The 144,179-nt window shown below is 36.6% G+C and overlaps 1 non-coding gene across 1 annotated transcript; it reads right to left on the bottom strand.

Moving 5' to 3' along the window:
• Positions 1-81,440: 81,440 nt before the first annotated feature.
• Positions 81,441-81,546, bottom strand: LOC129400506 (U6 spliceosomal RNA). The gene has a single exon (XR_008627738.1). It is a non-coding gene; the product is annotated as a U6 spliceosomal RNA (small nuclear RNA).
• Positions 81,547-144,179: the final 62,633 nt, after the last annotated feature.

The raw sequence follows: 144,179 nt of genomic DNA, 5'->3' as shown, positions 1-144,179 counted from the left end.
TTAAGTAATACAGTAATTACCAACTCTAGTTAAACATTATATCTTCAAAATTATTCACTCTACTTGAAAATTTCTGATAATTTATAAAACATTCCCTATTATTCCTATGTCTCAGGCCCTGAAGACCACTTTTCAACTCTGTATTTCTGAATTTTCCTTTAAAAATGGTCAGCATATTAGGAAAACCATGCACTGCTTGTGCTTGTATTCCTTGTTCAGTTTATTTCAATTGACAAAATTGCCTCAATATTCATCTATGTAGTTGCAAAATGTATTCCTTCTGTGACTAATATACCAGATCTTATTCTTATTTACTTTGGATGTATGTATTCGTGTGTTTGATTGTATAGAAGCCCTACTGCCCTTTTGAGAAACTTCCAACTGTGAAGTATTACTATTTTTATTAGTAGTAATTATTTTGAAACCTCAGATCTAAAATAAATAACAATAATATAAAGAAATATGATATCCTGCTAGGCAGTAATTTTCAGGTACATGTGAATTCTTAACTTCAGGAGCTTCTAATCTAATTTAGTTTGTGTTATGCAAAAACTTCTGTGCAATTACTTTTCACCTCACCACCTTAGAAATTTACTTCCTTTAACTAGGACTGCTACCCTGTCATACATTGTTCTAGCATCCAGGGAGTATATCACCCACTTTGAAAAAGACATATTTATCAAGACCTTGCTTTATGTAAATTGCTATTTTAAATGACAAAAGTATGAAGAGGGTGTTCTGAGAGATGTCATAAGTGAAAACAGAGTGAATTCTCCTGAAAAATATTCAAATTGAGCACTCAGGTGTTCCTGTAAGCAAGAATATGTATAAAGTTGTAATAGAAAACAAATTTGTTGGAATAAGTAGAAAGATAAAAAATGGGACCTCATTTTTTGTTAATTTAAATTTATAATTATTCACTGAAGTGTGGATACTTTAATAAAATCCTTATTCATGAAATTTTCTAACCATATATATATAAAATTGCTACAAATATAAAAGCTCAACATAAAAATGAAGTGTCATAATTAATGTTATTGATATTAATGCAATTATGATTAACAGTGAGACCTAATTATCAGGTGAAAAATGGAATTTTTTATTTACTAGTTATATATTATTTTATAAAATTATGTACCAAAACTTTGGATCTTAAAGCAACAATATACTATTTCTTATGGCATTGTGAATTGACTGAGCTAAATCAAGATAGAGGGAGGTAAGATGTGACTAATTTGACTGAGCTGTTAAGTACGATTCTCAAATTCTTCTCATTCTTGTCTTCTATCACATCTTTTGTTTCAACATTGAGAAAATTTTATCTTGAAGATTTTACCCATGCTTTCCTCAAAATAATTTAAATACTAAGGTCCTTATTTCAGTTTGAACTGACTTTTGTTCATAATATGAGATAGGTACCTGAGTTCATTATTTCACATGTGATGGATAAGCTTATTCAAAACCATCTGTTGGAAAGGATTTTCTTGCTCCACACAACTGTTCCAGCTCCTTTCAAAGTTTAGCTGACCATATGTATGGGTGTCTGTCTCTGGCCTCTCTATTTTATTCTGTTGGTCTGAGAATCTATTCCAATACCACACAGTCTTGATTAATATAGGTGGGTGGTATAATTTAAAGTTGTGTAAAGAAAAAGCTCCCATTTTGTTCCCTCATATGGTTTTGGTTGTTTGAGGAATTTTAGTCTTTCATAGATATTTTATATTATTTTCTCTGTATCTCTAAGAAATGCCAATGGAACTTTATAGGGAGTTTATTGAATCTAAATGCCATTGGCTAAGCAAACAGAAGCAAAGATAAACAAATCATCAAATTAAGAAGCTCTACACCAAAAAACAATAGTAGAACTAAAAGAAAAAAAAAAACATGCACTGGAAGAAAGTATTGTCCCAAAGTCCTCATCTGGGAAAGGGTTAATATACAAGATAGAACTTTAGGGGCAACCACAAAACAAAACAAATAACTCTGTCAAAAATTGGGAGTAGTGCAGTGTGTATGTAAGGTTTTTGCTTTGCATGAGGCTGACCTGGGTTCAGTCCTCATCATCTAGCATCCCATATTATCCCTGCACCCTGACAAAAGTAATCACTGAGCACAGAGTCAGAAATTAAACTGAACACTGCCCAGTGTGGACCCCAAACAAAATAAAAAGAAATGGGAAGAAGAGATGAACTGACATTTCTCTTAAGAAGATATTAAAAATTACTCACCATCACTTATCATCAAGGAAATGCAGATCAAAACAATGAGATAATGACTTTTACCAGTGAGACCTGAACATATCAAAAAACACTAAAGCAACCAGTATTGTCGTGGATGTGGGCATAAGACACTAAAGTAACCAGTACTGTCATGGATGTGGGCTCCCTTTATGGTTGATGAGATTGCTGATTGGTGCAACCTTTTGAAAACATTACAGGTATTTCTCAAAACACTGAGAATTGAGCTTCCAAACATTCCAGCAATTCCATTTCTCAGCATCTGTTCCAAGGTCTACAAAACACTGTTTTCAAAATGTTCCCCTATGTTCAATGCAGCATTATAGACAATAACCCATAATCTGGAAATAGCTCATGTCTAAGATTAGCTGACTGGATTAAGAAATTATTAAACTTATTGCTTTAGAAAATACTTTAGTATATATTTCAATTGCCTAGAAGCTCATACAAGTTTAAAATATCTGGAAATTATTTTGTGATATAATTATTAGGTTTGAAAAGCAAATAGTGGGACCAGAGAAGTAAGTAAAGGGGTTGTCTTGTGTGCAGTAAATCTTGGTTTGATACCCCATACCACATTGTCCTCAAGAACTGCTGGGAGTGAACCCCGAGCACAAAGCTAGAAGTTATACCCAGCAGTGCTGGGTGTGGCCCACCCCTCAAATAAAGAGGAAGGACAATAATGGAATTTAAAGTATGTGATAGGTTCACTTGTCACTTGCATCACTTTTCATCCTGTTGCTCATTGATTTGCTCCAGCAGGCGCCAATAACATCTCCATTTGACCCTGTCATGTGCTAGGGTAGCCCAATGGCATCTGCTCTCTCCAGGAACATGAAGAGCCTCAAACTGTTCATTCAAGGTCTTGACAAAGAAGTCTGACCATCTCATACGTGGGTGGCCAGGTGTTCTTTTGACATCCTGTGGAATCCAGCAGATAAATGATCTAATCCAGCAGTTGTCTCCAAATCACATTACAAGTTCAGGCCATCTGATTTTCAAGGCAGTGTTCCTGATTGTCAATCTTCAATCTTCAACAGAGGTTGGAACTCTGGATTCCTTCTCTCACTTTTGATTCCTCTTTGGGATACCAGAATAGCATTCTCATTCTGTTTTCATAGTGCCCAGGTCTCTGAGGTGTATGTTAGTGAAGAACAATGATGGAGTGCCCAGAACTGGAGGTTCTTCAACCTCTTAACAACTTCTTCGATGCTCTTGAAGGCATTCCATGCCACTATCTTCCTCCTTTGCAGTCCTGGAGCCAAGTCATTCGTCAGGTTGAGTTCTCAACCCAGGTGCACATAACTGCTGCATTCAGAGATGTTCATTCCGTTGAAAGCAAATGGAACATCAGAAGCTAATTCATTTCTACTGAACATTGTCTTGATGAGATTCAGCTGCAACTCAACCTTTCCATACTCATAGTTGAAGTCGGCCAGCATTCCTGTTGCTTTTGTAATGTTTGGTATTATTAGAACGATGTCATCAGCAAAGCGGAGGTGGTGTAGTTGTCAACCATCTATCTTCACTCCCATTCCTCCCCATTCCAGTCGTTGCATGACATTATCAAGGGTGGTACTGATGAGTTTTGGTGAAATGGTATTACCCTGCAAAACCCCTCTCTTTACATAAGTGATCACTTCCTTGCACAATAATGAGATCCTGTTGATGAATCCATAAAATAGCTTGTGAAGGACCCTTATGTACTGAGTTTCAATGTCCTGTTTGGCTAGGGCTTCGAAGACTGCTTCAGTCTCAACAGAATCAAAGGCCTTCTTTAAATCAATGAATGTTAGTCAGAAGAGCATCTTGAACTCTTGTGAAACCTCAATGAGCTTGGTCATCATGTGGATATGGTCGACCATGCTGAATCTTTTTCGGAACCCGGCTTGCTCTCATGGTTGTTCTTCATCTAGTGTTCTGCCTATTCTATTCAGGATGATTCGAGTGAACAACTTGTAGACGATGGACAAAAGGCTGATCGGGCAATAGTTGCCCATGTCGCAGATGTCTCCCTTCTTGTACAACAGAATGGTTCTGCTGGTTGTCCTATCCTTCTCCAACTACAAAACCACGATGACTGCCCTCCGACATCTTGATGGATCTATAACATCTTCTGGAAGGACAATGGAGAAGGTTATCCATGATATCTACTCAGATCTCTTTGATAGCCACGTCCACTTGCCCACATACCAAATTCCGCAGGATGGATATGTCATTCCCAGCGTTCTCCCTTCCAAAATCTGACACACTATTTCATAAATAAAGAAGCATACAGCACCCAGTCCAGACAAGGTCAGACCTGTACACCTGAAAAATATGCCACTAGTACTTGTCAATATACTGAATTAGCCCTTAACATACTACTTGTCTGAATGTAAGGTTCCTTCTCAATGTAATAGGTTACAAAGATAAAAGACATTTTCTGAGTTTTGATGTTAAGTACATAACAGTTTGATGAGCTATGGTTGTATTTAATTCTTCTAGTAATTTGAGGGAGTGTGAATCATTGATAATAGATCTATTTTTCTTTTCAGCTTCTGTATATCTTATGTTCTATTATTAAGCAATCCTTGATGTTCCATTAAGAAAATCAAATAACATTTAGATTTACATCCTTTCTAGATGAATATTTCTTTTACTCCATTTTTTAAATTTTGGACTTTTTTTCTTTGTTTTGGGTGCCACACACCCCGCCATGCTTAAGATTTAGACCTGATTTTGCTCTCAGTGTTCAAGTTTTGGCAGGCTCTGGGAATCAAACACGGTGCTTAGGAATGAACTAGAGACAGACATATGCAAGGTAAACACTCTCTCTCTTGCCCTTCTAACTGGATGTTAAGAATGGTAAGACAGCCCCTAAGGGAAACCTGATTGGAAATTAGGAAGCACATAATCAGTACAGTAAAGATAATAAAGTAAATATAGAGATCCACTTAGATAATAGTAAAAAAAACGTTAATTATGCTTACTTTATCCATACTCTCTCCCTATTCCCTACACTCTCACTTTCTCTTCTCTCATATTAGATTCAGGAAGAAATGATCATTTCTGACACAAAAAGAATTTGACATTATTATCTTCATTTTTACTGTCTTTCTTCAAGTATGAGTTATATTAAAAAAAAAACTTGTTCAAAATGAGAAAACAAAATGAGAAAAAAAGTGAAAAGTGAGAAAAGAAAAGGATCTTAACTCAGAATACTTGGGATAAAGGACTTTATCTTTTTGGCATTATCACTTTGGAGCCTTGAATGGAAATGAACCTCCCACTCTCCACACTGTATCTGAGTAGAAAGTGATACATATTTTGACAGAAATGTAATAATATACATGAATAATATGGATTAAAAATCTCTTTGCCAAAAGAAAGAGAAGAACTTTCTTTAGAATTTCCCACTCAAATCGGAATTGAAAAGAAAAATAGTTTTAGTATCTCTAGGACATATTTGGCAAACCAAAACCATCTTGATTTGGCAAGTATAACTTGGCCAGTCCAATTCAAAGCTTATTCTTTCAAAACTCTTGTATTTCAGCTCAATAGGGGTAGTTAAGAATGCTAACTCTTGTGTGGAATAGTTCATGTCCAGATTGTTTGAGTGTAGGGTGAAGCATATAGCCAGGACATTTTCCTGAATCCTCATATCTATCAATATTTTTCTGTCCTTTCCCCCTACCCACTGGTAACTACCTGGTTCGATAGCCAGCTTTCTTTAGGACTTACTTTAAGTAAGTAACTTAAAGTTTGTTACTTTCAACAAACTTTATTGAAATCCAGCTTCTTAAAATGTCAGTCATGACAAAATATTGGCAAGAGTAGGTGTTTCCTGAACACTTAACCACTATAAATTAATTCAAAATTACCTATAAAACAAATCCACCAGTGTTTTTCTGAATTCAAGGTATTTACTATAATAGCACTGTTTCATATTGCATTCCTTGCCTATAAAGTTATCCTGAATAGAAAAGATTTAAGAAGACCTGATCTCAACAGACAAGTTACACTTTAAGATATGCTACTACTTAGTTTTTCCTTCCTAAAACTTAAAGCACCAATACTTATTTTGTATTGTATAGTGGATAGCATCATACTGAGAATGAAGCCTAGTCTCAGTATCGGAAAGACATCTCCTAATTTTTTGAAAACCTTCCACCACTGGTAACCATGGGGATAGAAAGGGCATGCGTGTTATTTCTTATTTTGTTGTTCTTGTTGTTGTTCAAACCTTCCTCAAATTTTACTTTCCCTTTCCTCCAAGCTCCTTGGCTATTTTCATATCTAGGCTCTCAAATGGACATTGGGAGGTATGAGAAATGGAAAAAAATAAGATTTAGAAAGCATATATGCTCAAATACCATTTTAACTTAAGTTGCTATATCTATAGTGAATCTTGCAATTTATTGTCTTGTGTTTTTATTTACATTGATTTGTATGTGTAATGCATGTCTGTATAGTATCACGGGTAGGAACCCAAGGTACTGGAAGCAGAAATTGTCTTTCACATTACATGTCTCAAGTTATGTCTCCAAAAATAAATACATTTTTTATCTCATCTCTTTACAAAAATATTCTACTGTAGAAATAAACATGCTTGTGTGCTATGCCTAAAAGCAAAACATGTCATAGATATTTCAATTCTAGAATACCTATAATTACTAGGTCAAGGTGCACTATGTTCCGTATTCTTTTAGATGACTATTTATTGTACAATTTTTTACATGAAGGTTTCCATAGTAACCTTGTCTGTAACTAGCTTCAGGATAGCCTTATACAGCTTTAGAATCATGAATATGTTTTATACACTTAGGAACAGAAAAGAAGTCAGGCGGGCTTTATAATTAATTTATATTTTATATTGGGAAGAATGGGTTTTGGGGTGCTAAGTTTCACATCTTGATGATGTCAATAATAATATTCTTTCTTGATTTGTGGGAGAGAGTGAGAGACATAGGCATAGAGATTCTTTTAACCTTTTTACCTCTCTCAAACAATGAAAAGATGTTAGCTACTCACTGGTAATATATTGACATCTCCCATATGTTTCTTTTTAAAGCACATTATATCTGACTGAAGTTTTTATTAGGTGTGATATATCAAGTAAGTACTCTCAAAACATGCTTATATATTGGATACAGAAGGAATTGCAGTGTATTTATTTGATTTTTGTTAATGATCATTTGTACTTTCTAAGGACAAAGACAGCATAGGCTCTGAGTAAAAAAGGTAAATGTTCTACCCTTAGTGTTTTCTAACAACAACAATAAAATATGAATGAAATAAACAGTTCATCAAAGGTAAAAGGAACTAGTGAATGCTATCAGGACAGCATTGGGATCACTGGGAACCGAGGGAATTTTTCATTCACTTGGAGTATTTAGGGAGGGTTTCTTGGAATTACCCAAAGTATAATGACTAAATATTTAGGGATAACTAAGAGTCTTTCAGCAGTTAGAAAGAGAATAGGAATGTTCCCAAAATGGCCCTGGAGAATTCTATAGTGCCAGTGACAATGAAGTACCTCATGCACCTCTGTGACCAACACACACTCACTTGAGAAGATGCAAAAGACATTCAGATATTGTTGGACATAAGTAGGAGAGAGAAACACCAATACACAACATCAGAACAGGGCAAGAGATTGCATGGTTGCCTACCAATCCAGGGACTTTGCAGAGGGAATAATAGAGACTCTGTGGAAGCACGCAATATTGTCCTTGGTGAACCCAGAGTAAAGAATTTGGGTTCTCCACGCAGGACAGACTCCAGTAAAGTGAACAATAGAGATAGTGCTCACATTAGTCTTTCCCTTTCCCTTTCCCCACATGATAGCTACCAAATAGTGAAAAGTGTGACCTTCACAATAATAAAATCTATTTCTCTTCATAGAAACATATTTAGTTGTAAATAATTTAATGATTAAGATAGAGGCTACTTATCAAAAGCTTTGGAAGCAGAATGAAGAACCAAATGAAGAACAAATCAGTGAATTTATGGGATGGCAAACTTCAGATTATTCAGGTAGTAAAAGAAAAATTCAGTTGCATAAGTAAATAAATGGAACAAAAACTATCTGACTTTATTAGGAAGGCAACACAAGGATACTAGTTGTTCAAAAAGTAAGATCTCAAAGCTCATAACTTTTTATGAGATTCATTTAAACTACAAATGCAAGCATAAGTAAAAGAATTAATGACAATCCACATTTCCTTGCAGAAGTCTCTCTCCATCTCCTCTCTATAAATTTTGACTGACTCCTTTGCTACTGGGCATAGGAATCCCTGAGCATAAAGCCAAGAGTAATCCCTGAGCACTGCTGAGTTTGCATCTCCAAAATACAGTTGGTGATATTGTTAGTGATTCACTTGCCCTGAATGTATGAATTATGTATTTAATACCTCAAACCACAAAGAAGAGGGAGAGGGAAAAGAAGAAGAGGAGGGGGAGGAGGAGAGAAGGAAGATGGAGGAGGAGGAGAAAAAGGAAGACAAAATACAAAATAATAAATAAATAAGAATTTGATATGCATCTGTAATTAGGACTACACCAGAAGGAAACTGACCTTCCTCATTAAGACATTCACATCATTAAGATATTCACTCTCCTGCTTCGTCAAAACTAAGCATGAAGAGGGCACATTCTGTAGTGACTCAAGCTCCACTAGTTTTCTTCATTTGAAATACAATGTAAAACTTTTTACATAATGAATATTTATTAGACTCTGATGGAACAGATTTGAGAATATTTCTTGCCACTTTTAAGGTTCACTAACTTCATTTGTGGATGAAAGAACTGAAATAGGTAATTTAAATTATGTGGAAGAAGTGGAAGATCTAATATTCTTATAATTCTCAATAATTCAAATGCCTTTCCAGTGAGTTCCTTTCTGTAGGCCATTCTCATTGTGTTATGATTCATCATATCTTAAAAAAAATAAAATCTGACCTTTCTGTTAACCCTATGACAACTGTTCCTAACTACCTTTACAGTCTGCAGGTATCTTAAGAAGTCCAGTAGTGGCTGGACCAAAAACAATATATAATTTTATTTTATGTAACTCCTGTAAATATATTTTAAACATTTAAACTGGAAAATAGAAAAATAAGATAGGGAAAAATACTTTAGGTCATTGGTTTCCAACATTTTTACATCTGTGACCAGGATTGAAAACCACAACTCCACAAATAGTTCAAAATTATATTTTTTGGGCCAAATAATGTACATGGAACTTCTGAAAATTAGGAGTTTGTATATACCTTACATATGCCAACAAATGTGTAAAGTATTTTGCACCTTGTAAATAATTTGTCCTCAAAACCTTCCGGTGATATGAATTCTAATTAAAAGTTCATTTTATTTATTTCAATTTTTTAATTAAAAAGGAATGTATTAAAGGTATAGTACTAAAGATAACTTGCACCTATTTTGTATATCTGATTGGGATTAAGTGAAGATTAAAAAAAGATAATTTGTACAATAAAGCTTAATCTGATTTTTCTCTTTGCTGTTTTTCACAACTTTATTAGCTCAGTTAGAAAATTTTGCACAAAAGTTTGAATGGCATGTCTTTCTATTTCAGATATTCTACTTTAATGAATTTTTTATTTTTACTAAAAGAATTCAGACAAACAGCATTTTTCATGGAAGATTTATGCCTTAGGCTCTGAAATTATCTGAGGCCATGCTACTCTCCTCCAGGGCTTGGTTCAAGAGACATTCCCATGATGCATACTTTGATGTACATTAAATTTATTCATTTTTAATGCTATTTTATAATTTATTTTAGCTTTGATTCTGTTCTATTTTTATTAATTGTCTTTTTAAATATTCTCAGGGACTTTCTAGAAAAGTATATTTCCTCAGTATTTAATCACATTATTTTCTAGGTCATCAATTTAAAAGGAATCAGAACACATTTAGATCCTTAGACTGTCACTAATTAGCTGTGATCCCTACATTGAAAATATAATCACTTAACCTATCTAAAAGTTCTTTTGTTATAGAGTGATTTGGCATAAAATTTTCTTCTAATTTCTTTTTCAACTCTAATAATATGCAAGTGTCTATGTCATCTTTCTTATGTTCGGTTCCCTATATATAAAATATCACAAAATCTTGATCTAAAACCCGATCTAGTTTTCTAAGGATTTTCATTTAGAGACATCACTATTCTTACATATAAAGGAAACATTTATGAGATTCTGACAAAGCTATCAAGTTATCATTTTTATCTCATTGTTCCTATGTAAAATGGTGAAACACTTACCAAAATTTATATGAACTCATTCTAATTCATCCAAATATTCTGTACTACTGTAACAGTGGAATCCAATAACTTTTGGGTCCTTATGGATATGTAAAATTATCATGTTGATCACCAAAAATCATCAGTGTTCAAACTCTTATTTAAGAGCTTGTAAAGGCTTATCTGTAAGCTCTTAGCTGACCTCGAAATAGGAACTTCCCATCTGGGATAGCAGCATAACTCTTGTTCCTCTTCTCCATCTCATTGCTCTGCCTTTCTGCTTTCAGGTCACTTGCTGGTTCCAACTGTCTGTTACATCTCCCTAGTCTCTAATTACCAGTCATAAATTGCTGATCAGTTGTGCATGTCTAGTTTAACATTTCCCTGTTTCATTCCTCTGTGTATTATCTCTTTGTCCACTGATATAAATCATTGTTTTTCCATATGTCAGGTTAAATGATTTTCTTTTCACCATCAGTCCACGATTCTGTGTGCAGGCATCATCCATCCATGACAGGTTGTGGTTGAACACTTACTACACCTCTCTTGACATGAGCTGCTCATCTGTATCATCTGCAGATCCTGCTTTCCTATGCAATGGCCTACATTTGTATATTATCTATCCATACCTTCAACTGATTCTGTTATCTGACGGACTGCATCCAAATAAATGAAACCTTAAAATAATAAACTGGATAATTGAATTGTCTATATTATCTACGGCACACATCCAACTCCACTTCCTGTTTTCCCCATTACACTACACTGGTCAGATAAACTAAAGCTGTAAGCCTTAGATTTTCTTGAGAAGAATTTGGAGTTGAAATTTAAATACACATATAACTATGGCTTAATATTTCAGATGTTCCTGATGGCATTAGCTCTTCTTTCATTTGCTCATGAAAATAAGGCACACTTGATTTTTGCTATTTTTTTAACAAGTTTTTAATTTCTGGCATCTCAGAGCTTTTGCACTTATGATACTTCTGGCAATAGGGCATTTGCTTCAAATATATATACATATTACATCTTATAATTCTTCTCAAAGAGGAATTTCTTTGCCATCTTATTTAAACTATCACTTCTCGCTCCATAAAATCTCTTCCATTTTCCATATGCTATTTTTCTTCATAGAACTCATAAGCGTACTCCTATACTATCTTACACTGTCTGTCTCCTCTGTAATTGAAGCTTCATGAAAGGGGTGAATACCATCCCTAGTGGCTTTCCTGCTTCTAACCTTCATTTTAGTAAATAATAACTCTATTAAAGTCTTCTCAATACCCATCTTCTCAGAATTCTCCTGACTGATGTGCCTGGAATTGAAATTTTTTTCAAGTTTAGAATACATTTAAATACTTTTACTCCACTAGTAGATAAAGTGAGAAGGATTATTTAAACACTAAATATGGTACTTGGACAAATGTGTCTATATGAGCAAATAAAATTCTTCTTTCCCAGATTAATCTTATTCAAAATCAATTATCATATATGTTTTTCATATTTTTGATAATCTAACTTATGGTCTTTATTATTCTTGGCTGGAGTGATAGCACAATTATTATTTATTATTCTTGGGCTGGAGCAATAGCACAGCAGGTAGGGCATTTGCCTTGCATTGCCTTGCGGCCGACCCAGGTTCAATTCCTCCATCCTTCTTGGAGAGCCTGGCAAGCTACCAATTTTTAAAAGATACTTAAAGTTTTGTGCTACCCAGGTGGATAAAGTACAAATGATATTCTGCTATTCTGTTGTTAAACAATTTCTTTCATTTATACTTTTTCTTATTTTTTCTTTTTTGAGCTAAGCATTCTTCTTACCACAATCAGACAGTACTCCACAATAATCAATTTATTCAATAATATTTAGTCTTTAAAAACAATAAATGGATAATTGTGAAGGATAGAAATCACACTTTCTGCCTTTATGGTGTATAAATATTGCAAAGGTGTGATCACAAAATAATGTGCGGGTGCTGTGACAAAGTGTGTATGTTTGGTGGCCTAGAGCTACCTCTCATCCTCCCCAGGACTCCTCAGTAGAGTCAGAGAGATGGGACCACAGCCACATGGTGAAAATGGCCCATTTAATTCTGAGCTGCTAGCATACTTATAGAACATGTGAAGGATTCAGAGGTGTAGGACTGTACGTCTGTGTGATTTACAGAGGTAAAACATTCCAGCAGAGGCAATTCTCTGGGATAGGTAAACTCAAGGAGATGCTTTGTATCCACAGGATATCTATATTGCTTCTCTTTCCTTCTAGTCATATATGTATCAAACAAGTCAAACAATTAGTCAAGCAATTAATTCTATGTCTTACCAATACTTGCAGTTTGTTTGGATAAACACAGTAAGAGATAAAGATCCCAAAGCTTAGTTCCCTGTGCTCGGAGAGCAAGCAAGACTTCTACCGTAAATCCCAGACTAAGTCTTCAGGTCCCTCCATCTTTTCCTTCCCCATTGGGGTCTTGTCTCTTAAGTCATAACAGTTTGCATGAAGACCATACATTTATGCTTTCTAAACTGTCCCATTTTTATGTCGGGGTAGCTTTGCCACTCACCCCAGGTCCATCCCAGTCCCATGGCAGGATCTCCCTTTTGGGGTGTTAGGAATTACAGAAACTGAAGCTTGAGTCGAGTAAATATTACAGTTACCCAGGAGTAGATATATCTCATTAAGATCTTTCTGTGTTTAAGCAAAGAACGTTTCTCTGTAGTAAAATATGGAAAGACTATAGAGGAAATAGAAAAGCAAGTACTTCACTACAAATACAAAATTCCAGAATTACCAGAAAATTTTGGCTTCTAAGTAATCAAAATTGACTTGGGGAACTGTGACAATGAGGTATAAAACACAAGAAAAGGTTAAAGAAAAACTCAGGGGATTCAGAATGCTTGCAGAAAGCACTGAAAGCTTTGCTGGGATGGAGAAAAGGGGCAATTCACTGATAAAGCCTAAAACACTTAGGGTTAATATCCAGCAGAAGGGAAAACTGATAAAATCGATGATAAGTCACATATTAACTGATACCTGGTCTATCATAGATTTATATCTACATGTATCTGAAAATGAATAAATATATAGATGAAGGGTGAAATGGAGAATAAAATAAATACATATGTATTATTAGATATGAATTCACGGTCCAGCAGACCTGGGTTCTATTCCTGGAACCCCATGGGGTCACCCTGAGATAAAATCCCTGAGCACAGACCCAAAAATAGGCCCTGAGGATCTTTGGTTCTCCCACTCACACCCAAATAAAAAAAAAAAACAGACAAGGTATAATTCCAGAGATCATTTCCTGTGACAAAAAATTAAATGGACTGTTCTATTATATTATAACATAAGGTTAAAAATGTTATTTTTAACATCCAAAATTAATGAAAAGTATATGCAATTTATTGACATGTTTTCTCTATGTTAAATTATATAAAATAAAATCATATTATATTTAAAATATTTTGAAATTAATAATCTTATAAAAGATACATAATCCAAAAGAGAGGTACATAATCAGAAAGGAATATTTCTGATTGAAAATAGATATAACAGGAAAAATAATTTGGAAACTGAAATAGAAGATGAGGTAGAGAAATATTTAGAAGGTGAAAATTGTTACTATTGCTTTACTTAAGCATTCCATTTCTTCCTACCTGAAATCTTTACCAATGTTTGCAGGCAGTTGCTCAGTAATTGGCCAAGCAGAGCAAAAGAAACAGCTATCTCAGACTATCTGAGATCACAGACTATCTCACCCAGGGATCCTTATCTGGGGGAGTCTTCATCAGTGCCAGCATTAAACTCTTTTCCTCTACAAATACTGTTTCAGCCAAAAACAGTAACAAGTCTCACAATGGAGACATTACTAGTGCCCGATCAACAAATCAATGAACAACAGGAAGACAGCTATAGTGCTACTGTTTCAGCTCTCTCGAGTAGTCACAGAAATAGATAATTAGAGTTCAGAACTCTCTTTCTACTTAAAGCTTATTCTATTTTTAAAATATTCAAAGCCTCACAAGTAAAGAATACATTTAAACCTTTCTAAAATAGTTTCATTTCAAATGTCTGTAGAGCAAAACAAACTCTTATCAGAACAAAAAGAACTCCTATCACGTGTGACAAAAATATCTGTACTTCGTGTATGCAAAAAAAGGTTAATATTCAAAATATATGAAGAACTCATAAAACTCAAAACAAAACCAAAAGCCTGGGTGGAGAATGAACAGATGATTTGAATAGAACACCTCCAATAAGACATATAGGTGACCAATAAGAACATGAAAAAATGTTCATCTTTTCTTATTATTAAGGAAGACAAATCAAAACAATGAATTACCACTTCACACCATGGAAATCCATTCATATATAAATATGAAATCCTGCCATTTGCAACATGTACGTACAGAATACTATGTGTGTGAAGAACAAAAGCTCAGATGATCACATACAAGCATCTTGTGATTTCAATCATTTGTAATATGTAGAAAAAATGTTAACTGACTAAGTTAAATCCCCCCAAATGATCTTTGTACCACTTATTGGTTACCAAAAGTGAAGAAAGAAGAGAAATGGATAAATTGAAAAAAAAGGAATGATTGTATGGTGAATGATTTTAAAGGGTGAACTTACAATAGTGTACACACATGAGTTTTATTTTATTTTGGTTTTGTGCCAAACCTGAAATTTCCTCAGAGATCACTCCTGACATGCTCAAGAGACCATACTGAATGCCAGAGCTTGAACCCAAATTGTTGCATGCAAGGCAAGCACCTTACCCACTGTACTATCTGGCTCCAACACACATAAGTCTTAATGATGCACAAAAATAAACTTAACAATTTAAGTTTTCATTTTCACTGCAGTAGATCAAATCCAGAACCTAACATATGAAAGGTGGGAGCTATACGACTGAGCCACATATCCCATCCATGTGATACTTATATAATGCTAAAATATAAAGCAAATTCAATAAAAATTTAAAAAGCACTGAGAGTTCTGAAATTATCTTTGTGATTTAAATTTTAAAAATCTAAATTACATATCAAATTTCCTAAGCATACTCTCATAAGTTTGAGATTTATAACTTTTTTTCCAACTATGCCTCATGCCTTTTCATTTATTTCTTTTTCATTTAGTTAACATTGGTTTACAACATTGTGTTAATTTAGCAGTATTATATCATACTTCTCAAACGTAGACGATCACACCATGCCTACCACCATATTCTAATAATCTTCCACCAACATCCAATCTGTTTTTCTCTACCTCCCACAATCTCAAGCCTCCCCCTTTATTAACCACCATTTTTCTGAGTCTAAGGATTTGTCTTGATTTTGACTTTTCTTTCTTTCTTTATATCATATATATGAGAGGAAATAATTTCATATCTGTCTTTCTCATTCTAACTTAGCTTATAATAATCTTTCCAAGTTTTTGTACATGTTGTTACAAGTGGCAAAAAATATCTCTAATCCTTAAATAGACTTCCATTGTGTATTGCTACCATGTTCTCTTTACTCAATTGTTAATCTTTGGGTATGTAGGTTGTTTGTAAGCCTTATCTGTCACATATAATGCTACAATAAACAGAGTTATGTATCTTTCAAATTACTGCTTCCATCTTCTTCAAAGAGCTACTTGAAGTTTAATTGCTGGATCGTTCAACAGCTCTATTTTTAATTTTGTGAGAAATCATGTTTTTCTTGAAGGCAGCACCAGTTTATATTTTCCATTCAGTAGTCTATGATGGCTCATTTTTCACTTCACCTTCCTCACTTATTTCTTGTGGATTTTTCAAACTATGGATAATTCTTACAGGTTTAGGTCTTTCTTATCTAATTTTTGCTTATATCTGCATTTCTCCAAAGTCACTGATGTTGGGCATTTTTATTCATGTGCCTGTTAGTCATCTGCATATATTCTTTGAAAGACTATTCATATCTCTTGCTCGATTTTTTAATAGACTGTTTCATTGTTGTTGATTTGCATGATTTATTTTTGTATTTGGATATTAAATCATTGCTTAATTTGTGAGTTGCAGATAACTTTCCCAAATCTGCAGGCTGTGTTTTCAAATGCATTTGTGGTATCTGATTTTTATCATAGAAGGTTTGTGTGTGATATGGTCATATTTGTCTGCTTTTTGTTTCCATTGTTATTCTAGTCAAATTCCAAAAACACAGTGTTAAGGATAAAGTGAAGGAGTATATTACCCATATTTCCCAAGTATTTTATACTCTCAGTAGTATGCAATTAACTTAAAATGGTTTATTAGACTTGAATTTAATACATAATTTATTTATTTATATTTTCATTTGAAATTAATCATGAAAGATTGTCACCAGTAAGTATTCATTAATACTTAACAAAATAAAAGTTTAAAATACAGTAGAACAAAGAAATAGATCAATGAGCTGCAGTGCATGCTTTCCATACAAAAGGCCAGGTTTGAAGTCAATTAAATGATTGGATGAAAGGAAAATTAAGTAAGTTTTAAAAAATATAAAATACAGGAATACATTTTTAAAGCAAACAAAATGTTGGAACAATTTTTGTATATTATATGTTTTCTGTCTAGAAAGAACTAAAATATATTATTAAACATATAAAAGAAGAATTGCCAAAACTACTTATTTTCAGTAGTTTTTACAAGGTGAGGACAATACGGCAGTTTGAGTAAAAAACTGAACATCGTTTCCCTCCTTGAAGACCTCTGAGTGAATAGTTGCTATGATTCATCGTCTAAATATTTTCAGATATTCAAAAAAAGCATGGCACTTGAGGCAAATTGGCAAAATTATGAAAGCCATTTATAGTAAAATTGAATACAATCAGTCCCTGAAGCTATTTTAGGTCCATTTGCTGGAAGAGCAGCAATAAATGATGAAGAGGGATCTAAGAAGCAAGGGAAGATAATGTTCCCTGTTACAATTTATCACCTAGATGTCTGTGCTTTTAATAAAATGAGTATTTTATATCATCTCCACCAATTCTGTTTTCACATGATTTGGAATAAAAAATATTTAGTTTATTTTGGGGATGACACCTGTCAGTACTCAAGGTTAACTCCTGAACCTCTTCTCAGTACTAAATATTTTTTATTATTATTAGATGTATATAATATGCCTCAGGTAGCTTGACAGTGGGTGTATTCAATATGCCAAAAACAGTTACAAGAAGTCTCACAATGATGACGTTACTGGTGCCCACTTGAGCAAATTGATGAACAACTGGATGACAGTGCTACATATTATTAGATGAGGAATAAGAGCAATAGTATAACAGGTAGGGTTGCCTTATGTGCAACCCACCAGTGTTCAATCTACAGCATCCAAACTGTCTCCAGAGCCCGCCACGAGTGATTCCTGAGCAGAGAGCCAGGAATAAGCCCTGAGCACTGCCATGTGTGGCCCAAAACACAAACAAAATGAATAAATAAAAGTGAGATGAAATAAATTGTGTTGTAACCACAGTACAAAAGTATCAGTAATTCAAATATATTTCAACTTTCATAATAGAGCAATAACTTTCTTATTTTTTTCTTATTTTAAAAATTTACATTATATCATACTGTTTGGATTGCAACCCTATTTTATTTTATCATTATATATTCAATCAAAATCCAAAATTATTAATGCCAATTCAGTAAAGCTATATACTTGATCTAGAAAGAATGAAAATTATCTGCATTCTTTGTATATATAGTATATATATTATAGTATGTGCATAATACTATACAACAAAGAAAACTTTGTTGTATAGTATTATGAACAAAATAAAGAAAAGTGCATTCATCAGCAAGTTTCACTTGAGCGTACTTTTCAATGTTTATAGACAAAAAAGAAAGCAATTTTAAAGAGTAAATAAAAGAATTTTGGTGCTAGAACATCTACTTTTTGTACTACGTATTAAGAAAATTTTAATATTTTTAACATGTAGAGTACCTGTTTGCTAAAACTCCACAAAAATGTTCAAACTATGATTTTGAAATAGAAAACATGTTTTTGTTAATAATTGATTTTTATGAAATGAAATTCAAAGAAGATTACATATTTTTCATGTATGATTTTAAGTAATCATCTCAAAATATTGTGATGTTATACATTATTAACCAAAGCAAAATAATTCTAAAGTTTATTGAAAAAAAATAATAGTAGAATTGAATTATTGATAGGTAAGTTAAGGAATTTCCTTAGAAAATCCTCTTAATAGCTCTTTCTTGAAAGGACGTTTTTAAGATTCAAAGTCATATCTACTAGTAGGAAAAAGCTACAATTTATCCAATATGAATTTGCATAATATATATGCCAATGACGATTGGACATTTTATTTATTTATTTTTGTGAAGCAACATATTTTCACTAAAACTTACTTAGATATATGTGAAAGGGGAGAAAGAGAGGAAGTATATGTTCAAGACAGATCAATGGCTTCTCCAGAATGGAAAAAGCAAAAAGACCTAGAGATAAGCAAGCAAGATAGACGGTAAAATATGGGCCTGAAGTGCAAGCCAAAGATAGTACATTTTAAATTACTCTTAATGTTTAAAATATTAGTATGCAATTTTTATAAAGTGATATGGTTAGAAACAGATAGTTCAACAGAAACGAGATTTTAGAAGATTTTCCAGCTTAAAAAAATAGCAATGGCCTGAGCCATAATACTGCAGGCAGAGTTATTCCCTTGCATATGACTGACCAGGGCTGTATACCAGCACTTCATATAGATCCTGAGCCTGCCAGGAGTGATCACTTAGTACAGAGTAGGAATAAGCATTAAGTACTACCAGATTTAGCCTGAAAATAAAACAAACTAAAATCAAAATGAAATTCAATAAAAATCATACTTGCACATTGAAGAACTGGAAAAATGACAATAGATTAGAAATGATGGAAAAGAAACGCACTTTCGAAAACCCAAATTTTGCAGGTGTTAATTTCATCTGCAAAACTGTATGAAGATATCTCAACTAAATAAGAAAAGAGCTTCCATAGATGGTTCAGTGATTTCACTTCTTGTTATCTACACACAAAAATTAATTTCAAAATATATATACTCAGTTCAGCACTTAATGTGATAAGTAAGATATAAAAACAACCCGAATGTCAAATAATGTATTAATGGGTAAAGAACCTTGGTTAATTACAAAATGACACACCAATGCAGCTATAAGAAAAGATAAAATAATGCAAATTTCTGCAACTTGAATAAAACTGGAGCGCATCATGTTAACTGAAAGAGAGAGGACAGACACCAAATATTCCTACTCATTTGCGGCATATAGAGAAAACAAAATAGGCACTATTGAATAAAACCACATTATGGCCCTGATGACAGAATAGATACTGCCAAGCAGTGAGGGTTGAGAGACAAGAAGGAAAGGCACACGAGAAGTAACCATAAGCACATTGGTGAGGCTCTTGAGCGCTATGGTGATGGTGAGGTGCAGAATCTCTTCATCAAAACTGCATTATTGTAAAATTATTCACTCTGAAACAGCAACAACAGTAATATATTTAAGGAAAGAAAAAAGATCACGCCTAGGACTCAGGGGAATAGATTAGTGACTTAGAAAACCTGCCAAGCAAGCATAACTTCCAAAGTTCAAATTTCCAGTATTGCACATGTTTCTTTTTGTTTGTTTTGTTTTTGTTTGTTTTTTGTTTTTCTTTTCTTTTTTTGGGTCACACCTGGCGATGCACAGGGGTTACTCCTGGCTCTGCACTCAGGAATTACCCCTGGCAGTACTCAGGGGACCATATGGGATGCTGGGAATCGAACCCAGGTCAGCAGCCCGCGTGCAAGGCAAACGCCCTACCTGCTGTACTATTGCTCCAGCCCCTGTTTTTTTTTTTTTCTTTTTGGGTCACACCCAGCGAAACACAGGGGTTACTCCTGCCTTTGCACTCACGAATTACTCCTGGCAGTGCTTGGAGGACCATATGGGATGCTGGAAATCAAACGCACGCAAGGCAAACGCCCGACTTTCTGTTCTATTGCTCCAGTCCCACCCCCCAACACATGTTTTGATGCCAATCCTGGCACCTCTGCTCTTCATGCCTGATCGCTTTACTATCTGTAATTCCTGGACTCACAGTTTCCAGCTACACTGAAGCCTGGTCTACTCATACAATGCCTCGTAAGTAGCACTGCACTGTAGCACTGTCATCCCGTTGTTCATTGATTTGCTCGAGCGGGCACCAGTAACGTCTCCATTATGGAATGGAGCGATAGCACAGCAGGTAGAGCATTTGCCTTACATGCAGACGACCTGGGTTCAATTCCTCCATCCCTCTCGGAGAGCCGGGCAAGCTACCTCTCATGTACTGCGGTTTAAAAAAAAAAATGAAAAAACCAAAAGAAGGGAAAATTCTACAAGGTATGGGGACATGGCTCAACACTAAAGCACAGGTGGTCTAGGGGTACTCCTTGTGATATTGAGAGGACAACATGGTACGGGGATCCACTGCAATTGGCCACATATAAAGAATACACCTCAATCCCTATACTGTCTCACCCCAGTTCTGATTTTCTTAGCAACATGTTATGAAAAGTATGCCAGTTCCAAAGAACCGTTATCTTGTAGCTAGCAGCATATTAAATAGAAAATTCTGTTGCTTGTACTGTAGTTTCAAGGCATAAGAGCTCTCCATTTTAATGCTATGACACTTCTCTACAATAATTCATGTGAAAATGCTGTTCTTTGACCCTTCATTTTCCCCCATTCTCACAAGGAAATAGTAGCAGTGAATACAAATACCATAGCATCTGCCTTCAAAGAGTTCTTGGTCTCAGGTACTTAAGCAGGGCAAGTTGCAGCAACTCAGTTTTCTAGAAGAAATCTGGCAAAGAAAAGATATGTGGAACTAAAACAAGGGAAATGTTTCAGAACATCAAATTAAATGGTGTTCAACAAAAAAATAAGAAAATGATGTAGTAAAAAATAAAGGATAAGATTAATAAAGCATGTGATATATGTGCATTAGAAATAAGACTTAGTAAGGAGGTAAAATGAAGTAGAATTCTGCAGTAAATAAAGAATAGGTGATAATTTTTAATTTTCATTGCATCATTTCGTTGACTGCTTATACCTATCTCATCTCCAATAGGTAAACATTAAAGGGAATATGTTCAGTGTAATACGTCATGATTTTATTATGATAAATTAAAAGGTTATTAACTAATTTATATCAGCACTCTGATAATTTATTATAGAATAGAAAATATTTATATACTTTATAGTACTTATCACAATAATTCTATGAAGAATATATCACTTTTATTAAGACTTTATAGCTACGGAAACTAAGATCTCCAAAGATTAATTTAATATGCCAAATTTCACACAATTTGTAAAAAACTACAACAGATGTTTTTCTTATCAGTCTGGCTTGAATATCAATGTTCTTAACATAATTGATGATTACCTTAAGCAACAAGTTATCATTCAATATTTATAGTTAGCATTCATTTGTAATTTTTTGTCATTAAATTATTCCAAAACAGCTAATCACTATTTTTGTCATTTAAAATCACCAAATATTTCCCCAAACACATGTTTTACATTTGTAAATATCACTTTCTAAACTCAGAAAAAGACATGTAGTATATTTTATTATAAATATGCACAGAGCCTAAAAAGAAGACAACGTTAAGTATACACATAATGAATAGAATGAAATGAATTGTAAATGTTTCTGTCATAGTTTTTCTTATGAAAATCCATTGCTGATAATTCCCACTGGCAACAGACTAGATTCTTTCATAAAAATTATGAAAATTTGAGCTTCAATGGTGACCAAATCTGCAAATATTAGATTTTATATTTTTACATTTTTTATTGCTAGGTTCAAAAAATGAAGTTATTTTTTCTTTAATTCTTATCTTATGGAAATATTAGCATATCAAAATCTGTCAAAATGGACTGGAGTATTATCTGTCAAAACTTTCCTTCTTATTTTATGATTAAGATATTTTGCTTTCTTTAGCAGAAGACATTCTGAGCTACTACTAAGCAAGAACTGTCATTTATACAAATCACTAGTTTTTTCTTTAAAACTTTTATTTTGATACGCTACAAATTGACAGAAAATTATTCAACAAAATGATAAGGAATTTTATATTCTATTCCTATTATTAAGTTATGGCTGATTTCAAATTTGCCTCTTTTCCTTTAGCATTTTACATACACATATGGGCATGCACAAATGTATGTTTGTGATATATGTACATGTAGACTACATATATATATACATATATACAGACATACATGTAAAAAAATTAAAGGGTGCGGGCTCTCAGGGCAGCACTCTCTCTCTCTCTCTCTCTCTCTCTCTCTCTCTCTCTCTCCACTCAAGTTCGATGCTCTCAAGCCACTGTGTATGGACTGGATCAGGATGGCTCCTCTTTGTACTCCACTTCTGTGTGTGCCGCTGTGCTCTCTTCTGTCTGCCACGTTATATCTGTTTCTGTCTCTGTAGTCTCTCCTCTGGTCTCTTCTGACCTCTCTCTGTCTCTGCTTCTGTGTCTTCTCTCTTGCTTCTGTGCCATCTCTCTCCACTTCTGTGTCTTCTCCTGTGTCTTCTGTCTTGCCTCCATGTCTTCTCTCCGCTTCTGTCTCTGGCTTCTGTTTTACCTTTGCTTCTTCTCCCTCGCTTCTGTGTCTTCTCCTTCCTTCTGTCTTACCTCTGCCCTTTCTCCCCTTACAGTTTTAGTTTATATAGCAATTACATAGAGTGGTGACACAAAGGTGGGTTGAACATTAACAAATCAACAAAGAGGGATAAAACCATTTCTCCAGGAGTTTAACAAAATCTCATCTAGGAGATTACTCCAGATTACTAGGAGATCTGCTCAAGGGTGGGATTCAAACAAGGGTGTGTCACTTCCTTCCTCAGCTAACATTCCACTTAAATAGTTATAGTAAATTTACTTCTAATATTTCTAGCAATGTCATTCTGTATGAGCACAGTAAGAGATATATCAGACTTAAAGGTTGATTCTTCCTGAGGTTGGTTCTTCACTATATATTTCAGACCACAATTCTCTGGCTAGGTTAGTCTTCCTAACCCCATCAGGGTCCTAGTCTCATCGTTACTTTTGGAACATGACAGCATTTGTCTATTACCATGTTCTCATCATACAGTTAAGTATTGTGGCACTTTGGCCTGGTCCATTTCGATGCCAGGGTTGCTCACAGCTTGCCCTGGGTCCATTCTGTCCTTTGCCTGGACCCTACTGTTGGGGTGCAAGGAACTAAGAGCAACTGAGTTGAGAAAACAGATGTCCAGGAGTAAATATTATTGAAGTAAATCAGCTCCCAAGTTACAAATAATAATATTAACTATCTTCCTGTGTCCAGACAGAAAGGACATTGCTTTAAAGAGTTATTTCTGAGCATGATAAGAAGTAACCACCACGTGTGGTCCCCAAGCAAAACAAACAACAGAAACAACAACAAAATAACAGGTTACATAGTTTTTTAATGGGAGGATAATATTTTCAATGCAAACACTCAAAAGTTTGTACTTAAAAAAAATTATGTGTGTTTATGTGTCTGTGTTTCTGTGTGTGTGTTTAGTTTTGTAACATTACAGGGTGCTGACAAATGAATCTGGGTCAACTGCATGCAAGGCAAACTCTCTACAAACTGTACTATTACTCCAGTCCCTGGACTTTTTAATAATAACTGAAAAATATACAACCAAGCGTTATCTCCTTTGTACTATGAAAACTTGTGTACATCTTTATTCTCTTAGTCTTTTAATAACTACATTTGAAAATGAAGATCTACCTAATAAACCTCCTATGTCCAGCTCAAAAAAAATAAATAAATAAATAAATAAATAAAGCAAGCTAAGTTCCCTGTGGCAGGGCTGAAAGGACAAACCCAATGTTATCCTACATATACACACACATATACTGTTAACATGCACATGCTATTTATATGAATAAAATATTTTTATATATATGAGGTTTGGGAATAATACTATATCCCTTTGTTTTCAATTTTTCATCTATAATTCCCAAGAGAAAGTACTTTTTTTTTACCTACAAGAGTAGTATAATTTAGCAAAGATATAAAATTATCTAACCCATATTCTAAATGCAAGTTTTATGAAGTTTCCCAGTTCAATATCTAAATTAATGTGTATTTTTCTGAAGTTGCAGGATTTTCTGCTTTCTTTCTATAATGGCAATTACACAATCTTTCCTTGTACATCCCACAAATGATTGCTTTGTGGAGAACAAGGAAGCTATTTCATATAATGGTTTTACATGATTATACCTTTTTATAATTCAAATTCTAACTGGTATTTTTAGCCAAATCAAAACCAAAGAGATACTGACTCTTTTTCAGAGAAACTTTTCAGACAGTTTATCTCAGTAGTGATGATGTAACATAGATTAAGGATTCTTAATGCTTTTTTGTTACTGATTCATTTTTGCCCAATAAATATACAATCTGATTGATGTGAGAAGCATTTTTAATTTATTACACATTTTTTAATTACTGGAAACTTTCACAAATTTTTCTCAACCCGCACATTCAGTTATCACTCCATGGAGCTTTGTTCCATAATTTAACAAAATAGACCTATATCTTTAAGATTATCTAATTATTTTCTTTATTTGTTTTAAATTTCCAAATTAACATTTTCAGATATATTTTGAGAGAAAGTACATATATATAATTTGAGAGAAAGTATATGTACTTTCTCTCAAAATATATTCTCAAAATATATTCTCTCAAAACTGTTCTCCTTATGAAACATTTGACCGTAACATTCACCAGTGTTTTATGAAACATCCAATTCTTTTGCATTTTTAAGGTGGTGCTATGTGCTAAGGAAGATATTTTTTATTTCCTCTGTCTTCACTTATCAGTTTTAAAATAAATTCCAATATCATTAAGCCTGTTGTAAGCCATTATAATTATTATTTGTTGTACTGCTCCTATTTCCTTGATTTGCTATGCTTGCCCTCTTTATCAGCTTGCTTCCATTTCATATATGCCATCGCCAAATCTTCTTTAAATATCTCTTAATGCTCTTAGTAAACAAAATATAAAAATCTCATCTTCTGCTTTCTTCATCCACAAAGTCTGATCTCAGCTTTATCATCCACAAGCCTTGGTTCCTTTGTACTGTAAATAGAACAAAAGATCTAATGCTGTGTGTGAAATATAGCTGATGTTTCCTTATTTCTAATTACTACCAATATAGAAGCAAAAGGAATGAATTTTCATTGTTTCTAGTTACATTCTACTCAATAGTCACAAACACTGACAGTGAAAATAGTCATTCCTCCTATATGAAATACAACAGGTTTCTACAAGACTATAGACTTTGTCAACCAATCAATACATAAAAGTGTTTACCAGTATTTGTTTAAGACACTTTGTTGTGTCTTAATTACTGTATCACTGTATTACTGTCAACACGTTGTTTATCAATTTGCTCGAGTGGGCAAGTGGGTGCCAGCAATGTCTCAATTCATTCCTGTCACATACTAGTATAGACCAATGGCAGATTGGGGGCTTTTTCAGGATCAGGGGAATGAGGACCATTATTGTTACTGTTTTTGGCATATCGTGTATGACACCAATAGCTTGCCAGGCTCTGCCATGTGGGCAGGATACTCTCAGTAGTTTGATGTGCTCTCCAAAAGGGACAAAAGCTTTTGGGGTGGCCTCTAATTACCTTTACAGGTGTTCCCAATGTACTGAATGTAAGATTTTGGTTGACTGGCATGTTGTAACAATTTGCACACTGACAAACACGCACCTGCCTGCATCTCTGGACAGAATCTGGGACATCTGCAGACTCAGACTGATCTCCTTGAGGTTGATGGAGTGCCCCCAGAGGTTGTTGAGCAGCTGGTAGAGCAGGACCCTATCGTGGTGGGTCTATGCCAGTTCCAACACTTCCTCTGAGTCCCAGATGACCCAGTGATTGGCTGACAGCACCCCACAGTGGATGAAACACTGCGTGCACTGCTGCATGGCTCTATGTCCAATAGCACTGTGACTCGGCCTGGCCAGGGCAGGTGGCAACACTGCAGCTGCTGCCGTGGTTTCTCCATGCCCCATGGATGCCATTCTGTCCAAATCTTGCAAAACCATTGGCAATTTCCATCAGGAATATGTTGTGGAGTTCCAGCAGGGATCAAGTGTAGAGTTCCATGCCTGGCGTGATGAGCCACACGTTGTCTAAGACGAGATGGTGAGCCAGATTTGGGAGAACACAGAGTTCTGGTGGCATCTGCACCTTCTTTCCTTCAATCTAATATGGTGTGGTAATTGTGGAAAATGAGTAGGAAGTGTCTTATGATGTGTCGCAAGGGCTCATTTGCAGCTGTGTGGTTTAGGAATATGTTCACTCAAACATGCAGCTTGGCCCGAGCATGTGGAAAGTGGCCTGGAGTGTGGCGGTGGCTGGATTGTGGAGGTCAACTGCTGGGGCTGGGCCCCATGGGGTGGGGAGGGCTCTTACCTGCCTTCATCTGGGGTGCCCCAAGTGAAAATAGCCTGGTGTAAAGTCTGGTGGCATGGTTATGGGGGCCTCATTTTATACGCTCCCTTACAGGAGAAGCAAGGAGAAGCAACCGTGAGTTCTGGAGGATGGCTGATGAGATTATCTGGCTCCTGCAGGAGGTGACTTATGGGAGTGACCCCTGGGCTGATGGAGACTAGGGAAAGCAGACTGAGGATCTCTGCTTCTGGGTCCCGTTTACCCCAGAGTCCAAGTTCACAAACTTCCACATTACCTGGGTTCTGTGAGATTAAACTCATGCTTAAGGATCAGCCTGAGTGTGTGAAAATTGACCTAGACTATGGCTGCAATTAGGCTGTGGAGGTCGGCTGCCAGGACTGGGTCCCTCGGGGCAGGAAGGGCTTTCACCCACCCCGCCTGGGGCGCCCCAAGTGAAAAAAGCCTGACTTGGAGACTGGCAGCATGGTTATGGGGGCCTCATTTTATACCTTCCCTCCTGGGAGAAGCAGCAGTGAGTTCTGGATGTTGACTGATGTGTCTAAATAAATAATTAATTCCTTGAATAATTTTTAATAAAGCACTGGCTAAAGAGGTATACATTTTTCCTGATTCTGAGTAACCTACAAGGCTTATTTTTAACTTTTGGTTTGACAGCTATGCCATTCACCATGTTGCTATCTTTATTAGTTGCCATTTCCTGAAGCCACAGATGGAGCTGTTTTATTATATTTTCCAAAGTTTCATCACACACTACAGATGTTATTTTAGTACTTTCCAGAATATACCCACAAACACATTGACAAATTATTTCTTTTGTTGGAATTACAGTCTTGTTTCATTAACACTGAATTCATGCTCATGACACCAAAATATGAATCTGAACAAAGCTTATGCATTTCTTTCAAGAAGCACATCATAGCCTTCTTGGGCCTGTGCACACTGTTCTGGACGCTACGTAAGCACTACAATTTGTTTTTTCATTTTTAATTTTCAGGTTTGTTTTTTCTTTCTACACTGTGATAGCCATGATCCAGGCTAATTCCTGGCTCTGACATCATGAATAACTCCTGAGAGCATCAGGAAACATATGCGGTGCCAGAGCTAGAACCAAGGTCAGCTGTGTGCAATGCAGGTGCATTAACCTCCCTACTGTCCCTCTGTTCCCTTCAGAGACATTTTAAACAAGACTACCAACAAAAAGCACACTTACATGTGATACAAACATGACACTAAATTTATCATGAAAAGTTTATTAGTACTCTATGATGAGAACTGAAACGAAGTAGTTTTCACAAACTTTTCTCAACCCACACATTCAGTTATCACTGCATTGGGCTGTGTTCCATAATTTAAGAAAATAGGTCTATATCTTTAAGATTATCTAAATATCCAAAAGGTAAGGCCATTCCTCCAGGAGATTAACTCAAAGACAAAATCTCATCTCAACTTTAGCTGAGGACATATGTTTTAGATATCTCGAATTATTTACCATTTTGCATAAGTGCACTAGTGTCTACAGTGTTGTTGCATTATGTTTATATATAAAATGTTATATATGGAGCTGGAGAGACAATACAGCAGTGAATGCACTTGCCTGGCACTTGTCACTTGAGTTTAATGCCTGTCACCCTATATGGTCCCCAAGTACTGATATGAACAAATGGGCAGCAGTGCTCTATCTCTCCTGACACTTGCATTTGGTGGTCTCAGGCCACTTCCCCCACCCCAACGAGGCTGATGTCAATAGGGAGCCGAAGGAAGGAACAAGGGCCAGGCTGGTATCAATTGCAGTTTATTCCAATCTCCTCTCCATTCTCCTCTGATCCCCCCTTCATTCTCCTTTTTGCTCACCCACCCACTCTTACAGCCTAGTTTATATATAAATCACATAGGCTGGGGATACAAAGGTGGGGTTGAACATTAACAAATCAACAAAAAGAGGTAAGGCCACTCCTCCGGGAGATAAACTCAAAGACAAAAATCTCATCTAAGGAGATTACTCCAGATTACTAGGAGATCCCCTCAAGTATGGGGTTCCATTAAGGGTGTGTTGCTTTCTTTTTCCTCAGCTAGTAATCCACTTAAATAGTTGTAGTAAATTTACTTCAATATTTCTAGCAATGTTATTTTGTATGAGCAGAGTAAGAGTTATATCAAGCTTAAAGTTTGGTTCTTCATGAGGACATCTCACTATATCTTCCAGACCACAGTCCTCAGGCCAGGTTACTCAGGCCAGCTTACTCTTCCTAACCCCATCAGGGTCTTTTTTCAGTTACCTCTTTGGGATCATGATGGAGTTTATCCATGAATGTGCTCTTGACTTATAGCTAAGAATTGTGGCACTTTGGCCTGGCCCATTTCGATGCCAGGGTAGCTTACCTGGGTCCATTAAGTCCCACGTTGGGACCCTGCTTTTGGGGTGCTAGGAACTAAGGGAAACTGAGGCTTAAGTCAAGGAAGTAGATGTCTAGGAGTGAAAATTATTCAAAGTCAATGAAGTTCCAAGTTACAAAAGCATAATATTAACTGTCTTCATACAAAAAGGACATTGCTTTAAAATAAACTATACAAAACACAGGGAAAAGCAAAATTTAACTTACAATACAAGTTCAGTGTTCTTAGGATGATCTGACCTTACAAGTTAACATAATCTGATTGGGGGAAAAAGTGCTTGACTGGTTGAGGACGAGAGCACAGAGAAGAGTTTACAGATAAACATAGAGGAATGGGAGTGACTCAGGAGTACTCTGATGGATCTGCCGCAATAAACTTCCGCTCACTGTGTCCAGGGAGAAAGGACAAAACAATTTTATCCTACAATGAGTGATTCCAGAATATAGAATCAGAAGAAAGTCCTGAGCACATCTGAATGTGCCCACCACAAGGAGAGGATGATGAAAGGAGTCCAGAAGCCTCAGTGGCAGTTCCTACAAATTTGAGCTCTCCAATAAAGAATTCAGAGTTGAAGTGCTGAAGATGTTCAATGAACTCAACATAAAGATTGTAAAGTTATCCATTAAATTAAAGGATAACCTGACAGAAACAATAAAACAGACAGCCGAGAAAATATGGGAAGAAATGAGAGCAGAAATAAAAAAGCTACAAAAATAAAAGTCACAAATGAAGGATTCAGTAGATGAAATAAAAAAACTAAGTGGGTGCCCTCAACAATAGCATGACTACTGCAGAAGACAGAATCAGTGAGCTTGAAGATGAGCTGCAGGCAGCCTACAGGCAACAACAAACAATGGGAAGAGACCTCAAAACAGCTCTAGGATGAGTAGAGTCCTTGGGATGATCTCAAGAGGAACAACATTAGAATCATTGGAGTACCAGAAGGACAGGAAACCAACCCCAATAAAAAAGACACAGTCAAAGAAATTATTGCTGAAAAGTTCCCACAGCTGGACAATGCAGACATCCAGATTCAAGGAGCCAGAAAGGTGCCAGCTAAAAGAGACCCTAACAAAAAGACTCCAAGACATATCATCGTTAGGATGATGGACATAACAGATAGAGACACATTACTGCAAGCCACAAGGTCGAAGAAGGAAATCACATACAAAGGAGCACCCCTTAGGTTCACAGCAGAGACACATTACTGCAAGCCACAAGGTCGAAGAAGGAAATCACATACAAAGGAGCACCCCTTAGGTTCACAGCAGACCTATCGGAGGAAACCCTTCAAGCTCGAAGGCAGTGGTGGGATATAGTGAAAAAAACTCAATGAAATGAATGCTTCACAAAGAATACTTTATCCAGCCAAACTCTCATTCAAACTCAAAGGAATGACACACTATTTTGCAGATAAACAACAACTGAGGAACTTCATATACTCTAAACCAAACCTAAAAGAAGGTCTAAAGGGGCTACTATAAGACAAGAAAAACCCCTACAAGCACAACAAACACTTAGAGAAAGATGGCACAAAACCCTATGACAATAATCTCTCTCAATATCAATGGTCTTAATTCACCAAATAAGAGACACAGACTGGAAAAATGGATTCAGAGACTGAATCCAACATACTGCTGCCTGCAAGAAACACATCTGAATAGCCAGAACAAACACAGACTCAAAGTCAAAGGATGGAAGACAAGAGAACCTAGAAGAAATGGATAAATTCCTGGATTCCTATAATCACCCAAGGCTGAATCATGAAGACCTGAACAGTCCTATTAATATCAAGGAAATTGAAACTTAATCAGCATTGTAAAATAAAGCTATCATCATGACAAAAATGTATAAGATTATTTAACTTTTTCCAAATAAGAAATGCATATGATGGTTTTATAAGACCTTGCTGTTACTCAGGGTGAATGAATATAAAGTCAGGCATGCAATCAAAAATGATCAACATGGAAAGTATCATGTTGAGTGAAATGAGTCAGAAAAAAAGAGACAGACATAGAAAGATTGCAGTCATATGTGGAATATAAAGTAGCAAGGAGGTACGAGCTAGCAATGAAGCAACTTCTCGTAGAAATTTTTTGGGACTTAGTTACTAAAATACTAAAATTCAGAAATCAAAAACCTTGCGGCCTCTATTGTGGCCACATGACCTCATATCTCTTCATTCTCAACAATGGAAAACAAATTATCAAATGCTTCCTTTCCAGCAGTGTCGACTTTGTGGGACGGGGGGAAACTCCAAACAATAATCGTGAGTTTTTTGTTGAAATATTTAATGTAATCAAAGTAAAGAGAAAGTAAAGTGAAATTTATCAGCTACACAGGTGGGGTGGGGGGCTGGGGTTGGGGGGAGGTTTACTGTGGGTCTTAGTGGTGTAATATGTGCACTGGTGAAGGGATGGGTGTTCAAGCATTGTGTAACTGAGACTTAAGCCTGAAAGCTTTGTAACTTTCACACATGGTGATTCAATAATTAAAAAAAAATGTAATCACCCAACATTAAAGTCTGAAAATTCTACAGAACTGCTAGTGTTTCCATCTCTGTTTAAAAAAATCATAAGAATTTGTGAGAATTTAGAAAATATTTCTGCCTTTGCAATGATTACAATGACACATTTAAGATTGTTAGGATTGTTAGAATCCCCAAAGGAATAGTTCCAGTACTGTGGGATACAAAGAATGTGAAGGAATTGTTAGAGAATGAATTACAAATGGAAAATGCTTTCTGATTCTTAAATGTTTCCAACCAAAATATCTAAACAAAAAATTTAAACAAAGAAACAAACAAACCCTTTAAGTTCAAGAATTACAAATCTCAAAGAATTGGTGTTGTTTTGATGTTGTGCCAGCTATTTGTTTCACCCCTTCAGAGTACATGTCAAGATTTTTCACATACAATACAATGTCTGTTTAGACCTAATGACTATAAGATATAACTAAGGTCAAATAAGGACCAAGAAAAATACTAGAATTTAGATGCTATTGCTTTCTTAAGATAATAACATCATTGTTTTTAGAAAAATTTTCAAAATATTTTGAACTATATGTGATGGATTGGTATAATCTACATCATGTCTCAGAGAGCTTGGTTTCTGATTTTTTGGGTTTTTTTTAACTCACCTTCTTTCGTACCATTCCTAGACTCTTTCCTTCCCTGATAGATACTTAAATCAGGTGTCTCATTTTCAAATGGAGGCATTCTTACTTTGAAACCTTATAAATACTTGCCTCTTTATAGACACAGAACCATCATTAGAAAGGCACAAGTGACAGAACAGGGAAATAACATTTCTTTTAAAAGTCATACTCTGTCTACATAATATCTTATTCTACTTCACTAGCTTGCTTCTTCAGTGTCAGCATACCAGCCTTTCCAAGTGACAAGGTATTAAATTGATAGAACAGTATTTGCCAGCCCAGAAAGAAAAGATTTAGGCATTACAAATTAGCATTCTGAAGTAAGTATTTAGTATGTTTACAGTTATTTTCTTTTCCAATAGTTAAGGTACAGAGGGAATATCAAAGTAGAATTAGCATGTTTCTGGACTTTTATCAGGTGAACATTTCCACAAAAAATAGGCTTAATTGTGGAAACAAGGAGATGAGGGAAATAAAGACATTCAGAAGTAATAGCTTTACCACTAATGTAATTAGCCTCCCCAAAAAGTACTATACTATTTTAGGGAAATAAATGCACCTAAACATCAGTATTTTCTCTCTGAGAGGTAAGTGGAACAAATGACTCAAATTATTCTGTTGACAGTTCTGATCTCCTTCAAATAATTTAATATTAGCCAAGATAAAAATATTAATTTCTCAAAATATCCTTCTTTGTTTCTTAAGATCTATTTTCCACTTAATTAGTATAATTTGGGGTAACCTTTATCTCAAACTGTTACATAGAGATACATGAGTCATAGATAGATAACATATATCTGTTCTCTTCCTAGTCCCTTATTTGGATGTATATGCATATATTCAATAAGAAGCATACATAGATGGATCATTGTATCAAAATACTAATTTATATTAAATTTTATCAGTTATATGAATTCCCTTTGCTTTCTATTTTCTTTTGGGGTTTTGATTTTGGTTTTTCGACCACACCTGGCTATGAAGCTTGAATAGATAGTGGAACAAGAAACATGATTATCTTTGTGATTAGCAAGCTTTATAAGCAAAAAAAAGTGTTAACTATGACTTTTAAATAATTAATATTCTACACACTTCCCTTCAAATATGAAGCACACAAAGGTGTTTAATATGCTAGTTTTCAAGCAAGATGATAACTGAATGGACTTTAGCCCACAGAGACCAAACACTGTACATACAAAAACAATAATGGATGCTGAAGATGAAAATATATGGATTTCTCTAGAAATTCTTCTTTGCTTCTTAAGTTGTATTTTCCACTCACTTTGCTTAATCTTTGGTCCATAAAGCTGATCTTTATGGATTCTATTTATATTACCAGTTCATATATCTTATAATAGACATTGTCTAATATTAAATAACTTGCAGGAGATCAGAGCTATAAGCAGAATAATTTGGGTCATTTATTCCACTTACCTCTCAGTGACAAAAATACTGATGCTTAGGTGCACATTAGGTGTTATTTCACTAGAACCATCGTATACTACTTTTCTAGGAGGGTATTTTTCCTACTGGTGACACAATTACTTCTGAATGTTTCTAATCCCTTTTTTCCACAATTATAAATTCATGTTTCCCTCATCTTGTAGCCTCTTGGTTAATTTATTTTAAATTGTTCAGCTATTAAATTAAATTATTTTGAGTACTCCTTGAACTTCATGCCAGAATCTAATCCAATTTCAGTATCATTTAATTCAGTGATAATAATTTGATATGCAATTGTTTTACAGGATCAGTATAGTGTTTCTTTTAAAAGAAGTAATGTAAAAAATAGGTAATATATAATAGTAATTTAAAACTATTTGGAATAGGTGCTGGAGAGATAGTAGAGTAGGTATGATGCGTGCCTTGCATGTGGCAAAACCAAATTGGATCCCATCATCCCATATAGTCCAAACTCCACCAGAAGTAATTTCTTAGTATAGACTCAGGAGTAACCTCTGAGCAATGACAGGTGTGGCAAAACAAAAACACCAACAAACAACCCTACTTGAAATATATTTAAATTTTAACATGGCATTTTTATTAAAGTGATATTCTTAGCAGAATTTAAAAAAAGTCATGGTATATTATTTTTGTCACCTATTTAATTATGATTAAAGACTGTCCTCTATAACTTAATCAGTAAAACTCTCTGAAATGTTTAAAAAAATAAAATACACACTGGTATTCATTTGTTTGTAACCAGTGTTAGGCATTCATTTTGTGTATTTTAGAGTCACTGTCAGATACCCCTGAACATTGTGCCATTGCCAGAGCCAGTCATTTATAATTGTTAACTGCTTAGCCATGGGTCTTTGCCATGGTCAAGTATAACTAAATTCGAGATATTAACTCCTTGTACACAGGTTCCAGCCCCTGAACAGGTTTTTGTGGTGTATCACAGATAATGGGAACATGAAATAATGCAAATGAAATAATTCACCTACACTAGGGAAACAAGACAACAGTTTGGGAAGAACTTCTGATACAACAAAGCTATCTTCAAAACAGTCTGACTGGTGCTCATTAAAATGAAATCAATGAAAGCAAACTTCAAAAAAGACAAAGTGTAAAACAAAGTATGGGAAAAATCAAATAGAAATATTAGAGCTAGTGAATACAAATAAAGCTGAATTTTAAAATTCAATAAAGGGGATCTGCAGCAGTAGAGAAGAACTTGAAAATCAAATTAGTTAAATTTAAAAAAAGGCAAAACCATATAGAAAGACCATAATTTTTTTTAAAAAGATAATCATATAAGAGTGAAATGAGACAGTATCAAGAGAAATAATATTCATATCACAGAGGTTCCAGAAGGAGAAGAGAAATAAAGGGGTAAAATTCTTATTTAAAGAATAATCACAAAATTTCTTTTGTAACTGAGGAGTTAGACAGTGAGACTCAGAAAGCTTAAGAGTTCACACAAAACAAACCCAAACACGTACACCAAAACACATTACAATAAAGATAGAATAAAAGATAAGAATTATTTTAAAAGTAAGAAGCAAACAATAATCAAAGCCTCCCAAAAAATGTCCGGAGTCAGCTTCATCAGTGAGTTTTACCAATTTTCCAAATATTTCATTCCCTATTTTTTCCTGGAGTTTTACAAAATTTTCAAACATTACATTGCCTTTTTTCCTCAAGTTCTCTTAAAACACTGCAAAGGAATTTTCCCAAATATATTCTATGATGTCAACATGCCTTCATGCTAAAAATAGAATATTATAGGAGAAAAAGAAAAATGAAAGCAAAAACTTTAGACTAATAGCTCTGATTAACATTCAAATTTTCTTAAAATATCAGCAAACAAAGTTCAACTATATATTTAAAAGATAATGCATCATGACCAACTGTGTTTTTTTTTTCGGGTGATACAGGATGGTTCAATGTATGAAAACAGATTATTATGCCACATCAACTAAGTGAAAGAAAATCCTGAAAAATCACTGAGTTTGTTCCTTGAGGTCCTTAAGCATAATTACTCTGTCTAGATAATCTTCAACCTTACAAAGCTGACCAAAAAACCATATCCTTGTACTCTAGTATTGAACCTCTAGCCCAGTACAGTTGACAGAGATTTACTGGGAGTAGCCCCAAGGTTCCATGTACATTCTTTGAATACATCCTACCCTTCACCCCAAGCATAGCTAAGACTATCTATTCCAAATCCATTGTTAACATCATATCCAGCAGTTAAAGATTAACTGCTTTTCCTATAAGATTAGGGGTGAGGCAAGGGTGTCCATTATCAACACCATTATTCAATAAATTATTGGAAGTGCTAGCCAATGACTTAGTCAAGAAAAAGAAGCAAGAAAAAAATTGACAAAAGGAGCAAAACTACCATTATTTGAAACTTACCTGACAATATATATAGAAGAGCATAACATCTATTAAAACTATTAGAATTAATAAACTGGAATAGCAAAATTGTGAATTATTTAACCAATATTCTAAAATTGCATTACTAGATTCAAACTATGAACTAGAAAATAATAAAATGAAATTTTAAATGCCATTTTTAATGTCACATTTAATAAACCTTTTATTATCACATTTAATAATTTAATATCACATTTAATTAAGGCAGAGAGTCTCTTTCCTGGGCAGAGAGTCTCTTGCCCGCATGCCTGGCTCTCTTCCCCGGGGCCCCTCCGAGGGGATGGGCTCCAGCTTCCCTCCCCACCCCGAGCAGCCAAAGGCATCCTGGCAGCATCCTGGCAGCCGAAGACCACTGGAACCTAGCTACAGCCATGCTCGAGGCCCCTCTCCACATGTTTGCACAGGCCTCACGCATGAAGGTACTGGCAGAGAAACCCAGGTGTGTGTAATCCCATCAACAGCCAACCTCTAGAGACTTAAAAGCAAGCTCCCAGAAGCAATATCTTGTAGCCTACTTCACCCTCGGGGAGAAACTTGCGAGCTTCTGAGAGTTTCCTGCCCACATGGGACAGCCTCACAAGCTTCCCATGGTGTATTCATATGCTAAATCCAGCAACAAGCTGGATCCCATTCCCCTGACCCTGATAGAGCCTCCAGTGCCACATCATTAGGAGGGCCGAGTCAAGAGAGACTTCTAAGATCGCAGGGAAAGGACGAATGGAGAGGTTACTGAGCCTGCTCGAGAAATCTATGATTAATGGGATTTTGTGATCGTGATCATGATGTAATAAACCTAAGTATCTAGGAACCAGCTCATGAGGTAAAAGGAGATGGAAAAATATTTCATATTTCTGAGTTTTGATATTTCAAAAATGGCCATCCTGTACAAATCATTATATTGCTAAATAACTGGTTAAAAATATCCTGATGTCATTTATCAAATAAATAGAACAAATATTACTGAAATACATATGGAAACACAAATGATACTGAATAGTTAAAGTTATCCTAAAACAAAGGAAGAAGAGGGGAAGTACCACAGCTCCCAACTATGCCACAAAGATATCATAATCAAAACAGCATGGTATTGTGGAAAAAAATAGGCATTTAGATCAATAGAATAGAATTCAGAGCTCAGAATTAAATCTTCACATATATAGTCAATAAATTTATGACGAAGGAAACAAGAAAATGAAACATGGCAAATTATTTTCCCAATAAATCATACTGGGAAAACTGGATAGCCATCTGCAGAAACAATAAAACTTTCTCATTTCACTCCATGACAAAAAATTAATTCAAAATAAGTTAACTTAGATGTTAGACATACTTTCATAAAATTTATTGAAGGAAACAGGCAAAAAAAAAGAAAAACCACCGCCATTAGATAGGTTATATTAGAGAATTTGACTCTTTTGGCAGGGAAAATAGGAGAAAATTTAACAAATGGATTTACAAACAGCCAAACACCTATAACAAATGGAGAGTTCTCAAAATATAAAGAATTGATTTAACGTATGATCTAGCTATTTCACTCCTAGCTACCTATCCAAAGAACTTTATTTAAAACTTGCATAGGCGCCCTTTTGTTCATTGCACTACTGTTTAAAGTAGCAAGGATATGCAAATCCAAGTTCCCCAAGTTCATGTGCACTTTACTTGCTGTTCTCAGCAGAAGTATATACATGGCAACTATTATAGTTCTCACACTTAGTTGCTGCACTCACAGATACTTAGCTGTGGTGATGTGAAGATCACACTCTACTGGGCACTAAGGATGCCAAGTGGCAGTGCTTCCAGAACTGTCTCAATATGAGAAGTGATGGCAGAGATATAATTCCTTAAGGCAGGCACTCTATCAATTGAGCTATTTCCCTGCCTTAATATGTTCAATTTTAAAAATCATTCCACAGCAATAAGACTTGCATATATATGCACACATATATAATTGGATATATATAATTGTATATATATATACATATATAATTGGAAAATAACAAGTGTTGGTGAGCTATAATGAGAAAGGAATCCACATGCACTGTTGCTGGAACATAATCCGGTTCAACCTCTGTGGAAAGCAGTAGGTGTTTACTCAGAAAAGAACAAATAGATCTCTCATATCACACCTGAGATAACACTTATGACATCTATCCCCCAAACACATAGACATTCATTCAAAGGATATATGCTATATTTGTTTACTATAGCAAAAATGGTGCAATAGCCAGGATGTAGAAAGAGCCCCAATGTCCAACTAAAGACGAATGGCTCAAAATGTTCTGGAATATATACACAAAGAGATTCTATAATGCTTAAAATAAAAATAAAATTGTGTACTTCATTGTAAAGTAGATGGGGTTGGAAGGTATCATAGTAAGAGAAAGTAGTCATAGGGAAAGAATAAAAACTGGACAATCTCATTCAGCTATAGAATATAAAATGGACAGTACTAAACAGTGACAAACCCTGGGCACAGGAAAATAAATAACAAGTAACAGGGAGAGGAATGAGGGGAAGAAGAGCAAACTAAGAGACAGAGGAATGGTGGTAGAGAGTAGTACAATTTGGTGGCAGTGGGTTGTGATAAGTATGTATGTTGATACTACAAACCTAAGCACTATGATCACAACCTAAACTTTAATAAATAAATGAAAACAGTTTAAAAAAGTACAACATACAATGATCAGATTATTTTATTTTTATTTATTTATTGAAACTTATTTAATTAAACATTTTCTAAACCACTGTCAAAATTATATCCTACTTTATGACATAAAACTATACTAATTTTATTTTATGATAGTGAGGTGAATAAGGAATGTGAAAACCTTTCTCTCATTTTCTACTACAAATGAAGAAATACCTTATGGAATGCAAATATTCAGTATTCATCAATATCTGACTGATTTTCATAATTTCTTTTTTTTTCTTTTTGGGTCTTTAGCTTTAGCCCCTGATCGTCATGATTTCTTAATCATTGCTTTAATGGCCCTGTTCTGATTAATTTTCAAAGAATTATTCAATAATTATGTTTCATAAATAAAATACACATATGTCAATTACAATCTAATGTAATAGTGACAATTCACTGTCACTGTCACTGTCATCCTGTTGCTCATCGATTTGTTCGAGCGGGCATCAGTAATGTCTCTCATTGTGAGACTTGTTAGTGTTTTTGGCATATCCAATATGCCATGGGTAGCTTTCCAGGCTCTGCTGTGCGGGCTTGATACTCTTGGAGTGACAATTAAAAACAAAAATATTTATTATCTTATAATACACCATTATATATTAAAATTATACCAATTATACCAATTTAGATTCAGTATCTTTAGTTGCTTTGTTGTTAGATGCTCTTAAACTTGTAAAAGCTTAAGAACTATTAACTTCATACATAGCTGTCACTTTCACTGTCACTGTCATCCCCTTGTTCATCGATTTGCTCGAGCGGGCACCAGTAAGGTCTCCATTAGTCCCAGCCCTGAGATTTTAGCAGCCTCTCCTTACTTGTTTTTCCAGAAGATTCCATATTGGAGTCTCTTTCGGGGTCAGGGGAATGAGACTCATCATTGTTACTGTATTTGCCATATCGACTATGCCACAGGGAGCTTGCCACGGGGAGCTTCATACATAGCTAGTGAATATAATAATTCTAAAAACTAACATATTAATACTAATAGAACAAAATTTCTTAGAATATCAAAATTAAAAAATATTAAAAGACACCTTATTTTTTCAAATATTTATAAAAATTAAATATAAACTATTAAATATTTATAAGAGAATAAAACATATGTACCTATATATTATTTAAAAGGCATTCCCTTTACAAAGAATGAAAATTAAAAAATATAAGGTCAAAGAGATAGAAAACCCCTGATCACAAAGCAAAAACGAACCCCTGGGCACAACCTGGTATGGCCAAAATAATAAGTAATTTAAATACAAGATATCCCACTGAGCAGAGCCTCGAGAGTTGAGGACCTTCAGAACCCAGTCACGGCCATGCTCAGGGGCACTTTCAACATGTTTGAATGAGCATCACACATGGAAGAGCTGGCGGAGGAACCCAGGTGTGTGGGGACCTGGGGCTGAGATCTCCAAGGCTGCTCAGATCGGACTGGGCCTCTTCCACTCCAGTCCCCCATTTCACAGTAGCTAGACAGTCACACCCAGAGACTGCCCCGTGCCGTGTAATCCCATCAATGGCCAACATCCAGAGAGTATGAAACCACGCTTCTTGAAAGTGTGCAGCCGCAATGCGGCCACACGACATCTAATAGCCTATTTCTCCCTCTGGGAGAATCTGACAAGCTACCAAGAGTCTATTGCCCATTTGGGAGAGTCTGCCAAGCTCCCTGTGGCGTATTCATAATCAAAATACAGTAACAGATATACACATACCTCTTGGAGATCCCAGCAAGCTATGGAGAGTATCATACCTGCACAGCTAGCCTGGCAAGCTAACAGTGGCGTATTTGATATGCCAAAAACAGTAACAATAGGTCTCATTCCCCTAACCCTGAAAGAGCCTCTAGTTGTTGGGAATGATGAGTAAGGAGAGGCTGCTAAAATCTCAGGGCTAAGTGTAATAGAGACGCTACTGGTGACCACTTGAGTAAATCGACAAACAACGGGATGACAGTGATACAGTGATATTGATGAGTATCCATTTTTGAAAGATGTGTGAATGTTGGTTAGCAAAGGTTTATTTACCTGAAATTCTTAATGTTCAATTTATTCATTTTATGACTTCAGAGAGCACATCACTGTATCAGTCATTCTGTTATTCCTTGATTTACTCAAGCAGGCACCAGTAATGTCTCTATTACACTGAGCCCTGAGATTTTAGCAGCCTCCTTTACTCATCTTTCCCAACGATTGGAAGCTCTTTCAGGGTGAGGGGAATGAGACCTATCGTTACTGTTTTTTGGCATATGGAATACGCCACGGGTAATTTGCCAGGCTCTGCTATGCAGGCGGATTACTCTCAGTAGCTACCTAGGCTCTCCGAGAGTTATGTATTTATCTTTTACTGTATTTGGGATCCTGGAATACGGGGAGTATTCCAGGATCTCCCATGCAGGCAATAGACTCTGGTAGCTTGTCAGGTTCTCCAAGTGGAAGAACTAGGCTATTAGATGTTGTGAAGCCACATTGCTCTGCACGGGGCAGAGAAGGAAACACAATTCGTCCCCTACAAGGGGCCCCAGTGAAGACAGCCAAGCACAGGGGCAAGAGACTCTGTGTCGCTCTCTTCCGGGAGCTTGGTTTTATGGTCTCTGGATGTTGAGTGTTGATGGGATTACACGGTGCCAGGGTAGTTTTTGGGTGTGACTTCCCAGCCACTTGAAAATGGGGGATCTGGGGCAAAGAGGCCCAGAAAGTACATAGTGATTATTATCATTCACATGAAGCCAAATTAGCAAAATGATCCTAAATCCATTCTACATCTAAATGTTCCACAGTTGTTTGAAAAATTACTTTGCTGTTGGGGGTTATTAAATCAGATTTTCTTCTCTTTCCTTCTTTCTCTTTCTTTTCCTTCCTTCCTTCCTTTCTTCCTTCCTCTCTCCCTCCTCTCTTCCTTCCTTCTTTCCTTTCTCTCTCTTCTCCCTTTTTTATTCTTTCTTTCTTTCTTTCTTTCTTTCTTTCTTTCTTTCTTTCTTTCTTTCTTTCTTTCTTTCTTTCTTTCTTTCTTTCTTTCTTTCTTTCTTTCTTTTTCTCTCTCTCTCTTTCTTTCTCTCTCTTCTTTCTTTCTTTCTTTCTTTCTTTCTTTCTTTCTTTCTTTCTTTCTTTCTTTCTTTCCTTCCTTCCTTCCTTCCTTCCTTCCTTCCTTCCTTCCTTCCTTCCTTCTTTCTTTCTTTCTTTCTTTCTTTCTTTCTTTCTTTCTTTCTTTCTTTCTTTCTTTCTTTCTTTCTTTCTTTCTTTCTTTCTCTCTCTCTCTTTCTTTCTCTCTCTTTCTTTCTTTCTTTCTTTCTTTCTTTCTTTCTTTCTTTCTTTCTTTCTTTCTTTCTTTCTTTCTTTCTTTCTTTCTTTCCTTCCTTCCTTCCTTCCTTCCTTCTTTCTTTCTTTCTTTCTTTCTTTCTTTCTTTCTTTCTTTCTTTCTTTCTTTCTTTCTTTCTTTCTTTCTTTCTTTCTTTCTTTCTGTTTTCCTTTCTTGTTTTTAGTGAAAGACATTTACTTAGAAAGTTGAGAGGGCAAAGAGAGACCAGAGTACATGAGAACAAGGACTTCTCAAGAATAAAAAAAATGCCTCAGTTAGAAATATAGGAACACATGATCAAGAGAACAGGGTTTGAAAGAGCAAGACTCAGATGGCTTTTGAGGGGAAGTTATATAGGAGATCTTCAAATGCTTTGGTCCTGGAGTTCTCTGCATACTCAAAGAATTAATCCAGGCATTATCATGGGGAAAGCTTTGCTCAGTTTCTGGGAATCTCATTATGACCTTTAGATTCTTCTATAGCTTCTTCTTTTCTCTTTTCTCTGTTTGTTGCCCCAGATTTCTGCATCTGGGTGATGCCTCAACTTCTGCATTTCCAAAGAACTCAGATTTTCCATCTCACAGAGATGTGAAATAACCTTTGGGCCACTTCAGAGCTAGGTAATGCCTTCTTAAGTTGTAAGACTTCCTCAAAACTCATTCCCTTTCCACCTCCCTTTTTCCCCTCTCCCCATATGCTCGCAAAATTTCTCCCTTGAGTTATCAACCTCAATTCTAAAAGGGTACCTGGATGAAGGTATTCTTTCTTTAACTCCTTCATGTTAACAAATGCGTGCAGATTTTGCCATTGTAAGAAGATGAAATCTCATGCTAATTTAGTTTCAGAATTGTCAGTCTTCCAGACAAAGCAGACAGATTAGATAATTTTTAATTTTTGGTTTGTGGCTACATCCAGCAGTGCTCAGGGATTACTTCTGTATCTGCAATAAGGGATCACTCATGGTGAGTTTGGGGACCACATTGGGTGCTGGAAAAGAACCCAAACAAGCACCTTCCTGCTGTACTATTGCTCTGACCGAAGATTAATCAACTTTTAAAAACATTAGGCTCTGGAGGATGGGAAAGGGTTAAAGCATGCAATAAAATGACAGCCACAGTATAAGCTTTTGTTCCTTTCTTTTGCATGCTGATTAAGAGTGTTAGTTTCTGCTTTTACTAGCTATCTGTAAAGAAATGTTCAAAGTTAACAGACATATAACTTAACTTTTAGTGTTGGGTTTTCTTAAAAAAAAGTTTCAAGTCCTCCATGGGCTCTCAGTAATAGTTTTGTTGCAGGTTGCTAGGGGCTGCTAAAAAAGTACTTTTTGGAAATAAGAAAATTTAAGAAGAGATTGCCTAGTTCTGAAGTAGCCTAAAGGCATAAGTCCACAACCCTTTGGCTTGTAAATCCTGAGAGGAGAAACTGAGGCTTCACACAAAGGCTGCAATCTAAGGCCCCACCAAGAGGCAGGTAGATCCTTCAGTAAAGGATAGATTACATGGGTAATTATTTTTTGTTAATATTAACATTAAAATAGAACAATTATTTTATATTAAACAGAAAAAGCAAAGCATACGAAACTGTTCTGGTAATTTTGTTACTTAATTATGAACTCCATTGAGTCGGGATTTCTTCAATTTTGATCCTTGGTGCATTAATAGCATCTGCCAGATTTTATTAGTTCTTCAATCAACATTTGCCAAGTTGCAGATGATGCAAATAATTGCCCTCAAAGTGAGCACATAATGAAAGCAACCATGAAGTTAATTTACATTTAAAACAGACATTTTATCATAATGACCCGAATATTTGGGGCACTGGATGAGCTAGATGGGCTAGAGTGCATAGTTCTCCTGCAGGTGATCAGCTTTAATCCCTAGCATTCATAGACAACTGAGCACCATCTAGAGCAACCCCAAGCATGGATCTGTGAGTGTTGTAGCCAAAACCACATTTTACTCTAATCACAAGAAAATGCTGCCATTTTCTTGATAGTAAATGGGAATTCAGTGAGATACCTTCGAAAGGAGTTCTTTCACCTCTCTTTCTGACTCACCTCTACTACCCAGGCAAATACCTGGCATGGGGTCGAACTGGTAAAGTTGCCTTATTAAGACCCACAGGGAACAGGAAACAGATACTCACATCATACCAATAGCTAGAGGCAGGCATCAAGCTGAGCCTGTAGTCTGTTATACCCGTGACTTAGTTTCCCAAAGACCAAGGAGTCAACTCTGATGCAAACACACGAGGATCTTTATTGCAAACTCAAACTTGGTCTCCCAGGCAACACTGATGTAGTGGGTTGCTCCTCGGAGTCCTAAGCCCTTAAGGAGCAAGATTTACATAGGGTTTACAGTAGGAATTGGGGAACTTAAACAGCATTATAACAGTACTGTTTGATCTTTACAATTTAAAGAGTGAAGTGCTACATAATAGTTTACGTTCAACCTTAGCCCCTTACTAGCTCCTGCATGTAATCTAGGGGGAACATCTGGTGCTTCCGATTAGCTGTGGCCTGGGAGGTTCAGGTTGTAGGCACCCAGTGGTGTTTCTAGATATGGGTCCTTTGTTCTTGGAATACACTGTTAAAGTTCCAGTTTAATGGAAAGTCTGACCTATGCTGCCCTTCCATTAGTGAAGCCTGTCATGGCGCAGCTTTGGTTCCTTAAAGCCCATTTATTGGTGGGTTTGGGAGCTAATCCCTGCCACCTGATTTCTTGGACTTAGGCAGGTGGAAGGAGCTGCTCTTTGCAAGAAAGGAAAATCAGCTCTAACCTCAGTACAGGTTTTCTAAGTCTGTCACTTTCCCTGGAAGGTGGAAATAGGAAAATGGAAGAAAAGAACTTCAGAAGAAGTTGAAACAGTGAAGCAAGATATATATATATATTTTGATTTGTTTGATTTGGGGGCCACACCTTGTGCTCAGCACTTCTCTCTGGTTCTGATATCAAGGATCACTCCTCACAGGACTGGAGCTTCAGGGATCAAAGCTGCGTTGGCCTAGTGCAAGCAAAGTGCCCTACCCACTGTACTATCTGTCCGTCCCTATAACAAGATAGTTTTTGTTTTTGTTTTATTTTGCTTTTTGAGCCATACCTGGCATTGCACAGGGGCTACTCTCTGCTCATGCACTCAGGAATTACTCCTGGCATTGCGCAGGGTACCATATGGGATGCTGGGAATCTAACCAGGTGGGCTGCGTGCAAGGAAACACCCTACCCACTGTGCTACAGCTCCAGTCCCAAGATAGTTTTTAATGAACAAAATGTGCTTAGAAAGAAAAGAGGGGAGAGAAAGAGAGAAATGTAGGTTATGCACAACACAGGCTTCTCTAGAGTGGAAAGAGAAGAGAGAATGACGTGTTCAAGGGAGATCAGGGAGATCTTAAATATAATTCCTTTGAATGTCCAACTGTGTGTTTTTTTCCTCCTTAAGTTCTATGCTAATAGCATAGAATAACATGTTTATAACAAGAATAGCTTGGCTAATAACATTAGCCAAGCGGCACAAATGCTGGCCGACTTCAACCTCCAGTGTGGAAAGGTCGGATTGCAGCTGAATCTCAACAAGACAATGTTCATGAAAAAATGAACTGGTCCCTGAAGCTCCATTTGCTCTCAATGGAATGAACATCTCTGAATGCAGCAGCTATGTGTACCTGGGTCGAGAAATCAACATGAGGAATGACTTGGTGCCAGAACTGCACAGGAGGAAGAGAGCAGCATGGAATGCATTCAAGAGCGTCGAAGAGGTGGTTAAGAGAACGAAGAACCTCTGACTCCGGGCACAACTTTTCGATTCCACTGTTCTTCCTGCACTAACATATGCCTCAGAGACCTGGGCCCTAAGCAAGCAGGATGAGAATGCTATTAGGGTATCCCAAAGAGGAATCGAAAGAGCTATGCTGGGAATATCATGTCTCACTCAAGTGAGAGAAGGAATCCGGAGTTCTCACCTCCGTCGACGGTCAAAAATCAGGGATGCTGTCTCGTTTGCCAAGGCATCAAAAATCAGATGGGCCGGTCATGTAATGTGATTCATAGACCACCGTTGGACTAGAGCTGTTACCGACTGGATTCCACGGGACATCAGAAGACCTCGTGGCCGCCCACCAACTAGATGTTCACATTTCTTCGTCAAATCTCTGAGTGAACGATTTGAGGCTCTTTCTGTTCCTGGAACGAGCAGGTATCATTGGGTTACACTAGCTCACCACAGGGACAAATGGAGATGTTGCTGGCGCCCACTGGAGCAAATGGAAGATCAATGGGACTACAGGTGATACAAGTGAAGTTCTATGCATACATGAAAGCCTATTAGAGCATGGTCACAGGAAATGCCTTGTATACTTGATTTGATTTGCTCCTCGATATCTCATCAATTGCACTGTTAATAGTTTTTTCATAATATCCTGGATTCTTTTCTAGCTTCTACTTTCCTAAGGGGTCTACTTGCCTCTTGGCTGGGCCTTGGATTGGGTGTTGACTCAGTTTTTCCTCTCCAAGGAGCTCGGGATTTTCATGTTAAAGGAATGTAGGCTTCATGTCTTTGGGCTACTTCAGTGCTAATCAATTTCTTCTGAAGTTTTATTATTTTCTAAAAGTACTTGCAAGGGAGAGGTTTGCAAGCTCCCCATGGCGTATTCAGATCCCAAATAGAGTAAAAGATATATACATACCTCTCGGAGAACCCAGCAAGCTACTGAGAGTATCCCGCCCGCACGGCAAAACCTGGCAAGCTACCCGTCACTTGATATGCAGAAAACAGTAATGATAGGTCTCATCTCCAATCCTTGGGAAAGACAAGTAAAATAGGCTGCTAAAATCTCAGGACTGAGTGTAATAAAGGTGTTACTGGAGCCCGCTTGAGTAAATAGACAGTAATACAGTGTTACTTTGCCATGGTACCCTTACAAAATGATAATGTTATTTTTCATGTCTATTTTTAAATTGCATTTAATCCATCATAAATTATATTTTGAATTTGGTACAATACATTTAGACAAACAACCTCTTACACTGAAAGAAACATTTCCATAAAGTTAACAAAAGAGAAAAACTTGCAAATTTTAATATATATTCAGATAACACTAATTACTAAAATTAAATGTTTTATAGGCACAAATATGCATTTTAATACTTTAGCAAGCACTCTCATATCATGCGTATGTAAACTGTGCTTCTACTGTTCATATTTTGAGATTTTTCTACAGGCTTACTTTAAAGAACATTTCATGCATTTGCATAAGCTACTTACAAAGAGCTAGTAGGCATATTATTAAATGTACTTCATAGACTATTATTGAGACTGCCATATTAGATTTTTTAAATGGTATTTTAAATATCACTGAATCACTGTCATCCCATTGCTCATTGATTTGCTGGGCACCAGTAATGTCTCCATTGTGAGACTTGCTGTTACTGGTTTTTGGCATATCAAATACGCCATGGGTAGCTTGCCAGGCTCAGCATTTTAAGTACTGAGGGTAAAATAATTGTTATTTTATTATTGAAAATAATAAAATAAAAACAGCTGCTATTACTTTCTACTTAAATAAACCAAGTATTGTTTAAGCATTCCATATGGATATTTTGTCGACTTCCAAACACATATATTAAATAATAGCCTTAATTCATAAGTTTAATTATTTTTTTTGAAAGAGCAATTTTCACTGGTTCATAATATTATCGAATTTGGGGGGTATAGCGTTATAACTCTGTATGTGTCTATGTCTCATCGCACCTACTACCAACATTCTAGTGCCATCCAACCACCGAAAAGACCTCTGCTTGCATGCTCTATTTCCTCTTATGTAATTACCCTGGTAAAGACAAAGTCTTAGATATCCAAGCTGAGGCATTAGTTTAGATATATCTGATGTAAGAGTTTCTTTTTTTTCAAATCAGTTTTGTAACTCTTTTTTACATTGAGGTTTCTCTATTACGGATTTTTGCTTGGTCATTACAGTGAGGGTTGTATCAATGTTACTTTATCTAAACCATTCTATTTACATTGGTACCAATTCATTTAAATGTACAGATTCGGTTACCTTATTTACTACTATTTATGTTTTTTTTGTTTTGGGGTCACAGTTGGTTGTACTCAAAGTTAACTCATGTCTTTTCATTCAGAGATCACTCCTGCTGGCTTGGGGAACCGTAGAATGCCAGGGATCATCCCATGTCTACAGAGTGCAAGGCAAGAGCCTTCCTCACTGTGCTATCTCTCTGACCCCTAACCATTCCTTTGTCACTATCTTATATCATGGTATCTGAGCTTTGATTTATTTTTTAGGTATCAACTTTCGAAAGTTTTGAGTTCTTTTTGTTCTTCATGTAGATAAACACTTCAAAATTTCTTACTGCACTAGTAGACTGTGGTTGTAAATTTTTAGCATTTTTTTTAAATTTTTGGGTCATATGTGGCGATGTACAGGGATGATTCCTGGCTCATGCACTCAGGAATTACTCCTGGCAGTGCTTGGGGGACCATATAGGATGCTGGGAATCGAACCTGGGTCAGTCGCGTACAAGGCAAACGCCCTACCTGCTGTGCTATTGCTCCAGGCCCAATTTTTAGCATTTGTTTTCTGAAAAAGGGTCTCTATTTCTCTGTCATATTTGAGTGATAGTTTTCAGGATGATGAATTCTTGACCAGCAGATTTTATCTTTTAGTAATGTCACTCCACAATATATGTCATTCCACTCTCTCCTAGTGGAGTGTACAGATAATGCTGAAGTCTGACAAAAGCTAGATAGAGATGCATGTCGAAGTTATTTTTCACTTTCCCAAGAACCAATAAATATATTTTCTATATTATTAGTTTTTCACAGTTCTTTTTAAATGATGTCTCTTGGCATCAGGAATTTTCATTCAAAAACCTGAGAATTCTCTAGCCTCCTGGATATCTATGCTTAGATCTTTCCTTAGGTCTGAGAAGAGCTCAGCTTATATATATATATATATATATATATATATATATGTATATATATATACATACACACATACATATATATATTATATGTTGTATATAATATACAATAGGTATATATGTTAATATGTATATATGTTAATATATATAGGTATATATATGTTAATATGATGTTTGTTCCCCTCTCCCTGTCTCCACTCTTCCTCCTGACTTTTCACTCAGGTATTACTTGCTTCTGGCCATGCTCATGTGGTATTGAAGATTGAACTAGGTTAAACTATATGTAAGGCAAGAATCTTACCTCTGTACTATCTTGATAACCTAGTATATTTTTCTTTAAGAGTTTCAGCATACATGTCTTGCTTTCTATTTATTTAATAAACTTTATTATCATTATTTTTATTTATTTAAATTGCAGTCTAGGTAACATGTTTATAAGTGTTCATGTTTATGATTTTTGTATCCAAAGTTATGGCACTTCATTACCACAAAAATCTCCAAAACCCTCCACCAATATCCTTATGCGATCTCTAGTTCGAATCATTCCAACGTGTTCTTAACTTTCTACCACTGTTTGATGTATCTGATTTTGTGATCCAAGGCCAGATATTCCTGTTATTTAATAATAACAGTTCCCTTGTTATATCTCTACATGGCTGGGATGAGTGAGATCACCAATATCTGCCCTTCTTTCTCTATTTTTGCTTAATATGAGACCTTTCACTTCTAACCATGTTTCAGTGAAATGTTTTGTCTTTTCTTATAGTTCATTAGCATTACACTATAGATATGTTATATATATGTAGATACATACATACATATGAGTATAAACTTTTCCTATTTATCTACTATTGAACATTTTGTCTCCATATCCTGGCTCTTATACTAGGTACTTCAATGAATACAGGTGTGCATATATCTTTCAAATTAATGCTTTTGTGTTTAGGAGATAGAAGCCAAATATTGAATAACTGTCTCTATATTTTATGTTTTTTGAGAAATTGACCTATTGCTTTACATAGTGATTGAACCAGACAACACTCACACCATCACTGAACCATTTAATGCGAGGATTTTTTTGTTTTTGCTTTGTAATCACTTACCCTAGTTTTTCTAATATCAGTTGTTGAAGAGACATTTCTTATTTCATTTCATTGACCCAGAGCCCTGTCTAAATATATGACTCTCCAGATTCTCAATTATATTACATTGACATTACAGTCTTTATTTATACCAGTACAACACAGTTTTGGTTAATATAGAATTACAGTATAATTTAGGTCCACAAAATTCAAAACTTCCCAAATTTTCTCTCAGAGTAGCTTTGGCTATTGTGAGTTTTGTAATGACATGCATTTTTTTTTCTTTTTGGGTCACACCCACATTGCACAGGTTTACTTCTGGTTCATGCACTCAGAAAATACTCCTGGTGGTGCTTCAGGGACCATATGATATGATGGAAATCGAACTCAGGCTGCATGCAAGGCAAATACCCTACACAGGGTGCTATCGCTCCAGCCCCTACCATGTAATTTTTTTTTAATTTTATTGAATCACTGTGAGATATTTACAAGTTTTCATGTTTGGGTTACAATCTCACAATGATAAAACACCCATCCCTCCAACAGTGCACATTCCTCACCACCAATATCCAGGATATACTCCCCTTTCCCACCCTCCCCCTGCCTCCAAGGCAGACAATATTCCCCATACTCTCTCTCTTCTTTTGGACATTGTAGCTTGCAACACAGACACTGAGAAATCATCGTGTTTGGTCCATTATCTACTTTTGGTATGCATGTCCCATCCCAACTGGTTCTTCCAGCCATCATTTTCTTTGTGATCCCTTCTCTATTCCATCTGTCTTCTCCCCTCCACTCATGAAGCAGTCTTCCAGCTATGGGGAAATCCCCCTGACCCTTGTATCTACTGTCCTTGGGTGTCAGCCTCGTGTGATGTTATTTTATACTCCACAAATGAGTGCAGTCCCTCTAAGTCTGTACCTCTCTTTCTGACTCATTTCACTTAGCATTGAGAAGCAAATTTCATGACTTCATCTCTCCTAACAGCTGCATAGTATTCCATTGTGTAGATGTACCAAAGTTTCTTTAACCAGTCATCTGTTTTAGGGCACTCGGGTTGTTTCCATATTTTTGCTATTATGAACAATACTGCAATGAATATATAGGTACAGATGTCATTTCTACTGTGCTTTTTTGCATCCTTGGGATATATTCTCAGAAGTAGTATTGTGGGGTTGTATGGAAGCTTAATTTCTAGTTTTTGAAGGACTATCCATATTGTTTTCCAGAAAGGCTGGACCAGTTGGCATTCCCACCAACAGTGAAAGAAGTTCTCTTTTTCCCCACACCCACACCAGCACTGGTTGCTTTTCTTCTTTTGAATGTATGCTAGTCTCTGTGGTGTGAGATGATATCTCATTGTTGTTTTGATATGCATCTCCCTCATTACTAGCGATGTGGAGCAATTTTTCATGTACCTTTTGGCCATTTGTATTTCTTTTTTGAGGAAACTTCTATTCATTTATTCTCCCCATTTTTTGATGGGGTTGGAGGTTTTTTTCTTATACAATTCTACTAGTGTCTTGTATATCCTTGATATTAATCCCTTGTCAGATGGGTATTGGGTAAATATTCTTTCCCATTCTGTGGGCTCTTTCTATATTTTAGTCACTGTTTCTTTTGAAGTGCAGAAGCTTCTTAGTTTGATGTTTGAGGATATTATTGGTTTGTCCTTTCTCCCTTGCCACAGAGTTTGGGCTTATCTGGTAATAATCTCTAAACAATTCTAGAATACATTGGTATGTCCTGCTCCCCTTGCCACTAGGAGCTTAGGTATATCAGTCACACCAATCAAGGTGCTCCCGAGTCACTCCACTCCTTTGTCTATAGGTAATCACTTCTATGCTCCCTTCCCCAACTAGTTAATCAGCTTTTCCCTAATCAGACTGTTAATTTGTAAGGTCAGACCTCGCTAGGACAGTGAAATTGTATTGTAAGTTAATATTGTCTTTCTCCTCTCTTATGTCTTTTGAATAGTTTACTTTAAAACAATATCCTTTTTGTATGGACAAAGACAGTTGTTAATATGCTTTGGTAACATGGGATTTAATTGGCTTCGAATATTATTCACTTGCTGGCATCTGTATTCTCGACTTAAGCCTCAGCTGCCCTTACTTCCTAGCACCCCCAAAAGCAGGGTCCTGACGAGGGACAGGACAGACCCAGGGCAAGTGGTGGCTACTTTGGCATCAAGATGGGCCTGGCCAAAGTGCCTAATGCTTAACTATATGTTAAGAGCTTGGTCATGGACATATCATGTCAAAAGCAACAATGAGACTAGGACCGTGCTAGGGATAGGAAAGACTAATCTGGCCTGAACACTGTAGTCTGAGATCGAGATGACCCCAGGAGAGCAATTCTATAAGCTTAATGCATCTCTTGCTATGTTCATACAAAATGATTAATATTATGAATACTTATATGTTAGTTGGACAAAGAGAGGAGAAACACACCCATGGGATTCCGCTCTTGGGCAGGTGTCCTGCTGAAAGAGAATCTGTCCTAGAAGAAGCATCCCCTGAGTGAAAGAACTTTATCCCTATTGATTGTGAGAACACTTATGTGTAAGCCCCAACCCCTCATGCTGGGGGATTTAACTAGGTTGTGAGAGTGGGCTAGGGGGTCAGTCCCAGGGTTGATTTCCAGGGCCAGTCCCGGGCCAGTCCCGGCCAGTCCCAGGGCGAGTGTCGGGGAGTCCCAGTGCCAGACCTGGAGAAGCTCGATCGAGATCCAGATCCAGAGGAGAAGGAGAATGAAGTAGCATGAGAGAGGAAGAAGCAGGAGAAGAATCAGAGGAGAATGCAGATGGGAATGGAATAAACTGCGATTGAGACCAACCAGCTTGGATCTGTTCCTTCCTTCGCCTGCCTCATCATTGCCTTCAAGCTCCCTTGGGTGAGGAAGCAGCTGGAGACTACCAAACGCAGGCGGCAGGAGAGACAGCACCACTGCCCTGTGCCCTGTGCCTGGTGCGGTGAGGTGCTCCCCTCCACACCCCTTTCTTTTCTTTTTTGTGTTTTTACACAGATGTAGTCCCATTTGTCTATGTTTGCTTCCACTTGTATAGTCAGTGCTGTTTTGTCCTTAAAGATGCTTTTAGCTTCAATGTCATGGAGAGTTCTGCCTACATTTTCTTCTATGAACCTTATAGATTCATGTCTAATATTGAGGTTTTTAATCCACTTTGATCTGACTTTTGTGCCTGGCATTAGACAGAGGTCAGAGTTTATTTTTTTGCAGGTAGCTATCCAGTTTTCCCAGCACCACTTGTTGAAGAGGCTTTCCTTGTTCCACTTTGCATTTCTTGCTCCTTTGTCAAAGATAACTTGACCATAGGGAAAAGCGCCCCCTGCGTCCCGTGCCCGCCCGCGGCAGCGGGACAGCTCGGAGCACCCCCTCCCCGCCGGGCAGGTCCCAGTCATTCGCCCACCGCGCCTGATCCCGCCCTCCCGTGTCCGACAGGTATATTGGCTCTTCCCCTTGGAGACCCTGTGCCACCTGGAAAAGCGCCCCCTGCGTCCCGTGCCCGCCCGAGGCAGCGGGACAGCTCGGAGCACCCCCTCCCCGCCGGGCAGGTCCCAGTCATTCGCCCACCGCGCCTGATCCCGCCCTCCCGTGTCCGACAGGTATATTGGCTCTTCCCCTTGGAGACCCTGTGCCACCTGGAAAAGCGCCCCCTGCATCCCGTGCCCGCCCGCGGCAGCGGGACAGCTCGGAGCACCCCCTCCCCGCCGGGCAGGTCCCAGTCATTCGCCCACAGCGCCTGATCCCGCCCTCCCGTGTCCGAAAAGGTTAGGGGCGTTTCCTCTCATTTGGGGGCGTGGCCTCAAAAGTAGGCGGGGCCTCTTTCCGGATCGGCCGCAGATATTTTTCTTACCATTCCACGCATTGTCCTTTGGCTACAATTGATTGAACCCATTTCCCCGAAGAACTCCCTCATCATCTTAGTTACTATATGTTGATACTCAACTAACCTAGCCTATCCTAACTTCACAAAAACTGTCAATGAACACATCAACTTGCACGGAAAAGTACTTTGTCAAAAGAGCATAACCAAAAATCTTTAGTCGAGGTTCCTCCCAAGTTAACGAGAGCTCCAGATAGTAAAGCCCATAACAACATGAAGAAACTGAGAAAATCCCCACCACTAGGAGAGAGCCAAGAAAATATCTCACTAACCTCAGCAGCGACCTCCCAGAAATACACCCTCCTCTCAGATAGAGAATTCAGAGAGGAAATTGTGAGGATGATTCATGAACTCAACACAACTATGGAACGAACATCCAATAAATTAAGGGAGGATATGGATGCCGCGTTGGAACGCTCCACCAAGATAATCCAGGAAGAAATGAGAGCAGAAATTTCAAAGCTACGAACAGAAGTCACACAACTAAAAGAATCAGTAGATGAAATGAAAATCTCCGTAGGAGCCCTCAATAGTAGAATGACTACAGCCGAAGACAGAATCAGTGAACTTGAAGATGAGCTGCACAAAGCATATAGACAACAGCAAATAATGGCAAAAGACCTCAAAATGGCTCTAGAGCGAGTTAGAGTCCTAGGGGACGACCTCAGGAGAAACAACATAAGAATCATGGGAGTGCCGGAACCACACGGAACCAATCCCAATGAAAAAAACACCATTAAAGACATCATTGCTAAAAAATTCCCAGAGCTAGAGAATGTGGACATCCAGATACAAGGAGTCCGAAGGGTGCCAGCTAAAAGGGACCCAAATAGAAAATCCCCAAGGCATATCATAGTCAGAATGATGGATGCCGTGGATAGAGACACAATACTGCAAGCAGCAAGATCAAAGAAGGAGATCATATACAAAGGCGCACCCCTTAGATTCACAGCAGACCTATCAGAAGAAACCCTCCAAGCCCGAAGACAATGGTGGGATATAGTGAAAAAACTTCATGAAATGAATGCCTCACCAAGAATACTCTACCCGGCTAAACTCTCAGTTAAACTTGAAGGAACCATACATTATTTCATGGACAAGCAACAGCTCAGGAACTTCATAGACTCAAGACCAAATTTAAAAGAAGGACTCAAAGGGCTACTTTAAGACAAGGAAAAAGACCTATAAGAACAACAAACCCTACAGAAAAATGGCACAAAATCCAATGACAATAATCTCTCTTAATGTTAACGGGCTAAATGCACCAATCAAGAGGCACAGAGTGGCAAAATGGATTCGGAAACTAAACCCAACCTTCTGCTGCCTACAAGAAACACATCTGAATAGCCGGAACAAACACAGACTCAAAATCAAAGGATGGAAAACAATCCTGCAAGCAAACAGCCCCCTCAAAAAAAAAGCAGGGGTGGCCATACTAGTATCCGATAGCATTGATTTCAGGCTGAAAAAGATCAGAAGGGACAGCAAAGGTCATTTTATATTCATCAAGGGATATGTGCAACAGGAAGAAATCACACTCCTAAATGTATACGCACCTAATGAACGACCAGCGAAATACTTAAAAGAACTCCTAACAGAATTTAAGGAGGACATAACTAGCACCACGATAGTAGTTGGAGATTTCAACACTGCCTTATCACCTCTGGATAGATCGACAAGAACAACACTCAGCAAGGAAACGAAGGCCCTGAAGGAAGAAATGGAGGAGACAGGGCTAATAGACCTATACAGGGCTATATACCCCCAAAAGAAAGAATACACATTCTTTTCCAGTGCACACGGAACATTTTCCAAAATTGATCATGTTCTGGGCCACAAGTTATACCTTAATAGAATTGGAAAGATAGAAATTGTATCAACTATCTTTTCAGACCATGATGCACTGAAGATGGAAGTTAATCATGCACAGACTCGGAGAACCAAATCAAACACTTGGAAATTAAACAACTCACTATTGAACAATGAGTGGGTCACGGAGGAAATCAAGAAAGAAATTAAGAGATACCTCGAAACAAATGAGAATGAAGACACAAGCTACCAGAACCTATGGGACGCAGCTAAAGCTGTGTTAAGGGGAAAATTTATAGCTCTGCAAGCCTTCCTCAGAAAGGAAGAAAGGGCCTATATAGATAGTTTGACTTCGCAGCTCAAGATCTTAGAAGAGGACCAGCAAAAGGAACCCAAACCAGATCGAAGGAAAGAAATAATAAAACTTAGAGCAGAAATTAACGATATGGAAACCCGAAAAACAATCCATAAGATCAATGAAACAAAGAGCTGGTTCTTCGAGAAAATAAATAAGATTGATAAACCGCTAGCAAGACTCACAAAGAAAGAAAGAGAGAAAACCCTAATAAACCGAATTAGAAATGAAAAGGGGGACATCACAAGAGAAACCAAGGAGATTCAAAGGATCATCAGAGACTACTTTGAAAGTCTGTATGCCACAAAACAAGAGAACCTAAAAGAAATGGATGAATTCCTTGACTCCTACAACCTCCCAAGACTGAGCCAAGAAGACGTGAAATACCTGAATAGGCCCATAAATATCAAGGAAATCGAAACGGTAATCAAAAGTCTCCCCAAAAACAAAAGCCCAGGTCCAGACGGATTCACTGGCGAATTCTTCCAAACATTCAAAGAAGACTTGTTGCCAGTTCTCCTTAAGCTTTTCCAGGAAATCGAAAAGACAGGAACCCTTCCGAACAGTTTCTATGAGGCACATATCTCCCTAATACCAAAAGCAAACAAAGACACCACTAACAAAGAAAACTATAGACCAATATCCTTGATGAATACCGATGCGAAGATTCTCAACAAAATACTAGCAAATAGAATCCAACAACTCATCAAAAAGATCATACACCATGACCAAGTGGGATTCATCCCAGGGATGCAAGGTTGGTTTAACATTCGGAAATCAATCAACATAATCCATCACATCAACAAAAGTAAAGATAAAAACCATATGATCATATCCATAGATGCAGAAAAAGCATTTGACAAGATCCAACACCCATTCATGATAAAAACTCTCACCAAAATGGGTTTTGGAGGAACTTTTCTCAAGATAGTCAAAGCCATCTACCATGAACCTATGGCGAGCATTATCATCAATGGAGAAAAACTAAGGGCTTTTCCTCTGAGATCGGGGACAAGACAAGGATGTCCACTCTCACCACTTCTCTTTAATATAGTACTGGAAGTATTAGCAATAGCCATCAGGCAAGAAAAAGATATTAAGGGGATTCAGATTGGAAAGGAAGAAATCAAGCTCTCACTATTCGCAGACGATATGATACTATACCTAGAGAAACCTAAAAGCTCTAGTAAGAAACTCTTAGAAACAATTGATCTATACAGTAAAGTCGCAGGCTATAAAATCAATACCCAAAAATCCATGGCCTTCCTATATGCAAACAATGAGACAGAGGAAAGGGACATGAAAAAAGCAATCCCATTCACAATTGTGCCCCAGAAAATCAAATACCTTGGAATCAGCTTAACTAAAGAAGTAAAGGACCTCTACAAAGAAAACTATAAAACGCTACTTCATGAAATAAAAGAGGACATGAGGAAATGGAAAAATATCCCCTGCTCATGGATAGGGAGAATAAACATTGTCAAAATGGCAATACTCCCCAAAGCATTATACAGATTTAACGCGATCCCTATGGGGATACCCATGGCATTCTTCAAAGAAGCGGAGCAAGCAATCCTGAAATTTATATGGAACAATAAACGCCCACGGATAGCTAAAACAATTCTTGGGAAAAAGATGATGGGAGGCATCACCCTTCCCAACCTTAAACTCTACTACAAAGCGGTAACAATTAAAACAGCATGGTACTGGAACAAAAGCAGAACTGCAGACCAATGGAACAGGGTGGAATATCCCCACACACAACCTCAAATGTATGATCATCTAATCTTTGATAAAGGTGCAAGAGATGTGAAGTGGAGCAAGGAAAGTCTCTTTAACAAATGGTGCTGGCACAACTGGACAAGTACATGCAAAAAAATGGGCTTAGAACTCGATCTGTCACCATGCACAAAAGTCAGATCAAAATGGATTAAAGACCTCAACATCAGACCACAAACCATAAGGTACATTGAAGACAAGGTAGGCAAAACCCTCCAGAATATTGAAGATAAAGGTATCTTCAAAGATGACACGGAACTAAGCAATCTAGTAAAAACAGAGATCAACAAATGGGACTACATTAAACTAAAAAGCTTCTGCACCGCAAAAGAAACAGCGACCAGAATACAAAGACTATCTACAGAATGGGAAAGGATATTTACACAATACCCATCAGATAAGGGGTTGATATCAAGGGTATATAAAGCACTGGTTGAACTCTACAAGAAGAAAACATCCAACCCCATCAAAAAATGGGGCGAAGAAATGAACAGAAACTTTACCAAGGAAGAGATACGAATGGCCAAAAGACACATGAAAAAGTGCTCTACATCACTAATCGTCAGAGAGATGCAGATCAAAACAACCATGAGATACCACCTCACACCACAGAGGCTAGCACACATCCAAAAGAACAAAAGCAACCGCTGTTGGAGAGGATGTGGGGAGAAAGGGACCCTTCTACACTGCTGGTGGGAATGCCGGCTAGTTCAGCCCTTTTGAAAAACAGTATGGACGACTCTCAAAAAACTTGAAGTTGAGCTCCCATTTGACCCAGCAATACCACTGCTGGGAATATATCCCAGAAAAGCCAAAAAGTATAGTCGAAGTGACATATGCACTTATATGTTCACCGCAGCACTGTTTACAATAGCCAGAATCTGGAAAAAACCCGAGTGCCCTAGAACAGATGACTGGTTGAAGAAACTCTGGTACATATATACAATGGAATACTATGCAGCTGTTAGAAAAAATGAGGTCATGACGTTTGCATATAAGTGGATCTACATGGAAAGTATCATGCTAAGTGAAATGAGTCAGAAAGAGAGAGACAGACATAGAAAGATTGCACTCATCTGTGGAATATAGAATAATAGACTATAAGACGAACACCCAAGAATAGTAGAAATAAGTACCAGGAGGTTGTCACCATGGCTTGGAGGCTGTTCTCTCACTCTGGGCAACTCAGAGAAGGGAACAGCAAGTAAAATGTGGTTGTTGGTCATGTGGGGGAAAGATGATGCGGGCCAAATATAGACTAGAGACTGAACGCAATGGCCACTCAACACCTTTATTGCAAACCACAACACCTAATCAGAGAGAGAGAACAAAAGGGAATTCCCTGCCATAGTGGCAGGGTGGGGTGGGGGGAGACGGGACTGGGAAGGGGGGGTGGGATGTTGGGTTTACTGGTGGTGGAGAATGGGCACTTGTGAAGGGATGGGTTATCAAACTCTGTAAGGGAGAAACATGAGCACAAAAATGTATAAATCTGGAACTGTACCCTCACGTTGACTCACTAATTAAAAATAAACTATAAAAAAAAAATAAATTGACATTTGAATTTAAAAAAAAAAAAACAAAAAAACAGAGATCAACAAATGGGACTACATTAAACTAAAAAGCTTCTGCACCGCAAAAGAAACAGCGACCAGAATACAAAGACTATCTACAGAATGGGAAAGGATATTTACACCCATCAGATAAGGGGTTGATATCAAGGGTATATAAAGCACTGGTCGAACTCTACAAGAAGAAAACATCCAACCCCATCAAAAAATGGGGCGAAGAAATGAACAGAAACTTTACCAAGGAAGAGATACGAATGGCCAAAAGACACATGAAAAAGTGCTCTACATCACTAATCGTCAGAGAGATGCAGATCAAAACAACCATGAGATACCACCTCACACCACAGAGGCTAGCACACATCCAAAAGAACAAAAGCAACCGCTGTTGGAGAGGATGTGGGGAGAAAGGGACCCTTCTACACTGCTGGTGGGAATGCCGGCTAGTTCAGCCCTTTTGGAAAACAGTATGGACGACTCTCAAAAAACTTGAGGTTGAGCTCCCATTTGACCCAGCAATACCACTGCTGGGAATATATCCCAGAAAAGTCAAAAAGTATAGTCGAAGTGACATATGCACTTATATGTTCACCGCAGCACTGTTTACAATAGCCAGAATCTGGAAAAAACCCGAGTGCCCTAGAACAGATGACTGGTTGAAGAAACTCTGGTACATATATACAATGGAATACTATGCAGCTGTTAGAAAAAATGAGGTCATGACGTTTGCATATAAGTGGATCTACATGGAAAGTATCATGCTAAGTGAAATGAGTCAGAAAGAGAGAGACAGACATAGAAAGATTGCACTCATCTGTGGAATATAGAATAATAGACTATAAGACGAACACCCAAGAATAGTAGAAATAAGTACCAGGAGGTTGTCACCATGGCTTGGAGGCTGTTCTCTCATTCTGGGCAACTCAGAGAAGGGAACAGCAAGTAAAATGTGGTTGTTGGTCATGTGGGGGAAAGATGATGCGGGCCAAATATAGACTAGAGACTGAACGCAATGGCCACTCAACACCTTTATTGCAAACCACAACACCTAACCAGAGAGAGAGAACAAAAGGGAATTCCCTGCCATAGTGGCAGGGTGGGGTGGGGGGAGACGGGACTGGGAAGGGGGGGTGGGATGTTGGGTTTACTGGTGGTGGAGAATGGGCACTGGTGAAGGGATGGGTTATCAAACTCTGTAAGGGAGAAACATGAGCACAAAAATGTATAAATCTGTAACTGTACCCTCACGTTGACTCACTAATTAAAAATAAACTATAAAAATAAAAAAAAAAAAAGATAACTTGACCATATATTTGGGGGTCTGTAACAGGATACTCACTTCTGTTCCATTGGTCTACACATCTGTTTTTATCCCAATACCACGCTGTTTTAATTACTACTGCTTTCTAGTAGAGTTTGAAGTTGGGGAAGGTGACGCCACCCATCTTCTTTTTTCCAAGGATTGCTTTAGCTATTCGTTGGGGTTTATTGTTCTATATGAATTTCATGAGTGTTTTGTCTATTTCTTTAAAAAATGTCATGGGTATCCTGATAGGGACTGTATTAAATTTGTATAGTGCTTTGGGTACCATGCAATTTTTAATGGAATTAATCCTAAGTCATTAAAGAATGTCAGGAACATTTTTATGGGAATGATGTTAAATTTGCATTCTGCATTAGATAGAATGGTCTTTTTTGACAATGTTTATTTTGCAATCTATGAGCATGAAATATATATATATTTTCCACTTCCCGTTGTCATATTCTATGCTTGAGTAGTGGTATATAGCATTAGTAGGACTGTATTTCTTTCATATTTTTAAATTTTTGTTGTTGTTGTTGAGCCACATTCAGCACCACTGAGGGCTTACTCCTGTCTTTGTGCTCAGGTATCACTCTTGACAAGGTTGGTAGGGACCATGTAAGATGATGGGAATTGCAACCTCAACAGCTTTCTTAATATATCTGAAGTTGATAAACATCAGAATTGTTGATTGGCATGTCTTTAAGTTTTGTGTAGGCAACACTAGTCATTCACATAAAATTCTATTTATCGATTTTCTTCTCAATTTCTTTATAACACAGAATATTCACATAGTCCAGTTTTAGATATCTGACCCTATCTTACTTACAAAATCTACCATTCCTACTAAATCTGGTCTGTAAAATGTTAATATTTGAACATATCATTTTGTTTTATCTGTTCTTTCAGAAAATTTGTATTAGGTTGAATTTAATGTAAACATTTTCTGTACTGTATTAAAGGCTTTAAGTTCTCATACATTCATAATTAATAAAAACAACTAGTTTTATTGATATTTAAATAATCTGAATATTAGTGATTACAGGTTTTGAAAGTAGCCCAGATTATAAAGATACAATGACATAAGGGATAGATATTTTCAATGGATATTAGAAAAGTTAAAATTTCCACTTTATTTTAGTATATTGTTTAACGGGAATATGTGATATCTTATTTTTAAGTTTATGCCGATCATATTTTCTACAATCAGTCTAGATGTCATATCATGTTTTCCAAGGTTTCTAAAGAAAAGTTACGTCATTGCATCATCCTTATGTTGAAGTGATTTGAAGCTATATACATACTCCTCAATTAAAACTCTATTCTGGGGTGCTAGAGCGATAGCACAGAGGTTATGGTGATTGCCTGGCAGGCGGCTGACCCAGGTTTGATTATTCACATCACATACAGTCCCCTGAGCACTGCCAGGAGTAATTTCTGAGTGCAGACCTAGAAGTAATCCCTGTGCATAGCCAAGTGTGACCCAAACAGCAAAATAGATAATAAATAATTTTTTTTATTTATTATTATTATTACTTTCCCGTGGATCGTCGAATTTCTCGAGCAGTCTCAGCAACCTCTCCATTCATCCTATCCCTGAGATTTTAGAAGCCTCTCTAAAAGCCTCTCTACTTGTCCTTCCCAATGATGCCGCATTGGAGGCTCTTTCAGGGTCAGGGGAATGAGACCCAGCTTGTTACTGGCTTTGGCATATGAATACACCATGGGAAGCTTGCGAGGATCTCCAAGGTGGGCAGGAAACTCTCAGTAGTTTGCCAGATTCTCCCAGAGGGAGAAGTAGGTTTTAATATATAAGCGTGTAAAGTGGCCTCGTGCTTCTGAGAGCTTGCTTTTAAGTCTCTGGATGTTGGCTATTGATGGGATTACACGCACCTGGGTTCCTTTGTTGGTACCTTCATGCATGAGGCTTGTCCAAACATGTGGAGAGGGGCCTTGAGCATGGCTGTGGCTAGGTTCCGGAGGTCTTCACCACTGGGAGCTGGAGACCATCCCCTCCGAGGGGCCCTGGGGAAGACAGCCTGGCACGTGGGCAAGAGACTCTCTGCATTGCCAAGTGTGACCCAAAAAGCAAAACAAAAAATAAATAAATAAATAAATAATAAATACACGAATAAAACTCTATTCAGTAATAATTCTATCTTGTAAGAATACTTGTAGTTTTGCCTGATTATAAGTTGACATAAATAATTGAAACTTAAAATATGAAGCAATAAATGCTGAACAAAAGAAAATTGTTGAGGAATAGACATTTTAAAATAACATGCACAAAACTATGTTCTTGATAAATTAACTGTAGTTTTTTATATCGATCTTTTTTTAAAAGAAGATATTATGTATGTTGTAGTTGTCGGATATAGAAACTGAGTAGTTAGTCTCTAATCAAAAGTATGTCCCACTGGAGTCATCCCATTGCACACTATTAAATAATGTGAGAAAAGCTCTCTGTAATATATATATATATATATATATATATATAATGAGCTCTCATATATTTATATGTATATATATGTGGAATTCAACTTAGTACTAGATTGTAAAGTATATTATAAAGAGCAAACCCAAGTATTCTTTGGATTATATAGTACTTTTTTTCTTTACAAAACACTGACTTATACACTAAATGTTTTACGTCTAGTGTTAAATTTAAGCAACCTTCACAAGTATGAGTTTGCTGCTTTGATAAATTGTTCTGCATGTATTTAAATCTTTCCTTGAATAAGATAATTTATTGAGCAAGTATCTTATTATATAATAGCAACCACCCTCCCACAATTTGAAATAATTACTAGTTTACCTTGATATTTGGTATAATGCATGTTTAGTAGATCGAATATATACTATTTTTCATGAACCTATTAAGAACTTAAGGAGTAAAGAATGAGTCCTCTAGACTAAATAACCTTACAAAATTAAATAGCTAAAATAAGATGCACTTAAAATTTGTAACACAATGCAACATACATGATGATGAAATATAGCTGGGTTTGCTTGCTACTTTAAAATTATTAACCTCTTCAGTGAAAATTAAGGTACATCTTATGAAAGGGGTATTAGATGTGATGCCTTAACAGTAAACTGTTTACTATAAAACAAAAAACCAAAAGTATCACTACTTGGGGCTTTTTAAAGGGAGTGTATGTTTTATTAGAGACTTTCTATTTAAACATGCAAAATAATTGGAGCTATATTAAATAAAATTAAATACATTTAAAAATAGTAACATAATGAAATATGCAGAGCGGGTAGGGCATTCATCTTGTACATGGCCGACCTGGGTTCAATTCCTCCGTCCATCTTCGAGACCCCAGCACGCTACCGAGAGTATACCACCCACAGAGCAAAGCCTGGCAAACTACCTGTGGCATATTCGATAGTCCAAAAACAGTAACAACAAGTCTCACAATGGAGACGTTACTGGTGCCTGCTTGAGCAAATCAATGAAGAACGGGACAACAGTGTTACAGTGATAAATTATGGTGTAGGTTTCTTGCTACTTTAGAGTTATGAGATTTTTGAATTTTAATCACTGTATCACTATCATCCCATTGATCATCAATTTGCTCCAGCGGGCACCAGTAATGTCTCCGTTGTTGGACTTGTTGTTACCGTTTTGGGCATATCAAATACGCCACGGGTAGCTTGCCAGGCTCTGTTGTGCGGGCAAGATACTCTACTTTGCTCTATGGGCAAATGCTCTACCCGCAGTATTATCACTACAGCCCTTGAATTTTAATAATGAAATTATTTAATGAATTAATAATGGATAATGAATAAATAATAATCACTTAATAATATTAAATGAATTAATAATGAAATTAAGCAAAGCCTGGCAAACTACCTGTGGTGTACTTGATATGCCAAAATCAGTAACAATGACGGTCCTCATTCCCCTGACCCTGAAAGATCCCCCAATATACCACTGGGCTACACTAGCATGTGACAGGGACTAATGGAGCCCGCTTGAGCAAATTGATGAAAAACGGGATAACAGTGGTACAGTGTTACAATAATGAAATGAATGGAATTATAGTTACTTATATAATGTTCTTAAATATTAGAAGTAAAAAAAATTCCTTAAGAGCCTTCTTTAAGGTAAGATAATGTTTTATAATTTTTTGAGTCTAAATGTTAACTTATTAGATATCATTTACTTAAAATACCTAAAGTAGCACTGTGGCATACTATTTGTCACAAACTGAAAAACATTTATAAGCATTATACAAAAAGAGCCTCAAGAAAGTATTTTCTTACTACTATTAAAATATATTTGTCTTAAGCTTGTTTGTTTGTCTTATTTGAACTTGATAATGGGTGTAGCCTATAATACCTAACCACTAGTTTGGAAATGTATATATATATATATGTATGTATACATATATATACATAGATATATATTTTAAGGAAAAGCAATTGCCTTAATAATCTGGCATAATAAAAATTGCTATTCTGTTTTCAACTGATGACAATGGAATTACTCAATGTACATTGAAGACAGTATGTGAAGTTAAGTACTAAATTTCTTATATACCTCATAAAATTTTATTACTTCTGAGTACTAAAAAGTTACTAGAAATCATTCGACATTGCTGAGCTGTCACTTGGTTATCCTGAACTTAGTAATATTGTAAAAAATAGCATAAAAAGCATGTTTTTTTTTTAAAAAAAAGATAAAGGTTATAAAAAGAGAAATAGTAAAACTACATTGCAGGGTATTAATTGTGTTGAATCCCATGAGTTTTTGACGGATAATAAACCAGTGATAGATGTGGACTCTAAAATTGCATGTGTGTCATGAACAAAATCCTCTGTATAATGCAGGGTCATTGGATTTTACAATCTCATAAGCTTCCAGGATTTTGCCTGGCACATCAAAACAATGGCTTAATGTGTAATAAATTCTACTGCTAGCCATCTGCTTACCCTCTTGACCTTTCAAATTTTATAAAAACTAAAGCCCATAATTTCTCACTTCATAAACCACCAGATTTTTGGAATATGTTATATTCCAGGGTTATTTTATTTTTTTATGAAATCAAGGAGATGGTGTATTAGATAATATTTGGCAGCAATAAGTCCTTCCCATTGAAATTATTATGAGCAATCAGTAGTTAATAAGATTTATGCTATTTTGTCACTTTGTAGATGGATAATGCTCATTAAAGGAAATGTATCCTAAATGTGACAATTTCTTATATTACTCAGTAATACAAAGTATAGTAACAATTTTAGAGTGATTTTTAAACAAGAAAATTATTAAAATATTTATTTTTAGTGATATGTAACTTTATATTTATGTAAAAAGAATGTTGTTATTTTTTTTGGTTTAGTTCACTAAAGTTTTACTTAATACTATAAGAATATTTCTCTCTAAAAGGCATATTGTGCACTCCAAAGAAAAAGTTAATGAACAAATCAAGTTAAAAGATTATAAACTCTTAAAGTCTGAAGGATTAGCCATCTGTGATCAAAATATGTTATTAAATATTGTCATTGGGAATTCTCACAAGTACTTAGAGGCAGATCTGTGGAAGACCCCAAATATTCATTTCTTTTAGTCTAGATTCCTATTATATTCTGAACATGACCCAAATAAGTCTTGTTAAGGAGTTGGGAAAGATATGATTTCTTTAGTCCCCAAGGGGTGATATCTGAGCATAGAACCAGGAGTAAATTCTGAGTACTGGCAGGTGTGTTCCTAAAACAAAACAACAACAACAACAACAAACAAACAAAAAGAAGAAAAGAGAAGACAATGTTCAATAAAACAAATTATTGGTATTTAAAGATCTTTGGCTTTCTATAATCTACCCTAAATCCTTTGTCATCAAACTATTTAAGATTATCATTTCTTCTTATAGGAGACTGGGGAAGAGTAGTCATAGAAGAATCAAGGAATGGTGAGGCCTCACTCACTCAAGCACAGCCCCTAACCCAGCTTCTATTTTCTCTCTCTTCTCTTAGAACAGCAAGAGCACTGCTCTCATTATTTTAAGCTATTTACTTTGTTCACATGATAAAGAACATACATATATGTACATGTATATATATATACACAACATACATATGATACAGTAATTTATCAATAGACTATATACATTTTGAATAGTTGCCTTATTTTGAATATGTAATGTGGATATCTTATTAATGATAAACTGTATATCAGTATAGGTTGATTTAGGGAAGTTAGGGAGAAAGTAATTCATCACTTTCAAAAAACTTGTTTTAAATTTTTTTGCTTTTTGGTTCATATCCAGCAATTCTCGGGGGTTACTTCTGTCTCTACACGCAGGAATTACCCCTGGCAGTGCTGGGAAACTATATGGGATGGTGAGGATTGAACCGGATTGCAAATGTCCTACACGCTGTATTTTCACTCCAGCCCCAATTCACTGTATCACTGTCATCCCATTGCTCATTGATTTCCTCAAACGGGCACCAGTACTGTCTCCATTGTGAGATTTGTTGTTACTGTTTTTGGCATATCGAATATGCCATGGGTAGCTTGCCAGGCTCTGCTGTGCAGGCGAGATACTCTTGTAGCTTGCCAGACTCTCCTAGAGGGGCAGTGACTTGAACCTGGGTCAGCCACGTACAAGGCAAACGCCCTACCCACTGCGCTATGGCTCCAACCCCCAATCCCAGTTAATAAGTTTTAAATTAATATTTATTATAGATTTATATTATGAATTAAAAATAAGATTTATATTGATATAATCATGTTACAACCTATTCCAAAATGGAAGGTGTGGTAACCTTTGTTTTCTTCATTTTATTGTCATCATTTACTCTACTCCTCTTCAATAAATATATAATGACGTGATGTTTTTAAGAACAAATTTTGGAGCTTGGAAAATAATATATATTTAATATATATTTGTATATATATAGTTGCACAGCCTCAACTCCAATTCCATCAACAATAATATTTATTTTAAAATTCTAATAGTAATTAGACAGTAAGCATAAAAATGACTAACTGCCATTAAACTTTACATATTCAGTCTTACAACATTGCATATATAACTTTTGAACATAAAAAATGTTTTTTATAGAATTTTAAGATCTGAATTGACATGTCTTCTTAATTTAAATTCTTAAGAAATTATCTTCATTACAATTCTATTTTTCAATTAGATTTGACATTGGCCTGTAAAGAAGTACCCTAAATCCCACAATTGTAAAAATTTTAAATGGATTTTTACAGCAAAGTGAAGCACCATTTAACTGAAGCATTAGAAAAAACTTGAAAAAACATCTCCTCTTTCAATAACTGACAAAGTGGGTTAAATTAGTATTTATTATTATTTTTCAGTTATCACTTTTATTCACACAAGCAAAAGACAGAGAGAGATGAAGAGAGAGGAGAGAGAGACAGAGAGAGCACATACAGACATAAAGACATTACTCTAATGTGCTTAGAGAAATATTTTACATTATATTCCTACTTTCTTGTTTTAGTAATCTTTCCATTTCATTAAAATGCCAGACTATTTCCTGATAATATACAGGCTATGAGGCATAAAATAAATTATTCTTGATAGGATTTGCAGTGACCAGGAAATGCACTCAATGAATTCTAGAAAAATTTCAAGTTATAACTCAAAAAAAAATCCTATCTTTTGTGACAGAGTCCTGAATTATAGCATACAGTTTGTGTACAGAGAAGCTCAGAAACCAACATTGAAAATAACCTTACTTCATCTTCATGTAAATGAACATGCTCTACTTCTGATTACTCTAATATCCCACAATTACAGCAAAACCATGGAGAGAAGGAACTGCAATGATCTGTAACCAGGCATAAAATAATTCATTTTCCAATCAAGCTATACAAGACAGGAAAGTAGAAAGAGGTAACCGTACATTCTTCTATTGTTTTTCAGTGTGTCAAGTGAGGAATAAAGCACAAGATAATACATTTACAAATATATAACCCACATTTACTCTTAATATCTTTCCAATGCAGTAATGCAAGCTAAATGACATACTTAGGAGTTAATTTAACTTAATATGATATCATACAAATAAGCATTACATGACTTCAACATATGGTAAGTATAAGTTTTATAAATACTTTTTCTCTGTAAGGTAAAACTGCAGAAATAGAAATATGTATGAAAACAATAGAATTTGTGCATTAAACTTTTCACCCTGACATCTTACATGCTTCTAAATAATGCTTTTAAAAAACATTTTTTTAAATGTTTATTTCTGATCTTTCTAATACCAGAAATATTTCAAGTTGTTGATGTCTTTTAGTTTTATTTACCAATGCAACCATTAACTCAAATGTTCATATTACCCACAAGAGCTCTCTGAAGGAACAGAAAATTTTAAAAAGTTTCTATTGCTTACCACTGTCATTAAAGATGTTCTTAAATCCATAAATCTATAATAAAGATTGTCTCACTGTTTCCCTCAATGATGAATTTAGATGAGAACATAGTGAACAAAGGGAAGAAAAAACAGTGACATAATATACTATGTGCTATGTGATTTTAGTTGTATTTTAAATAAAACATACTAGGAAAGTCACTTATTACAGTATTTATTTTTAAATCAATAATCTAAAACTCAAAAAAGTACTATACAAAAATGTATTCTTAGCATTTTATGCTTTATTCCCAATCTTCTACCAACTACTGTGTAGTGTTACATGAGTACCTTTGAATCTATCTTTCTTTCATAATCTTTGTCCAGAATTTCCAAAGGATTTTCTCTCAAGTTTTATTTTACTTAAGTCTGAAGAAAAAAAAAAATCTTGTCTCTTTCTGAGCAACCTATCTGAAATAAACTTCCTATTTAATTTTTTTGATTTGTAAATAATTATTTTGACTTGTATCTATAAAACTGTGTGTTGTTGTCATTGTTGTTATGTTTGTTTTGCTTTGGGGGCCACACCTCACCACGTTCAGGCTTACTCCTGACTCTGTGCTCAGGGGCTACTCCTGGTGAGGTTTGGAGTGCCTGAAATTGAACTTGGGTTGATCCTGTGCATGACAAATGCCCTGCCTGTTGTCATAACTTCTTAGCCCCTCATGTGATTTTTATTATGTCTTTTTCACTGATACATAAGTTACTCAAGAATAAATGTTGTTCTTTCTGAAGACAGCAATATGTTGATTTAGATGGAAGTATACTTATATGCATAATTAATTTTAACTAATGAAGAAATTGATAAATCAGTACATATATGATAACACTGAAAACTATGTAGAGGAGATGATTAGTTGGAATAATACAAGGAAAATGTTAAATAGTTAATATTTGAAAAGCAAGACTATACATAGTTGTAGAGTCTCAGTATATGAGCACAAACCTCTTTGCTTGTACTCTTTTTGGAGGAAATCAAATACAGAAAGTCACATCTAAAAATTCACATTCACACCAAGAAAGAATATGTGAACTAAATTAAACCAAGTAATGACACCTGTATCAAAGAATTTTCTCAAGTATGGCAGAATGACATGATATAGCACCATCATTATTGGCACACCTTTGTATTTCTGTTGCCTTTACAAGCAACAAAAAATAATTCTATTATTATTTTTAATCACAAGAAATAAATTAACTTTTAAAAAAATATTGATCCACTTAATTAATTTTTGAGTACATAAATTGGAGCTTATACGTTGATTTTTAGGAAAAGAATGATGTTAAAATATATTATCCTTTCTGTTTAATTTCCATTTCAAAATTTTATAACCTTTTTAAATTGAGTCACCATGAGATACAAAGCTCCTAATGATCAGATTTCAGATAAACATAGATCCAATACCCGTTCCTCCACCAGTGTCCAATTCCCACTACCAATGACCCCAGTTTCCCTCACACCACCCCTTCCCCAGCCCGCTTCTATGGCACTCATTTCTTTCTCTTTATCTTTCTCTTTTTCTGTCTGTCTGTCTGTCTGTCTCTCTTTATCTATCTCTTACTCAATAAATTGACTTTTTGTTTCTCCATTTATGGTATTTTTTCATGGTCTACAGTTCAAATACTTCAAATTCATTGATTCATTGTGCTATCAATCTAACAATGTTGTTACCATCACTGTCACTGTCACTGTTATCAGGTTACTCATTGATTTGCTCGAGCAGACACCAGTAAGGTCTCCATTGTGAGACTTGTTACAGTTTTTGGCGTATTGAATATGCCACGGGGTAGCTTGCCAGGCTCTCCGAGAGGGACGGAGGACCCGGGTTGGCCACATGCAAGGCAAACATCCTACCCTCTCTGCTATGGCTCCAGCCTGTTGTTACTGTATCTTCAATATAAATTTCAATATAAGTTATTTGGAGACTATTGTTTAGTCACAATAAATTCAGTCAGATTATCTCATTACATGAAAATTTGAACAATATGGATATGGTTGAATTACATTTGTGTGTATTTTTATTCATTGTATTTATATTTTTGTGAGACAAACAACTTTAGAAATTTGAAGATAATATCAGTTCAATAGCAAATGTTTCACAAACTAGAAAGTATTTTTCTTGCTTTTAAATTCATTAAAGTAGTTCATGCACTCTACTCATTAAAGTTGAAGACTATTAGTTTCTCTTTTCAGCATGATATACTAAGCTTAACATACAATACAAGAGAACTATTTTGGATGTTTAAATATTCCAACCACTGTAAAAGCTAAGGCTCGCCGAAGGATGTGTGCGCTCTCAGGCTCTCCGGGCAGCTCTGTCTCACCGCCCACGTTCGGTGCTCTGGAACTGCTGTGTATGGGCTGGATCGGGATGGCAGGTGGTTAAGGACAGGCGAAGGAAGAACGAGGACCAGCTGGTTGCTGATTAGTTACTGTTTATTCAGTCTTCCATGTTTCTCATCTCCCGCACTCCCGGCTCCATCCTCTCTCTCAATCTACTCCAGCCTCTCTCCCATCTCTTTCCTCCCCTTTTTTCCTCTCTCACCCTTGCCCCCAGGATACACACTGCCAGGTAGCAAAATCATCATATGAAAGCCCTTCCTGAGGGCCCCTCATTCCAAAGTCCTTCCAGACTCTTAAGGTGTTTTTCTCCTTTCATTAGTCCAAACACTCATTAACATCTTAACTCTAGTTATTTTTGTATGGACATAGCAAGAGATACATTGAGGCTTCCAAGGCAGCTCTCCTGGCAACATCTTGCCACAGACTCAGACCACAGCACTCAGGCCAGATTAATCATTCCTCACCCTAGCAGGGTCCAAATCTAGTTATCACTGTTTGGATCATGACAACATTTATCCATGATCAAGCACTTAACTTATAGTTAAACATTAGGCATTTTGGCCAGGCCCATCTTGATACCAGGGTAGCACACAACTCACCGCTTGCCCTGGGTCTGTCCCGTCCCTCGTTGGGACCTGATATTGGGGGTGCTAGGAAGTAAGGGCAGCTGAGGCTTAGGTTGAGAGAACAGATGCCAGGAGGAAAATATCATTTAGTGTCAAATGACTCCCAGGTTACAAAAGCATAGCATTTGCTAAGTCATCCTGTGTCCATACAAAAAGGACATGTCTCTGAATAAACTATGCAAAGGACTCAAGAAGAACAGAAAAACAGTATTTACAAGTCAACAGAACACTAAGAAAGAAAGCTACAAATAAACACAGAGGAATGGGAGCACTGTGATGGGAGTAACCCAATAAACCTAAACTACCTGAGGCTATGTTATCCTACAAACCACTTTATTTATTTTAATTGATTTACTTATTTGGTTTGGGACCACAGTTGGCAGTGTTCAGGAGTTGGTCATGGTTCTGTGGCAAAGGATCACTCCTGGAGGTATTCAGAGTACCACAAATTGTGCAGGAAATTAAATCCATGAAAGGTAAGTGCCTTACCTGCTAAACTCTCAGCTAGTTTACCCAGTTTATTTCAACTATATAACCTGTTCTCTTATCTTATGCTGTAAGATTGCATAACATGACCATTGAAACTTTGTGGAAATTCAAAAAGGCATACTTTTATGATTGGATCATAGCTTGGAAGAAAAGTTAGTTGGAAATGGGCTCGAATTTCTGTCTTAGGAAGGTATGACAATGCATGGAGAATACTAGTCCTATTGTCAAGTATTAAATAATTCTCAAAATTTTGATATATTTTGTGAAAGTCAGAATAATAATTAGTTTACAATTATAGTTATGATTCATTTAAAATTCCACATGCTTTAAATAAAAGACTGTTTAAATGAATTACAAACACAAATAAATTAAAGTACTTCCATGCAATAGAATGACCACCCTACGGAAAGAATTATAATAGCTGCTTAGAATGTATACGTTGTTAAATGAATGTATAAATAAATAGATATTTATACATGCATAATTAGGTAAACTTCAATAACTACAAGATTAATTTTAGAAATAAACCGGCAAATATGACGTTATTTGCTCCCTATGGAGAGAAATATGCCAATTTTTAAGAGTAAAGTACTTTTTTTATATATCTCTGCATATATTTTTTTAAATTACTAACAATGAAATATATTGCCAATCACTGTCACTGTATCACTGTCATCTCATTGCTCACAGATTTGCGTGAGCGGGCACCAGTAACATCTCCATTGTGAAACTTGTTATTCTTTTTTGGCATATCAAATACGCCACAAGTAGCTTGCCAGGCTCTGCCGTGTGGACGAGATACTCTTGGTAGCTTGCCGGGCTCTCTGAGCGGGGCGGAGGAATCAAACCCCCATTGGCCACATGCAAGGCAAATGCCCTGCCCACTGTACTATCATTCTGGCCACACATGACCACCCATGTAGTTCTTATATTGTCAATACAAAGATCAATATATGATATTGAGAAGTAAAATATACCTTTCATAATACTTCCTGAATGTTTAGAAAGGTCACACTAAAGAAAAATTAATATACAAGATCAAAAGTCTTAATAGTTAATATTTTTTAAATATATAAGAATTAAATAAAGTCAGTCATTTAACATTACAAAAGTAGGTTTTCTTCCACACTTAGTCACTATTTTGTCTTAGGATTAAAGTCTTAAAATTGAGCATTATCAAAAGTATCTCAATTGGGGCTGGAGCGATAGCGGGTAGGGTGCTTGCCTTGCATGCAGCCGACCCGGGTTCAATTCCCAGCATCCCTTATGGTCCTCTGAGCACCGCCAGGAGTAATTCCTGAGTGCAGACCCAGGAGTAACCCCTGTGCAGTGCCGGGTGTGACCCGAAAAAAAAAAAAGTATCTTAATTAAATATTGTCTTTTTTCAGGTTTTTATTTACCTAAAAATAAAAAGTATTTGAAAAATAGTGACTCTATACTGAATGTGCTTGTGCATAAATATATTATAAGGTTTACATTATTTGTTACTACTTATCCCACCCTTTATTACCTAATATTATCATTAGCACAAATATTTGTTTTTATTTTATTTTTTTAACAGTTTAGATAATTAAGAGAAACAAATATTAAGCATTCTTAATTTATTTTCTGGCAAGTATTCAATTTTCCGTAAATGAGTTGTTGGGGCTGGACTGAGCTATCAGGGCGAGCCCATGTATACTGTACCGTGCTACGGACAGGAACATAGGGACCCATGAAAATGGGCGAGACTTCTCGTGTGTCCTGAATGGTTTGGATGAAGCTGAACATTTTCCCCCTTCAAGCTGCCTTCAGAAAAATAATTTCAGAATACTGAAAAGAGCAGTTTTTCCTTCTCTCACAGAAGCCTGGCTGGTCTTTGACATGCAGATGGTGTTAGCCAGGCCTGACCTTTGATATTGTAAATTGTAGATTTCAGGTGCAGGCCCAGCCTAGTCTTTGGGATGTAAATCCAGGTGCCTGTAGGTTTCAGTTTCGGTTTTGTATCTTTCCCTTCTCAGTTCTGTATTCTTTTCCCGAGGCTAATAGGCCTACCCATACAAGGAAACAATATGTTCCATTCTCTCAATGTTCTCCCTGTAACATTTTTTGATGCCTTTGGTGAAGTCACTATATTGCGCCCTTTAGAGGTACCATGATCGATAAAAGGAGGTCCACGAGGCACTCTGCCTTTGCTAAGAGCCAGAGCGAGCCTTAGTCCTCCAATCAGTGAATATTTCTTCCACGTTCCTATCTCAGCGCCTCCGATTGCAGAACGTTCACGCAACAATGAGTAATCTGTTAAATCTTTTGTTCATGTGGTACTAGTCACATTCTTTTCCGAAGACAAAAGTGCCAAATAGTTAATACTTGCATGCCAAATAATTTATGTTCGTCAAAATAAGATTCTTTTAATGCAAAGAATTGAAATGCAATTATTCTAAATAAAGATTCAGAAATTGTATAATGGGTAAGGCACTTGTGTTGCCCACAACTAACCTGGGTTCAATCCCTGGCACCCCATATGATCACCGAGCAATCCCAGTACTGATTCCTTAGTACAGATCCAGGAGTAAGGGGTGGGCATAAAAGCCCCACCCCACTCCCAAGTCATAAAACACTATAAACTGAAGAACAGCATAGAATGAAATTAAGTAGTCTATTTATTTGTAAAATTGCATCACCTTGTACTTTACTGTCATCACTGTCATTCTGTTCTTCATCGATTTGCTGAGCACCAGTCCCATCTTCACTTGTCCCTGTCATGTGCTAGTGTAGCCTGATGGTGTCTGCTCGCTCCACTCCAGGAACATGAAGAGCACATTGTTGTTACTGTTTTTAGCATATAAAATACACCACGGGTAGCTTGCCAGGCTCTGCCATGCGGGATTGTACTCTACAATTTCACAAATTATCTGAACCAGTTTGACCATTTTTATAGGTATAGAATAAGGGTTTTTAACAATTCCAATAGTGTTCTTTTCTTTTTACCACTGCTGAACATGAGATGTTAAAAATTAAATTTTACATGAAAGTAACATATCATCTGCAGACCATGGTGTGAAAGCAGACTCTTTTTAACCCAGTGACTATCAGATCTGCCACAAATTTCATAATGCCCAAAGGGTAATGCTAGAAATGTTATGTAAAGTTAAAAATCATGCCTATGTTTTACTGGCACTATGTTCAAGTATAGTTGTCTTATCACATTTTAAAACAGGCAAAATTCCATTATGACAGATGGACAAAAGCAGTAAATGCCAACTTTCAGTGTGGCAGAATCACGTACAAAAGACTGGAGTAAAAGGCCAAAAGAATAAAATTGTTCCAAAATTCATCTATTCATTTACCACTCCAGCTAAGGTCTGTGGCATTTAGGATTACCAGTTAATCATATCTGTAACATTACTGCAAATATAGATAAAAGCAAGAAAAAAATGTGTTGATTTGATGAATCTTGAATAGAATAAAATGCCTCAAAAATTAGAATGTTACATAAGACATACTTAAGATGCCTGAAAGGCTGCTAAGAAAAGAATACAAGCATTTAATTTATTGTCAGAGACCCTGCCTTTAGAGACTTATTCAACCCTGAGTTTCAGAGTCTATGTTACAATTTTATTCTGTGCAGTTTTATAGACACCAAGTAGAGAAAAATTATGTGTAGATAGATTCCCTAAAATAATTTGGAGTTCTAAAGGTGCAAATGATAGTTTCAATTTTATTTAGTATTTTATTTGAAAGAAAGGCAGCTGATTTTATATTAGAAATATGTAGATGTCAGAGGGATGTTGGAAGTAGGTACATTAATGTATAAAATTGTCACATTACTTTAGGTCAACAAAAAGTTATACTTTTTTTTTTTACTAAATTTGTAATACTATTTGATTAAGCCTAACACAATTAACTCTTTAACATCTTCAGTATATTAGATTCCCCTATAGTGGCTCCCTCAAGACTATACTACAGAATGATTTTAAAAAATTAAAATGTATTTTCAAATTCTGAGAGTTTGAACTCACACATAGTTATCAGTTAGCTAACATCAATTGGTAGAGCCACATCCTTTCCTGGGAATTCTAAAGACTCTCATTCCTTGGTTTGTTCAAATTCTAGAGAGCGCCCATAGTATTTGGCTTTGATTCCTTTCTCTATCTTTAAAGCTAATTTGTGGTTTTTTGATGATATTTCTATAATCATTACTTTCTCTGACTGTCTGCTATCTCCTCTTTTTATTCCATATCATTCAATTACTTAGGGAGCTCTTGCATTACCCCAGGAAATATCTCTAAGGTGAGCTTATTCGCAACCTTAATGCCAGGTTAAACTTTCAGTTCTCTTTATCATGTACTTAATACATCACAGGTCCCAGGCATTAGAATGTGAATATTTTAGGGTGCTGGTAGGCATTACCAAACTTACTATACATGATTATGCAGCCATCACTCACCATTGTATCCTCTAAACTTAATGGTTTGATCTGAGTACTGGAGAGAATTTGTCATGGTCTCAGAATGAGGTCCTGATGATGCAAACTCAGACACATAGTAACATTCTTATTTGAGGTGCATTTTGATATTATTAAGGAGTTTCATGAAGGCATTTTCTTAACTTTAACTAGTTCATTTTATTCTTAGACTCTTGGTTCTTACTGCTGGGCCGATCATGATAAATAACCTGGCCTCTTACTTGAGGCTGTTTGACAAACAGATCGTTCTCCTTGCCACTTAACTCTCTTGGGATTTTCCCATTGAAAAATAAAATATTAGCAAGATTTTGCTTTTTTTGCCTCATTTCCACTGTTTTATATATATATGTGTGTGTGTATATACATGCACACAAGTGTATATATATATATAAATATGCATATATATATATGCTTAACACTTTCAGTTTGTCATTTTGCTAATTTGTTTATATTTTTGTTGTTCTGGGGATTAAAGCCAGAACCTCACCCACTCAAGTGTGTGCCTCACCAGTCATATCCCTCACCATGGCTTATTGTTTTAATTTACCATCAAAACACCTGAATCATCAGAAAACAGTATCAACGTCAGTATTTTCTCTGAGTGGATCTCTGAATTTTTGTCTTCTATTCATTTTCAAATGCTGAAAATGTCCCATATTGTCAAGGTTGACTTTGTGTTTGTTTAACAGCTCTTCTCCTATTGAGAGTAGTGAGAAGAAACTGGATATTTCTTTCAATAATCTGCTTAAAATCCTTTCAGGTAAATGTTCATTTTCCATATTAATAAATGCTGCTTTTCACTTAACCACAAAACATCATTCTGCTAAGCTTTCTTTAACTATGTAACAGAGATCCCCTTTCTTCACATTTACAAAAGCACATTAACTTCTGCCTTGTTAACTCACCCCAATGTTCATTTTTATGTTGTCTGCTCAGACCAGTTTGTGTCCTCTCTGAGATAATAAATGTTTACCTTGCTTCTCATTTTGTTCTGAGTCCGCCAAATAAAGTTTCTTAGCATCCACGATACTAATAACCATTTATTCAAGGCAATTCAGATATTTTATATCATGACTTCTCCAACATTTTTATGCCTCATCATACTATCTAACTCCAGAAAAACTTCCACATTTTTAGGAATTTTCATAGTAGTACCCCCCTTCAGAGTACCTCTAGCCGTTTTCTTCTTCTACTATAACAAATGATCGCAAACTTATTCATAGGCAATGAGATAAATTTACTGCCTTACAGTTCCTCTAGGTCAGAAATTTGACTGGGCTTTCCCTGAATTATATTCTTGGTGTCAGTAGGACTGAGTTTTCTTGGAACGAAGATCTTTTTCCTTTCTGCACCTAGCTTTTTAACACTCTTCCTGTATCGATTGGGTCACGGGCCCTTTCTTCTATCTTCAAAGCATGTTATGTTAGATTTCTCTACTAACCCTTCCATAACCATTCCTCCCTATATATAACATAGCATTTTATTCATTGTTTAAATTGGCCTGTCATAGTTTACAATAGGTTTAAAGTCATTGTTTTATAGTTGCAGTTCTGCTACAGCAATTCCTCCAATAGATGAGAATTTAAAAAAGTGTGATACATATGTAGCCATATACTTTTAGGGAATTCCATGATTACATTGTGTCCAACTATCTAGTTCAGGATAATCTTCCATCATCAAAGTCAGTTTGTAAGCTTGATTTCTTATGCAATCTTAGTTTCCTTTTGTTATAAAAAAAATTCACATAGGTTCCACACTAGGATTAAAAAGATATCTGAGGGATGAGAGAGATACTGCTAATAATTAAGATGAATGTCTTACATATTGCTCATTCCAGATACTACATCATCCTCACAATTATTAACATGTGGAGCCCTGAAGTTTCCGGAGCATTGCCAGGGTGCCAGGGTATGTGTGGACTGCGGGACCATAGCAAAAACATGGAATTTTCAAGTCCTCAGAAACTCAGGCTTGGTTGATCTAAAATAATCATTCTTATCACACTCCTGAGAACCCTTAGGACCATCATCTTCCTCCCCCAAAAAACATTTTAGTAAATTTATGCAAACTACAAAGTTAATAAGTCTAATTTATGGAATCAGGGAGATAATACAGTGGGTAGGGCCCTTAAGTAGTATATGCTCTTATCCTGGTTTGATTCCCAGTATCACTTCTAAGTTTTCTCAATACCACCAGAAGTAGACCCAGGAATCAGCCTTGATTACCACCAAGTAAGTTTCCCCCCCAAAAAAAGACAAACAACAAAAATATCTGCTTGTATGAAATTCATGGCATATCTGGAAAAATGGAATTCTATAAATTAGGTTGGTATTAAATCACCAAAAAAATCATATTAAAAATCACTCAGAGATTATAAATAACTGGTCAAAGTTGTGATAAAATTTTTAATAATATCTCATTCTCACCTATAGTCACCCTAGAAACTGTAATAGCTACAAGATAAATAAAAAAGAGATAAAGTTAACCAGAGCATCAAGCTAACTTTTGTTTGTTCTGGTTTCCATACAACAAATGGTGGTTCTCAGGGCTTACACCTACCTCTGTGCACAGGATCACTCATAAAGGTGGTCAGGGGACTATATGGGGTATATCAGGGATCCCTTTTAGGTCTACAGCATGTAAGAGTTAGTACAGACCTTACATTCTGTACTAACTCTTGACTCTAACATCAATCTTTTGTTTTATTTATTTATTTATTTATTTATTTATTATGAAATCACTGTGATATACACAGTCACAAAGCTAAAATCCATTGTTGGATATTAGTAATACAATATTCCAACGACCATCCCCCCACCAGTGTACATTTCCTACCACCAATATCCCCACTTTCCCTCCCGTCATCCCCATTCCCCACCTCCCGCTCCCCACTTACCACTGTGGATGTGTCCCTCTCCTTCTGACTCATTTCACTCATCATGATACTTTCCATGTCTATAGGATAACATAGCCTCAGGTAGTTTAGGTTTATTGGGTTACTCCCATTACAGTGCTTCCATTCCTCTTTGTTTATTTGTAGCTTCTTTCTTAGTGTTCTGTTGACTTGTAAATAATGTTTTTCCTCTTCTCCTTGAGTCCTTTGCATAGTTTATTCAGAGCCATGTCTTTTTTGTATGGACACAGGAAGACTTGGCAAATGCTATGCTTTTGTAACCTGGGAGTCATTTCACTCTACATGATATTTTCCTCCTGGGCAGTTGTTCTCTCAACCTAAGCCTCAGCTGCCCTTACTTCCTAGCACCCCCAAAAGCAGGGTCCCAATGAGGGATGGGACAGACCCAGGGCAAGCGGTGAGTTGTGTGCTACCCTGGCATTGAGATGGGCCTGGCCAAAGTGCCTAATGTTTAACTATAAGTTAAGAGCTTGATCATGAACAAATGTTGTCATGATCCAAACAGTGATAACTAGATTTGGACCCTGCTAGGTTGAGGAATGATTAATCTGGCCTGAGTGCTGTGGTCTGAGTCTGTGGCAAGATGTTGCCAGGAGAGCTGCCTTGGAAGCCTCAATGTATTTCTTGCTATGTCCATACAAAAATAACTAGAGTTAAGATGTTAATGAGTGTTTGGACTAATGAAAGGAAAAAAAAACCTTAAGAGTCAGGAAGGGCTTTGGAATGCCCTGCCCTCAGAAAGGGCTTTCTTATATTGATTTTGCTACTGGCTGTGTGTAGCCTAAAGGGCAAGGTGGGAGAGACAAGTAGGAGGAAAGACAGAGAAGAGAGGCGAAGAGAGGCGGGAGTAGATCTAGAGAGAGGATGTAGTTGGGAGTGCGGGAGATGAGAAAGATGGAAGATTGAATAAATGGTAACTAATCAGCAACCAGCTTGGTCCTCATTCTTTCTTCGCCTGCCCATACACAGCGATTCTAGAGCACTGAATGCAGGCTGTGAGACAGAGTCGCCTGGAGAGCCCATGATTGCACACGCCCCTCGGCGAACCTTAGTTTTTTACACATGTCCATCCACTTATAAGCGAATTTCAAAGATATGTAATGTTTTGCAAATTTGTGTGACATTTTTGTGCAGGGACAATGCTAATTTTCTCTTTTTATTTCAATTTTAGTATATCTGTTGTCGAAGTAAGCACCAGCATCAATCTTGATACATGTTTCAAGTTGTTGTTTTTTTTGCTAGTACAAATTTATATAGAGCTTTGATTTATCTATCAAATGTAATTATTTTGGAATATGAATAGTCTTTAAAAATATGAGGCAACAATGATGATAGTGTGTTGTTAAATTAAAAATGCTACATTTTAGTACTTTATTGTTCTTTCTGCAAACAAGAAAGATTCAAAATTTAATAGCATACACTTTTTCAAAAATCATTTTGGCCTCCCAGTACCCAAAGAAAGCTGAGATGGTTTCCAGTCTAACTTTTGCAAATAAGCTAGTTCATGTCTTCATTAAGCTTTTGGAGTATTGTAAAATATTTAAGCATTTTTTTTGTATCCTCAACTTTGCCTAGCTGTAACAATATTTTTAATTTAATTATGGTGTCAGTTTCTTAAATCTTAGGGCATTCAACTCCAGGAGCTTACTTTGATATTTATTATTTTAATGTTTTCTTGCATTTATTAGTTTGACTACATACCTATTTTTATTCATTCCATGTGCTGGCTTAAACAGGAGTTACACATATTACCAATACTTATTTTAATTTATTAATGTCCATGACTAAATATTATATTCATATATTAAGATTTTTACATCAAAGTGGAACTTTTGATAACATTAACTGGATGAGATTATTATATAAGTAAATAGTTACCATGGGTTATAGTAACAAGAAAGATCATCTTTGAGTAAATAAATAAGAAAAGAAGTATTAACTGTAGATTTTCTGCTTCAATATATTTCATATTTCACTGTGGGTACTGGTGGAATATAATACTCAGTTCTCTTTCTTTGTGTGCATTAGCATTTGAAATGACAGCTCAGATAGAAGGAAATGAATGTCAAGAAGTAATAAATCTTCAGATTCAATTTTGATCATTTTTTTCAGTCATATATAAAGGGGAAATATTCCTTTAATATTTTTCTAATGGAGATGATAAGGCATTTTCTTTGCATAGTGACCAGGATCAATCACCAGCAGCACATCTTCAGAAGTGAATGCCGAGAGTAGAGCCAGGAGTAAGCCCTAATATTAACTGCGTACTACCCAAAAAACAAATGGACGAACAAAATTAATTAAATTCTTAGGGCTGAATTTGATGTGAGCTCACAGCACTAATACTATAATTTCTATATTATTTATTTAAAATTGCTATCATCCATAGCCATTGAAACATTTTAAAATCCATGAATATTAATATATTTTGTTTCTATTCCTCTAATGTATTACAGAAAAGAGATAAATTGCATGGTATACAGAGGAATAAATGACTTCAAAGATCAGAGTGACAGGGAAGAGAATAAATATCAGGGTTAGTTCTGAAGCATGTGTGATTATAGGATCTCTGATATTTGCCTTAAAGGAAAGATAATTGTATAGTCAAATCCTATAATAGGACATACACAAACCAATAATAATTTTGGAATGAGTTCAGTAATTTCAGGTAAAGTAATTGATTTCTTCAAAACTTTCTTTCAAGCATCATAGAACAAAAACACAATATAAGACAGAATGAACTTTATCTGAACTCTGCAAACTAACATTTTTTATCTTTGTTAATATGTTTCACTTACATTAACAGTTCCCTATGAGATCCCTCCTGTGACTAATATAAAAATATATAAAAATATTTCCTTCATTTACCTATTATGGCACTGTATTAGGGAGATAGCACACTATAATTGCCAGCTGTATGAAAGATTTGTGTTTAAAATTCTTTTCTGGAGTAGTTTCTTAAATCTGTTGATGATTAAAACACATATTTAATTTTGCTTTTATAGGAAGGAAATATTTTCACCAATTATTGTTCCCAGTTATTTGCACACATATCAGAATAATTATAAACTGAATTAAAATATTGCCCTAGTAAGTAGTGAAATGCTTTCTTTGTGCATAAGGAGAAGTACATAAAGTGTGTTTTTAATCTCAACAGGGAAATGCTCTGGATATTGGCCGTTGGTGGGATTATATAAAACCAAGCTCCTGGAAGAGAGCGACGCAGAGTCTCTTGGCCCTGCACCTGGCTATCTTACTCAGGGTCCTCGGAGGGGGTGGGTTCAGTTTCCCTCCCTGCCCCAAACAGAGATCCCGCAGCTAAAGACCTCCAGAGCCTAGCCACAGCCATGCTCAAGGCCCCTCTCCACAAGTTCAGATGAGCCTCCTGCATGAATAAACCAGGCAGAGGAACGCAGCTGTGTGGGACCTGGAGCTGAGACCTCCAAGCCTGCTCAGATCGGGACTGGGCCTCTTCCACCCAGATTCCCCATTTACCAGTAGCTAGGAGGTCACACCCAGGGACTGCCCCCAGCTCTGTGTAATCCCTCCAACGTCCAACATCCAGAGACTGTAAGACTAAGCTCCCAGAAGTGACATCTTCTAGCCTAGCTCTCCCTCTGGGAGAACCTGGCAAACTACTGAGAGTTTCCTGCCCATATGGGAGAGCCTTGAAAACTCCTCATGGCCTACTCATATGCCAAATCTAGTAACAATGCTGGGTCTCATCCCCATGACCCTGAAAGAGCCTCCAATGCTAAACCATTGGAAAGGACTAGTAAAGAGAGGCTGCTAAAATCTCAGGGCTAGGACGAATGGAAATGTTACTGAGACCTCTCGAGAAATTCGAAGATCAATGGGATGATGATGATGATGATGATGATGATGATGATGATGATGATGAGGAGGAGGAGGAGGAGGAGGAGGAGGAGGAGGAGGAGGAGGAGGGAAATGCTATCTGCTATGGCTCTTTGGAATACTTGGGAACTTAAAACAGGTCACCTATGCTTTAGAATTGTATTTTTGTGTGCCATCATGCTATGACCACCATACCCATAACATCCATATTGCATAATTATCTGTCTTAGAATATAATCATTTTATTTCAGTGCTTATAATCCTCCTTAGTAAGTCATAACCTTCCTGAAATTAATTTTATGACTGACTCAACTCTATGCATCCTTAAACTCTTTAAGAGCCGGGATATACAATCAGCAAAAGATATACATTAACATTATGAATCTTAAATCATAAAGTTTTATTGAATATATATTATATGTAGATATTAAATTCCTATGAACAACAAAATACATAACTTTATTTAAAATATTGTCAATATATACAGAATAATACAATATTTTAGTTTTCTATATCTACATACAAAATATATTGTACTGGGGCCAGAGTGATATTACAGAGGGCAGAGCACTTGCCTTGAATTTGGCTAGCTTTAGTTTGATTTTTGGCACTCCAAATGGTTCCCTGAGTCTTGCTAGCAATTATCTCTGAGTGCAAAGCCAAGAGTGAACCCTGGGCAATGCTGGGTATGTCCCCTAAGACAAAAGTAAATAAAATAAACTTTAAAATAAAAATGAAAGTATATTATATCTTTTGTATGCATAGCAATTTATTGATAAGTCAGTAATTTAAAAATTATCTTCAGTAGCTTAAATAGTAAATATTATTATGATAAATATAGCTTTAAATCATGATTTGAAACAATGATTAAGGTTTTAAAGCAATAGTATAGGGATAAGGTTCCTGTCTTACCCATAGATAAATCAAGTTCTGTCCTTGACATCACTTATCTTACCATGAGAATCACCAATCACCAGGGTGATCCATGAGCAAAGATCAAACAATAAATCATTTTTTGTTTGTATATTTTTAAAAATAATTTTTCATTTTTTAAATTTAAAAATTAAATATTTTTGATTCACAGTGAGATAAGCATTTACAAAGTTGTTCCTGATTGGGTTTCAGTCATATAATGTTCCAAAGCCCTGTTTGGTTAGGGCTTCCATGACCACCTTAGTCTCAACAGAATCAAAGGCCTTCTTTAAATTGATGAACGTTAGACAGAGCGGCATCTTGAACTCTCAAGAAACTTCAATGAGTTTGGTCATTGTGTGGGTATGGTCCATTGTGCTGAATCCCTTTGGAACCCGGCTTGCTCGCATGGTTGTCTTTCATCTAGTGTTCTGCCTATTCTATTCAGGATGACAGGAATGAACAACTTGTAGATGACAGACAGCAGGCAGATTGGGCGACAGTGGCTGATGTAGTGGATGTCGCCTTTCTTGTACAACAAAATAGTCCTGCTGGTTTTCCATTGGGATGGAACCTTGCATTCAGACAGATAGGGTGTGAAGTGTGAGTCAGTGTATTGATGAGTACTGGCGGCAGATTCTTCAGGTGTTCGGGTCTGACCTTGTCTGGATCAGGTGCTGTATGCTTCTTTACTGACAAAATGCGTCTTGGATTTCAGAGGGAGAAATCTGGGAATGACATATCCATCTTGCAGAATTTGGTATGTGGGCAGGTGGACACAACTATCGAAAAGATCTGAGTAGAATTCCTGGGTAACCTTTTCCATTGCCCTTCTGGCAGATGTGATAGATCCATGAGGACATTGGAGGACAGTGAGGCATTGTGAATACTTTTCCTGGCTTCTGCCACACCAGCCAACAATGCTGCTCTTCTCTCTTTGAGGTCTTTTACTGCTTATTTGCACAGCTTTGCAAGCTCGGACACTAGCTTGTGATTGCTGGAGGCTCGTGCCAGACCACGTTGGTGAATGAACTCAAGAGTTTCCAAAGATAGGCCTTTTGTGGATTTCTCACTGTCAGCATTCCTCGCACAGTCCTGGAGGTGCTGAACTGGTCGATCATATTCCTCGTCAATGTTATCAACCACAGCATCTTTCCATATTATAGAAATGGTGCCAAAGAGCTCCCAGTTGGTGGTCGTTCTGGGAGTTCTCTTCTTAAACTTTGCAGCCATTTCTCTCCACTCCCTGAAGTAGAATTTTGCACAAAGGAGACAGTGGTCTGATCCTGCTTGGAATTTTGCGACAACAGCGACATCAGTCAGGCAAAACCTTCAATTGAATATGATGTGGTCAATTTCATTATGGAACTGTCCACTGGGACACTCCCATGTCCAACATTTAGATTCGCCTTCTGGAATTGCAAGTTTCCATGAATGGTCTTGGTCAACATGATGAATTCAGTCTCTTACTCTGTTCGTTCCATTCTAGGTCATGGGTCCTAATGTGGAGTTCTTCGGGCGACCTTCTAAGCCCTAACTTGGCTTTAAAATCACCGACAATGACCTTGTAGAAGGTGTGGTCTTCTTAATACAACTTCTCCAGCTCCATGTAGAACTCAATTTCTTCTTGGTCATAGTTAGGTGTTGGTGCGTAAATGACGAGGATAGAAACTGCCGGAAATTAGCCACATCTTTTCAATGTAAGCATCAATTAGGGTTGTTAGGCATCAAAATAAATCGATGCTCATAGCCCAGTTCATGTTGACAAGGACACCAACACCACTGACACTTCTACTGTCGCATGTTCCGAGGGAGGGTTCTTCTACGGTGTTGAAAATGGCATGATGTGAGTGATGTCTTCTCAAATTGGTCAATCCAAAGACGTCGTACTTGAATTTCTGCACTTGCACCATCAGGTCCTCGATAGATGCTTCTGTTGCAAGCATATGTGCGTTGAAAGTACAGACAGTCATTTTATCCTTCATTTTGGCAGCCTATTTTGGTGCTAATATTTTATCAGCTTCTCCTTACTCATCTTTCCCAACACTGCCATATTGGGGGCTCTTTCAGAGTCAGGGGAATGAGACCTATTATTGTTACTGTTTTTGGCATATCAAATAAACCACTCGTTGCTTGCCAGACTACCGTGTGGGCAGGATGGCCGCGGTAGCTTGTCAGGTTATTCGAGAGGGTCAGAGGCTATTAGGGCAGTATCTAATCTAATTTCCGCATCTACGTCTAATTACAGGTATATTCAGCATCTACATCTAATTGCAGGTGCTCCCAGTCTTTCGAATGCAAGCTCAAACATCAGAATCTAATTTCCGCATCTACGTCTAATTACAGGTATATTCAGCATCTACATCTAATTGCAGGTGCTCCCAGTCTTTCGAATGCAAGCTCAAACATCAGAATCCTCTGTGAGCTGTATTACATATTCACCACCAGGATTTCATCTCACCATTCTACAAGGAATTGATCATTGATGTAAAGAGAGGGGTTTGACAGGGTGATACCATTTCACTGAAACTTTTCAGTATCACCCTCAAGAACATCTTGTGATCACTGGAATGAAAAGAAATGGGAGTGAATTTAGATGGTCAGCAACTCTACCCCCTCTGCTTTGCTGACAAAATCATTCTAATAACACGAAACATTAGCCAGGTGGCATTAATTCTGGCCAACTTTGACCATGATTCTGGAAAGTTCAGGCTGCAGCTGAATCTCACGAAGACAATGTTCGTGAGAAACAAACAGGTTCCTGATGTTCCGTTTGCTCTCAATGGAATGAACATATCTGAATGCAACAGCTATGTGTACCTGGGTGAAAAGCTCAACATGATAAACGACTTGGCACCAAAGCTGCACAGGAGGAACAGAGCGGCATGGAATGCCTTCAAGAGCATCGAAGAAGTGGTTAAGAGAACAGAGACCCTCTGGCTTCGGGAACATCTTTTTGACTCCACCATTCTTCCTGCACTAACATACGCCTCAGAGACCTGGGCCCTACGAAAACAGGATGAGAATGCTATTCGGGTGTCCCAAAGAGGAATTGAAAGAGCTATGCTTCAAGTATCACATTTCACTCAAGTGAGAGAAGGAATCCTGAGTTCGACCTCCATCAAAGATCAAGAATCAGGGACGCTGCTTCATTTTCCAAGGTGTCAAAAATCAGATGGGCCAGACATGTAATGCAATTTGGAGACGACCACTGGACTAGAGCTGTTGCCGACTGGATTCCATGGGACATCAAAAGAACACCTGGCTGCCCACCTATGAGATGGTCGGACTGTTTTGTCAAATAGTTTGGTGAATGGTTTGATGCTCTGAGAGTGAGTAGACACCATTGGGCTACACTAGCACACAACAGGGACAAATGGAGATGTTATTGGCACCTGCTTGAGCAAATTGATGAGCAACGAGATGACAAGTGATACAAGTGATTCAATGTTCCAAAACCCATTCCATTACCTGTGTATATTTCCCACTACCAATGTCCCCAGTTTCCCTCCCACCCACATGCCTGCCACATGCCTCTCTCTCTCTCTTTCTTTCTATCTCTCTCTCTTTCTCTCTCTCTCACTCTCTTTCTTGCCCTCTCCCTCTTTTCCCTGTCTCTCTCTCTCTTTCCCTTTGGGCCTTCTGTTTTGCAATACAGATACTGAAAGGTTATCAGTCATGTCATATACTTTTATCTGTTTTCCCGCACTCAGTTCCTGTCCAAAATGATCATTTCCTACTATTATTTTGGAATTATATTATACGAATTATAATAGTATTATACTTCTATTATACTACTATGCAGAGTCGTCCTGGCCCCTGTTTTCCCTGGCTTTGGATATGTCTCATATGTATATATGAGATTCATATGTGGGATATATCCCATAAATGAATGTAGTCTTTCTGTATCTGTCCCTCTGCTTCTGACTCATTTCATGCAATATGATATTCTTCATGTCCACGCATACACAAGCAAATTTCATTACTTCTTTTTTCATAATAGCTACATAGATGTACCATGGTTATCTAGTCATCTGTTCTTAGGAACTAATGTTATTTCCAGAGTCTGGCTATTGTGAATATGCTACAATTAACATAGAAGTGTAGAACATGTGAATTTTTTTGGCCAGCAGGGATTATTCACAGAAGGGGTATTGCTAGGTCCAATGGGAACTTAATTTCTAGTTTTATGAGGTACGTCCATATTGTTTTCCTAAAAGACTGGACTAGTCAGCACTCCCATCAACAATGAAGGAGAGTCTCTTAGAAAAGAATAAGTCTAAAGAAGAGCCAGGTATAGCCCAACCCTTCAAAAATAATTACAATCAAATATTATTTTATAAAAAATTAGGTTTATTAGACATTATTGTAGGTTATTGTTATACATTGTATAAAATATTAAATTCCATAGACTTAAGAGAATTATATCTAATGATTAAATAATATATAAAACCATATAATGAGGAATTTTCACACTAATTTAAAAAACTTGGAAGGGGATGAAATATAATGCACAGACACAGACTCACTCATTCCCCAAGATAGGACTTCGAACTGTGTACTTCAGTAGGAAAGAATGACATACTATGCTTTCTACATAGCAGAGAATGTGAAAATGTGAACCAACTTTAAAATTTATAACAAACCAAATTTATAAAAATATTACATACAAAGCAAAAAATCCCTAAAACAAAACAATTTTATTTTTAGTGGGTAGGCATTTGCCTTGCACGTGGCCGACCTGGGTTCAATTCTTCATCCCTGTCAGGGAGCCCTGCAAGCTACCGAGAGTATCCCACCCATATGGCAAAGCCTGGCAAGCTAGCCATGGTGTATTCGATATGACAAAAACAGTAACAACAAGTCTCACAATGAGATGTTACTGTTGCCCGCTAGAGCAAATCGATGAACAATGGGACAACAGTGCTACAGTGCACCTAACCAAAGGAATACATAGCTATTAAGAGACAGACATAGAAAGATCACACTCATATGTGGAATATAAAGTAGCTGAGAGGTACAAGCTTACAATGTTGAGATTCCTGGCAGACATTTCTCTGGACTTAGTTACTAAAATACTAATATACAGAAATCCAAAACTATGCTGCTGCTAGTACGGCCTCCTGACCTCATATCTCTTCATTCTCAGCAATAGAAAACAAATTACCAAATGCTTTCTTTTCAGCAGATCGACTTTAGGGGGGAGAAACTCCAAATCAATAATAGTGATTTTTTTGTTTAAATATTGAATGTAATCAAAGTAAAGTGAAAGTAAAGTGAAATTTACCAGTTACACATGCGGGGTGGGGGCCTGCGGAGGTGGGGGGATGGGGGGAGGTATATCGTGATTCTTGGTGGTGGAATATGTGCACTGGTGAAGGGATGGGTGTTTGAGCATTGTATAACTGAGACTTAAACCTGAAAGCTTTGTAACTTTCCACATGGTGAATCAATAAAAGAATTTGAAAAAAAAAAGTGGCCCTTTCTGGAGTATAAAAGAATAAAACAAAAAATGGGAATGGAAACTAAATTTATTTTTACATGAAATAATGATATTTTGAGGTTTGGAATTCTAGAAATGATATTTATAAAGAACACTCCTTTTAATGATTTTAATAATTATTTTATAATGTAGCACAATATCATGATGCCTTTGTACTATCCTGTTTATAAAAATCCTCTATTTCAAACACAGTGCATTGAATTGCTTTCTTGTTTTTTTCAGAAACAAAGCAATAAACGAAACATGTTCTCCCATCTGCAGAAAAACAGCTGGGATAGAGATGAATAGAAATCAAGGTGAGAAGGAAGAAGAGAAAGGAAGCTAATGAGGTTACAGGCATTAGGGACCTCAATTATAGAGTAGGATAGCCTTATATCTAAAGCACAAACTCAACAACAATGAATCCATGAGATCTAAGCTGCAATCACAGAACTTTGAAATGTTCCTGTCAAGGTGTTAGGTGAGGATGTGAAGGGGAATGGAAACACTGGTGGAGGGAAGGTGGCACTGGATTGTGGGATTAGTATTTACATATTGTATACCCAACAACCTATAACTTTGTAAATCGTGGCTCTTTAATTAAAATTTTAAAAGTTAATATATTTTAATGCAATGTATGTAAGATACTTGTGATAATATTGCATGAACATAACTAAAATAATTATTATTGATTTTCTGATATTAAAATCTTCTATATATTTCTATGGACTGTAGAAATAGTACCGTGGGTAGGGAGTTTGCCTTGCACACAGCCGACCCAGGTTTGATTACTCCACCCCTCTCAGAAAGCCCGGCAAACTACCGAGACTATTTTGCCGGCATGGGAGAGCCTGGCAAACTCCCTGTGGCGTATTCAATATGCCAAAAACAGTAACAAGTCTTGCAATGGTGACATTACTGGTGCCCGCTCGAGCAAATTAATGAGCAATGAGATGACAGTGATACAGTGATATAGTAATATATTTCTATTGAATATTTTGGGGAAGTCCTACTTCTACCCACAAATCATTCTCTGCTGTTTTTTTTCCAATTTGTCTTTGGCTATGAGAATGATGCTGCTTTCACAGAATATGTAAGCAGTTACAATCTGTTTCTTTGTGCTGAGATTTTCCCCTTTTTCCTGCTACTATTCTCTGGTGGTAGGTAAAGTTATTTGTACTTAAATACTTTAAAAAAAAAACAGCTATTATCTTTTTAAAATCAATTTAAGTACACTGGCAAAAAATTTTACACCAAAACTTGGGATACTATCTTTAAAAAGAATAGTAAAGTTGTTTCTACTTATATATGAATACTTAAGAAATTTTTCTTTTTCATTGGTGTCTTAATTTCTATTTTCCTTTCAACACAAAGTTTTTCATTTGCATCTCTTCATTCCATTTGTTTGTTTAGCAAAGACCTTTGACCATCCAGAGATTGCATCTTTTGAAGAGTTTGCTACCCAATGAACACGCATTAACACACAATCTATTCTCAAGCAATTTTATTAAGACTGTATTATATGAGGCAGTCTGGTGAGAAGCAACTAACACGGCTCCGGGTTGCGGGACTGGAACACATCCGAGCCGCGGGGGGGCACTGGAGTGGGGCAGCGCCTGCCCAAACTCCAAATGGTCCCGGCCGCCAGAAGTCCCGCCCTCGACCCACCCTCGGCGCCATCTTCCCACCTTCAACAGAGAAGAGGCCAGGCAGTCTGGTGAGCAACGCGGCCGGAGAAATGCTCCGGACCCGAATCCGGGCCAACAACACCAGGGATCCAGACGGAGGAGGTACAGCTGGCACACCTTCTCCGGATGGAACCCTGGCGACACTGAGAAGCAACTAACACGGCTCCGGGTTGCGGGACTGGAACACATCCGAGCCGCGGGGGGGCACTGGAGTGGGGCAGCGCCTGCCCAAACTCCAAATGGTCCCGGCCGCCAGAAGTCCCGCCCTCGACCCACCCTCGGCGCCATCTTCCCACCTTCAACAGAGAAGAGGCCAGGCAGTCTGGTGAGCAACGCGGCCGGAGAAATGCTCCGGACCCGAATCCGGGCCAACAACACCAGGGATCCAGACGGAGGAGGTACAGCTGGCACACCTTCTCCGGATGGAACCCTGGCGACACTGAGAAGCAACTAACACGGCTCCGGGTTGCGGGACTGGAACACATCCGAGCCGCGGGGGGGCACTGGAGTGGGGCAGCGCCTGCCCAAACTCCAAATGGTCCCGGCCGCCAGAAGTCCCGCCCTCGACCCACCCTCGGCGCCATCTTCCCACCTTCAACAGAGAAGAGGCCAGGCAGTCTGGTGAGCAACGCGGCCGGAGAAATGCTCCGGACCCGAATCCGGGCCAACAACACCAGGGATCCAGACGGAGGAGGTACAGCTGGTACACCTTCTCCGGATGGAACCCTGGCGACACTGAGAAGCAACTAACACGGCTCCGGGTTGCGGGACTGGAACACATCCGAGCCGCGCGGCCGCTGACGCGGCCGCGCAACCTTTTCTAAAAACTGAAAACATACAATCTTTTAATGACAAACCAATTATCAAATGCTTCCTTAGTAGGGCTGTCTTCCTTGGGGGGAAACTCCAACAACAATAGTGAGTTTTGTTTTGAAATATGGAATGTAAGCAAGGTAGAGAGAAAATGAAGTGAAATTCATCAGTTATACAGTTAGGGGGGCTGTGGCGGGGGGTATACTGGGGATTTTGGTGGTGGAATATGGGCACTGGTGAAGGGATGGTGTGTGAATATTGTATAACTGAGACATAAACCTGAAAACTTTGTAACTTTCCACATGGTGATATAATAAAAATTTAAAAAAAAAAAAGACTGTATTATATGATAGTATAAAGTATCAGAAAAATTAAAATATTTCACACAAAGTTTTATGAACCACCATAAAGAATTCCCTTAAGCCCTGGCACTCTGTATTTAGTTGCACTGGATTTTGGTTGTGATTCTTTACTATAAGACCTTTTCTTCAAAAATCATAAAAAACAAAAGGGGTAAGGGAAGGGTAGAGCATAAGATTAAAACTAAACTTTTGGGTTGCATTTGGTTGAAAAGCATGTATATTTTATTGAACTATTTATGAGCTCTCTTACGTACTATTTTATTCTTTGTTCCCTTCTTTTATGCTCAAGTTCACATTCTACTATATGGAACAAATTTTCTGAATTGAATCACATTGCCAAGAAATTGAAGACAGCACTTTATAAGAAATGAATCATATTGTATCAGATGCTTTTAAAATGATAATACATTGCCTTCTAATGCTGTTTCCTTTATTTGATATTCTGTCATAGAATTCTAATCTACATATTTTGCTGAGGGTGATTCAGGTTGCAATTGACTAACTTTTCGGTAAGCTATGATTTCACATACAATAATTAAATTTAATATAAGTTTATTTACAATTTTTAAACAATAAATAACATTACTCCTATTCTTGGAAACAAGCCCAAATTAAAAGGATTTTTAATGCATCTCTCTTCCATAACATTAATCTGTTTAAAAGCAACATGCTGACAATGTTGCTGTAAAAGTGAAAGCAACTATATTTGTATTCAAACAATAAGAATTCTAACTGAATTCTCACATTCACCATGACAACTCATGCCTGATATATAAATGATAACACCATGCTTTATTTCTTTGTTGAAAATCTTTTATTTAATTATATAAAAAATAAGTAATTTGAGGAGAAATATGTGAAGATAAAGCATGTGAGACACAAAATATCATCTGCTTAATAATTTTCTATTGCTGAATGTTGAATTTTATACTTATTCCATGTTTGTCACTAAATATGGGTATAAAAGTTTTTCAAAAGAGAATTAAGTACAAAATGTCATTTTTGTTTGAAGGATAATAAAGCACCGTACTACTAAATTGGTACTACAAACTTAATTGAGGCTTTTAAGACACATCATTAGTATATTTGGATAATATTGCAAAGACAATATCACTGAAGAATAAACAATTTCTCATTACTGTTTATCTGAAAAAATTCTTTTCTGCTGTAATGATGGAAAATATCACCCCATTATTGGAACCAATCCAAAGGGGGAAAATATTTATTTTTTAAATTTTTTTTATTAGTGAATCACCATGTGGTACAGTTACAGAGTTACAAACTTTAGTGCTTGTGTTCTGTCATACAATGATTGAGTACCCATCCCTCCACCAGTGCCCATTTTCCACCACCAATGGTCCCAGCATCCCTCCCACCACCCTCACCACCAAATAAGAAAATTATTATTAGACCATAAAAATTGTCCTTGTCCCCAAATCTTAAGCTAAAGACAGTTTGCCCTCCCTCCAAAAGTTTAACCCTTACTGTTACACCCAGAGATGCTCAGATGTTACATATGAGATGTGAAGAATCCAACCTCGGTAGGCTGTGTGCAAGGCACATGCTCTACCATTACCTTGCTCTAAGGCCTGAAGATAAGATATGTTCCATATGGACCAGCCCATGAGGGAATTTTTTTGTTCATTCTGGTATCCACTTATCTGCAACACAAACTTAATAAAGAAATCTTGGCCTTTTTCTATAAAGACTTTCTTATTTTTTGGTGAATGTGTCAACAAGGTGTTTGGAAATGAATGTCGCCATCCAACAAGCAGCTTGTTGCTAATAGTATTTTCTGGATCAGTTCAGTCACTGGTGACAGAGGAGCTGTCCCTGTGCAAGCATATTATCATAGCAACATTGAGTCCTGATAAAACCTGGCATATAAATTGAAATTGCACTTCCCTTGTACATTCATTAACCACATTCAAAGCTAACTTTTAATATTTTTCTCCTTACTCATAAGAGTCCCTATAGACCATCTTAATTCTTCAGTATTCCAAACTATAACCTTTTTTCTACTTCAGTGGAAAAAAAATCCGAAGTAGTTATGAAAGATAAGTGTGTTATTTATTCAGTACAATAAAGAAAAGTAGCACTATAGCACTGTCCTCCCATTGTTCATCGATTTGCTCAAGTGGGCATCTCCATTGTGAGACTTGTTGTTACTGTTTTTAACAGTAACAGAAGCTTCTTCAGAGAATATACCATGGGTAGCTTGCCAGGCTCTGCCATGCAGGCAGGATACTCTCAGTACCTTGCAGGGCTCTCAGAGAGGGACAGAGTAAACAAACCCGGGTTGGCCATGTGCAAGGCAAATGCCCTATCTACTGTGCTATCCCTCCAGCCCATAAAGAATAGTAGTAATGAAAATCAGAATTACTGACTTGACCCTAAAATCAGGTAGAAACAATCCAGCCATTTACTATCAGAGGTGCTAAGTCATAGTGAGTAATTAGTTAATAATTCACTATTATTCTTTACTAATGGTGATATTTACTAGTGAATACTCATACAGTAAACTGATAATCTATGAATAGTAATGATCAATATATAATCACTAATAATTCACAGGTATAGCTGACATTCAGTTTGAGTGCTTGCTACTACTTATAGTATAGTGACAATTTAAATAACTAATAAGTACTAACTGTTTTAAATATTTTTCAAATGCTTCCTCTGCATCTACTGAAATCATTATTTAGTTTATAACTGAATAAAAAATTCAATTTAGTGAATTATTTTGGTTGAGTTTTAAATATTGATCCAACCATATTGAATAATTCTCTCTTAGTCAGATCACAGTGTACTTTACAATATTAGATTTGATTTATTAATATTATTGTAAAGATTATAATTTTTACCTTAAAATATTTCAGAATATTTTCCAAGAAATGAAAATACATCATACCAGTATGTAAAAGCAAAGCAGAATTTATTTGTTTTCTAATTTAATTCAGTTACATAATAATAATAGTTTAAAACAGGTTTGGTGGAAGAAATGATAGCATGGAAATAAAAAAATAAACATATAACCACCCCTCCTTGTCCAGAAGCAATTTTAATTACTCAAAATTGAATGGTATATTTTATGTGCAAAGTTAACAGTAGTCTTGTAACTAATCTTAAATTATTTAAATATCAGGTATACTCATTTATAATTTGTGAATCTGTATAGACATATAAGAGACTGAGTAAGGTAAAACCAAATATAAATTTGAAAGTCACTAATATGAAGAGATTAATAGCTATGACACCAAACTTTTGAAATCCAGCCTTGCTTTGTCAAACCCATGTCTTTGCTTGACTGTTATTTCCACTCTGAAGAAGCTTCTGTTCTCTCTGGAACACATATTTTTCTCTTTCTCTCACCTCATGTATTTCTAAAGAAATTTCATTCAATTAAAAACTATGTTGCTTCACAAAAAAAGAAGAAAAATATAAATCTTGAATTTCAAATATAAGTTTTCAGAAACTTTCAACATATACATAGAATTATAAAAAATTTCCTGGACATATTAATGAAAATAGTTTATTCTATTGTTGCCATGATTATAAATTATTTATGTTATTTTAATTTCTTTTCTCCTTTTTCTTAGAGTTTAGCAGTGCTGGGTTTTGAATCCAGAGCCTTATACATAGATGGCAAGAATGGGGCCAGATCCCCAGGCCTTGTACTTTCTTTTGAATTTCAGAAACTGTCTGTGCTACATATATACATATATATATATATATGTATATATATTTATTTATTTATGTACGTAGATACTTTGCTATGAATGTGTATCATCCTCTAGAGTTTATGCTTTTATGGTCTTTGAAAATAATAGATTTCAATATTTTTAAACACAAAGTAAAATGTATTTTAATGTTAAGTTAGAGTGATTTTCTCTTTCTGGGCAGAAATATAAAGTGAGTCCACATCTGCAGTTTCCCTTGCCAGGGCAGTATCCTAGACTCCCATTAAATCTAATCTTACAAATGGTGGTAACAATTTCTTTTATCTACATATTATCATGTTGTGAATTTCAATAGGTATTCCAGTTCCAAATTTTCTTAATGGATCTTTCTTTCTTTCTTTTACTTTTTAAACCATATGCACATTTAGTTATGAGTGGGTAATTCTATGTACTAGTTTTCCAAAAAGGATAAAATATTTTAGATTATTGTTATTATTTCAGTTAAGAATTGAGTGAACTACTCTTGGAGTAACAATCAGGAATAGTAAAAGAATATAAAGAAAAATATAAATCAAAATATATGGAGCCATGTAAAGTAAATTTCATTCTAGTGAAAGAAAAATAACATGTCTTTCACTTGTGATTTTTCTTCGTTATTAAAGAGTAAGTTGCTGATATCCATTTATTCCTAAAGCATAAATTTCTGCCCTTATTTTTTTCCCTTTCTTTGGACACTTTTGTTATTTCTCCAAATTATCCGCCATGTCACAATGTGGGAATTAATTGTCAGTTTAAAATGAAAAGTTTACAATGCTGATGCTAATTTACTTCTCTAGATGTGAGAGCTTAAATCTGCAATAAAAATTGCTATTGCCTCAATTGTGTGGGAGTATTATAAGGGAACATTTCCAACCCCAAAAGTTAATTATGAAGAACGCTGGAAAGGTTTTTAAATTTCAATTTTATACACACGATGGCCCTCCTATTAATCAGGTTTTAGAGTAGAAGAGTCTGCCTTCTTGAATAGTATGAAGTAAATGCTGAATTTCATTCAAGCTTTAAAATAATTTCATTTTCTTTCAGTTTTATAATAAAGTTAATTGTCAAGTAAATGAGACATTGTGTATTTAGGAATAATTTGAATAAGACTCCATGAAAATTTCTGTTTTCATCCTGGTAAATTTATATTGAACTAAGCTTTAACAACAACTAGAACAATAGAGGCATCATTAAATTTAAAAGGGTACTATTTTTATATATTGGCTAAAAGGGCTCAGAAGACAGTAATTAATGATTGTCCGGACAAGTCCTGTAGCCATCTGGGTTGGATTCTGGCATCCCATTTAGCAGTACCAGAGGTGATTCCTGAGTGCAGACCCAGGAGTAAGTTCTTCTGGAGTTCAAAATTCACTTAAGTAATTTCAACAACAGAATAAAAAAATCTGGAGAACAGTTGTACTAAAAGAGAAGAAATAGCTGTTTAATTTTGCCTGCATCCTTTCATCAAGGTTTAGCACCTAGTAGAACTCCCCAGCTAGTTTCCCTTGCCTGGAAAAGGAGAAGAGAATCAGAGTGCAGCTTTTTCAACCATCTGAGCACCACAAGTGATAATAATTTTACATTTTGCGCACCCAGACCCTTTGAAGCTGGTACAACTAGAAATAAGGAAGAAGAATCTGGGCTACAAATATCAGTCAAGAATTAGGAATGTTCATAATTTCAGTGGCAGAGTTTACACCACTTAAAGAAACCAAAATTTAATACAGAGGTCTGAAATCTCAGTGGACTTCACAATTTTTTATCATGTAGTTATTTGTGTTCACAGATGCAAGCTGTTGTTTGTTTTTTTTTTACATTCTCATCTCGATTCTACAGGAACTCAAGATCTCTTATATCTTAATAATTTGGTTTTTATCTTGTGAATGCATGGTGCAAAACACCACACTAGATCTTTGTGACTTGCCTGATCTTTCTATACTTATTAATGCCTACTCTGCTAACACCTTATCTGACTAAGTACCAAATTCCACCACTGACCTCTGTTACTGTGTTTATGCCTACAGTCACAGGAGTGTAGCTCAATATAAGACAATTACAACTTTCATGTAGTCACTAGTTTGTTACTATCTCTAGTCACTGGTCCATACTGCTAGATTCACCATTGCTCTTGATTATAATTTTTTTCCATGTCAGTAAAAACAAAACTTAAAAAGTTAACATGTGAGACAACACCAAATTAAAAGCTTCTACAGACAAATGAAATCACTAGTAAAATGAAAATTCACCAATGGAATATGAGAAAATATTTTCAAATTTCATACAGGTAGCTAATATTCAAATTTTTCACAAGAAAAATTTCAAGTTTGGATGTCCACCATATGATTCTCTTATAGAGAAATTAAATATTATAATGTACATGAGAGGGTAGAGTAGTTTTAAGCTTACTGTTAAAATCAAATCACTGATTCAAAAACTGAGAAATTACAATAATAATATTAATTTGAACCAATAGACAAAATTACCTAATTCATATTAGCAATTAAAAATATGTCACTATCCAAATAGGACATACCTAATTAATATACTTAAAAATTAAATAAATCATCTTACTAATAGTAAAATGTTCAAACAATTTAATGTTTTACTACAAAATTATTTTTGACAGAAGTTAATCAGAGAAGCCTGACTCTAAATCCTGTGTTTGCCTCTGGAATTAGAAATAAATTCTAGGTAATCAATCACTCCAATCACTTGAGTGGGTCTGAACCGGCAGTAAATTACTCCAAGGACCAAATAGATCTGTTAAGGGAGTAGGAAGTATATTCCTACCACAGTCAGCAAGTGGGTAGATAAGGCTCTAATAAATGAGATCTAAGGGCTATCAAAATAGGATCTGGGACTGAAAATAACTATGGGAAAATATCTGTAATAGGATGTGCCTATCGCCAATTTTACAAATCAATGCATGTCCTTTGGAATACATTTTATGTAAACTACTTTTGATAACGCTAAGGCCTCCACTTTTGTGACATTAAGTCCAGTCTGCTATGTAAATAAAATCTCTCAAAAGTCAGCTGTTTTTTGGTGAGATTTCTGTAACAAATCTCCAATAAGTTCACTTAGCCTAGTTTGGCAACAAATAAGTTAAAATCCTTAGCCTACAAGAAATAATTTATCAGATTTAACCTGATAAAGGATAGATGAAAAAACAAATAAAAGCCCCTCATCATAGTAATAAATAATAGAATTGTTTACATTTAAGATCAGCAAGAAAATAAAATTCTCAATGTATCATGTTCATTTTGTTAATGGAAGAAATAACCAGTGCAATAGGACATGAAAATAAACTACAGATAAGCACAAATTTAGAATTCACAAATATAACTGTAAAAAAGAGAATAGCCAGAATCTGGAAACAACCCAAGTAGTTAAGAACAGATGTGTGGATAAAGAAACTATGGTACATCTATACAATGGAATACAATGCAGCTACTAGGAAATATGAAGTTATGAAATTTGGTTGCATATGGATAGACATGGAGAGTACATATGCTAAGTGAAATGAATCAGAGGGATAGGGATGAGCATAGAATGACTGCACTCATTGTGATATGTTATCATAAAAACATATTATGAGAATAATAACAAAAGACAAAAAAAATAATTAAGGCCAGGAGGACTAATCCATAGTATGAAGCATGGCACAAGAGGGCAGGGGATGAGGAGTGCAGTTAGGACAGAGAATGGGCTACTATGATAATGATAATTGAAAATGATCACTCAACAAAAACCATGTGCTGAAAGGAGGTAAAATGATATGCATCATACTCTTTCAGTAACAGTATTGCAAACCACAGTGCCTAAAAGGGAAAAAGGTGTAGGGGGAAAAAAAAAAAAGAAGAAACGTGTCTGTCACAGACACTAGTGAAGGCATGGATATTAGAACATTGCATGATTAAAACTCAATCATGAACAACTTTGTGTATCTCAAAAGAGAAGTTAGGCTATAAGTTAACATCTTAAAATAAATTTTATTTTTAATACTAACAAATGCCAATGGAAACATTAAAATTAAAAATTATTTTCAAAACTTGAAACAATTTTTTAAAAAAACTGGTTATTTAAAGAAATGTTTTTTAAAAAACTGACAATTAAATGAAACATTTTACAAGAATAAAAAGCAAAGCAAAAAATTATAACAAATTTGTCATCCAAAAATGTGACTCAAAAGTAAGCATTGCTACAGTTTTAAACACAAAAAGAACCTATCAATATGACTTATATAACTATTAAGACTATATTTTGAAGAGTAAAAAGACCTTTCCAGACAGAGAGAAAGTGAAGCAATTAGTCACCTGCAGACCTAAGCTTAAAGAAATGTATCAAAAACAATCACTGAGATTCAGATAGAAATGTAATTTACAAAAACTCCCAAGAAAGCTTATTTAAAAGGTAAATGGACGAATAAATATAAATGCCTATTTCGAAAATTGTCTTCAATGTAGGGCTACTATAATGGCAACATTAACAATATATTTTGGGTGCTTTAAATACAAAGAAGTAATATGTATGACAGTAATAACATCAAAGCTAGTAGGGCAAAACAAAAAGTATACTGTGTTTTAGTAGGAGAATGCATAGTTTTACATGATGCCATTTATAGCTTGAATATTGACTTCTATGTCTTATAAATGTGAAATTGAAATCAACTATAATTCCATATAATTCAAAGTCAGCAAAGCATGCAGGAACCCATAACTAAAAGAGAGAAAAAAAAAAGGAAAAGAAAAATCCAGAACAGATAGAATTCATTAAAAATAAAAATTAAATTTCAATGTATCAATAATCACATTTAATATAAATTACAAAATACATAACTAAATACCTAGTTAAATAATTAATAGATCATTAGTTATTTTTTTAAACTAAGATTGTTCAAGCCAGAGAGATTTTACAGAAGTTAGGTGCTTGCTTTGCATGTTCTCACTGGGGTTCAATCTCTAGTACTGTAGATAGTCCCCTAAGCACCATCAGGAGTGATCCCTAAGCAGAAAGCCTAGAATAAGCTTCAAGCACCAACCAGTTTTTCTTTACCCCCCACATTAAAAAATAAAATTTAAGTAAGATGAAATGCTACACTATCCAAACACAATCCTCTTAAACAATAGTGTCACACTTGCATGCATAAAGATGGATAAAATATATACCAATCTAATGTCAAACAAAAAAGAAAGCTAGAATTAAATATTAATGTAGGTCTAAAATTTAAAAAATATTAACTGTGGGTCAAGGAAAAATTATATGGATAAAACAGTTAATTTATTTACAATGGCATGTACTCTTGTTTGTACATCAAATTAAAGAGATTCACAGTATGTGAAGTAAATGTTCCAATAATCAGAGAAAGGAGAAATGGACTAACACATGAGTTTAGTTAGCACGGCACTGTAGCACTGTCGTCCCATTACTCATCGATTTGCTCGAGCAGGCACAAGTAACGTCTCCATTATGAGACTTGTTGCTACTGTTTTTGGCATATCAAATACATCACGGGTAGTTTGCCAGGCTCTGCTGAGCGAGCGGAATACTCTCTGTAGCTTGCCGAGCTCTCTGAAAGGGACAGAGGAATCGAAATCGAACCCTGGTTGGCCACATGCGAGGGAAATGCCCAACCCGCTGTGCTATCGCTCCAGTTAGAGGTTTCAAAAATTTTCATTATGATTCTATTCATGAGAATATTAATTTTTGGTAATTTTAAAAAAGAAAATAATGAAATAATTTGTAGTAAATTATACTACAGATTTTCTGTTAAATTAGATAAACGTGTTACGTATATATATATTTTTTCCATTTCTTTCTGTCAAGTTGTGAGTGCATTGCAATTTAGTTGCATAATTTCAATTAGAAGTCTTTTAAAGATAGATTCATATTTTTTGCTTTTATTATTTTGAACTAGTTAAGAAATAAGGGATGAACCATTTAAAACTAATTCAAAAACTTAATTACTGTTGGAGGGTAAAAGATGATTTTGATAGAAACAAATTAAACTGTAATAAAGTCGCCCAGAACAGCAAAATTCTGCTAGGCCCTCTTCCAAAGTACAGACATGTTCCAAGGGAAACAGCAAAACTTGTATTCTCTATGAATTGGCAGAATGCAATAGGCATAAGGATAGAGATGAGAAGAGAGTAAGAGTGATTCTCTTGCCAGCTTTACAAACTAGGTAAATCACTGCACATATCCTAAAACAAAATTAAGAATAAGGACAGAGAAATATTGGAAGTGTTTACACTAATGATCTATGTGAGTATGGACAAAAACACCAAGAATATGTGAAAAGTACTACATGTCTCACTGGATGTTCTAACATGCCTCGTATTAAAATGCCACTCAAGAACTTTTTTATTAGCAAAATATTTTATATATTTTATGTATGTTTTGTAGCACCAGGAGTTAGCTGAATCAGCCACATCAGTCTTGAAACTAAATTTGTGTTTGTTTATACTTGAAGATATTTTCAAAAATTTTCAGAATGTATGTCATTCAAATGAAGTGCTAGTAACACTATCTAAAATTACAGATGCAATCACAGATGTTTCACTTTTTCCAAAAATATTCCAAAGATGCACAGTGAAATGTGTTTCAAAGAAATCCCTACTGGGAGTTTTTGTAAAGTCTCTATAAATATAGCATATTCCGGAAAGTAATAGTTTCAGTATATTAATCAAAACAATGTCTATGTCATTTTGACAAGATTTAATCTGCAGTATAATATATATTCTATCAGAAAAACATAGTAAATCCAATTTTCCTTTTAACTAAATGTGTTGGCAAATAGTTGGGCTTCAAAAACCTCTCTTGAAACATGAGGTGAATACTGAAAAATGAAAGGGAAGTAAGAGCAAAGCCATTGCCAAGATAAAAGCATCTAAGCATGAACACGTTATAAATACTGAGCTAGAGACAAAACATGAGTTCTAAAGATTAACATAGAATCCTCAAGGGTTTTCTTTTGCATACTATGCTTATTGACATTTGCCCTTTCAGTCCTGTCTTCTCTGTCAACCATAACTTATCTGTAACTATTGTTTGAAATATTTAGCCCACCAAAATATCCACAGCTTTATGTTTCCCTCTGTTTTCATCAATTTTCACAGATGATATTTAACTATGTCAAGGGTCAAACTGAGCAGACAAAAAATACCTGTCACTTTTTGTTGAAAAAAATTGAAATAGAAATAATACATATGGAAATGAATCCAGTGTTCAAAACTGATAAGGATACATAGAAAACACAATAAAATATCTTAGAGAATAAAGAACGCATATGAGATCTCTTACTATGTGAGACAAAAAAAGAATGTGAATTATTGAAGGATAAAGGGAGACTATGCTTCCTAAAATTGACATATAGAGAACTTAACCAATTCCTTCAATTCAACCGAGAAAAAAATGGAGAATCCTACCGTTAAGCTCTTTTTGTCTACTGTTACTACTAAATGCATAGTACTACTTACTATACTACTACTACTAATATATACCCACATGGACAAACACACAAACACGCATGAATGTACACACTGGCCAAAAGAACATATGTGGGCTTTTCTTTGTGTCTTGGCTAAGTATATTTCATTAACCATTAACCATTAAACATTATTTGGAAAAAAGACATCCTTATTACATATTTCCTGGCAATTTAATAAAAAATCAGATTTTTTAATTTAGTGAAATGTAAAACTACTTTGGTGATGGCATTCCTTTCAAAAATGTTTCCCCATCAAAATAAATTGTACCAATATGAAGAGATAGTACAGCAGCTTAGATGCTTGAGTTAGTTTTATGTATAATTTTATATGTATTAATTTGTATGAATAATGCCAATATGTTTTGTTCCCTTTGACTGTACTCTGTAGATTGAGTGAAAAATATTCAATTTTCTCCTTTGTCTTTACAGGTAACTTTTAGCATTATTCTGTATTTTGAAGTTAGACAAAATGTCTCAATAAGACCCATTGATAGTACAGAGGGTAAGATACTTGATTGCAAATGGCTAATCCTGGTTTGATCACTGATACTGTATGTTGTCCCTTGAATATATATATATATACACACATATGTGTATATATGTATATGTATGTGTGTATATATATGTATATGTATATATACACACACACACATATATATATATATATGTATTCAGAAGTAAGTCAGTCCTGAGCACAGTCAGGTGTGACTAAAACCCCACCAATCCACCAAAATTCAATGGCTATGGCAGTGGAATATAAAACTACTTTGATACTGAGATCATATTCACAATTGATACTGAGGTTAGATTTTTTGTATCTAGCATTGGTTTGGATGGCATTGCGAATTATCAAAAATCTGTTTATAGTTGTCTTCATGTTGGAATTGGGAAGTAAGTAGGCAGAGAAACTGCAAATTTCATCGCAATCTGTTTTTTCTTAACACTTTAAAGCAGTAAAATACAGTTTGATAATTTGATCATAATTTCAGGTCTTTTTTCACTTTGGTCATTTTATTTTGCTTAAATCTAATCCAAATAATCATTTAAATCATTAAAATATTTAATTTCATTTATGAACTAACATATTTCAACAAAATTTGTTTGTTGCTGTTAATACTATTGAGTGTGACTGTACTTGGGAATCACTGTCACTGTCACTGTCATCCCATTGCTCATCGATTTGCTCCAGCGGACACCAGTAACATCTCCATCGTGAGACTTGTTGTTACTGTTTTTGGCATATTGAATATGCCACAGATAGCTTGCTAGGCTCTGCTGGGCGTGCGAGATACTCTTGGTAGCTTGCCAGGCACTCCGATAAGGGCAGAGGAATCGTACCCGGGTCGGCCATGTGCAAGACAAATGCCCTACCCACTGTGCTATCACTCCAGCTCGTACTTGGGAATAGGATGTTAAAAAGTAATAAATGTTAATTGAAATATTAAGGGAAAGGCTCCAAGGATTGGTGTCCTTATGAGAGAAGAAAGAGTCCCCAAAAAATGCTTACACGGAGAAAAATCACCATGTGAGAATACAGTAAGAAGATTGCTCTATTTATTTCTCTGTGGTTTTAGAGTCACACTTCATGGAGTTCTGGGATTACTCCCAGATCTGTGCTCAGGAGTCATTGTTCAGTGATTAAACAAAAACAACGACATGCTAAATCAGAGTCTCAACACTTGCACTTTAACTCTGGACCCAAATCATTCTGTTCAACAAAATAGAGAAGCCTTATGGAAAACCAAATCTTCTGACACTGTTATATTTCTTATCCTCAGAACAGTGAGGGAAAAAAATTTTAATGTTCAACTTTCTCATTTTGGAAGCTTTTCTGGCAACCCAGTAAAATAACACAAGCATTTAAGCCCCTGTACCATCTCTTTAACCTAAAGAGCAGCTATTCATCAGCATTTCCATTTTTTGTCAAAGATTTTAATCGAATGTCATTTATACATTTATTCAGCAATATACTTTCCTGTCTTCTGTTCTGTACAAAAGTTCATGCGTTTAAAATCAATTTTTGTGTATTAAAACTGTACATTATACACGAATAAGAATCAATAATGATTTTTAAAGAAATAATGACAAATTCTCATTTATAAAACATACTCAATTTAATTTTTATTTGTATATTCAGGCTATGCATAATTATGATGAAAATTATAATTTTAAAGCATAGTGAGTGAGAAACTGCTATAGGCATGTGACAGGAGTAGTAATTGTATTACTAATGATTCAAGAATGACAATCATGAAATATTGTTCACTGATCAATTTTTCCATTATCATATACAATTGTATTTACTGTAAATTCAGTTACCAATGAATTATGAAATATTTTGAGTCTTCATTATAAACAATATCGCAAACATTTGTGGACTTTCATAGCATATACTTTATTACTTTATATTATATTTTATATTAAAATTTGATGAAAAATAATAATCTAGGAGAATTTTTCAATAGTTATCATTGATTTCATAAAAAACATGCCATTTTTTATTTTAAATGTGTCCCTTCAAAATATCCTTTTAGGTCCAAGTAATAGTATAGCAGAAAGCGCACTTGCCAAGAAGCAGCTAAGATTGATTGGAAGCTGGCATCCTATATAGTCCACCGAGCACCATTAGAAGTATTTCCTTAGTTCAGAGACAAGAGTAACCATTGAACACCCCCTCCCACACACACACACCTAGCCACCACTCCCTAAGAAAACCAAAACAAAATAATCTTAATTGTAAATTTATATGAGTTTAGAATATTTTTTAGAATATTGAAATTTTGTTGAAATATTACAAAATAGCCTATGTAAAGGGGGTGTTGCATAAGTACCCCTAAATCTTGTGATTGTTCTAAAACAGTTTAAACATAATTGAATATGAATAAAAAGGTAAATTTGGAATTGTATGTGCGAATTGCCTGTGTGTGTTAAGAATGCATAGATTTTATTCACACATTAATTTATTTTTTACTCATTCACATAATATGATAGTTAATGATTGACCTAGTTAAACTAAAATGTATCATTAAATTTGTGAGATAGATATACTTCTACCACTCCTATTTGAAGATACTTTTTTCAGCTGAAGTGATACTACAGTGGGTAGGGCACTTGTTTTGCACATAGCTCCACCAGGAGTAATTCCTGAGCATAGAGTTAGGAATAGCCCCAGAGCATTGCCAGATATTGCCCCCCCAAAAAAACCACAAATTTTAAAAATATTAAAATTTGGGAGCCTGCTCCTCCTGCTTCCTCATCCAGGTGTGCCTCTTCCTCTCACTGAGCTTCCCAGCCCTCAGTGCCCGCACGCCGAACCCGGCTCCCAGACCCGATCTCCAGCCAGTGTTCAGTGGCCAAAACGGCGTGGCCTCTTTGGTAGTGGGCATGGCTCTGCTGTGGTGGGCGTGATCTCCGGGGTTAGCGGCAGCTTACACAGCCGCAATTATTTTCCCCTGTTCTAGTGTATCTGACAGATGTCACAATCCCCATTAACTGACTTTGTGGAGATCTCCCCAGTTACCTCAAACGCAAAAGGCTAAATTTACCACTAGCCTACTTCATTTGCACCAAAATATCGAAAACTCACGAAAAGAGAGATTAGCTCTAGTGAACTGGAAGATCCCACCCCATACAACTGTGACAGCATAAAGATATAGTGCAAATCCCCACAGCAAGGAGAGGACGAAGAAAAGAGTCCAGAAGCCTCAGAGGGGGTTTCCCACAAATGCTATCTCTCTGATAAAGAATTCAGAGAAGAAATTCTGAGAATGTTCACCAAACTTAAAGAAACTGTGGAGCAGTCAGCGAAGAAATTACGGGAAGAAATGAGACCAGAAATAGGAAAGCTACATTCAGAAATGTCACGAATAAAAGACACTGTAGAAAAAAAAAAAAAAAGACACTGTAGAAGAAATTAAAAACATAGTGGGAGCCCTCAACAGTAGAATGGCTACAGCTGAAGAAAGAATTAGTGAGCTTGAAGATGAGCAACAGGAAGCCCACAGGCTACAACAGACAATTGAAAAAGTTCTTAAAATAGCTTTAGGGTGAAACAGAGACCTAGGGGATGATGCCAAGAGGAATAACATAAGTATCATTGGAATTCCAGAAGGACAGGGAGGCAACCCTAATGAGAAAGCCATAGTTAAAGAAATCATTGGCTGAAAAGCTCCCAGAGCGGGATAATGCAGATGTTCAGATCCTAGGAGCCAGAAAGGTGCCAGCTAGAAGGGACCCTAATAAAAATACCCCAAGACATATCATAGTCAGAATGATGGATGCAAGGGATAGGGACACAATACTGCAAGCACCAAGGTCAAAAAAAGAAATCACATACTATGTAGCACCCCTTAGAGTCACAGCAGATATCAGAGTAAACCCTCCAAGTCAGAAGACAATGGTGGGATATAGTGAAAAAGGTTAATGAAATGAACGCCTCACCACAAATACTTTATCTGGCTAAGCTCTCATTCAGACTCGAAGGAACCATACTCAATTTCATGGATAAACAACAACTAAGGAACTTCATAGACTCAAAACCAAGCTTAAAAGAAGGACTAAAGGGGCTTTTGTAAAAATCCTATAAGAACAACAAACCCCACAGAAAGATGACACAAAACCCCATGACAATAATGTCTCTCATGTCAATGGCCTAAATGCACCAATTGAAAGACACAGAGTGGCAAAATGGATTCTGAAAAAAAAAAAAAAAACCACCAACATTCTGCTGCCTACAAGAAACACACCTGAACAGTCAGAGCCAACACAGACTGAAAGTCAAAGAATGGAAAACAATCCTGCAAGCAAACAACTCCCTCAAAAAAGCTGGGGTTGCCATACTAATATCTGACAACATAGATTTAAGGTTGAAAAAGATTAGAAGGGACAGCGAAGGTCACTCTCTATTTACCAAGGGATATGTACAATAGGAAGAAGCCACACACTTAAAAGTATACGCACCTAATGAGCGACCGGCTAAATAGTTAAAACAAGTCCTAACAGACTTTAAGGAGGACATTGCTAGCAGCACAATAATAGTCGGAGACTTCAACAGGCCTTATCACCTCTGGATAGATCAACAAGAATAAAACTCACCAAGGAAATAATGACACTGAAGGAAGAAGTAGAAGAAAGAGTCCTAATAGACCTATAGAGGGCTTTGCACCCCAAAAAGAAAGAATACACATTCTTTTCCAGTGCACACAGAACATTTTCCAAAATAGACCATGAACTGGGCCACATAAAATACCTCAATAGAATCTGAGAAATAGAAATTGTATCAACTATCTTCTCAGACCACAATGCGCTTAAGATAGAAGCTAACCACACAGAGACACAGAGAATCAAAGCAAACACCTAGAAATTAAACAACTCAGTCTTGAACAGTGAATGGGTCAGGAAGGAAATCAAGGAATAAATCAAGAGATACCTCAAAACAAATGAAAATGAAGACATAACCTACCAAAACCTATGGGATGCAGCTAAAGCTGTGTTAAGGGGAAAATTTATAGCTCTTCAAGCATTCCTTAGGAAGGAAGAAAGGGCCTACAGACAGTTTGACTTCACAGCTCAAGGCCTTAGAAAAGGACCAGAAAAAGGAACCCAAACCAGAACAAAGGAAAAAAATAATAAAAATTAGAGCAGAAATTAATGACATGGAAACCCAGAAAACAGTTCGAAAGGTCAATGAAACCAAGAGCTGGTTGTTTGAGAAAATAAACAAGATTGATTAACTGCTAGCAAGACTCACAAAGAAAGAGAGAGAAAACCCTAATAAATCGAATCAGGAATGAAAAGGGGGACATCACAACAGAAACCAATGAAATTCAAAAGATCATCAAAGACTACTTTGAAAGTCTATATGCCACGAAACAAGAGAACCTAAAATAAATGTATGAATTCCTTAACTCCTACAATCTCCCAAGACCGAACCAAGAAGACTTGGAATACCTGAATAGACCCGTTTATATCAATGAAATTGAAACTGTAATCAAAAGTCTCCCCAAAAACAAAAGCTCAGGTCCAGATGGATTCACTGGTGAATTCTTCCAAACATTTAAAGAAGACCTGTTGCCAGTTCTCTTCAAGCTTTTCCAGGAAATTGAAAAAATAGGCACTCTCTCAAATAGTTTCTATGAAGCACATATCTCTCTAATACCAAAAGCAAAGAAAGACACCACTAACAAAGAAATTTATAGGCCAATATCCCTGATGAACACCGATGCGAAGATCCTCAACAAAATATTAGCAAATAGGATCGAACAACTCATAAAAAAGATCATACACCATGACCAAATGGGATTCATCCCGGGGATGCAAGGACCGTTTAACATTTGGAAATCAATCAACATAATCCATCATATCAACAAAAGTAAAGATAAAAACCATATGATCATATCAATAGATGCAGAGAAAGTATTTGACAAGATCCAATACCCATTTATGATAAAAACTCTCATCAAAATGGGTTTTGGAGGAACTTTTCTCAAGATAGTCAAAGCCATCTACCATGAACCTATGGCAAGCATTATCATCAATGGAGAAAAACTAAGGGCCTTTCCTCTAAGATCGGGGACAAAACAAGGATGCCCACTCTCACCACTTCTCTTTAATATAGTACTGGAAGTATTAGCAATAGCCATCAGGCAGGAAAAAGATATTAAGGGGATTCAGATCAAGAGGAAGAAATCAAGCTCTCACTATTGCAGACGATATGATACTATACCTAGAGAAGCCTAAAAGCTCTAGTAAGAAACTCTTAGAAACAATTAACCTGTACAGTAAAGTCGCAGGCAATAAAATCAAAACCCAAAAATCCATGGCCTTCCTATATTCAAACAATGAGACAGAGAAAAGGGACATGAAAAAAGCAAATCCATTCATAATTGTGCCCCAGAAAATCAATTATCTCAGAATCGGCTTAACTAAGGAAGTAAAAGACCTCTACAAAAAAAATTGCAAGACGTTACTCCATGAAATAAAAGAGGACATGAGGAAATGAATATATATCCCCTGCTCATGGTTAGGGAGAATCAACATTGTCAAAATGGCAATACTCCCAAAAGCATTATACAGATTCAACGCGATCCCAATAAAAATACCCATGACATTCTTCAAAGAAATGGATCAAGCAATCCTGAAATTCATATAAAACAACAAACGCCCACGGATTGCTAAAACAATTCTTGGGAAAAAGATAATGAGAGGGATCACCCTCCAGAACCTCAAACTTTACTACAAAGTGGTAATAATCAAAACAGCATGGTACTGGAACAAAGGCAGAGCCTCACACCAGTGGAACACGGTTGAATATACCTACACACAACCCCAAATATATGACCATCTAATCTTTGATAAGGGAGGAAGAAATGTGAATTGGTGCAAGGAAAGCCTCTTTAACAAATGGTGCTGGCATAATTGGACAACCACATGCAAAAGAATGGGCTTAGACCTCGACCTGACACCATGCACAAAAGTCAGATCAAAATGGATTAAAGAACTCAACATCAGACCACAAACCATAAGGTACACTGAAGTCAAGGTCGGCAAAAACCTCCACGATATTGAAGCTAATGGTTTCTTCAAAGATGACACAAAACTGACCAACTAAGCAGAAACAGAGATAAATAAATGGGACTACTTTAAACTAATATGCTTCTGCACTGCAAAAGATACAGTGACAAGAATACAAAGACAATATACAGAATGGGAAAGGATATTCACCCAATACCCATCAGATAAGGGGTTGATATTAAGGGTATATAAGGCACTGATTGAACTCTACAAGAAGAAAACATCCAACCCCATCAGAAAATGGTCTAAAGAAATGAACAGAAACTTTCCCAAGGAAGAGATATGAATGGCCAAAAGACACATGAAAAAGTGCTCTACATCACTAATCATCAGGTTGATGCAGATCAAAACAACTATGTGATACCACCTCACACCAAAGAGAATGGCACACATCCAAAAGAACAAAAGCAACCGCTGTTGGAGAGGATGTGGGGAGAAAGGGACCCTTCTACACTGCTGGTGGGAATGCCGACTGGTTCAGCACTTTGGGAAAACAATGTAGATGCTTCTCAAAATTAGAAATTGAGCTCCTATTTTACCGAGCAATACCACTATTTGGAATATACCCTGGAGAAGCAAAAAAGTATAGTTAAAATGACATCTTCACTTATATGTTCATTGCACTACTGTTTACAATAGCCAGATTCTGGAAAAAAACCCGAGTACCCGAGAACAGATGACTGGTTAAAAAAACCCTGGTACATCTGTACAATGGAATACTATGCAGCTGTTAGAAAAAATGAAGTCATGAATTTTGCATATAAGTGGATCAACAAGGAAAGTATCATGATAAGTGAAATGTGTTAGAAAGAGAGAGACAGACATAGAAAGATTGCACTCATCTGTGGAATATAAAATAACAGAGTAGGAGATTAATATCCAAGAATAGTAGAAATAAGTACCAGTAGGTTGGCTCCGTGGCTTGGAAACTGGTCTCACATGCTGGGGGAAAAGACAGCTCAGATAGAGAAAGGGACACCAAGTAAAATGTGGTTGGAGATCCCGCACGGGAAGGGAGATGCATGCTGAAAGTAGACTAGAGACTGAACACAATGGCCACTCAATATCCCTATTGCAAGCCACAACACCCAATTGGAGAGAGAGAGATCAAAAGGGAATACCCTGCCACAGAGGTATGGTGGGGTTGGGGGAGATGAATTGGGGGGTGGGAGGGATACTGGGTTTTTTGGTGGTGGAGAATGGGCTCTGGTGGAGGGATGTGTTTGCGAACATTGTATGAGGGAAAAACAAGCTCGAAAATGTGTTAATCTGTATCTGTACCCTCATGATGATTCACTAATTAAAGAATAAAATCAATTTAAAAAATAAATGAAGTGTATGATAGTCTGAAAAAAATATCACAATTTGTTTTAATATATTTTTTGACAATAAAATATGTTTTGCTTGTATAATAAGACGGTATTATCACTGTCACTGTCATCTCATTGCTCATTGATTTGCTCTAGCAGGCACCAGTAATGTGTTCATTGTGAGACTTGTTGTTACTATTTTTGTCATATTAAATGTGCACGGGTAGCTTGCCAGGTTCTGCTGTGTAGGCGAGATACTCTCAGTCAATTGCCGGGCTCTCAGAGAGAGACAGAAGAATTGAAACCAGGTCAACCGCGTGCAAGGCAAATGCCCTACCCGCTGTGCTCCAAATTCTAGATGGTATTATATACCAGAATAATTTTATTTAGTAAATTTATAACTGAAATTTAATACACAAAAGGAAGTTTATGAAAAAGTAATGGTTTGGATAGACAAGTAATGTATTGAACTCTTTTTTTCCTTTACCTGTAATTTATATTTTAATCAAAGATATAAATAATAAAATGGAAATTTTTCAAAGTAGTTAAAATATATTGTTTTCTAGAAAACCCATCTGGATTAAAGAGATGATAAGATCAGGTGTCAAAGTGGTGATATGTAACTTGACAATTGGGTTCTGCACCTCTTACTGCTGCACCTCTTACAGTCATTAGTTAGAATAGAATATCAGAAAAATTGTACAAGAGTTCGATTTTCTGAAATAAGAAACAAGATAGAAATCTGAAAATCTTTGATTCAGAGGAAATAAGAAGGCCTCAATTATGTGACAACAATTTGTCCCAGAATTTTAGGGCTTCAACTAAGATAAGACAAAAATCAAAAATACCAGTGTAAGACAAAAATTAAAAATACCAGTGTAAGCTACTTATTGTAGCTCATGGCATATTGACCATCTAGAGAAGGGCATACTTTGTGTAATGCCATTTTCTTTATCTGCTTCATTCCAATTCATATTTATTAGAACTAATAAAATAATGTCACACACTAATATCCTTGTAAGCACAGTACAATGATTCTGCCTTTTGAAAAATAGCCTTTTCCTTTGTCTACATTTTTGGTTATACATGCTTATTAATATGCTCATCTTTTCTTACCCCAATCCTCATTTACAGTTACTGTGTTATTTTATTTTATTTTATTTTGTTTTGTTTTATTTTATTTTATTTTATTTTTTGGTCACACCCAGCGATGCACAGGGGTTACTCTTGGCTCATTCACTCAGGAATTACTCTTGGCGGTGCTCAGGGGACCATATGGGATTCTGGGAATCGAACCCTGGTCGGCAACGTGCAAGGCAAACTACCTACCTTCTGTGCTACTGCTCCAGCCCCTACTGTTTAATTTTAGAAATTGCAAGATAATTTCTAAAAAGGAACATTTACCAGTACTTTTTTGGTGCTATGCGTAAGGCAGTGCTAAAATGATCTTTTATCTCTGTGTCAATTTTTCACTATTTGGAACAGTCATCTATTTCCAACTTCTATCAATTTTACGAGCTTCTTTGTTCACTCTTCACCTCTTACTGCTTACTGTGTGAGAGGTTAAATGGGTAACACTCATATTTTATTTTGGGGCTCATTTCAGAGACAGAGAAAGGTGGAAAAATAGTACAAATATTCTCCTGCATCTTTCACCCAGATTCTGTTCTCATCACTCTTTCTCTCTTTCCCTTCCTTCTTCATACCGCTCTCATATTTGAGAGTAAGTGGCTGATATGGACAAAATGACCCTTTCTTTGTAAAATTTTCATTGAATGCAGAACACTTAATAAAATTGTGATATTAACATTGATGCCATATCTGTATCTAGTCTGGATACATTATTCAGGCACTGATAATTATCTCAATAATATCATAGAAAATGAAGAATACTAACCTGTGCATTGCATTCAAATTTCATATTCCTTTATTCTCCTTTATTTTTGAAAATTAGTTTTCTCTTGATAACAGGGAAGTAAATTTTTCATTAACTTCATCTTTATTTGTGTTGACTGAACTGCCCCAACTCAAACCATGCCTCTTGTCAGAAACAATAAAAAGTGATTTTTTGAGATACGATCCAAAGCTGCCACATGTGAAACGGACCCTCTGCTCCTAGAGACTATGATTTGAGAGGTCTTCTAACCCATTTTGGCACCCAGAGTGGCTTCTTACAGAAATGAACCTAGACTGTGAACTGTGCTACAACCCCGTGCTACCCAGAGAGGGATTTTCCCTCTCTACCCTGACTCTCTGCGTGGAAGATGGTGGCGGCAGCAACACCCCAGGGGCGAGAGTCACCTCCTAAGACTCCCAACCCAGAGGTATGAGTTTGCAGTGATGTGGCTTGTAAGCAATAATTTTATGGGGGGCATTATCAGCATGCTCTCCACCCAGATAAGATCTGGAGCTGCTGCATGCGAAATGGACACTCTGCTCCTAAAGACTATGATCCAAGAGGTCTTCTAACCCATTTTGGCACCCAGAGCGACTTCTTACAGAAATGCATCTAGACTGTGAACTGAGCTAAAATATCAGAAATCCAAACTGTGCAATGGAAAACAAATTATTAAATGATTCCTTTTCAGCAGGCTTGATTGTTGGGGGAAAATTCCAAATAATAATGGTGAGTTCTCTATTGAAATATTGAATGTATTCAAAGTGTAGAGAGAATAAAGTGAAGATCATTAGCTACTCAGGTGGGGGGATGGGAGGAGGGTATATTGGGGTTCTTGGTGGTGGAACATGTGCACTGGTGAAGGGATGGGGGTTTAATCATTGTATGACTGGGACTTAAACCTGAAAGCTTTGTATTTTTTTCACGGTGATTCAATAAAATAAACAAAAATGTGATTTTTTTTTACTCTCAATGTCTTCTATCACTTAGCCTAGAATATTGCTCTTTATGTTAACTTGAGCATTTTATCCAATTGCTTCTATTAAGTTCTTCCATGATGTTATCAGGAGTTATATAGTGGTGAGGTAAATATTTTATGACATCAAGAGAGTCATTCACTATTTTAGTTTTATGAGTCTTACCTGGTTTAATGTTGATATTCATGGTGTCAAATGTTGATTTTCTTAAAAATATCATTTCATTTATTCCATTTTGTTACATGACTCTGCTGTAAGAGTTGTATACACATAAATTAATAATTTACTAAAAATAGTTTTAGGTGAATTCACTTGATGAGTAGTATTCATTTACTATCATTATTTGATTTGCAATGACATTACTCCAATTTGGCTCTGATAATCGCTTCAATTTTGTTTTTGTGTTCTTTCAGTTTTTCATATTTTCCAGTATTTTCTTGCATGTAGAAGCAAAAATTTTTTCAAGTATCACTTCCTTCCTTGTTTCCTTACTTCCTTCTCTTCTTCCTTCCTTTCTTCTCTCCCTGCTTTCTTCTTTCCTTCCTTCCTTCCTTGTTTACTTTCTTGCTTCTTTCTTTCCTTCATTACTTCCTTTTTTCCTTCCTTCCTTCCTTTTACTCCCTCTCTTCTTCTCTTTCTTTGTCCCTCTCTTTTTTCTTCCTCTTTTTCTTTCTTTCTTTCTTCCTCTTTTTCTTTCTTTCTTTCTTCCTCTTTTTCTTTCTTCATCTCTTTTTTTCCTTCATCTCTTTCTTTCTTTCCTTCATATCTTTCCTTCATATCTTTCCTTCATATCTTTCTTTCTTTCTTTCTTTCTTTCTTTCTTTCTTTCTTTCTTTCTTTCTTTCTTTCTTTCTTTCTTTCTTCTCTCTCTTTCTTTCTTTCTTTCCTTGTCTCCTCTCTGCCTTTCTTTCTTCCTTTCTTTTTGTTTTTTTCTTTTTCTTTCTTCCTTCCTTTCTTCCTTTTTATCTTTATCTTGTCTCTTTCTTTCTCCCTTTTTTTTCTTTTTTCTTTTTCTTTAAAGAAAAACAAGTCTATTGAAAAAATAAAGGAAGGGAATGAGAGGTATATTTCAATATGTGCTCAAGAGAGAACATAGCCTTCTCCAAAATGAAGAAAAAGCAAAGTAAATCACGTATTCCAAGCAGAGATATGCAGGCAATTTCCCAAGAATGGGGAAAAGGTACTTAAAGTATAACAATCCACATATCAAGAAGTAAAACGCAACCAGTTTGTATTCAACGTTCCACTGCCAAAAAAACTAAATCTTGATATTGTCCCTTTCATTTTGGCAGTAGTTGGTCAGAAAGGAATTAATTTTTTCAGGTTTTTAGTAAGATCCAATTACCAGGCTGAATTTTAGTTGGGGTCAATTTTTTGGGGGTAAGGCAAATCAGCATTTTTATGTCCTTAAATTGTTTCCTGCACCTGTCCTAAATTAACAACATAATTAGTTAATTTTAATCAGAGTTCAAAAATAAGTCTGATTTTTCAAAAAGGCCTACATCCAATAATTTAAAGGGACTAAGCTAATGTTTTGCCTTAGGAGTGTCACTGTATCTGAGAAGGGCAAGTGTGGGAGTCAAGATTAAAAGTTTCTTGACATAGTTTTCCCAATATATTTTTTTAGGGTTTGATTAAATTTCTCTTCTTTTTCAATGATTGCAGTTACCAAGCTATGTGGAGCTAATGACATTTTTAAGAAAGAGGCTATATCTTGGTTAAAATTAGAATCCCATCATTGTGAGATTATAACCCAAACATGAAGGCTTGTAACTATATCACGGTGATTCAATAAAATTTTAAAAATTAAAAAAAAAAAACAGAAAAAATTAGAATTTACAGAATTAACATTGTCACTTTGTAGTGACCTAAGAAAAAACAATTCTAGCAATTATTTCCTTAAGTAACAATAAATATTCTCTGGCTTTCTCGGTGTGACTAGGGAAAGCTTGTACCAACCAGTTCAGATGTCCATACGAACATTTGTATTTGTATCCTGAGAATACCCTGAGAATATTTGTACCCTGAGCATTTAGGCACTGTGTGAAGTCCAGATGCCAGGCCTGCCCTGCGTAGATTCCTCAAAGCTGAACAGGTCGTATGAGGAAATGGGGTCCAGGATTCCTACTGGGTCCTTTAAAGAAGGCCTCCCTCCTTAGTGGGAAACCATAACTATTCTCTACTACATTGGACCAGGAATAAGCATTTTCTTCTCTTTAATAAACCATCTATTAGTTTCTTTTTGAAAACTTTTTTCAATGCCCATTACTGGTCTCCTTCAGAGTATTTTGGTCTGATAGGAATTTTCTTAGATGGGATATAAGTTGCAAAATTGAACAAGAGTTAAAGGTAATTTTTCTTGTTATGGCATCCTCTTGGCTATTTCTCTTAATTATCTCCTTTTCGATGGTCCTTGCTATTTCTTTGGAGTATCTGTACTGCTTACAAAGGCTTTAAGAAAGGATCCCACACTAAGGCAATAATGGTTGGAGGAATCCTTTGGGATGGGAGATCTATGTGCTGAAAGTACACAAAGGATCAAATGTGATGATAATCACTCAGTGTCTGTACTGCAAACCATAATGCCCCAAAGAAGAGGAAGAATATAGGGAAAACTGTCTGTCATGGCGGCAGAGGGAGAAATGAAAGAGGGAGGAATACTGTGGATATTGTTGGTGGAGAATGTGCACTGGTGGGAGGATGGGTGTTTGATGGTGTATGATTGAAACTCAAACATAAAAGCTTTGCAATTGTATCTTATGGTCATGAAAATCATGAAATCCTGTTTATCGTCGAATTTCTCGAGCGGTCTCAGTAATGTCTGAGCATCAGTGATGAGCATGGCTGTGGGTAGGTTCTGGAGGTCTTCAGTAGCCAGGAGCTCTGCTTGGGGCGGAAAGGGAAGCTGGATCCCATCCCCTCAGAGGGGCCCCGGGAAAGACAGCCAGGCGTGAGGGCAAGAGACTCTTTGACATCTACCCGCTCCCAGGTTCTGCCCAGGGTCACTCCTCTCACTCCCACTTCTAATAAACAAATCATCTTATGGGGACCCGTAAGATCCCCATAGGAAGGAGAGATAGTACAGTTGGGTAGTGTGTTTACCTTAGTTACTCCTGAAGTTACATAACAGATATTATGGTACAAGTATATCTCACTCAATGGGTTTGATCCAGGGAGCAACGTATCAAGTCCAAATCATACCAAAAGTGATCTCTGAATACAGAGCCAAGAGTAATCCCTGCAAACTCTGGATGTAGCCCCAAACAAACAGAAGTTTAGCTGTTGGAGTGACATTATATTGGGTGGGCACTTGTCTTGCACACTCCAGGTTCCACCCAGACACCACATATGGTTTCACAAGTCTAGCCTGCTATGACACTTGAGAACAGAGCCAGGAACAAGGCCTGAGCACCACCATGTGCAGCCCAAAGACACAACGACAGCACTTTTTTTTCTACATGATTTATTGAACAAATTTTACCTGTCAGACATTGTGCGTTAGCTTGTAAGGCTAAGAAAGCATATACAGAATCAGTATAGATATTTACTCTAAGTCTGTCAGTCGTTTAGTACTTTCACCATGTTGACCCACATATATGCAAATATCATAACTTCATCTTTTTTAACAGCTGCATAGTATTCCAATGTGTAGATGTACCAAATTTTCTTTAACCAGTCATCTGTTCTTGGGCACATGTGTTTTTTCCAGATTCTGGCTATTGTAAATAGTGCTGCAATGAACATACAAGTGCATATGTCAGTTCTACTATACTTTTTTGCATCTCTGGATTATATTTCCAGAAATAGTATTGCTGGTCAAAAGGGAGGTCAATTTCTAATTTTTTGAGAAATGTCCATACTGTTTTCCAAAAGGGCTGATCCAGTCGGCATTCCCCCAGCACAGAAAGAGAGTCCCTTTCTTCCCACATCCACGCCAATACTGGTTGATTTTGTTCTTTTGGATGAGAGCCAATCTCTGTGGTGTGAGATGATATTTCATTGTTGTTTGATCTGCATATCCCTGATGATTAGTGATGAACAGCATTTTTTAATGTGCCTGATAGCCATTTGGATTTCTTTTTTGAAAAATTTCTGTTCATTTAATTGCCCCATTTTCTGATGGGGTTGGATGTTTAGTACTTATAGAGTTCAACCGGTGCCTTGAATATCCTTGATATCAACCCCTTATCAGATGTATATTGGGTGAATATCCTTTCCCATTCTGTAGATTGTTTTTGTATTTTGGTCACTGTTTCTTTTGAGGTACAGAAGCTTCTTAGTTTAAGATAACCCCATATGTTTATCTCTGTTTCCACTTGCTTGGTCAATGGTATGTCAGTTTTGAAGATACCTTTAGCTTCAATGTTATGGAGGGGTTTGCCGACCTTGTTCTTAATGTACCTGATGGACTCTGGTCTGATGTTGAGGTCTTTAATCCATTTTGATCTAACTTTTGTGCATGGTATTAGGTAGAGGTCTGAGCCCAGTGTTTTGCATGTAGCTATCCAGTTTTGTCGGCACCATTTGTTAAAGAGGCTTTCCTTACTCCACTTCACATTTCTTGCTCCATTATCAAAGATTAGATGATTATATATTTGAGGGTGTGTGTAAGAATATTCCACCCTGTTCCAGTGGTCTTCAGTTCTGCCTTTGTTCCAGTACCATGCTGTTTTAATTATTGCTGCTTTGGAGTAGAGTTTGAGGTTAGGGAAGGTGATGTTTCCAATCTTATTTTTCCCAAGAATTGCTTTAGCTATCGTGGAGGCTTGTTGTTCCATATGAATTTCAGGAGTGTTTGATCAATTTCTTTGAAGAATTGCATGGGTATTCTTGTAGAAATCACATTGAATTTGTATAATGATTTGGGGATAATTGCCAATTTGACAATATTAATTCTCCCAATCCATGAGTAGGCGATATGTTTCCAATTCCTCGTGTCTTATTTTATTTCGTGAAGTAGAGTTTTGCAGTCTTCTCTATACAGATCCTTTACTTCCTTAGTTAAGCTGATTCCTAGGTATTTGATTTTCTGTGAATGGCGTTGCTTTTTTCATGTCACTTTCTTCTTTCTCATTATTTGTGTATAGGAAAGCCATGGACTTTTGGGTATTGATGTTATAGCCTGAGATTTTAGTATACAAGTCTACTGTTTATAGGAACTTCTTGGTATAGACTTTAGGGTTCTCTAAATATAGTATCATATCATCTGCAAATCGTGAGAGCTTGATTTATTCCTTTCCTATCTGGATGCCCTCAATATCTTTTTCTTTCCTAACTGATATTGCTAGTACTTCCAGTACTATATTGAACAGAAGTGGTAAGAGTGGGCAACCTTGTCTGGTCACTGATCTTAGAGGGAAGGCTCTTAGTTTTTCCCCATTGATGATAATGCTTGCCATAGGTTCATGGTAGATGGCTTTGACTATCTTGAGAAAAGTTCCTCCAAAACCCATTTTGATGAGAGTTTTTTTATCATAAATGGGTATTGGATCTTGTCAAATACTTTCTCTGCATCTATTGATATGATCATATGGTTTTTATCTTTTCTTTTGTTGATATGATAAATTATATTGGTTGATTTCCGAATATTAAACCATCCTTGCATCCCTGGGATGAATCCCACTTGGTCGTGTTGCATATCTTTCTGATGAGTTGTTGGATTCTACTTGCTAGAGGATCTTTGCTTGAGGATCTTTGCATTTGTGTTTTCTTTTTTGTGATATTTTTGTTTGTTTTTGGTATTAGGAAGATATATGCCTCATAGAAACTGGTTGGGAGAGTTTCTGTTTCTTTAACTTCCTGGAAAATATTGAGAAGAACTGGCAATAGGTCCTCTTTAAATGTTTGGAAAAATTCGCTAGTGAATCCAGCTGGACATGATCTTTTGCTTTTTGGGAAGACATTCGATACAGTTTCAATTACCTGGATAGAAATAGGTGTATTCAGGTATTCCAAATCTTCTTGGTTCAGTCTTGGGAGATTATTGGAATCCAGGAATTTATCCATTTCATCTAGGTTCTTATTTTGTGGCATACAGACTTTCAAAGTAGTCTCTGATGATATTTTTCATTTCTTTGGTTCTTATTGTTATTGTGATGTCCCCCTTTTCATTTATGATTTGGTTTATCAGTATTCTCTCTCTCTCTCTCTCTCTCTCTCTCTCTCTCTCTCTCTCTCTCTCTCTCTCTCTCTCTTTATTTGTGAGTCTTACTAGTGGTTTATCAATCTCGTATATTTTCTCAAAGAACCAGCTCTTGGTTTCATTGATATTTCGAATTGTTTTTGGGGTTTCCATGTCGTTAATTTCTGCTCTCATTTTTATTATTTTTTTCCTTTCGCCTGGCTTGGGATCCTTTTGTTGGTCTTTTTCTAAGATCTTGAGCTGTGATATCAGGTTATTTATGTGGGCCCTTTCTTCCTTCCTAAGAAATGCTTTCAGAGCTATAAATTTTCCCCTTATCACAGTTTTAACTGCATCCTATAGGTTCTGGTTGTTCGTGTCTTAATTCTTATTTATTTCTAGGTATCTTTGGATTTCTTCCTTGATTTCCTTCCTGATCCACTCATTGTTTAACATTGATTTGTTTAATTTCTAGGTGTTTGATTTGGTTCTCCTCATATGTGTGTGATTAACTTCTATCTTCAGTGCATCATAGTCTGAAAAGATTGTTAATACAATTTCTATTTTCCTGATTCTATTGAGGTATGTTTTGTGACCCAGCACATGGTCTATTTTGGAAATTGTTCCCTTTGCACTGAAAAAGAATGTATGTTCTTTCTTTTTGGGGTGTAAAGCCCTGTATAGATCTATTAACCCTCTCTCTTCTATTGAGAAAAGGTTTTACTACAGTCATGCTCACACTTTCTCTTTCTATGTTTGAGAACTTTTCATTTGATTTCCTCAATTCAGTAAATTTTCTTGTCATTGCTGCATTCAAATGGTCTTCCAGGAATTTCTAAGTACTCTTGCTCTTTAGGGGTTAATCCTGAGAATTCATCTTAATCCATGAATGAGAACAAATTCTTCCACTCTCCATTGTGTTGCTTGGTGCTATTTGAAAGGGAGACAGATTCTATGCAGGCCTGAACAGCACTTTGGTGTTCATAGGCACTAATTCCAAACAGAACCTACAGCTAAGAGTTTGCACCTCTTTGGAAAACTGCTAGAAATTTGTACAATTTGCTAGAAAAAGTGCATTTATTAGCTATACTTTCAAGATCTTTCAGACTGAATTGCATTCATGATGTATTTGCTTAGACTACATGATTCTATGTCACCTATTGACTTACTAAAATTTAAAGTATTTTTAAGTTACTTAAAATATATACTCTACTATTTTGAAGTTTAAACTTCACTCTTTTCTGAAGTTTTTCTGGAAAATGTCTCTACATCCTCATCAAATAAGACTAAATATTCAATATTACAAATATTTAATTATATTCTGCTTATATTTTATTTTTAATATTGAGGTTATGACTATCTGCAAACATGATTTTCACTATTGGTGAATGATAGGTTTTCCTACCTTAGTCTTAGGGTGTGAATTTTATTCAAATTGTCTTTTTATTGATTTGATGTATTATAGCAGTGCATATCAATAAATAGCATTTATAGGGTGAATTGATAAATTTACATTTTTGGTACATTTAAACAAGGGCCATATGACATTTTATGTACTTGACTCAAACCATCATGTTTCATATGATAAGTTTATGCCTGCTGTTCTTATGAACTATCAACCTTAGTTTTCACTGACATTTATCATTTTAAATTATTGCAACTCATGGTTACTCTAAAGCAACTTAGAGTAACCAAGCTTCAAATCTGTATTTCTACCTAAGTCATTATCTTATCTAGTTTAAGTAATTGTCTTAAATATAAGTCTTATCATGGTAAATTTTGTTTTCAAAATAGTGTATTATTTTAACTGTGAAGTGATCAGCAGTAATTTATTTTACTTCTGCCATCTTTTTTTGATCAAAGTACTAGTACTTTCTTTCAAGAACTACCAGTTAAAATAATAGTCTAATAAGGGAACTAGTCTTCCCTAGTTTCCCACATTTCTTGATGTGGAAAGTAAAAAGTATCAGATATTATTGTTGCTACTTACTGCTATGTTTACTTGTGTGGTGCATTTAGAAGTGCTATAGTTTTTCAGTGCCAATAATTTATAGTTTAAAAGACTGTAGTTAGGAGTTATTTCTAATCATGCTTGATGCAGTGGCTAAAGCTATATTCCAGTTTCAGTTTCTTTCTAACATTATCTTGTGTTATAATTCAGTAAATTATAACTACTTCCTCCAGAGTTTCTGGTAGGAGTATGGCTACAAACCATAACCCCCTATATTAGATATCAGATATAAAAATATCACTGTATCACTGTCACTGTCATCCTGTTGCTCATCGATTTGCTCGAGCAGGCACCAGTAACGTCTCCATTGTAAGACTTGTTGTTACTTTTTTTTTTTTGGATCTCGAATATGCCACGGGTGGCTTGCCAGGCTCTGCCACTCGAGAAAAATACTCTTGGTAGCTTGCCGGGCTCTCTGAGAGTGGCAGAGGAATCAAACCCGGGTCGGTTGCATGCAAGGCAAACACCATACCTGCTGTGCTATTGCTCCAGCCCATATAAAAATAAGTCTTTAATATAAATACCAACTATCTATGGTGTGGTACAGGGGGAAGGGTGATTGATCAGGGTATATCCCTAGTTCTAAGCTCAGGGGTTATTTCTGAGAGTAATAGGGAAATATATTTTGGTCCTTACAAATTGATCTAGGGTCAATTCCAGCTGCATGCACGTCAAATAGGTTGGAGAAAATCTTTATAAAGCAACAGAAGATGAAAAACAACCTTTAAAAATAAATGAACAGTATGCCAGAGAACTATGGGATAAATTCAAAAAGAAAAATAAAAGACTCCACAGAGTCTTTGAAGAAGAAACTTAAATCAAAGAACAACCAGACAGTGAATAGTAATTAAGCATTTCCATCACCTGCTAGAATTAAGTATCAGCACCTCTATTCAAGGAGTCCAAAGGGTCCAGCCAAAATGAAACCAAATAAAAATACACAAATACACCTTGTAATCAGAATGACAAAAGTCAAAGACAGAGGCAGAATATCAAAGGCAGCAAGATCAAAAACAGGAAACTTGCATATGAAGACATTTACAGTTTGTAAGATTTCTCAGGAGTACTATTAAATGAAATTCTAAGGACAAAAAGAGAATAGGAAAATAAGAAAGCACCTCACCAAGAATACTGTACCCATATAGATGAATCTATATTTAGATTTGAGGGAATGAAAAATATCTCCATAGACAACAGCAGTTTAGAAGGTTAAGGGCTTGAAACCAGTCTTGTAAGAAGCATGAAAAAGGTTCCTTTAAAAGACAGGTAAATCTCACAAGCATAGATTATGTCTATAAAATGATGCCAAACATTATTCTATCTCACTTAATGACAATAGCGTAAAATAACCAATCAAAAGACCTAGAATGGCAGGATGAATGAAAATGTTGAACCTAGCTTTTGCTGGCTGTAAAGACACACTTGAACAGTCAGGGTAAACAGGTTCAAAGTCATAGATGAGAAAAGAATCAGATAAACAATTCCCTTAAAATTTTCAGGATGACAACTTTTACATCTGACAACATAGATTTCAAACTAAAAATGACTATAAGAGACAGGGGTGGCCATTTCATTAAGATCAAGGAAGCAGTACATCAAGAACCCTACTCTTAAACCCATATGCAACTAATGACTATCCATCAAAATATTTAAAAACTGCTAAGAAACATGAAAGGAGGCATTGGCCACAAGGCAACAGCAGAATGAGACAACTGTAACACCCTCCTATCACTCTTCATAGATCAAGTAGAAAAACAGTCAGTAAGAATACTCTAGTCTTGAAGAAATAAATGGATTACATGGGCCTGACAGACATATATAGGGTGTGTTGGATAACATCAGGTTGTTCTTGATGCTCGCAAAGGGAGCTTAAATTTATTGAGTTATTCCCATAGCAGTGCCCTTGAAACACACCCAATTTCATCAGGCACTAATAATCCTATATTGCTTTTCTTTTTCCTGTATGTTATTTGCATGGTTGAGTCAGCAATGTCCTTTTTGTATAGACACAGCAAGATCGTTGATTTTATGCTTTGTAAAATGGAGTTAATTAACTCCAAATAATATTTACTCCTGGGCATCCATCATATTTACCTGACTTAAGCCTTAAGTTCCTAACCACCCCCAAAGCAGGGTCCCGACAAAGGGACTGGGTGAACCCAGAGCAAGCTATAAGCTATCTTTGTGTTGAAAGGGGAAAAGCTAAGCACCATAAGTATAAGTTAAGAGAATGGAACAAACTCTGTCACAACCCAAAAAGAAGTAACTGACTTGCTGTGGTTAGGAAAGACTAATCTGGCCTGAGGCCTGTGATCTGGGATATATATAGCAAGATGTCCCCAGGAAGAGTTAACCTTTAAGTTTAATACATCTCTTACTGTGTTCACACAAAATGACTAGAAATATTATAAGAAGTAAATTTACTATAATTGGTTAAATGGATTACTAGCTAAGGAAAGAAAAAAAGCAATATACCCTAGATGGAATCTTGCCCTTGAGCAGATTTCTTAGTAATCTAGAGTGCTGAACCTCACATGAGATTTTGTTCTTGAGTTAATCTTCTAGAACTTCCCCTGAAGGAGTGGTTTTACCTCTGTTTGTTGTTATGACAATGTTCAACCCCACCTGTGTATACCCCTACCCTTCATGATTGCTATATAACTATGCTGTAAGAAGACAAGGACGAGGTCGGAGATAAGGATGATGGAACTATGATGACTGGAACCACAATCAAAACTATGACTATGATTACACTGTAAGAGAGAGATTAAACTATGTTGGGGAAGAGAGAGAAAAAACTTACTACCTACAAGACTGGGACCCAGTTCCTGTTCCTCCATTCCTCTGGTCCTTCATCCATCCATTACCATGGGCTGGCCAGGGGAACAGCTCTCAACCACCGAAGGCTCACATCCTGCATGAGCCCACACTTTTCCATCTGTAAACTCACAGGGATCTTTACCTAACCCCTCCCTCCACCAAAATTGACTATACATTTTTGTAGGATGACATTACTTTGTCCTTTCCCTCCTTGCCACAAGTAGCTTGTCCCGGTTTTACCCAGAGTTTAGGCTTACCCCAGTCTCACCCATCAAGGTGTTCCCGAATCTCTCCCATCCCTTTGTTTAGCTATAATCACTTCTCCATGTTCTCTTCCCCAAAACAGTTAATCCGAGTCTTTCCCTTAATCTGACTGCTAATTTGCAAGGTCAGACCTTCCTAGGATACTGAATTTATATTATGTAAGTTAATATTGCCTTTCTCTTCTTCTTGTGCCTTTTGAATAATTTACTTTAAAGCTATGACTGTTTTGTATAGACACAAGAAGACAATATTATGTTTTTATAACTTGGGAATTAATTGGCCTCGAATATTCCCTCCCGGGCCTCTGCTTTCTCCACTTAAGCCTCAGTTGCCCTCAGTTCCTAGCACCCCAAAGTAGGGTCCCCGACGTGGGACAGGAAGGATCCAGGGCAAGCGGTGAGTTATGTGCTACCCTGGCATCGAGATGGGCCTGGCCAGAGTGCCTAATTCTTAACTATAAGTTAAGAGCTTGATCATAGACAAATGCTGTCGTGATCCAATAGTAATTATGAGACTGGGACCCTGCCCGGGATAGGAAAGACTGATCTGGCCTGAGCACTGTAGATTGAGATGGCCCCAGGAGAGCAATTCTATAAGCTTTAATGCATCTCTTCTTGTGTCCATACAAAATAATTAATATTATGAATTCTTATATGTTTGCTGGCTGAGGAGAAGAGAAACACATTCATGGGACTCCGCCGTTGGGTGGATCCTCCTGCTGAAAGAGAATTAAGTCCTAGGAGAAGCATCCCCTAAGGGAAAGGAACCTTACCCTATTGATGGTGATCACACCTACGTGTATGCCCCAACCCCCTGATGCTGTGGAGATTTAACTAGGCTGTGAGAGTGGGTTGGGGGGCCAGATCCATGGGCCAGATCCACGGGCCAGATCCACGAGCCAGATCCACGAGCCAGATCCACGGGGCAGATCCACGGGGAGAGACCCAGGAGAGCGGGAGAGAAGCGGAGGGAGAGAATGAAATAAACGGATCGAGCAACCAGTTTGGCCTTCTTCCTTCTTCCTTCCGTCGCCTGCCCTCGACTGACGGCACACACAACGGTTCTGGGGCACCGGACTGGGGCGGTGAGACAGAGCCGCCTGGAGAGCCCGCGAGTGCACGCGCCCCTCGGCGTGCTTTAGTTTTTTACACATTTTTCTCAGGTTTCATAGACAAAATATATGCCACAAAACATGTTCTCCATAAAATAGAGAATTATAACCAAAAACCTCAGAGACCACAATATTTTAAAAACAAAAATTATTGACAAACAGAAATGGAAGAATAACTCAAACACCTGGAAGTTAAACAACTCATTGATGAATAACTAGACGTTCAAAGATGAAATCAGAGCAGAAATCAAAAGATAGTTATAAACAAAAGTGAATATGCGGTACCACATAATTGTAGAGTAAAAGTGAGATAAGAGGGAAGTTCATAGTAATGCAAACATTCATTAGAATGTAGAAAGGGGCCAAGTGAACACCCTAACAAAACAGCTTAAGTAGCTAGAAAAAGTAAAACAAAGGGAACCCAAAGTAGGGGAAGCAAAGGGAACCAACAAGTCAAAGGTAGAAAAGAGTAAAACTTAGAGCTGAAATCAATAAATAGGAAAACAAACAAAACAAAACAAAACAAAAAGCAAAAACCCAAAATTTGCAATCTATATAAATAATTAATAAAACCACAAATTTTTTTTAATTATAAAACAAGATTGACAAGCCATAGTGACACTATAAAAGAAAAAAAAATCTCTAAGCAACAAAGTCAGAAATTAAAGTGGAGATACATTAAAAGATACAAACAGATATGAGGTTTGAGGAAGAATTCCAGATATGAAGGCACATGTATGGCAACATTTAAGCCATTACAGATACTCTTTGTTTTTTATACTCCTTAATATGGTACTAAGAATCTTATCTAGAAGTGACTGGTGGGGCTGAGGAGGGGACCCTAGTTCCTAATTTCTTCTCTGCATCCCCAAAGTTGAACTGCTGCAAACTCCTAATCCACATCTCCTCTGGTTCCTAGTCCCAGGCTCAGTTTTCACAGTCCTGCCCACATTTTCATTTTTAACACTTGGGCAACTACCTGAAGAGAACTACAGCCTGAATCCCACAGATTCTAAGGAGGAAATCCTGGTATGCATTAATCCCTGAATTTTATCATGTTAACAATCTCTAAGTGTGAATTTACTTGTACTTAAACTTCACATATTTTACTGTGTTAGATACCAGAACTTTTTCATTTTAAAAACTCTATATCACTGTCACTGTCATTCCATTGCTCATCGATTTGCTCAAGCAGGCACCAGTAACATCTCATTGTGAAAATGGTTGTTACTGTTTTTGTCATATTGAATACTCCATGGGTAGCTTGCCAGGCTCTGCTGTGCGGGCAAGATACATACACTAAACAATCTTCCTGCTCTTATCAACTACTGTTCGAGGTACAACAAGATGCACTGCAATAAAAATATTCTGTAATTGGAAAAAAAGGTGCATTTAATCACCTGTGAAGTACCAAACATTAAAGACTATGATTATATTAAAATGTTGAATGGGAAGAAAATAAGGATGTGTATTATTAATTTATTTTTACACAAGAATAGCCCATATGCCTAGATAAAATAAAATAAGGTTTTCTATCGTGCTTTAGCTTTTCCAGAGAAAGATTTGACAATGAATGACAATCTCAAGTATATGGTCTGTTCACCCTTAACTCTAGGTCTTGCTTGATTTCAAGTTATTTAAAGCAGGAGAGTTTACAGGGAAACAATGGTAAAATTCTGCTAGTTTTTTTTCCCCAAGTTTTCCTTCATATATACTTTTTTCAATCCTTGGAGAAACATTTGTAGTTCTGCTGCCTGTAAATGTGATGTTTCAATGTATTCTGCAAAGTTGCAAAGCTGGTAACTCATAAAATATTCCTGAGGTTGGCAACTTTCACAAGATGAAAGGTTCACACAGCTATAACAAGTAACAAAAAAGGAGACTGGTAAAGTGGGTACCAGCACTGTAGTTGAAAGCTTCATGCTGGATACTGGACTGCAGTTCAGATTTTTATTATGGACAACAGAAGATATCCCTATCATGTTATGTTTCATTGATGAGTTGAAGCTTAATATATTTTATTCCAAAATAACTAACATTATGCATAAAACAGCCATGTTCCTTCTTGTTTTTTTCTTAACATAAGATTAAATTTTTACTATGAAGAGATTTTTTTATATTTATATTTAGCTCCCTTTGCTCTAGCTATAAAAACAGGTCTCTAGTTGTGCCAGTGCTTGTAACCAAGGAGAATGATTACCACATGCAGGTGTCACTGATTGGTTGGAATTGAAAGTTGCACAGATTGACTTGGAAAGCCTACACTGATCTATCTTCTAGTCTTGGTTTAATTTTGCCAAATGCCATTAGAAAGTTTTCATATCTGTTTTATATGACAGCAGAGCTAAAACATAGAGTAAGTAAGTATATTGTTGTTATTTGTGAGAAATATATTCATATAAAGATAAAGATTATTAGCTCTATATTTTATTTGTGCAATCATGTGTATGCATTTATTTAAAGGACCAGATATAAACACATTTTAACTAAGCAAATGAACCTTTTGTTGAGAACTGTTTACTATTACTAATTTGCCAAATGATTTTGCAGTAGTGCTTTAAGTAAGAGAAGGATGTATATAAATGAATAAAAGAACATAAAATAAGCAGGAATTAAGATGTAGGCACATCCTAATGACATATAACTAAGATTGAAGCAGAAGGTTTTAAAAACTTATTAATCTCTGAACCATGTCTTCACTAAAAACCATATGGAGTTCTCTGAGACTTAATTTAACATAAATGATATTTGTTAATTACTAAAAGTTTCAATTCCCTTATAAAAGAGTACAGATTTAACTGCCATGACTAGCAATTTCTCTCCTGCTTTGTACCTACTACACTTCTTCCATTACCAAATAAAACCGCTGTGTATGCATATATGAAGGTCATGGATTTTTGGGTATTGATTTTGTAGCCTGCAACTTTACTGTATAAGTCTATTGTTTCTAAGAGTTTCTTAGTAGAGGTTTTAGGCTTCTCTAGATATAGTATCATGTCATCTGCAAATAGTGAGAGTTTGATTTCTTCCTTTCCTATCTGGATGCCCTTAATCTCTTTCTCTTGTCTAATAGCTATCGCAAGTACTTCCAGTACTATATTGAAGAGGAGTGGTGAGAGTGGGCATCCTTGTCTTGTGCCCGATCTCAGAGGAAAGGCCCTTAGTTTTTCCCCGTTGAGGATAATGCTTGCCGTAGGCTTGTGATAGATGGCTTCGACTATCTTGAGGGAAGTTCCTCCAAACCCCATTTTGGCGAAGGTTTTCATCATGAAAGGATGTTGGATCTTGTCAAATGCTTTCTCTGCGTCTATTGATATGATCATATGGTTTTTGTCTTTACTTTTGTTGATATGCTGGATTATGTTGATTGATTTCCGAATGTTAAACCATCCTTGCATCCCTGGGATGAATCCCACTTGGTCGTGATGTATGATCTTTTTGATGAGTTGTTGGATCCTATTTGCTAGTATTTTGTTGAGGATCTTCGCATCGGTGTTCATCAGGGAAATTGGTCTGTAATTTTCTTTCTTAGTGGTGTCTTTGTTTGCTTTTGGTATTAGGGAGATATGTGCTTCATAGAAACTGTTTGGGAGAGTTCCTGTTTTTTCAATTTCCTGGAAAAGTTTGAGGAAAACAGGCAATAGGTCTTCTTTAAATGTTTGGAAGAATTCGCCAGTGAAACCATCTGGGCCTGGGCTTTTGTTTCTGGTGAGGTTTTTGATTACAGTTTCAATTTCCTTAACATTGATGGGTCTATTCAGGTATTCCAGGTCTTCTTTCTTCAGTGTTGGGAGATTGTAGGAATCAAGGAATCCATCCATTTCTTTTAGGTTCTCCTTTTTTGTGGCGTAAAGACCTTCAAAGTAGTCTCTAATGATCTTTTGAATCTCACTGGTTTCTGTTATGATGTCCCCCTTTTCATTTCTGATTCGATTTATTAGAGTTTTCTCTCTTTCTTTCTTTGTGAGTCTTGCTAGTGGTTTATCAATCTTATTTATTTTCTCAAAGAACCAACTCTTTGTTTCATTGATCTTTCGGATTGTTTTTTTGGTTTCGATGTCATTAATTTCTGCTCTAATTTTTATTATTTCTTTCCTTCGGTCTGGTTTGGAGTCCTTTTTCTGGTCCTTTTCTAAGGTCTTAAGTCGTGAAGTCAAGCTATCTATGTGGGTCCTTTCTTCCTTCCTGAGGAATGCTTGGAGAGCTATAAATTTTCCCCTTAACACGGCTTTAGCTGAGTCCCATAGGTTTTGGTAGCTCTTGTCTTCATTCTCATTTGTTTCTAAGTATCTTTTGATTTCTTCCTTGATTTCCTTCCTGACCCACTCATTGGTCACCATGGAATTGTTTAATTTCCAGGTGTTTGATTTGATTTTCCGTGTTTGTGAGTGGTTAGCTTCTATCTTCAGCGCATCGTGGTCTGAAAAGATGGTTGATACAATTTCTATTTTATCTGATTCTATTGAGGTATGTTCTGGGGCCCAGTACATGGTCTATTTTAGAAAATGTTCCATGTGCACTGGAAAAGAATGTGTATTCTTTCTTTTTGGGGTGTAAGGCCCTGTATAGGTCTATTAGGCCTCTTTCTTCAATTTCTTCTTTCAGAGTCAGTGTTTCCTTGTTGAGTTTTGTTCTTGTGGATCTATCTAGAGGAGATAAGGCCGTATTGAAGTCTCCGACTACAATTGTGCTGTTAGTCATGTCCTCCTTGAAGTCTGTTAGGAGTTGTTTTAAATATTTAGCCGGTCGTTCATTAGGAGCATATACGTTTAAGAGTGTGATTTCTCCATGGCCTTCATATATGCAAACAATGAGGCAGAGGAAAGGGACATGAAAAAAGCAATCCCATTCACAATCGTGCCCCAGAAAATCAAGTACCTCGGAATCAGCTTAACCAAGGAAGTAAAAGACCTTTACAAAGAAAACTACAAAACGCTACTCCATGAAATCAAAGAGGACATGAGGAAATGGAAACATATACCCTGCTCGTGGATAGGGAGAATCAATGTTGTCAAAATGGCAATACTCCCTAAAGCATTATACAGATTCAATGCGATCCCTATAAGTATACCCATGACATTCTCCAAAGAAATGGATCAAGCAATCCTAAAATTCATATGGAATAACAAACGTCCAAGGATAGCTAAAACAATTCTTGGGAAAAAGATGATGGGAGGCATCACCCTCCCCAACCTCAAACTTGACTACAAAGCAGTAACAATTAAAACAGCATGGTACTGGAACAAAGGCAGAGCCGTAGACCAATGGAACAGGGTGGAATATCCCTACACACAACCCCAAATGTATGATCATCTAATCTTTGATAAGGGAGCAAGAGATGTGAAGTGGAGCAAGGAAAGCCTCTTTAACAAATGGTGCTGGCACAACTGGACAATCACATGCAAAAAAATGGGTTTAGACCTTGACCTGACACCATGCACAAAAGTCAGATCAAAATGGATTAAAGACCTCAACATTAGACCACAAACCATAAGGTACATTGAAGACAAGGTCGGCGAAACCCTCCACGATATTGAAGATAAAGGTATCTTCAAACGTGACACGGAACTAAGCAATCTAGTAAAAACAGAGATCAACAAATGGGACTACATTAAACTAAAAGCTTCTGCACCGCAAAAGATACAGTGACCAGAATACAAAGACTATCCACAGAATGGGAAAGGATATTTACACAATACCCATCAGATAAGGGGTTGATATCAATGGTATATAAAGCACTGGTTGAACTCTACAAGAAGAAAACATCCAACCCCATCAAAAAATGGGACGAAGAAATGAACAGAAACTTTACCAAGGAAGAAATACGAATGGCCAAAAGGCACATGAAAAAGTGCTCTGCATCACTAATCATCAGAGAGATGCAGATCAAAACAACCATGAGATACCACCTCACACCACAGAGACTAGTACACATCCAAAAGAACAAAAGCAACCGCTGTTGGAGAGCATGTGGGGAGAAAGGGACCCTTCTTCACTGCTGGTGGGAATGCCGACTGGTTCAGCCCTTCTGGAAAACAATTTGGACGATTCTCAAAAAATTAGATATTGAATTCCCATTTGACCCAGCAATACCACTGCTGGGAATATATCCCAGAGAGGCAAAAAAGTACAATCGAAACAACATCTGCACATGTATGTTCATCGCAGCACTGTTTACAATAGGCAGAATCTGGAAAAAACCCGAATGCCCCAGAACAGATGACTGGTTGAGGAAACTTTGGTACATCTATACAATGGAATACTATGCAGCTGTTAGAAAAAAAGGAGGTCAAGAATTTTGTAGTTAAGTGGATGGGCATGAAAAGTTTCATGCTGAGTGAAATGAGTCAGAAAGAGAGAGACAGACATAGAAAGATTGCACTCATCTATGGTATATAGAATAACAGAGTGGGAGACTAACACCCAAGAACTGTAGAAATAAGTACCAGGAGGTTGACTCCATGGCTTCGAGGCTGGCCTCACGTTCCGGGGAAAGGGCAACTCAGAGAAGCGATCACCAACTACATTGTAGTCGAAGGCCATGTGGGGGAAGGGAGTTGCGGGCTGAATGAGGGCTAGAGACTGAGCATAGCGGCCACTGAACACCTTTATTACAAACCACAACAGCTAATTAGAGAGAGAGAACAGAAGGGAATGCCCTGCCACAGTGGCAGGGTGGGGTGGGGGGGAGATGGGATTGGGGAGGGTGGGAGGGACGCTGGGTTTACGGGTGGTGGAGAATGGGCACTGGTGAAGGGATGGGTTCCCGAACTTTGTATGAAGGAAGTATAAGCACAAAAGTGTATAAATCTGTAACTGTACCCTCACGGTGATTCTCTAATTAAATATAAATAAATTTTAAAAAAAATTAAAAAAAAACTGCTGTGTAAAAACCTAAGGCACGCTGAAGGGCGTGTGCATTTGCCGGCTCTCCAGGTGGCTCTGTCTCACCACCTGCATTCGGTGCTCTGAAACCACTGTGTATGGGCTGGATCGGGATGGCCGTTGGCCAAGGACAGGCGAAGGAAGAACGAGGACCAAACTGATTGCTGATTAGTTACTGTTTATTCAACCTTCCATCTTTCTCATCTCCTGCACTCCCAGCTACATCCTCTCTCTGGATCTACTGCAGCCTGGATTCTCATCTCTCTCCTCCCTTTTTTCCTCTCTTGCCCTTGCCCCTAGGTTACACACTGCCAGATAGCAAAATCAACATAAGAAAGCCTTTCCTGAGGGCTGTCAGGTTCAAAGGGAACACAACCTAGGGGCATTCCAAAGCCCTTCCTGACTGCCAGTAGGCAAGATGCCTCTGAAGGGTTTTTTCTCCTCTCCTGATTCCAAACACTCATTAACATCTTAGTACTAGTTATTTTTGTATGGACATAGCAAGAGATACATTGAGGCTTGCAAGGCAGCTCTCCTGGCAACATCTTGCCACAGACTCAGACTACAGCACTCAGGCCAGATTAATCATTCCTCACCCTAGCAGGGTCCAAATCTAGTTATCATTGTTTGGATCATGACAACATTTGTCCATGATCAAGCACTTAACTTATAGTTAAGCATTAGGCACTTTGGCCAGTCCCATCTCGATGCCAGGGTAGCACACAACTCACCGCTTGCCCTGGGTCTGTCTCGTCCACCGTTGGGACCCTGATATTGGGGGTGCTAGGAAGTAAGGGCAACTGAGGGTTAGGTCTACAGAACAGATGCCTAGGAGGAAAATATGTAGAGTCAAATGACTCCCAGGTTACAAAAGCATAGCATTTGCTAAGTCTTCCTGTGTCCATGCAAAAAGGACATGGCTCTGAATAAACTATGCACAGGACTAAAGTATTTACAAGTCAACAGAACACTGAGAAAGAAGCTACAAATAAACACAGAGGCATGGGAGCACTATGATGGGAGTAACCCAATAAACCTAAACTACCTGAGGCTATGTTATCCTACACCACTGTTATACATGCGTCTTCAAATATTTTAGTTATTAAGCCTTTTGGAAAGTATAGCAAAAATCCTATGTAATTATAATAGGAATTAGAAAAATATTGAACATATTTTTGCAAAAATTTTAATAATATATTAAAACATCACCCTATGATTGTAAACTGCCTCTAATATCTCTTAGCATTTAATTGGCAAAAATTATACTACTTAATATAAATTAAGTTTATTTAGAAGTCATTTTGCTATGAAGAAAAAATGAATCAGGCCTTGTCTTGGTGCTAGGAAGGGAGCTAACCCAGGGGTCCTGAGAGTTTTGTACTCCCTTTCTTATTCCTTGACCTATGCATTCCTTTCATTCATTGTCGCTGTCACTATAATCCCATTGTTCGTCCATTTGTTCGAGTGGGCACCAGAAACGTCTTTATAGTGAGACTTGTTACTGTTTTTGGCATATTGAATACACCACGGATAGCTTCCCAGGCTCTGCCAAGCGGGCGACATACTCTTGGTATGTTGCCAGGCTCTCTGAGAGTAATGGAGGAATCGAACCCGGGTCTGCCATGTGCAAGGCAAACACCCTACCCACTGTACTGTTGCTCCAATCCTTACATTTGTTAGTTCTTGAATTGTCTTCTTTTATACGACACTCAAAAATTGTTCTTCAAATGTCACAAACTCTATAAAGTATGTTGGGTTGCCTATGGGATATTCCAAAGAGATTTCAATTCTGACTGTTTGTAGGCTCTGTGGTTCTTATTTCAGTCCATTGTTAATTAATGTCAGAAAATTTGTGTTAAAGATTCTGAAGTTGTCTTGTGTGGAAGAGGAGGAAGTAGAAGCAAGGCTACCCACTATGTTATAAATGCACATTTTAGAATCAACTTTGGATCAAATCTTATAATAATTCCTCAGAGGAATTACTGCAAAACTTAAGATAAATGTAGGAGACTAAATATATTCACCTTCTCATCACTGCAGATGAGGAAAACTTGTCATGATGCCTGCCCATTGCTTTAATAATGGGATGGTAAGTACTGAAATTATGTCCACTGGAGCAATAGTACAGCGGGCAGGGTGTTTGCCTTTCACGCGGTCTGGGGTTCGATTCCTCCATCCCTCTCAAAGAGTCCAGCAAGCTACCAACTGCACAGCAGAGCCTGGCAAGCTACCGATGATGTATTTTATATGCCAAAAACAGTAACAATGAGTCTCATAATGGAGATGTTACTGGTGCCTGCTCAGCAAATCGATGAACAATGGGACTACAGTACTGAAGTACAGTACAGTACTAAGTACTGAAATGAAGACAAAGAAATAAACAGGCTTGTAAGTGCATGAGCATGGTTGCTCAAACAAGGCTAAAGCAGTTAAATTTCCTCCAGTAAATAAAGATTCTGAAGTTGTCTTGTGTGGAAGAGGAGGAATATATAAATATATAAAGAGGATCTTTATATATCCTTACTGGAGAGAATATATAAAATGAATCTGATATTTTCACAACTAATGCATATTTTGTAAAAACAACAAAACAAAATAAAAACCCATCAAAAATACAATTTCACTTCATTGGCAGTAATTGCAAGTTAGGTTTAGGAATATGGCCTTAATAATGGAAGCATGTTTCCCAAGCATGCATCATATTTATATTAGACCCCCTGAAACCAGAGAGGGGGAAACAATTCTGGGTTTTTGTATCTATACTAGTCAGAAGGTTCACGTTTATCTTTCTTAATTTCTCCTCTAAAAAAAATCAAGCAAAACTGCATTGTGCAATAATAAGCTATTTTTAATAGCCTCTTGGGTGGTTTGTTATATGTACCAACTAGTATGATTTCTAAATATATTCAGAATGGGAATGATTACCATTTAGATACGATGAACTGAAAAAAGCAGAAAAATCTCCTTGATGTGAGTTATCAACTTGTTCTTAGAGTTTGAAAGACTGAAAAGGAAAAAAAAAAGGAACGTGTTCTGTCTTTGTTTAAGTTGGGACATCTTTCAGACAGCAGGACTTTAGACTCAACCAGAACTTATACTATCAACCCACCTCCGTTCTCAAGCCTTAAGACTAGTCCTTCATAGCCCCTTAGCCTGTTGGTTCTCACCTTTAAATGCTTGAGCAAATTCTTATAATATTTCTCTATTTCTATAATTCAAGTGATGTGATTGATAGCAAAATGGGTAGGGCATTTGACTTGCACATGACTGACCCAGGTTTGATTCCTCCATCCCTCTCAGAGAGCCTGGCAAGCTACCGACAGTATCTCGCCTGCATGGCAGAGCCTGGCAAGTTACCTGTGGTGTATTTGATATGCCAAAAACAATAACAAAATGTCTCACAATGGAGACGTTACAGGTGCCCACTCGAGCAAATCGATGCACAACGGGATGACAGTGATACAGTGATGCATGTGTGTATTATGGTTACATACATGTATAACATATATAGTAACATACTCATATTTTTGCATTTTATTTTAATGACTCATCTATCTTAACTCTGTCAGGGTAAGCTATCCACCTGCTTAGGCAAAAGGATTCATCTACCATATTTTTTATTCTGTTTTTCTGGAGAAAACTTAACTAATATAACTTTTTAGCAAGATAATTAAATTTTTTATACTTTCTTATTGCAAATACTAATAAATCCAGGTGTGTTCCTGTGATCTTTGCTGTAGGGTGCTAATACAAGGAATAGAAAATATACTGAAAATATTTAGCCAGCATAGTGGAGTGGAGAGGTAGATTGCCTAAATACTACTAGAGTACAACAGAGAAAGATGGAAATAATAAATAACAAAGACCAAATTTCTCATAGAATGTTACATAGCACCATACTAGAGTGCACTGTGAGTTATTGACTAAATTATCTAATTCAATAAAAGTATGGTGAATAGACGCAGGAAAGCTGTTTCTGTAAGCTCAGTTGAAATTACAATTAAGTTTCCAGCTGGAGATCTCCAAAATATAGAAGAACCCTTGCAGGGATGGTATTTGCCTTATTCTATTTTGGGATTCTTTAGCGACATCACCTTATAGCAACGGCTGTTCAGAGCACTGGGAATGGTATGAATTTCACTTCTACTGCTGGTAAGTTGAAAAGTTGTAAAATATTTTCAGTTCACTTCAGGTTCAGGTGTCCCTAGGAGCAATTGTCTTCATGCAATCAGAATGAAAGGTACTAAGATTGCAAAACAGAGATTAAGAAACAAAATGCAAAGTGCTGTTGGTTGGAAACTCCAACTGGGACTTTATTGCCAAGCTCCAGACATTAGAAGATCAGTAGCTAAATTAGCCAGAGTAAACATCCTGAGGTGGGAAACCAGTGCCAGCTGACTGAACTATAACAATAAGACACAGGGGTTCCCAGAAGGGCTATGCAAAAACCAAAATACATACAGATAAATTCAGTATCAACTTCTAAACTGAAGGACATAATTTGAAAAAAAAAATCAGTTGTAAAGAGGTATAATGAAACTTTTTGAAGGTTTACATTTGGGATTAGAGATAAATCTATTGAAATGACATTATATATGCAAGATGAATGTTACTATGAGTCCTATTTAAATCATTAAGATCATAATTAAATAATAATACATGAAAAGTTAGGTCCTCTGTATAATATTTATTAAAATGAACACACACTTGGACACACACATATACATACATATATGCATATATATGTATATATATTTTTTCTGTAGCACTTCTTCCTAAATCCCAAAGCAATTAGTCATATTTTACTGCTGTGTAGATACTAAAAATTGCCGACCACAATTTTATACTTGCTAAATTTCCCAACTGGATGGATCTATATTACAGAAACACAGATGGAATGATAAATCATTACCTACATCAAACATCTGAATTTAATGACTATCTTAAATATATGATTTAATTGCATTTTTGTTTGTTTTTTTTGTCTCCCCAGCTGTGCTAATCAGACCCCTAGAGCCTCTCTAGTAGATTCTCCACTAATCTAGCACTAGTTCAGTGCTACATCCCAAGTATATGATGCTAGTACACCTCTAGGGAGTTACAGGTTACCCTGGCACTACTGGAGGCCTCCAGAGCTATACCCACAATGTTCAGGAGACCATATGGTGCAGGGAATATAACTGGGATCAGCCACAAGTAATGCATACATCTTAGTCCTTGTAGTATTTCTCCAGCCTCTAATTGCATTTTTAATAAAAAAAATCTTTTGGAAATCAAGATTTTTATTGTTGTTTTGATTTGCATTTCCCTGATGATTAGAAATGCAGTGCATTTTTTTCATGTGCCTTTTGACCATTTGTATTTATTTTTTTAGGAAGTTTCTTTCCATTTTTTCCTCTGCTTTTATGGATAGGGTTGTGTGAGTTTCAAAAGAAAGTTGTGCGGGAACGTGTAGGACTCCAGTGTTCGGTGACTGAGAGTCGTTTCCCTGGTTGGCCCATGGCGACGGATGGAAGAAGGAATGGAGAAACAGGGTCCCAGGCTCATCAGTAGTCAGTTTATTTCTCTCTCCTCCCCAGCACAGTCCGATCTCTCCCTTACTACATAATCGTAGTAGTCTTGGTAATAGTCTCAGTCATCCTAGTTCCATCACCCTAGTCTCCTCCTAGTCCTTGGCTTTCTAGTTGTCTTCTTCCTAGTCCTTATATTCATAATAGTTCTCATAGTCCCATCCTCGTTCTCGTCTCCCTAGTCTTCTTCTTACTCCTAGACCTCAAAGTCCTTTACCCCTCTTATCACTTACATAGTTATACAGAAATCATGAAGGGTGGATGTAAACAAAGGTGGCTGAACATTGTCATAACAACAAACAGGTAAAACCACTCCTTCCGGAGAAGTTCTAGGAGATTAGCTCAAGAACAAAATCTCACCTGAGGTTTCAGTGCTCCAGATTACTAGATTTGCTCAAGGACAGGATTCCATTGGGTGTGTTGCTTTCTCCTTTCCTCATCTAGTAATCTATTTACCCAATCATAGAAAATTAACATCTTATAATATTTCTAGTCATTTTGTATAAACACAATAAGTGATCTATTTAGCTTAAAGATTGTCTCTTCCTGGGAATAGTTTGCTATATATCCCTGTCTTCAGGACAACTTAGTCTTTCCTAACACCAGTAGGGTCCTTATTCAGTGACTTCTTTTTGGGTCATGACAGAGTTTGTCCCATGACAATGCTCTTAACTTGTTATAATAACAGTGCTTATCTTGTCCCCTTACAGCTTGCCCTGGGTCCATCCAGTCCCTTTGTCAGGACTCTGCTTTTGAAGTGCCATGAACTAAGGGCAGCTGAGGCTTAAGTCAAGCAAACATGAGTGCCCAGAAGTAAATATTAATTTGGAGTCAATTAAATCCCATGTTGCAAAACATAACAACAACTGTCTTCCTGTCTTTATACCAAAAGGACATTGCTGAATAAATCATGCAAATAACATAAAGGAAAGAGAAAAGCAATATAGGATTATTACTGCCTGAGGAATTGGGTGTGCCTTAGGGGCACTGTTGTGGGAGTAGGTCAATACTAAAACTCCCTTCCAGAGGAGCAAGGACGACATAATGTTATCCAACTTGTTGGAGATTTTTTTCTTGCGAAGTTCTACCAGTAGCTTACATATTTTGAATATTCACCCCTTATATGAGGGGTAATGGGTAAATAATTTTTCTCATGCTATGGGTTGTCTCTGTATCTTGGTCAACATTTCTTTTGAGGTGCAATTAGCTTCTTAGCTTTAATGTAGTCCCATTTGTTTACTTTTGCTTCCACTAGCTTGGTCGGTGGTGTTCCATCTCTAAAGATGCATTTAGCTTCAATGTTATAGAGGGTTCTGCCTACATTTTCTTCCATGTACCTTATGGATACAGGTCTGTTGCTGAGGTCTTTAATCCATTTTGATCTTACTGTTGTACCTGATATTAGACATAGGTCAGAGTTCATACATCACAGAGACTGCACACATCATAAAGAAAAAGTACAACCAGTGCTTGTGCAAATACAAGGAGAAAAGAACTCTCATTTATTGGTTGTGGGAATTCTGACTGTTCCAGTCTTTTTGGAAAACAATATGGGCATTCTTTGAAAAACTAGATATTGAGCTTCATATGACCCAAAATGTCATTTCTGGGGTCTAAAAACGCACAGTAGAAATGACATATACATTGGGGCTGGAGAGATAGCACAGCGGGTTGGGCATTTGCCTTGCACGCGGCCGAACCAAACCGGGTTCAAATCCCAGCATCCCATATGGTCCCCTGAGCACGGCCAGGGGTAATTCCTGAGTGCAGAGCCAGGTGTAATCCCTGTGCATCGCCAGGTGTGACCCAAAAAGAAAAAGAAAAAAAAAAAGAAATGACATATACACTTGTGTGTTCATTGCAGCACTGTTCACAATAGCCAGAATCTGGAAACAACCGAAGTGCCTTAGAACAGACAACTGATTAAAGAAACTATGGTACATATACACAATGGTATACAATATAGCTGTTCGAAAAAGGAAAAAGAAAAAATGAAGTCATGAAACTTGCATATAAATGGATGAACATGGAGAATATCATGCTGAGTGAAATAAGTCAGAAGAGTAGGGACAGACATAGAATGACTGCACTCATTTGTGGGACTGCACTCATATATATACATATATATGCATGTCATGTATATATATTTCATTGTATGAGACGAATACTCAAAAACAGTAGAAACAAGGGCCAGGAGGATTAGTACACAGTCAGAAGCCTGCCTCAAGGGCTGGGGAAGAGGGCAGTTTTGATAGAGAAGGGACCATTGTGCCAATGGTGGTTGAAAGGGATCACTCTAGATAGGAGATGTGTGCTGATAGTGAGTAAAGTACCAAGCCTTGTTGGCCTCTCAGTATCTGTATTGCAAACCACAATGCCCAAAATAAGAGAGACAAAGAAGAAAAGTGCCTGCCATAGAGGCTGAGGGGGGTGGGGGATGGTGGCAGAAGGGAAACTGCAGAATTTGTGGTGGAAATGTACACTGGTGGAGGGATGGGTGTTGAAACATTTTATGACTGAGGCTTGCGCATGAACAGCTTTGAAATTGTGAATCTCACTGTGATTCAATAAAAACACAATCAAGATTTTTATTAAAAGTATTCATATCATTTTTATCATTGAGATATTAAGGGCTGGATCTATAGCTCAGCAGGTAAGGCATTTACCTTGTACTCGGCCAACCTGGGTTCGATTCCTCCATCCCTCTTGGAGAGCCCTGCAAGCTACCGAGCTGAGCAGAGCAGAACAAACTACCTGTGGTGTATTCGATATGCCAAAAACAGTAACAAAAAGTCTCACAATGGAGATGTTACTGGTGCCTACTCGAGAAAATCGATGAGCAATGGGATGTGACAATGACAGTGATATTTAGTAGTAAAAGTAGCATAGTATGTGACACACCTGTCCAATGATAATATATGAACATTTAAGTTTATAAAAGAACTGAAATTTCCAGCACCTCAATTTTAA

The sequence above is a fragment of the Sorex araneus genome, chromosome X, assembly GCF_027595985.1.
Source record: "Sorex araneus isolate mSorAra2 chromosome X, mSorAra2.pri, whole genome shotgun sequence".
NCBI lineage: Eukaryota > Metazoa > Chordata > Mammalia > Eulipotyphla > Soricidae > Sorex > Sorex araneus.
The sequence above is the reverse complement of the archived record's forward strand: the minus strand, read 5'-3'. Positions and strand labels throughout refer to the sequence as shown.